A 144,179-nucleotide genomic window follows, 5' to 3' on the forward strand; every position below is an offset into this window, starting at 1 on the left:
AAAAAGGAATATATATATATATATATATATATATATACATATATATATATATATATAACGGATATCATATTTTTAAAAAACGTTAACAACTCCCCGTAGTCATGTGTCAATCAGTGTAGCATATTGAATGCTTTTCCATAAAATATACATTTATCAGAAAGCTACTGCTGATGAGTGAGAGAATGTGGTCAGGCTCTGACCTCAAAATATTTTTTTTCTAGTCCACAACAAACTTCTTATGGTTCAGGACTCTGCAGCAGGACGATGGCGGCAGCAGCATTGAGGGGACTGAGATTCTGACTCCGGCTAGGATTGGCACTTTGGGCAGAGAAGTCTGAGCATAGTTACATAGTTACTTAGGTTGAAAAAAGACCTAGGTCCATCTAGTTCAACTTTCCTCCACCAATTCTACATTTTGTCACTGTCATTTATAACCAACAATGTTGTGTGTACTGAGGAAATCATCCAGTCTTTTTTTTTAAAAGCTGTTATAATAGCTGCCATTACTACCTCTTGTGGTAGGGCATTCCACAGTCTGACTGCTCTAACTGTAAAGAACCCGTTCCTATTTAGCTGCCGAAATCGCTTTTCTTCCACTCGCAATATATGCCCCCTAGTCCTTAGTATTGTCTTTGGAATGTGCCAGTCCTTTATATTGACCACACATGTATTTATACATATAAATGAGATCTCCTCTGAGACGTCTTTTTTCTAAGCTAAACATATCTAACTTTTTCAACCGTCATCATATGGCAGGCCTTCCATTCCTTGTAGTAGTCTAGTTACCCGCCTTTGAACTGACTAACTTCTGAATGTCCTTTTTAAAATGTGGAGCCCAAAACTGAATCCCATATTCCAGATGTGGCCTTACAAGTGATTTATAGAGGGGTAACAATACGTTGGGATCACGGGATCTAATTTCTCTTTTTATACACCCTAAAATCTTGTTTGCTTTAGCAGCTGCTGCTTGACATTGAGTGCTGCTGCTCAGCTTATTTGTAATGAGAATACCCAAGTCCTTCTAGTGTTCTGTAGTCCTGAGTTTACTTCAATTTAATGTATACGCAGTTATAGGATTACTCCGTCTTTACATTTATCAACATTAAATCTCAATTGCCAAGTATTTGCCCATTCTGACATCTTATCCAGATTTGTTTGTAATATTGTACAATCAAGGTCAGTTTTTAATATCCTACATAGTTTGGTGTCATCAGCAAAGACTGACACTTTACTATCAATCCCAAACACAAGGTCATTAATAAAGAGATTAAAAAGAATTGGTCCTAGCACAGATCCCTCTGGCACCCCACTGCTGACTATAGCCCATTTAGAAAATGTAACATTTATGAATACTCTTTGTTTCCTATCTTTTAGCCAATTCCTTACCCAGTTGCATGTAGTTTCCCCTAGTCCTTGCTTCTGTAGCTTTAGTATAAGGCTATTATGTGGTACAGTATCAAATGCCTTTGCACAGTCCAAATAAATCACATCAGCTGCATTACCGTTTGCACTTACCCCCTTATAGAACCCCAACATGTTGGTTAGACACGACTTATCTTTCATGAATGCATGCTGTTTTTCAGTTATTATATTATTTTCTGCAATATATTTTTGCATGTCATCCCTTAAAATGCCCTCAAAAACTTTGCATACTACTGATGTCAGGCTTACTGGACGGTAGTTGCCTGGATCTACCCTCTTACCTTTCTTGAATATCGGTACCACATCAGCAATCCTCCAATCCTGAGGCACCAACCCTGTTACAAGCAAGTCTAAAAAGATGAGATACAGCGGTCTGTCAATTACGGAGCTCAATTCCCTCAATATTCGTGGATGAATGCCATCTGGCCCGGGGGATTTGTTAATGTTTAATTTCCTCAGACGCAGACGTACTTCTTCTTGTGTTAAATTAATTATATTGGGTGGTTAACTCTGATTTATTTTTCACTTGTTGAATGATCCCTGGTACAGTCAGTTCCTTGGTGAACACAAATGAGAAATGCCTATTTAATATCTCAGTCTTTTGTTTGTCCTCTATAACTAACTTGTTATTATATTTTAAGGGGCCGATACTATCCTTTGTTATCCTTTTTGCATTAATGTATTTATAACAGATTTTGGGATTTATTTTAATGTCATTGGCGATTTTTGTTTCAGTAGCTAATTTTGCTTGCGTGATTTCTTTTTTTCATTTTCTATTGATACAGTCATATGAAAAAGTTTGGGCGCCCCTATTAATGTTAACCTTTTTTCTTTATAACAATTGGGGGTTTTGCAACAGCTATTTCAGTTTCATATATCTAATAACTGATGGACTGAGTGATATTTCTGGATTGAAATGAGGTTTATTTTACTAACAGAAAATGTGCAATCCGCATTTAAACAAAATTTGACCGGTGCAAAAGTATGGGCACCTCAACATAAAAGTGACATTAATATTTTGTAGATCCTCCTTTTGCAAAAACAACAGCCTCTAGTCGCTTCCTGTAGCTTTTAATGAGTTCCTGGATGAAGGTATATTTGACCATTCCTGTTTACAAAACAATTCCAGTTCAGTTAAGTTTGATGGTCGCCGAGCATGGACAGCACACTTCAAATCATCCCACAGATTTTCAATGATATTCAGGTCTGGGGACTGGGATGGCCATTTCAGAACATTGTAATTGTTCCTCTGCATGAATGCCTGAGTAGATTTGGAGCGGTGTTTTGGATCATTGTCTTGCTGAAATATCCATACCCTGCGTAACTTCAACTTCGTCACTGATTCTTGCACATTATTGTCAAGAATCTGGTGATACTGAGTTGAATCCATGCAATCCTCAACTTTAACAAGATTCCCGGTGCCGGCATTGGCCACACAGCCCCAAAGCATGATGGAACCTCCACCAAATTTTACTGTGGGTAGCAAGTGCTTTTCTTAGAATGCCGTGTTTTTTGGCCTCCATGTATAACGCCTTTTTGTATGACCAAACAACTCAATCTTTGTTTCATCAGTCCACAGGACCTTCTTCCAAAATGTAACTGGCTTGTCCAAATGTGCTTTTGCATACCTCAGGCGACTGATTGTGGCGTGCTTGCAGAAACGGCTTCTTTCGCATTACTCTCCCATACAGCTTCTCCTTGTACAACGTGCACTGAATTGTTGACCGATGCACATTGACACCATCTGCAGCAAGATGAACCTGCAGGTCTTTGGAGGTGGTCTGTGGATTGTCCTTGACTGTTCTCACCATTCTTCTTCTCTGCCTTTCTGATATTTTTCTTGGCCTGCCACTTCTGGGCTTAACAAGAACTGTACCTGTGTTCTTCCATTTCCTTACTATGTTCCTCACAGTGGAAACTGACAGTTTAAATCTCTGAGACAACTTTTTGTATCCTTCCCCTGAACAGTTGTTCAGGGGAAGGATACAATAATCTTTGTTTTCAGATCATTTGAGAGTTGTTTTGAGGAGCCCATGATGCCACTCTTCATAGTAGATTCAAATAGGAGAACAACTTGCAAGTGGCCACCTTAAATACCTTTTTTCATGATTGGATACACCTGCCTATGAAGTTCAAAGCTCAATGAGGTTACAAAACCAATTTAGTGCTTTAGTAAGTCAGTAAAAAGTAGTTAGGAGTGTTCAACTCAAGAAATTGATAAGGGTGCCCATACTTTTGCACCTGTCAAATTTTGTTTAAATGCGGATTGCACATTTTCTGTTAGTACAATAAACCTCATTTCAATCCAGAAATATTACTGAGTCCATCAGTTATTAGATATATGAAACTGAAATAGCTGTTGCAAAAAAACAAATTGTTATAAAGAAAAAAGGTTAACATGAATAGGGGTGCCCAAACTTTTTCATATGACTGTATATTTATACTTCTGAAATGCTATTTCTGTATTCTCAGCCTTTAAGATTTTAAACGCCCTTTGTTTTTGTTTTAGTATACTTTGTACTATCTTATTTATCCAAAGTGATTTATTTTGTCATACTGAAAGGAACAGTTCAAGTGGACACTAAATACACATACAGATTGCCTAGTCTCTGGTTCAGTGAACCAACTGTGATTTTGACAACCATTACTATCAAACCAGGAAGAACCTGGCTGGATTTCATCCCTAAATTGACTACTTCCTTATATATTTGGAAGGTTATGAAGACATATTTTGAGAGGAACGGTAGATGATAATATGAGTGCATCAACAGGATGCAAAAGGTCTTCTAGTCGGTTTCCGTAGTGACACATAGGTTTTATATACATCATGACAGGAGAGGTTTAATTAAGTCTAATTGCAAAGTTACATATGTGTTTTTAGGACTATAAGACACACACATTAAAAAAAAACAACTGGTAAAAAGTGTGTATGTCTTACTAGTCCGGAGGCAGCGTCCTATGATTGAGGAGAACGCTAACAGTGTATGCACAATAGGAGAATTGCTCTGTTCTGCTATACACTGATCAGGGAGGACCTGCGGGGATGCTGCACGCCATTTTTCTATATCTTGCGGTATCTGAATCTGGGCTGTCATTTAATCTGAAAAATGCTCTGCTTTTGGAATGAAAAATTAATGAATGTAAATTTGGACTTAAGGCTATGCTCCACTTCAACACTAAGTCGGCGGTGTTAATGAAATACACAGATCATTTCCTTCTTCGTAAGAGACGCAAAGTACAACCGGAAGGTATTTGTGAGCAAAGTCTGGTAAGGTTGCTGAATTTATTATTAATATAATTCTGATATTAGAAATTGGATGCAACCTATATCCAACATATACAAGAATATGTAAAGCACATTTCAAGTAACTCCGATGAGTCATCAGATTGCAAGCTTTTGTGGCCAATAATTCATTGTGCCTCTTTTATTCTACAAGGTACAGCGCTGTGTGCACTGCCAGTGCTATATAAGATAAGAAAAGTATGGTTTGGATTAATCAAAGTACATCAGGGAGCAGGATAACCTACAGCCCAATCAAAATGTAATGCCTTCATCTTCCCTCTCTCCTTATTGTGAAATATAAAGGACAAGTTCACAGACTAGAGGAATTTCTCAGAGATAAGAAATGTTTCAGAAGTCAGCGACATACACTAACCCCTAGAAATGGGGTCTTCAGGGTTTTAAGTCATATTCCTCTCATGGTGACTTTTTTTTGCAAGGTTGCTGACAGTCCAATGTCCAATTTATGAACTTTTATAGGGTCTGTGACAGTTGCACAAGATGTCTTGGTCAGAACTTTCCCTGCTTCAGTTTGTCTATATGGTGGGACAGCTTTAGAGCAGGACCCAGCTTCAGACCCATGTATTTCATCATAACATCGCTTCTCAGCAGGAGCAAAGCTTTTCCATCAATTTCCTATAGAGAGGGGAAAAAATGGAAAATATTGTGAGATAATCTAGTAGGTATATTCTTCTATAATACTATAAAAATATATCTACGAGTATGAAATGATCGTATCTGTGCATCTCATACTGTGGGACTTGGCCTCACAAGGGCTGTAAAGTCATCAGGAATCACCTACTGTCTGACCATAATGGTGCTTTCTCTCCAAAGACCATGTATTGCAGTATGTCTCATAGGGGTCTCCCAGTCTCCCAAATACTGTGGTTAGAACATACATATGTATATATATATATATTATTGAATATATATATATTATTGAACATGTATATATATATATATATATATATATATATATACACACATATATATTGATTTCTGAACTCTTCCTCAGGTAAAACATTAGTATGGTTGTTTCTAAATTATTATGAACTTGTTTTCTTTGCATTATTTGAGGTCTGAAAGCAATGCATTGTTTTGTTATTTTGACAATTTCTCAATTTCAGAAAATAAATACAATATTTGTTGCTTGGAAATTCAGAGACATGTTGTCAGTAGTTTATAGAATAAGAGAACAATTTACATTTTACTCAAAAATATACCTATAAAGAGAAAAATCAGAAAAAATGAAAATTTGGAAGTGGTCTCCAGTATATACATACATATTTTTTGAAATTGCACTGTTGAGTTGCAATATCTATTGCTGGCTACAGAATGGGTTAATGGAGACTGTCAGTGAGATCATTCTGACGGTCCATTAGTAAAGTTTCTGAATTTTTTTTTTTTTAGCTCCTCTCAGCTGATTCATGACCATAGAGGGTAGCAACGATGAACGTGCAGGGAAAAAAAAGACACTGTAAAAGTAAATGGTGCAAATTTTGAATGAAAACCAATAGGAAAAATGATTTTTAGCCCCGAATACATGCAATGATGTAAGGAAAAAAAATATCAGAATTAAACTCTGCAGCTCATCAATGAAAGAACAATGAGGAGGAATGACACAGCTGAATCTATATTTCACATTACATTATAAGACAGCTCTTAATATATACTGATATATATATCTATATACTGAGATATAGATATAGATATAGATATAGATATAGATATATATATATATATATATATATATATATATATATATATATATATATATATATATACATATACTAGCAATAGTACCAGGGCATTGCCCGGGATATGTCTGTCTATCTATATTCTGTCTGTGTGTCTGTCTCTGTGTGTATGTGTAAGTGGCTCTGTCTGTGTGTCAGGCTCTATCCATGTCTGTCTGTCTGTTTATGTCTATCTCTATGTCTGTCTCTGTATCAGTCTCTCTATCTATGTGTCTGTCCTCCTCTGTCTTCTTTCCCCTTCTGTCTTTCCCCCTTTGTCTCTTTCCCCCCTCTGTCTGTCTCTTTCCCAGTCTGTCTCTTTTCCCCCCTCTTTCTGTCTCTTCCCCCCTCTGTCTCTTCCCCCCTCTGTCTCTTCCCCCCTCTGTCTCTTCCCCCCTCTGTCTCTTCCCCCCTCTGTCTCTTCCCCCCTCTGTCTCTTCCCCCCTCTGTCTCTTCCCCCCTCTGTCTCTTTCCCCCTCTGTCTCTTTCCCCCTCTGTCTCTTTCCCCCTCTGTCTCTTTCCCCCTCTGTCTCTTTCCCCCTCTGTCTCTTTCCCCCTCTGTCTCTTTCCCCCTCTGTCTCTTTCCCCCTCTGTCTCTTTCCCCCTCTGTCTCTTTCCCCCTCTGTCTCTTTCCCCCTCTGTCTCTTTTCCCCCTCTGTCTCTTCTCCCCTCTGTTTCATTCCCCCGCTGTCTCTTTTCCCCCTCTGTCTCTTCCCCCCCTCTGTCTCTTTTCCCCCCTCTGTCTCTTTTCCCCCCTCTGTCTGTCTCTTTCCCAGTCTGTTTCATTCCCCTCTGTCTCTTTTCCCCTCTGTCTCTTTTCCCCTCTGTCTCTTTTCCCCTCTGTCTCTTTTCCCCTCTGTCTCTTTTCCCCTCTGTCTCTTTTCCCCTCTGTCTCTTTTCCCCTCTGTCTCTTTTCCCCTCTGTCTCTTTTCCCCTCTGTCTCTTTTCCCCTCTGTCTCTTTTCCCCTCTGTCTCTTCCCCCCTCTGTCTCATTCCCCGTCTGTATTTTTCCCCTCTGTCTCTTTTCCCCCTCTGTCTCTTCCCCCCCCTCTGTCTCTTTTCCCCCCCTCTGTCTCTTTCCCCCCCTCTGTCTCTTTTCCCCCCCTCTGTCTCTTTTCCCCCCCTCTGTCTCTTTTCCCCCCCTCTGTCTCTTTTCCCCCCCTCTGTCTCTTTTCCCCCCCTCTGTCTCTTTTCCCCCCCTCTGTCTCTTTTCCCCCCCTCTGTCTCTTTTCCCCCCCTCTGTCTCTTTTCCCCCCCTCTGTCTCTTTCCCCCCCCTCTGTCTCTTCCCCCCCCCTCTGTCTCTTTTCCCCCCCTCTGTCTCTTTTCCCCCCCTCTGTCTCTTTTCCCCCCCTCTGTCTGTCTCTTTCCCAGTCTGTTTCATTCCCCTCTGTTTCATTCCCCTCTGTCTCTTTTCCCCTCTGTCTCTTTTCCCCTCTGTCTCTTTTCCCCTCTGTCTCTTTTCCCCTCTGTCTCTTTTCCCCTCTGTCTCTTTTCCCCTCTGTCTCTTTTCCCCTCTGTCTCTTTTCCCCTCTGTCTCTTTTCCCCTCTGTCTCTTCCCCCCTCTGTCTCATTCCCCGTCTGTATTTTTCCCCTCTGTCTCTTTTCCCCCTCTGTCTCTTCCCCCCCTCTGTCTCTTTTCCCCCCTCTGTCTCTTTTCCCCCCTCTGTCTCTTTTCCCCCCTCTGTCTCTTTTCCCCCCTCTGTCTGTCTCTTTCCCAGTCTGTCTCTTCCCCCCCTCTGTCTCTTTCCCCCTCTGTATTTTTCCCCTCTGTCTCTTTTACCCCCTCTGTCTCTTTCCCCCCTCTGTCTCTTTCCCCCCTCTGTCTCTTTTCCCCCCTCTGTCTCTTTTCCCCCTCTGTCTCTTTTCCCCCCTCTGTCTCTTTCCCCCCCTCTGTCTCTTTTCCCCCCTCTGTCTCTTTCCCCCCCTCTGTCTCTTTCCCCCCCCTCTGTCTCTTTTCCCCCCTCTCTCTTTTCCCCCCTCTGTCTCTTTCCCCCCCTCTGTCTCTTTTCCCCCCTCTGTCTGTCTCTTTGACTGTCTCTCTCTCTCTGTCTCTTTCCCTGTTTGCCTCTTTCTCTGTCTGTGCTTATGTCTCTTTGTCTATTTCTGTCTCTCTCTGTCTGTCTCCCCACTGACATCTTATTACCTCACACATAAGCTTCTTATACTAACAATTTATTTTGTTCCTATAGCAACCACTCACAGCTCCTTAATAAGCTGTAGCTCTTATCTCCATTGATTTTAATGGCGACAGGTGTTTTGGACAGTAACTGTAAAGCGCAGGGCTAAATTTTCCTGTCAAAACATAGTCTATGATGTTCCCAATTTCGTGATTGCAAACGTGACAGTGCGAATTACTTTAGCGGACATACACACACACACACACATACATACATACTCAACTTTATATAATATAAATATATATATCTAATATATAAAGCTGAATGTGTGTATGTGTGTGTGTGTGTATGTCCGGGATTGGCATCTGCACCGTCGCAGCTACAGCCACAACATTTTGCACACTCACACTTCTGGACCCAGAGAGCATCATAGGCTATGTTTGAGGGGAAATTTTAACCCCGCGCTTTACAGTTATTCACCAAAAAACCTGCCTCCATTAAAATGAATGGAGCTGGGAGCCACAGTGCAGCCAAAACTTCAGAAGAATGCGCAGCCACGCCCTTAAATGGAATGTTGGCATGACACAATGCAGCCAGGGAAAGAGACAGACACAGACAGGGTAAGAGACAGACACAAAGAGACAGACACAGACAAAGAGACAGACTGACAGGGAAAGAGACAGACAGGGAAAGAGAGGGAAAGAGACAGACAGGTTAAGAGACAGATACAGACAATGAGACAGAGACAGACACAGGGAAACAGACAGGGAAAGAAAGAGAGGGAAAGAGACAGACAGGGTAAGAGACAGAAAAAAGACAGGTAAAGAGACAGACACAGGGAAAGAGACAGAGGGAAAGAGACAGACAGGGGAAGTGGCAGAGATAGACAGACAGGGAAAGAGATTGAGACAGACGGAGAAAGAGACAGAGACAGTCAGAGACAGACAGGAAAAGAGACAGAGAGACAAAGAGATAGAGAGAGACAGAGAGATATATACAGAGGGGGAGACAGACAGAGAATGGGAGAGAAACAGAGACAGTTACTATCCCGGGCAGCGGATATTGTGCGCAGAATAAATTTTTGTTAATACATTCTATTTTGTTAACAACAGTTATTAACCCGGGTAGTACAGCTAGTATATATATATATTATATATATATATATAATATATATATACACATGATCATATTGGTAGCGTATAAGCTGCTTCCTATAAACATTCACAAGACTTACATGTTTGCGGAAGAGCTCAGCATATGATCCCAGCTGGGGGTCGGCTTCTCTGACAAACTGCATGACTTCTTCCATGCTCCATAATGAAGGGTCACGAGATCCCTGCCGAGCATTTGCACTCCTCTCCGGCTCTAAGGTAAGAAGAATGAGAGACATCGGTGCACATTATACAACTGAGCAGTTAGAGAAGACGTCAGAGTAACATGGGCTTTGCCAGCGTCAGACGCAGCATTTATCTATGTCCTATGCTGGCTCCCTGACTTTCTCGGCTCTGCTTGTGAACCCGCATCTCTCCCGGCAGATTATGGCGTGATGATCAGCCACCATCTGCCTCTAACATCCGCGAGTGGAGTGGAGCTCACGGTTGTTCACCTGTGACAGTGCCATTTACAGTGTGCCGGAGGGGGGTATGTCATTCTATTCGATAATCAGCATGCCCGTGACCGCGCAGCATCAATGGGTTGCCATGATGGACGGCGCTCTGCTAAACACCCCCATGCCTGTCATGATGATACTCCTGTGAAAGTCAGCACGTGACTGGTGTTCATAGGAGACTATCATTTTTGTTATATACAGCAATACTGTGGCATTGCTCTATATAGCAGAAGAAATCAGATGATTGAAGGTTCAAGTCCCCTAAGGGGGTATAAAAAATACTATAAAAAAAGGTTTTAAAAAAATATATGAAATTCAAATTTTGCTCCTTTTCTCCAATTAAAAATGAATAAAAAAATTAATAGAAACATATTTGGTATTGATGCATTCATTAGAGTCTGATCTATCAAAAAATAAAATAAATTAATCCGATTGTTAAATCACACAATGCAATGAGGAAAAAAAATCAAAACTCCAGAATTACATTATTTTGGTTACAGCAACAACAAAAAACAATGTAATAAGAGGCGATCAAAAGATCGGATCTACCCCAAAATGATAGCAATAAAAACATTGGCTCAGGGTGCAAAAAAGAAGTCCTCACACCGCTCCATAGCCCAAAAATGTACAACGTCATGGCTCTCAAAAAATGGTGCTTTATCATGTTTACTTTAAAAATAATACTTTAAAGTAAAAAAAAACAACTATTGTGAAATACCAATTACTGATAATTAGTTCATATTACCATATATGAATATACATTGCTGATCTTTAGAATTACATTTGTTTTTTACATTTGTCTGTGAAAAATACTGTTGTGTTTGTGATGTTTTCCAGAAAAAGAAGATATCAAATTGGTAATCCTGTCACAAGGGCATATTTGTACTCCAAATTCACTTCAATGCAGAGAATATATAGAAAAAATAGCATACACTATTAAAGGGAATCTGTCATCAGATTTTTACTATGTAATCTGAGAGCAGCATAATGTAGGGACAGACAGCCTGATTCTAGCAATGTGTCACTTACTAGGCTGTGTTTTGCTCTTTCAATACAATCAGTGTTTAATCAGCAGGAGATTATCACTACAGGACAACCTGCCTCGTAGACTGTTTACACTCCCTTTACTGATTAACACCTCTCTATACAATGTTCACAGATAGCTGTGGTGTGGGCATCTTTCCACAGCTCACCAACTGACCTCTGCTAGATCTGCAACACAGGAAACTGTGATTGTATGTATCACAACTGCTGCACGCACTATACGGATACATCACTGGAATCAGTGTCTCTGCCCCTACATCATGCTGCTATCAATTACATAACAAAAACCTGCTGACTGATTCCCTTTAGAGAAGGCCTGTTAAAGGTTTAAAGTCTCAATTTTTATATATTTATTTTTTCCTGTTGCTGCCCTGAGTGTTCTGGTAATTTTTTTTATTTTTTTATTATCTGCCATATTACTCCAGAGATATAATCTGGTTTCTTTAGCGCTATTTTTTATGCTATTTACCAAGGTGGCATTTCTTTAGATGCTCTGCATTAAGCTGTGAGCAACACCGGTTATTAATGCAGTAGGAATGAAATGTGAATAATAACTGGCCATTCTCTATATACATATTGGGGTCCGCTCTGGCCTACAGTAATGAGCAATATACAGCTCACTAGTTCGCTCACATTATTAGTAGTGAGAGCACTATGATTTCACATTGCAGCCCATAGTGCCCAAGCCCTTCATCAGTGCAGCTAATAAGGACAGTCCGCAACATGGGAACACATGATGGACAGCTACTTCTCCCCATCCCGAAATAAATATCACCAAAACATGGTCTTGACTACAAACGCTTGTTTTTTGATGTAGATAAAGGAAAAGTTGTAGAAAGACATCTCTGAATGGAGAGTAGAAAGGATCGGACATGTCAATATTCAATATTAGATATTATATTAGGCATCTGTCTGCCATAAGGAGCGAGGACACCAAAAGCCTGATACAGAATTGCATTTTATGAAACTAACTCTTCTTTTAGTGATACAGTCAGGGCCAGAAATATTTGGACAGTGACACAAGTTTTGTTATTTTAGCTGTTTACAAAAACATGTTCAGAAATACAATTATATATATAATATGGGCTGAAAGTGCACACTCCCAGCTGCAATATGAGAGTTTTCACATCCAAATCAGAGAAAGGGTTTAGGAATCATAGCTCTGTAATGCATAGCCTCCTCTTTTTCATGGGACCAAAAGTAATTGGACAAGGGACTCTAAGGGCTGCAATTAACTCTGAAGGCGTCTCCCTCGTTAACCTGTAATCAATGAAGTAGTTAAAAGGTCTGGGGTTGATTACAGGTGTGTGGTTTTGCATTTGGAAGCTGTTGCTGTGACCAGACAACATGCGGTCTAAGGAACTCTCAAATTGAGGTGAAGCAGAACATCCTGAAAAAAAAGAAAAAATCCATCAGAGAGATAGCAGACATGCTTGGAGTAGCAAAATCAACAGTCGGGTACATTCTGAGAAAAAAGGAATTGACTGGTGAGCTTGGGAACTCAAAAAGGCCTGGGCGTCCACGGATGACAACAGTGGTGGATGATCGCCGCATACTTTCTTTGGTGAAGAAGAACCCGTTCACAACATCAACTGAAGTCCAGAACACTCTCAGTGAAGTAGGTGTATCTGTCTCTAAGTCAACAGTAAAGAGAAGACTCCATGAAAGTAAATACAAAGGGTTCACATCTAGATGCAAACCATTCATCAATTCCAAAAATAGACAGGCCAGAGTTAAATTTGCTGAAAAACACCTCATGAAGCCAGCTCAGTTCTGGAAAAGTATTCTATGGACAGATGAGACAAAGATCAACCTGTACCAGAATGATGGGAAGAAAAAAGTTTGGAGAAGAAAGGGAACGGCACATGATCCAAGGCACACCACATCCTCTGTAAAACATGGTGGAGGCAACGTGATGGCATGGGCATGCATGGCTTTCAATGGCACTGGGTCACTTGTGTTTATTGATGACATAACAGCAGACAAGAGTAGCCGGATGAATTCTGAAGTGTACCGGTATATACTTTCAGCCCAGATTCAGCGAAATGCCGCAAAGTTGATCGGACGGCGCTTCATAGTACAGATGGACAATGACCCCAAGCATACAGCCAAAGCTACCCAGGAGTTCATGAGTGCAAAAAAGTGGAACATTCTGCAATGGCCAAGTCAATCACCAGATCTTAACCCAATTGAGCATGCATTTCACTTGCTCAAATCCAGACTTAAGACGGAAAGACCCACAAACAAGCAAGACCTGAAGGCTGCGGCTGTAAAGGCCTGGCAAAGCATTAAGAAGGAGGAAACCCAGCGTTTGGTGATGTCCATAGGTTCCAGACTTAAGGCAGTGATTGCCTCCAAAGGATTCGCAACAAAATATTGAAAATAAAAATATTTTGTTTGGGTTTGGTTTATTTGTCCAATTACTTTTGACCTCCTAAAATGTGGAGTGTTTGTAAAGAAATGTGTACAATTCCTACAATTTCTATCAGATATTTTTGTTCAAACCTTCAAATTAAACATTACAATCTGCACTTGAATTCTGTTGTAGAGGTTTCATTTCAAATCCAATGTGGTGGCATGCAGAGCCCAACTCGCGAAAATTGTGTCACTGTCCAAATATTTCTGGACCTAACTGTATGTTAGAGATAATCCCTGACCTCCATTGGTGTCAGGATGGCCACAGCTCAGACTTTTACCAGAATCTGACCCAATGCTCTGAAGAAATGGTTCTTACAATACTGTGCCATGCTTGTAGCAAAAGTCTCTCAAAACTGCCCAATGGATTGAAAGAGCATATCATAGAAGTGGACTACGTCGGAGAACTGAGACAATGAAAGGGCCAATGTAACCTCTCTACCTCTTTACCTACAAACCGTCAACATAGTGGTGGCTTTCCTGGACTTTCCTGGACTTTGCAACCACTTCCACACTCAGCATTCAGAGCCTGGGATGCCCCTTTATATATGCTGTACCCTGTAGTACTACTTACCACCTGAGCTCAGTCGGCGTACAGTGCCTTGGGACAGGCTGCTAGGCTGATGGTGAATCCGAAAGGAAGGAGACCGATATTCCTTAGAGATTCTACATGGGTTTGGGCTACTAGGAGATTCTGCAGGACCCAGACGATGCTCAATAGATCCTGGAAGCCCAGCATCATTCAGGAACGTTTCTCCTGGAGACATACAAAGTCTAATGTTACTACTCTGTATTCCTTATTCCCTGATGTATATAGATGATGTCAATAATTAGAAAAACATGGCTGCTGTCTTCCAGAAACAGCTCCCATCTATCTGCACTTAGCTCCATTGACGTGAATAGGAAAGAGCTGCAATACCACACACTAAAGATACAATGGCAGACACAACCCTTTGACAAGTGAGGTGATGTTTTTGGAAGAAAGCACCTACATGATTCTTATCCATGAAGTCATTTTTTTAATATTACCTTCTGATGCATGGCAATCACTCTTTGGTACTTTGGGACACAGGGGGGCATTGTATGGAGGTATTTCTTGAGAGAATCTCTTGAATCCTCTGCCTGGACCATGGAGATTGCCCTCAAAATGACACCTTTCTAAGAAATAGCAAAATGGTGTTAAATCACTGTACATGAAGGGGAGGTTAAGGCAATATTAACTAAGACTACATATATCATACACCCTAAACATTGACATTGGTACCTGTTAGATACCGCTCATTCTCATACGATCCAGCATGTGGTGGGGGATTCTGCGTGAACGGCTGGTTTCCAAATAAGTTGTCACTACGCAGGTTCCGGCAAAGCTTCTCCAGAAAGCGGAGGACATGCACAATACTGTTTACTGCTGGAAGGTTTAGTGTGTGCTGCTCCCTCTCAAATACCGCTGCAAAATAAGATTGATAGGAACTAAAAATCAATTGCGAAAATTAACTATGAAACAGTAGGTTATCCCAAACAGGTACGGGCCATCTACATCAGGATGCATCAGATAGAAGCTGTCTGAACGGCCTACCATCTAATGCTGAGGGACACAGCGGTCCTTTTTTCCCTTTCACTACCTGGTGATTTTTAGTTTTTCCTCCCCTTCCTGCAAGAGCCATAACTTTTTATTTTTCCATCAATATAGTCATAGGATCGCTTGTTTTTTGTGGGACAAGTTGTACTTTTGAATGACACCATACATTTTACCATATAATGCATTGGAAATAGGAAAAAAAAATTCCAAGCGTGGTGAAATTGCAAAAAAAAAGTGCAATTCCACAATTTTAATTTCTTTTATTTACCGTGTCCTTTGTATATGTTACAACTGACTTGGCAGTATGATTCTCCAGGTCAGTACGATTATGTAAAGATGTATACACTGCTGTTTGTTATATTCACCGTGCTCCCCATATGATAAAACTGACCTGGCAGTATGGTTCCCCAGGACAGTATGAGTTCATTGATATCAAACATGTACTGTGTGTAATATATATATAAAATAAAATAAAGTAAAATAATAAATTAATATATATATATATTATTTTACTTTATTTTATTTTTTTTTAATTAAGTGGAGAAAGAAATTCGGAAGTTTTCAAAGAAAAAAAAAATACTCTGGCGCTGTTTTCAAATAATCGGAATATTTTCATTTTTCGGGATCTTTGGCTAAGTGATGGCTTGATTTTTTTGTGACCTCAGCTGACGTTTTTACTGAAGCAGGTTAATTACTGTTGTCTACACTTTTGCCTCGGCCCATTGTACATTTTTGTAATATTTAAAATGTAAAAGATGAAAATTGTTTTTTTTTTCCTATAATACAAAGTAAATGTGTCATCTTTAACTTTATGCCTTTTAGTGATCATTTCATTTGCAACTTTCTTAACAGTTCACAATAACAGTAATTTTAACCGGGGGTGTTCAAACTTTTATATGCCACTGGGTATATGTACTAGAATGCTGGCACAGCAGTATACCATGTAGGGCAAAAATAAAATGTATGGTCAAAGTTAAAGTGGTATTCCCATCTCCAAAATCCTATCTCAATATTTAGAAGGTGTAATAATAATAATAATGTTACCAAATACCTCCTTAGAAATGTGGTATAGTTCTCCTGATATAGCCATGTATTTTACCTCATGTGCAGGGTATTGCAGTTAAGGTATCTATGGTTACGTCAACTCATATAGTGACAGTTAGTTGCACGTGGACGTAACCATGGATACCCAAGCTGCAATGCCCTGCACATTAGGTAAGAGAAGTAGCTATATCAGGAGAACTAAACTACATTTCTGCTTAGAGGTATTTGCTGATATTATAATTATTATTACACCTACTACATACTGGGATAGGATCTTGGAGATGAGAATAACTCTTTAAGTTCCCAACTGTAAAGCTAAATTCACAATATGTTTGCATCATATAGCAGACATATGATTAAAAAAAATCATTCTTAAAAAAGACAACTATATGGCAATTGTATACTTTTTTCCGACAGATCAGTAAAAAAAGCTATATAGCTGGCATTGGCTTTTTTACTTGAGAAATATACCTTTCAAGCACATGCAAACACATATCTGAATGTTTATATGCATCTGCTGTTTTGCTCCAAAGGAACAGCTTTTCGTATACCTCTATCCCATTGTAACACGAGATGCTATAGCATACGTTTGGGTATTGTGCAGGGCTTTGGTGGAGCGTACCTGTACAACACAAAACTCGCCTCTTGGGTTGCATTGTAAAAAGGCAGACAATTATCTGCCCAAAAAGCAAAAACATTAATTTGTCAAAAAAAAAAAAAAATATACGTGGTTAAAAAAACATCATTCTAGGCAGCACCAGTCCTGCGTACAGAACACGTGCTGCCGAGAAGAATGACCGTCCATCCGAGCTGTGCACGTAGGAAGCATAGTCGGCCTGTCTAAACAGGCTATTAAATGAACTAGGCCTATTACATGTTAAAATGTACTCCGTGTGGGAAGTATATCAATTAGATCAGGGGTGGGGAACCTCCGGCCCGCGGGCCGCATGCGGCCCGCCATGACCTTTTTCCCGGGGGAGGCAGTGCTCGTGCTGTCACCGCGGTCTTGCTGCCGCCGGCCCTTTAAATCCACACATTGCTGTTTGTGCTGCAATGTGTTCTCCCGTCGGCCAGTGTTTACTATGTGGGCGGGTCCACATCAGCCTCACAGCGTCCAGCGTTGTGTGTCCGCCCCCTGCCTTCCGGAGATCAGTGCCTGCCTTCTCCTTCTGATGCAGTGTGTCCGGCTCCTGCACTCCGGTGATGTGAATGCCATGCTGCTGTGAGTCCAGCTCCGACCCTCTGCTGCTATGTGCCCTGCCCAATGCTTTGTGCCTAAAACCCAGTTCTGTAAACCCTCTCCCCCAGAGTTGCATGAAACTCTCAGCACAGTGTGCCCCCCAATGTCCTGCGTGCACCCCTCCCCCAGTCCTGTGTGCACCCCTCCTCCAGTCCTGTGTGCAGCCCCCCAAGTCCTGTGTGCACCCCCCACACAATCCTGTGTGCAGCCCCCCAGTCCTATGTGCACCCCCCACACAATCCTGTGTGCAGCCCCCCCAGTCCTATGTGCACCCCCCACACAATCCTGTGTGCAGCCACCCCAGTCCTATGTGCAACCCATCACCCAGTCCTGTGTGCAGCCCCCCAATGTCCTGTGTGCACCCACCACACAATCCTGTGTGCAGCCCCCCCAGTCTTATGTGCTGCCCATCACCCAGTCCTGTGTGCAGCCCCCTCAGTCCTTTGTGCTGCCCATCACCCAGTCCTGCGTGCAGCCCCCCCAGTCCTGTGTGCCGCCCATCACCCAGTCCTGTGTGCCGCCCATCACCCAGTCCTGTGTGCCGCCCATCACCCAGTCCTGTGTGCCGCCCCCCCAGTCCTTTGTGCTGCCCATCACCCAGTCCTGCGTGCAGCCCCCCCAGTCCTGTGTGCCGCCCATCACCCAGTCCTGTGTGCCGCCCATCACCCAGTCCTGTGTGCCGCCCATCACCCAGTCCTGTGTGCCGCCCATCACCCAGTCCTGTGTGCCGCCCCCCCAGTCCTGTGTGCCGCCCATCACCCAGTCCTGTGTGCCGCCCATCACCCAGTCCTGTGTGCCGCCCATCACCCAGTCCTGTGTGCCGCCCATCACCCAGTCCTGTGTGCCGCCCATCACCCAGTCCTGTGTGCCGCCCATCACCCAGTCCTGTGTGCCGCCCCCCAATGTCCTGTGTGCACCCACCACACAATCCTGTGTGCAGCCCCCCCAGTCTTATGTGCTGCCCATCACCCAGTCCTGTGTGCAGCCCCCTCAGTCCTTTGTGCTGCCCATCACCCAGTCCTGCGTGCAGCCCCCCCAGTCCTGCGTGCCGCCCATCACCCAGTCCTGTGTGCCGCCCATCACCCAGTCCTGTGTGCCGCCCCCCCAGTCCTTTGTGCAGCCCATCACCCAGTCCTGCGTGCCGCCCATCACCCAGTCCTGCGTGCCGCCCATCACCCAGTCCTGCGTGCCGCCCATCACCCAGTCCTGCGTGCCGCCCATCACCCAGTCCTGTGTGCCGCCCCCCCAGTCCTGTGTGCAGCCCCCCAGTCCTGTGTGCCGCCCATCACCCAGTCCTGTGTGCCGCCCATCACCCAGTCCTGTGTGCCGCCCATCACCCAGTCCTGTGTGCCGCCCATCACCCAGTCCTGTGTGCCGCCCATCACCCAGTCCTGTGTGCCGCCCATCACCCAGTCCTGTGTGCCGCCCATCACCCAGTCCTGTGTGCCGCCCATCACCCAGTCCTGTGTGCAGCCCATCACCCAGTCCTGTGTGCATCCCATCACCCAGTCCTGTGTGCAGCGCAACCTCCGCGTGGTGCCTGTGCCCCCAGCCCCGCGCGTGGTGCCTGTGCCCCCAGCCCCGCGCGTGGTGCCTGTGCCCCCAGCCCCGCGCGTGGTGCCTGTGCCCCCAGCCCCGCGCGTGGTGCCTGTGCCCCCAGCCCCGCGCGTGGTGCCTGTGCCCCCAGCCCCGCGCGTGGTGCCTGTGCCCCCAGCCCCGCGCGTGGTGCCTGTGCCCCCAGCCCCGCGCGTGGTGCCTGTGCCCCCAGCCCCGCGCGTGGTGCCTGTGCCCCCAGCCCCGCGCGTGGTGCCTGTGCCCCCAGCCCCGCGCGTGGTGCCTGTGCCCCCAGCCCCGCGCGTGGTGCCTGTGCCCCCAGCCCCGCGCGTGGTGCCTGTGCCCCCAGCCCCGCGCGTGGTGCCTGTGCCCCCAGCCCCATGCCCCCAGTTAATTAATTGTTTCACCAAATATAGCAGGATCATTTAAACATTGATAATTTTGTGCGGCCCCCGAAGGTTGGTAGAAATTTCCAAATGGCCCCCAACAGAAAAAAGGTTCCTCACCCCTGATTTAGATCCTATATACTCGCTAAAACAAGATGTAGACAGAGGACAGGTTGCACGGTCAAGGTGGAGGCAGTCATCACAACAACACAATAACATTCTAACAATGTTCTGTAGGCTTAGACTGAAGAAACCGGTGAGACCTGCACATTTATTTCAATTTTGTTAGGTGTCGAAATCGGTGTTTCGCGTTGCGCCCCAAACAGTACGTTGGGTTAGATTTTTTGTGGTGTGTCGTGACTATAAATGGGCTGTAGTGGCGCACTCACCAGATATTATTTCCCCACCATGACCCTGCTTTAGGAAAGCGAACACCGTTTTCTGATGGTACGCGCAGTCTATGCAGGCCTGAACGGCTTGCTGTAGAACAACAGATGCCCGTGCCGGTCCAAAGTGATCTGGAAGGTGCTGAACTTTTTTCATGTCAAGGTGAGGACCAGAATCTCCATTCTTGTTCAGATAAATGCAAACTAGAAAAAAAATGTCACCGATCAAAGTATGAAGTTATAACTGACGATATAGGACTGATGATTTACTATATGTACACAGGCTTACAGCACATTCTTTGTATATAGAACTAAAGCTACCATCACCAGGGACCTTCATCAACATATTTACCAGATTTCTGGAAACACATCGCTGAGGCCAATCCTAATTATTAGTCTAATGCCAAAATCTGAAATTCCTTTTATTTCCCAGTAGAGCAGCTGTAAGATCACATACTAAACATCAAACATAAAGACTGGTTTCCTTTACAGTACATGATATTGGCGTTTCCTATCCTCATCCTTATTGCTATCCTGTTAATATACAAGTGCATCTCAATAAATTAGAATATCAAACAGTTAATTTATGTCAGTAATCCAATACAAAAAGGGAAACACATATATTATATTCTAATTTATTGAGAAGCACTTGTATATACAGTATATTATATTTGCACTTCCAGGTGTAATCACTCGCAAAGATGAGATTTTCTTTCTGAATAAATGGAGCCTATAGTCGGAATAGATCCCACATTGTGTTCCCCCGTGTTTGGGTATTTAGGATGATGGCTGTGATGTAGATCACCATGCGTCTCCTTATTACCTGCAATAGGGGACTCTAAAGGGTGCTTTACACGCTGCGACATCGCTAACAATATATCGTCGGGGTCACGGTGTTTGTGAAGCACATCCGGCGCCATTAGCGACATCGCAGCGTGTGACAGCTAGAAGCGACGATCAACAATCACAAAAACGTCAAAAATCATTGATCGTTGACACGTCGCTCCTTTTCATAATATCACTGGTGGTGCATGCCGCTGGTTGTTCGTCGTTTCTGCGGCAGCACACATCGCTATGTGTGACACCGCAGGAGCGACGAACATCTCCTTACCTGCGTCCACCGGCAATGAGGAAGGAAGGAGGTGGGCGGCATGTTCCGGCTGCTCATCTCCGCCCCTCCTCTGCTATTGCGTGACCGCTTAGTGACGCCGCTGGTTCCGGCCGCTCATCTACGCCCCTCCTCTGCTATTGGGTAATAGCTGTAACTCCGCTGTAACTCCGCACAAACCGCCCCCTTCAAGGAGAGATTGTTCGGTGTCTCCAGCGACGTCGCTAAGCAGGTATGTGCATGTGACGCTGCCGTAGCGATATTGTTCGCTACAGCAGCGATCACCCCCATGCTGAAACAGCGACATGGGCGGGTGCTATCGCTAGCGATGTTGCAGCGTGTGAAGCACCCTTTAGCCTTTCTAGATTACAAGCTATTGAGACGCTCTACTTATTAACTGTGGAAGGTGTATGACTCATTTGACAATGTCAGACGTTCTATCGACTCCTAACTGTTATATGGCTATTCCAAATTGCACTATGACTACAAATTAGCAGGTGTCAGTAGAACTATTCACTAGAACCACATTTACTGTTTCTTCCAGCAAGAGAGATATTAGCTGGGACCCAATGAGCTACACAGTGGTTTTCTGCAGCTACCGCAGGGAGAATGGTGGAGAAAGTGTACTGGCGTTATTATATAAAAAGCGATTGTGAGAAGATATACCGGAAATTGGGTCAATGTGATTACCTGTGGGGGCCTGCATGGCAGCACATGGAATGGTGGCAGCATCTTGCGGTACAGTGCTTGTATCTGGTTCTGGGGTACTGTTTGTAGGGGATGTAGGGATCTGGTTCAGCAAAAGACGCGGCTTTCTCTGTAATAAAAGAAATATGTGAATACAATCAATAGAACTGTCCTATATGTCAAAATCATAAATGATTAGTTACAAGTATTGGCAGAAGAACACAAATTAGGCTAATCTAAAGGGAATCTGTCATCAGGGTTTTGCTTCTTTATCTGAAAACACTATGATGTTGGGAAAGAGACCCCGATTGCAACAATGTATCACTTACTGGGATGCTTGCTGCAGTTTTAATAAAATCAGTTTTATTTGCTTCAGAACCACCAGTTCCCTGAATTCTGTATAACCCTGCCTACACCACTGATTGACAGCCTTCTGTGCACACTGTGCATTGGTAAAAAGCTGCCAATAAATGGTGGGAGCACAGTTATATGAGCTCATGAATATGGAGAACTAGATGGCAGCAGGTTTACTATCATCTAATAATAATCTCCTACTGATAATATACTGATTATCAAAATTACAGCAAGCAAGCCAGCAAGTGACATTGCTACAGTCACGGTTTCCCACCTAATCTTAGGGGTACTTTGCACGCTGCGACATCTCTAGCCGATTGTAACGATGTCCAGCGCGATAGTACCTGCCCCCGTCGCACACGCACTTACCTGCCCTGCGACGTCGCTCTGGCCGGCGACCCGCCTCCTTCCTAAGGGGGTGGGTCGTGCGGCGTCACAGCGACGTCACATGGCAGCCATCCAATATAAGCGGAGGGGCGGAGATGAGCGGGACGTAAACATCCCGCCCACCTCCTTCCTTCCGCATTGGCGGTGGAGGCAGGTAAGGAGATGTTCCTCGCTCCTGCGGCTTCACATACAGCGATGTGTGGTGCCGCAGGAACAAGGAACAACATCGTATCTCCTATTGGTGCGACATTATGGAAATGTCCGACGCTACACAGATCACCGATTTACGACGCTTTTGCGATCGTTTATCGGCGCATCTAGGCTTTACATGTTGCGACGTTGTTACCGGCGCCGGATGTGCGTCACTTTCGATTGACCCCGACAATATCGCAGTAGCGATGTCGCAACGCGCAAACTACCCCTTAGGCGGGCTTTGCACACTACGACATCGCAGGTGCGATGTCGGTGGGGTCAAATCAAAAGTGACGCACATCCGGCGTCACAGTTGATATCGTAGTGTGCAAATCCTTTTTGATACGATTAACAAGCGCAAAAGCGTCGTTATAGTATCATCGGTGTAGGGTCCGACATTTCCATAATGCCGGTGCAGCGACAGGTACGATGTAGTTCCTCGTTCCTGCGGCAGCACACATCGCTGTGTGTGAAGCAGCAGGAGCGAGGAACATCTCCAACCTGCGTCCCGGCTGCAATGCGGAAGGACGAAGGTGGGCGGGATGTTTACGTCCCGCTCATCTCCGCCCCTCCGCTGCTATTGGCAGCCTGCCGTGTGACGTCGCTGTGACACCGCACGACCCGCCCCCTTAGGAAGGAGGCGGATTGCCGGCCAGAGCGACGTCGCAGGGCAGGTGAGTGCATGTGAAGCTGGCGTAGCGATAATGTTCGCTACGCCAGCAATCACAAGATATCGCTGCTGTGACGGGGGCGGGGACTATCGCACTCAACATCGCAGCATCGGCTTGTGATGTCGCAGCGTGCAAAGTACCCCTTAGAGCAGCATGATATAGAGACAAAAATCTTGTGACAAATTCTATTGCAGTAACTGACACACAAGATGGTACTTTATTACATTGGCATTAAATGGGTTTCACACAAACAAAGAGCCTTTGGCTCAACAGCTAGGGCTGCTACTAATATGTTTGGGAATTATTGGATTGAATCCCAGGGTGGGATGAAAATTAAGAAAAATGTAAGATCTCATTTATATGCATAAATACATGTGTGGTCAAAACTAAGGACTGGCACATGACTTATTCATCCAAAGACAATACGAAGTACCAGAGGGAATTCACTGTGAATGGAGGAAAAGTGATCCTGGCAGCTAAATAGGAAAGGGTTCTTTACAGTTAGAGCAGTCAGACTGTGGAATGCCCTACCACAAGAGGTAGTAATGGCTGACACTATAACAGCTTTTAACAAAGGGCTGGATGATGTCCTCAGTACACAACATTGTCGGTTATAAATGATTTAGTGACGAAATATATAATTGGTGGAGGAAGGGTGAACTAGATGGACCTAGGTCTTTTTTTCAACCTATGTAACTATGTAACTAAAGTTCATTTTAAACTTTAATTTAATCAATAGATCTTGGAATAATATTAATTTCCACAATTGGATGTGATCATATAAAATGTTCCTGTGCTGAGATAATCTTATATATGTGTCCCTGCTACAGTCATATGAAAAAGTTTGGGCACCCCTATTAATGTTAACCTTTATTCTTTAGAACAATTTGGGTTTTTGCAACAGCTATTTCAGTTTCATATATCTAATAACTGATGGACTGAGTAATATTTCTGGATTGAAATGAGGTTTATTGTATTAACAGAAAATGTGCAATCCGCGTTTAAACAAAATTTGACAGGTGCATAAGTATGGGCACCTCAACATAAAAGTGACATTAATATTTTGTAGATCCTCCTTTTGCAAAAATCACAGCCTCTAGTCGCTTCCTGTAGCTTTTAATGAGTTCCTGGATCCTGGATGAAGGTATATTTGACCATTCCTGTTTACAAAACAATTCCAGTTCAGATAAGTTTGATGGTCGCCGAGCATGAACAGCACGCTTCAAATCATCCCACACATGTTCAATGATATTCAGGTCTGGGGACTGGGATGGCCATTCCAGAACATTGTAATTGTTCCTCTGCATGAATGCCTGAGTAGATTTGGAACGGTGTTTTGGATCATTGTCTTGCTGAAATATCCATCCCCTGCGTAACTTCAACTTCTTCACTCATTCTTGCACATTATTGTCAAGAATCTGCTGATACTGAGTTGAATCCATGCAACCCTCAACTTTAACAAGATTCCCGGTGTTGGCATTGGCCACACAGCCCCAAAGCATGATGGAACCTCCACCATATTTTACTGTGGGTAGCAAGTACTTTTCTTGGAATGCCGTGTTTTTTTGCCTCCATGTATAACGCCTTTTTGTATGACCAAACAACTCAATCTTTGTTTCATCAGTCCACAGGACCTTCTTCCAAAATGTAACTGGCTTATTCAAATGTGCTTTTGCATACCTCAGGCGACTGTGTTTGTGGCGTGCTTGCAGAAATGGCTTCTTTCACATCACTCTCCCATACAGCTTCTCCTTGTGCAAAGTGCGCTGTATTGTTGACCGATGCACATTGACACCATCTGCAGCAAGATGATGCTGCAGGTCTTTGGAGGTGGTCTGTGGATTGTCCTTGACTGTTCTCACCATTCTTCTTCTCTGCCTTTCTGATATTTTTCTTGGCCTGCCACTTCTGGGCTTAACAAGAACTGTACCTGTGTTCTTCCATTTACTTGCAATGTTACTCATAGTGGAAACTGACAGTTTAAATCTCTGAGACAACTTTTTGTATCCTTCCCCTGAACAACTATGTTGAATAATCTTTGTTTTCAGATCATTTGAGAGTTGTTTTGAGGAGCCCATGATGCCACTCTTCATAGGAGATTCAAATAGGAGAACAACTTGCAAGTGGCCACTTTAAATACCTTTTCTCATGATTGGATACACCTGCCTATGAAGTTCAAAGCTCAATGAGGTTACAAAACCAATTTAGTGCTTCAGTAAGTCAGTAAAAAGTAGTTAGGAGTGTTCAAATCAAGAAATTGATAAGGGTGCCCATACTTATGCACCTGTCAAATTTTGTTTAAATGCGGATTGCACATTTTCTGTTAGTACAATAAACCTCATTTCAATCCAAAAATATTACTGAGTCCATCAGTTATTAGATATTTGAAACTGAAATAGCTGTTGCAAAACCCCAAATTGTTATAAAGAAAAAAGGTTAACATTAATAGGGGTGCCCAAACTTTTTCATATGACTGTATGTACTGTGTAATGGCCGTGTCTGACTGTAGAGGAACATGGTCTAATCATACTGCAGCTCCTGTGCTGAGATAATCTTATATATGTGTCACTGCTATGTACTGTGTAATGGCCGTGTCTGACCGTACAGGGACATAACCTGATCATACCACATCTCCTGGGCAGGGGAGGATGAAAAAGAGTATAAACACATTACTGCCTGAGAACATAGTTCATTTTTTTTGTGAGGTAAAGCATTTTCCTGACTTTAAAAAAAAATGTTTTACCTCAAAGAAAGAATAATTTGCGATAATGTGCTGTAATATCTGTATACTTTATACTTCCCCTGACCAGGAGCTGTGGTATGATCAGACCCTGTATGGTCAAAAATACATACAGCTGCACTCTAGAATAGTAACAATGAATAAGGGAACTCTGGTATTGCATTACAGTTATAGGAATATTTGAAAAAAAGAGAAATATTTAGCTTATGTATTGGCTAATGCATGTGAAAATGGTACCAACGACAAGGTGATCTCATATATCGTTACCCTCCTGTACAGTCAGACACAGTCATTACACAGTATATAAATAAATTCTATTCACCGCACACTCAGAAGTAGTTTGCAAAAAGTGTTCAAAGTTTATTTACAAATGTGGGACAGGGCAGTAGGTGGTGTTGGGAATTGAGTGACTAAAACAATGTTTCAACCCTGTGTGGGTCACATGGACCACTGCAACAGAGGTACCAGGATTCAGGCGCAGGAGAGCAGATCTTTAAGGCAGTGCCTTGCCACTTCAAGGCTCTGGGACGTTAGATCAGCCACATTCATCTTAAAGGCTAAGTAATTATAATAAACCCTGCCATTCCAAGACGCGGGTGCGTTATGTGAACCTTCTCCAATTGCAAAGCTATACAACTGTCAGAACCCTGCTGTTACGAGAAGAAGCAGCCAGATTTATCACCTTGATTTTGAAGGCTATATAATAAGAAACCTGCCACTACAAGATGAGGGAACGTTTTGGGTCACTGTCTCCATCCTCAAGATACCTATTTTCTTATTACATTATTCAAGATACCCACCATTGGCTTCCACTAATGGATACAGGCACAGTGGCGCCTCTTGCACTGTATATCTGAGCGACAACATGAACAAAACCCATGCAGGGTGGAAACGTTGTTTTAGTCGCTCAATTCCCGACACCACCTACTGCCCTGTACCACATTTGTAAAAAAACCTTTGAACACATTTTGCAAATTACGTCTGAGTATGCGGTGATTAGAATTTATTGACTATATGGGATTCTCATCCCCTCTTCCAGCATCTCTATCCTGAGTGCATACCATACAGAATCTTTAATTACACAGTATATAGCAGGGGCACATGTATAAGATTATCTCAGCACAGGAGATGTGGTATGATCAGACCCTGTACGGTCAGACACGGCCATTACACAGTACATAGCAGGGACACATATATAACATGATCTCAGCACAGGAGATGTGGTATGATCAGACACTGCCATTACACAGTGCATAGCAGGGGCACATATATAACATTATCTAAGCACAGGAGATGTGGTATGATCAGACCATGTACGGTCAGACATGGCCATTACACAGTACATAGCAGGGACACATATATAACATGATCTCAGCACAGGAGATGTGGTATGATCAGACCCTGTACAGTCAGACACTGCCATTACACAGTGCATAGCAGGGGCACATATATAACATTATCTAAGCACAGGAGATGTGGTATGATCAGACCCTGTACGGTCAGACACGGCCATTACACAGTACATAGCAGGGACACATATATAACATGATCTCAGCACAGGAGATGTGGTATGATCAGACCCTGTACAGTCAGACACTGCCATTACACAGTGCATAGCAGGGGCACATATATAACATTATCTAAGCACAGGAGATGTGGTATGATCAGACCCTGTACGGTCAGACACGGCCATTACACAGTACATAGCAGGGACACATATATAACATGATCTCAGCACAGGAGATGTGGTATGATCAGACCATGCACCTGTATGATCAGACACAGCCATTACACAGTACATAGCAGGTACACATATATAATATTATCTCAGAACAGGAGATGTGGTATGATCAGACCATGTACGGTCAGACATGGCCATTACACAGTACATAGCAGTGACACATATATAATATTATCTCAGCACAGGAGATGTGGTATGATCAGACCCTGTACGGTCAGACACGGCCATTACACAGTACACAAGCAGGGACACATATATAAGATTATCTCAGCACAGGAGCTGTGGTATGATCAGACCGTGTCCCTGTATGGTCAGACATGGCCATTACACAGTACACAGCAGGGACGCATATATAAGATTATCTCAGCACAGGAGATGTGGTTTGATTAGACCATGTCCCTGTATGATCAGACACAGCCATTACACAGTACATAGCAGGGACACATATATAAGATTATCTCAACACAGGAGATGTGGTATGATCAGACCCTGTATGTTCAGACACGGTCATTACACAGTATATAGCAGGGGAACATATAAAAGATTATCTCAGCACTGAAACATAAGAAATAGGAAGAGCATATAGCAAGAAAATATGCTGAGTTTTATCTAGTGCCAAGTAGAAGCGCCTAGGCAAATCATAGAAAAATGGAGTGCATAAAATGGGTTTTAGGAAAACAGTTTTACCTTTATTTAAAGGGTTATTCCATCTCCAAGATCCTTTCGCAATATATAGAAGACGTAGTAATAATAATAATAATAATAGCAAATACTTCCAACTACAAATGTAGTGTAGTTCTCCTGCTTAACTATGTTGCTTACCTCATGTGCAGGCATTGCAGCTTGGGTATTCATGGTTATTTCAACTCATATAATGATAGTTGCTCGTAGTCATAACTATGGATAATGAGGTAAGAGACATGGCTATATCAGAAGAACTATACTATATTCCTAATTGGAGGTATTTACAAATATTATTATTACGCCTACTGCATAGTTGGATAGGATCTTGGAGATGGGAATATACCTTGAAATCACTAATAGAAAACCTACCGTTAAAAATGCTATGCTGGAAGATAAAGTAAGCGCAAATAGGCACTCATCCTAAAACACTGTTAGCAATGGTGCTGTAAGGGTAGACTCACCTGGCGTGGGTGTGAGAGTCACAGACACTGTAATGGCATAAATACGGCTGCAGCAGAACCCACATGGAGATGCAGTTCAAATTTGGAGAGAGAAGGGTTAATAGACCGCACTTCTGTAAAAAAGAGGACCCATGTAGAAGGAATGATTTTAGAAAAATAAAATCATTTCTTCTACATGGATCCTCTTATTAAAGCAGCGCTGTCTATTAACCCTTTTCTCTCCAAATTTGTACTAACAGAAAACCTATAGAGAGGGATTCGCTGTCAGGCTTTGTAATCCCTTACGCCACTCATTGTGTTACAGCAATTTCATACGTTTTCAATGTTTCAGCTTATGTTGAGGGCAAGTACCTTGCTTCCAGGCTTGGGACCTCTCTTCTTGGGAAAACGGAAAGGTTCGCAAAGCTTAGGTGGTTGACTTGTCAATTGATGTGCAAGAGCTTTAGGCAACTGACCCTTCTTCCTTCCTGGCTTTCGACGTCTACGTCCCGGAACACCAGGTAGCAGGGTTTTAGGGCCTCGCAAGATGCCGGAGGCAATACCTGCAGCCGGAGCTGGACTTTTTGGAATGGCCACTGAATGAAGTAAAGATTTTCTTTTAGACGGCAGTAATATATTATTATTATTATTATTATTATTTATTATTATAGCGCCATTTATTCCATGGCGCTTTACAAGTGAAAGAGGGTATACGTACAACAATCATTAACGGTACAAGACAGACTGGTATAGGAGGAGAGAGGACCCTGCCCGCGAGGGCTCACAGTCTACATATATGACTACTTTGTGCAAAGAGATAGGAAGAGAAGAAAGAGAACTTATTATAAAATTGCCAGACCCATCTTCTTCTATTAGGGATATACTACCAGACATAGCTCATTGTAAGTCCTAAGAACTATAAATGTGTCCTCACTACAATAATGACCTTATAGCTAGTCATTCATTTCTTTTATTAACCAATATCCCAGAATAAACATGACTGCACATTCCCTTTTGTGTGATCTGCCCCATATAATTTCTGGCAGAGGTATCACGTATGGGAAATTATTAGTATCCCCTTCCCTCATATGGGGTAACTATTATGTCTTATCGTGGTGTACCACAATATGACGCACTGGCACGTCCACTTGATGGAACGGGAACACCTGTCCCTATGTAATGAGCAGGGGAAACCACCGAAAATATAAAGCCAACATTCTGCTAACAAGAGAATCTAAGGAGTTTGACAAGGAGAAAAAAAATGTGGCCCTGGCAATCAACAACTCCAGTCCACAACAACCACGGCTAATGAGTGCATTAAGAATGCTGTGAAATGCTATGAAGTTTTCCAAAGAGTTATGTAAACCAGAATATTTTTGATACTTTTACTCCCTTGTGGGACAATAAAAAGGAAGATTAGCTTTAATCAAGTATTATAAAGAAAGAAGGGAATTTTGTTTACTTACCGTAAATTCCTTTTCTTCTAGCTCCAATTGGGAGACCCAGACAGTGGGTGTATAGCTACTGCCTCTGGAGGCCGCACAAAGAACTACACTTAAAAGTGTAAGGCCCCTCCCCTTCTGGCTATACACCCTCCCGTAGGAGTACAGATTCCTCAGTTTTAGTACCAAAGCAAGAAGGAGGAAAGCCAATAACAGTTTCAAAAACAAATTCAATCCGATAACTAGATCGGAGAACTTAAGAAACAACGTGAACAACATGTGCACCCGAAAAAACGAAACCCTAAAAACAGATAGGGCGGGTGCTGGGTCTCCCAATTGGAGCTAGAAGAAAAGGAATTTACGGTAAGTAAACAAAATTCCCTTCTTCTTTTTCGCTCCTAATTGGGAGACCCAGACAGTGGGACGTCCAAAAGCAGTCCCTGGGTGGGTAAAAAGATACCACATGAACGGGCTGTCATACAGCCTCTTCCTACAGGTGGGCCACCGCCGCCTGAAGGACCTGTCTACCTAGGCTGGCGTCTGCCGAAGCGTAGGTATGCACTTGATAGTGTTTGGTAAACGTGTGCAGACTCGACCAGGTAGCCGCCTGGCACACTTGCTGAGCCGTAGCCTGATGCCTCAACGCCCAGGACGCACCAACGGCTCTGGTAGAATGGGCCTTCAGTCCAGATGGAATCTGAAGCCCAGCAGAACGGTATGTGTGAAGAATTGGTTCCTTGATCCACCGCGCCAGGGTGGATTTGGAAGCTTGCGATCCCTTATGCTGACCAGCGACTAGGACAAAGAGCGCATCCGAACGGCGTAGAGGCGCCGTGCGAGAAATGTAAATCCTGAGTGCTCTCACCAGGTCCAACAGATGTAAACCCTTTTCAAATTGGTGAACTGGATGCGGACACAAAGATGGCAAAGTGATATCCTGATTGAGATGAAAGGAAGAAACCACCTTGGGAGAAAACTCTGGAATTGGACGCAGTACTACCTTGTCTTGGTGAAATACCAGGAAGGGAGATTTGCAAGATAACGCCGCCAGCTCGGACACTCTTCGAAGAGACGTGACCGCTACAAGAAAAACTACCTTTTGTGAAAGCCGAGAAAGGGGAACCTCTTTCAAAGGCTCGAAAGGCGGCTTTTGAAGAGCAAGGAGAACCTTGTTCAGATCCCAGGGTTCCAATGGCCGTCTGTAAGGAGGAACGATATGACAAACTCCTTGGAGAAACGTGCGTACTTTAGAAAGCTGTGCCAAGCGCTTCTGAAAGAATACGGATAACGCGGAGACTTGACCCTTAAGCGAGCTAAGGGACAAACCTTTTTCCAACCCAGACTGCAGGAAGGAAAGAAAAATTGGCAATGCAAATGGCCAGGGAGAAAACCCTTGAGCCAAGCACCACGCTAAGAATATCTTCCACGTCCTGTGATAGATCTTAGCTGAGGATGGTTTTCTAGCCTGTCTCATTGTGGCAACAACTCCCTGAGATAAACCTGAGGCCGCTAGGATCCAGGACTCAATGGCCACACAGTCAGGTTCAGGGCCGCAGAATTCAGATGGAAAAACGGCCCTTGAGACAGCAGATCTGGACGGTCTGGTAGTGCCCACGGTTGGCCTACCGTGAGATGCCACAGATCCGGGTACCACGACCTTCTTGGCCAATTTGGAGCGACGAGTATGGCTCGCTGGCAGTCGGACTTGATTTTCCGGAGAACTCTGGGTAACAATGCTAGAGGTGGGAACACATAGGGGAGTCGGAATTGCGACCAATCCTGAACCAAGGCGTCTGCCGCCAGCGCTCGGTGATCGTGAGACCGTGCCATGAAAACTGGGACCTTGTTGTTGTGCCGTGACGCCATCAGATCGACGTCCGGCGACCCCCAGCGGCAACAGATCTGTTGAAACACGTCCGGGTGAAGGGACCATTCTCCTGCGTCCATGCCCTGGCGACTGAGAAAGTCTGCTTCCCAGTTTTCCACGCCTGGGATGTGAACTGCAGATATGGTGGACGCTCTGCTTTCCACCCACGTCAAAATCCGCTGGACTTCTTGAAAAGCTTGGCGACTGCGTGTTCCCCCTTGGTGGTTGATGTACGCCACCGCCGTGGAATTGTCCGACTGAATCCGAATCTGCTTGCCTTCCAGCCATTGTTGGAAGGCTCGCAGGGCAAGGTAGATTGCTCTGATTTCCAGAACATTGATCTGCAAGGTGGACTCTTCCTGAGTCCACGTCCCCTGAGCCCTGTGGTGGAGAAACACCGCTCCCCACCCTGATAGGCTCGCATCTGTCGTGACCACTGCCCAGGACGGGGGAAGGAACGACTTTCCCTGTGACAATGAGTTGGGGAGAAGCCACCAACGTAGAGAATCCTTGGCAGTCTGAGAGAGGGAGACAGTCCTGTCGAGGGACGTCGATTTCCCATCCCATTGGCGCAGAATGTCCCATTGGAGAGGGCGCAGATGAAACTGCGCGAACGGGACTGCCTCCATTGCTGCTACCATCTTTCCTAGGAAATGCATGAGGCGCCTCAGTGAGTGCGACTGGCTCTGAAGGAGAGATTGCACTCCAGTCCGTAGCGAGCACTGCTTGTCCAGTGGAAGCCTCACTATCGCTGATAGAGTATGAAACTCCATGCCAAGATAAGTCAGAGATTGGGTCGGGGTTAGATGAGACTTTGGAAAGTTGATAATCCACCCGAAAGTCTGGAGAGTGTCTAGCGCCACCTTCAGACTGTGTTGGCATGCTTCTTGAGAGGATGCCTTTATAAGCAGGTCGTCTAGGTACGGGATGACCGAGTGACCCTGCGAGTGCAGAACAGCTACTACTGCTGCCATGACTTTGGTGAAGACCCGGGGGGCTGTTGCCAGACCGAAGGGTAACGCTACGAACTGTAGGTGCTCGTCGTGTATGACGAAACGTAGGAAACGCTGATGCTCTGGTGCAATCGGCACGTGGAGATACGCATCTTTGATGTCTATTGATGCTAGAAAATCTCCCTGAGACATTGAGGCTATGACGGAGCGTAGGGATTCCATCCGGAACCTCCTGACTTTTACGTGTCTGTTGAGCAACTTCAGATCCAGGACGGGACGATACGATCCGTCCTTTTTTGGGACCACAAACAGATTGGAGTAAAAACCGTGACCCTGTTCCTGAAGAGGGACGGAGGTCACCACTCCTTCCGCCTTTAGAGCGGCCACCGCCTGCAACAGAGCATCGGCTCGGTCTGGTGGTGGAGAAGTTCTGAAGAAACGAGTTGGCGGACGAGAACCGAACTCTATCCTGTACCCGTGAGATAGAATATCTCTCACCCAACGGTCTTTGACATTTGCTAGCCAAATGTCGCCAAAGTGGGACAGCCTCCCACCGACCGCGGGTGTGGGCATCGGAGACCGCAAGTCAGGAGGACGTCGTTTTGGCAACGGTTCCTCCGGCTGGTCTTTTTGGGCGTGACTGAGACCTCCAAGAATTTGAACGTCTCTGGTCCTTTTGAGTCTTTTTTGACGAGGCGAACTGGGACCTGCCCTGTCCTCGAAAGGACCGATAACCAGACTGACCCCTCCTCTGTTGGGGCTTGTTTTGTCTGTGTTGCGGTAAGGAAGAGTCCTTACCCTTGGAGTGTTTGATGATTTCATCCAAACGCTCTCCAAACAATCGGTCACGAGAAAAAGGCAAATTGGTTAAGCACTTCTTGGAATGAGAATCTGCTTTCCAATGTCTCAACCACAGAGCCCTACGCAAAACAACTGAGTTGGCTGACGCCACTGCCGTGCGGCTTGTAGCGTCAAGAACAGCATTAATCGCGTACGACGCGAATGCCGCCATTTGCGAGGTCAATGGTGCTACCTGCGGGGCAAATGCACGTGTGACTGAGTCGACTCGCGCAAGCCCGGCCGTGATAGCTTGGAGTGCCCATACGGCCGCAAAAGAAGGCGCTAATGACGCTCCAATCGCTTCATAGATGGATTTCAGCCAGAGCTCCATCTGCCTGTCAGTGGCATCTTTAAGTGCCGCTCCATCTTCAACAGCAACCAAGGATCTGGCTGCAAGCCTGGAAATTGGAGGATCCACTTTTGGACACTGGGTCCAACCCTTGACCACTTCAGAGGGAAAAGGGTAGCGTGTATCTTTAAGTCGTTTAGGAAAACGCCTTTCAGGATAAGCGTGGGGTTTCTGGATTGCGTCTCTGAAGTCAGCGTGGTCCAGAAAAGTGCTTAATGTACGCTTAGGGTATCTGAAATGGATTCTCTCGTGCTGCGAAGCTGACTCCTCTACAGGAGGAGCTGGTGGGGAAATATTCAACATCTTATTGATGTTAAATATAAGATCATTAACTATTGCGTCACCATCTGGTGCATCTAGATTGAGAGCGGTCCCAGGATCAGAATCCTGATCAGTTAAGTCCGCCTCATCACCCATAGATTCATCCCGCTGGGATCCAGACCATTGAGATGAATGTGAAGGCCCGTCATAACGAGCCCGCTTAGGCTGCCCGGGGCCATCGTCCGAGTCAGAGTCTTCACCCTGAGGTGTAGATGCCCGTCCCGGAGCTAGGAGCTGAGGGGGACCAGGGGGCAATACATGCACAGTGTCCGTGGTCTGAAGTACAGGCCTAGCTCGCAATGTGTCAAGAATTTGTGACATAGTGAGAGACATTCTGTCAGCAAAAGCTGCAAACTCAGTTCCTGTCACCTGGACAGCATTCACAGGTGGTACACCCTGGGACACGTCCAGCAGAGGTCCCGACTGTGCAAGCGCCGCAGGGGCCGAGCACTGCACACAATGGGGGTCCGTGGAGCCTGCCGGTAGAAAAGTCCCACATGCGGTGCAGGAAGCATACAATGTCTGTGCCTTGGCACCCTTGCGTTTTACGGGCGACATGCTGCTGGCTCTCTGCATGTGAGAGAGTCTATAGCCAAAGGGCGACCAGCGCTATGTAATACCAAGTATTTGTAGCAACAAAATACTAAGAATACTACGAGCACAAGAGGGGGTGAGCCCTGAGGGCTGCTTACCGCCCGCTGAACAGCGGGTAAGAGGCTGCAGAATGCCTTGTCTGGGTCTCCCCGGCTCCCCTCTGCAGCTCAGCGTGTCAGCAAGAATGGCTGCCGGCTACTGTGGAGAGGGGCGGTCCGTGGGAGTTCCCAAACAAAAGTGCGGGAACAGTGCCCCCTCTGTGCTGACTGTGAGGGCTGGAGTATGTAAAAACGACTCCAGCCCTCAGCGCTGATGCACTGGCCAGCGTCCCGCCCCCCTCCTGACTGGCAGGTCTGTGGGCGGGAACGAACGAAAGCAGGCCGCAAAAGCCGGGGACTCGAGTTATCAGCGCGGCCGCCGTAAAAGCGCGGGCCGCGCTGAAGTCCCCGGCGCACCGCAAGTGCCAGCCGCGCCGCTGTTCGAGCGGCCGGCGCGACCGAGTTCTGGACGTGGGCAGCGTCCCGCCCCTCTCCTGACTGGCAGGTGTGGGGGCGGGAACGAAAGGAAGCAGGCCGCAAAAGCCGGGGACTGTAGTTATCAGCGCGGCCGCCGTAAAAGCGCAGGCCGCGCTGAAGTCCCCGGCGCACTACAAGTGCCAGCCGCGCCGCAGTCCCAGCGGCCGGCGCGGCCTATTCCCATTGCTCGTCGTGTATGTGTCCCTGATGTACTCCGCTCCATCCAGCATCTTCTCCAGGGGCTGTAGATGGAGCACGGTCTCTGTGCCTGGAGACCGGTAAATCCCACTTCACCCAGAGCCCTGTAAAAAGGGATGGGGAAGGAATCAGCATGTGGGCTCCTGCCGCCGTACCCGCAATGGGTACCTCAACCTTACAAACACCTCCGACATAAGTGGGGTGAGAAGGGAGCATGCTGGGGACACTATATGTGTCCTCTTTTCTTCCATCCGACATAGTCAGCAGCTGCTGCTGACTAAAAACAATGGAGCTATGCGTGCGTGTCTGACCTCCTTGCGCACAAAGCTAAAACTGAGGAATCTGTACTCCTACGGGAGGGTGTATAGCCAGAAGGGGAGGGGCCTTACACTTTTAAGTGTAGTTCTTTGTGCGGCCTCCAGAGGCAGTAGCTATACACCCACTGTCTGGGTCTCCCAATTAGGAGCGAAAAAGAAAGAATAAATCTCTTAAAAAATATTCAACAATTCAATCGTTAACCCGACACACACACATATTGTACTGTCACAAAATGTAACGACATGGAGACAAAATGTAACACTTAAATTAAGAACTAATGTCTGGAACACCATTCTCAGTCTGAACTGAGTGCAAAAACCCTAAAAAAGCTTCACTATATAAAGAGAAGGCCTGCACACCTCGTCACGGTGTTGGGGCTCTATTGCATTGATCAATTCAATGTCTAAATTTCTCCTTATTCTTAAAGTTTATGGCAGTTATGTAGAGCCCATTGTCATATTTTCATTTTCACATATAGCGATTGTATTTTTCATGTCCGTATTCATACAGCAGTTTCTGCTTTACATGTATTCCCCTCACATAGTCACTGGTGTGCAGCCCTTCTCTTTATATAGTGAAGTTTTTTTTAGGGTTTTTGCACCCAGTTCAGACTTAGCATGGTGTTCCAAACGTTATTTCTTAATATGTTTGTAGTTTTTCGTTTGTGAACCCCACTCCACCCACACCTATTGCCGGTCCACGTTATACATATATAGCCTGGGTCTCAGCTTCCCATACACGGTAGTTTTTTTAACTGCAAGAGAGGACACACATAAGCTAGGGACCCCAATGTAAGAGAATACCGTGACGAGGTGTTGGGGCTCTGTTGTATTGATCAATTCAATAGCTAAATTTCTCTTTATTCTTAAAGTTCATAGCAGTTATGCAGATACGATTGTCATATTTTCATTCTTACATATAGCTATTGTATTGTTCATGTCAGTATTCACACAGCAGTTTCTGCTTTACATAAAAATATAACACTTAGGCCTCCTTCACACATCTGTGTCTCCGGTACGTGTGGTTGGTGTCCATTTTCACATGTACCGTGGACACGTTCAGACGTCTATTAATTCAAATCAATCTCTGCGTGAACCACCTGCGTGTCCATGTGATCTACATGTAAACATATCCATTGTTTTCCAGCACAACGGATGAAATATGTACAGCATACAGGTGGCATCCATGTGACACATACTGGAAAAAAATGGATGATACTGAAATGAATGTTGTTTTTATCTGTAAAAGATGGGCAACAATAGATAGATAGCTACATAGCTTGTACACCTATTTAGCCAAATAAATAAATAAATAAAATAAACAAATAAATAAATAATAAGGAAAAAATTATGTGGGGTCCCCTCAATTTTTGATAACAAGCACAACTAAAGCAGCAGCTGCGGGCTGCAACCCTCAACTGTCTGTTGTACCTTGGCTGGTTATCAAAAATAAAGGGGATGTCAAGCTGTTTTTTTAATTTAAACAAAATAACTTTAAAAATTGTTGTGTTTTTCATAACCAGCCAAGGTAAAGCAAACAGCTGGGGACTGGTATTACTAGGGTGGGGAGGCCCATGGTTATATGGCCCTTCCCAGCCTAAAAATAGCAGGCCGCAGCCGCCCCAGAAATGGCACTTCCATTAGATACGCCAATTCTGGTGGTTTACCTGGCTCTTCCAGATCTGGTGTGGTTGCAATTGGGGTAATGGTTATTGGGGTTAATTTAAGCTGTGAATTCACAGGTGTTCATAATGGATAGGTGCCTATCAGACCCCCTGTTGTGAAGCTAGTAGATGTAAAAAGAAAAAAGCACACAAAAAAAATTATATTTACCTCACCTGACTCTGGCACTCATTCACCAATTTATTAAAAAAAAACCAATGCCGTTCCGATAATCTCAAGAATCCAACAAATCCAAAGTAGTACAAAAGTGAACTTGAAAGACGTAAAAAGAAAGAATTAAAGAAATAAAGACAGTACACAGTCCCTCATTCACCAATTTATTGCTAAAAGCACTCTCACGCAGCTCCGCCGTAATCCACATGGAAGTCCCACGACGTTCACAGACTTAGTTGCCCAGCCTATGGACAACGTTCAGAGAACAAGCCCCATAGGCTGTACCAGTAGCCACTTCTGGGTCTCATGCTGAGCTCTGAGGGATCTGTGGTGGTCTGCAGGCTTATTTTTTGCTCCCTGAGCTGACGTTTTTATTACCTCCATTATGGGGTACATATGAGGTTTTGATCACCTCTAATAGCATTTCATTGCAATGTGGAGGCAGACAAAAAACATAATTCTGACGTTTTGATTGTTTTTTCTCCTTATGCTGTTTAGCGATCGGACTAATTCATTTTAGATTTGATAGTACTTTTACAAAAGCTGCGATACCAAATATCTGTTGTTTTTTTTAATTGTTTTATTTTTAATATGGCAAAATTGGGGGTGATTTGAACAAATTTCTTTGTAGGTCAGGCAATAGGGGAGTCCCCCTGAACCTTGACAGTAGGGGCATCCTTCCGAAACTTTAACACTTCGCACTCAGGATCAGAGCACAGTGTAAACGACCACCCCCTTTTGCAAAAATAGGTACAATGTCATCAGAACTTTTTCTTCCATCCTGAAGAGGATCATGTTTCACCCATCCTCTCTGACAGAAAAAAAAATCAAGATATTACCTTAATAGGGCATGGTATACCATGCCCTATTAAGGTAATATCTTGATTTTTTTTTTTTCTGTCAGAGAGGATGGGTGAAACATGATATCCTGCTTCTGTCAGATGCCAAATAAGTAATTTGAGGTGAAATATAAAAAGCAGATATTTTGTGCAAATTGCAGTACCCTTTGGTCAAAGAACACTTATTAATAAGGTACCATGAGGGCAATTGATATCTGATTTATATCTTTCTAGTAAGGTTATTTTTTGCCTGCTGGAATTGAATACTCAAATTTTGTCTTTGTCTGTCTATCTGTGTGATCACATTCACAGGTGAATTTTTAGACTTTGAGTCGTTTTAATATTTAGAATTAAAAGTTAAATTTTAGCTTTATTACCTTTTGCTGTATACCTATCTATCTCTGGTAATAATTTTCTATCGCAATAACTACACATTGGTATGGCGGGTTTCCTGTCAACGGGACTTGATTTAAATAATTGGACATCTGAGGCAAGAGACGTTTTCTCAGAACGAGAATTTATTCAACCAAGCTGTACCCCAGCCTACAGTACTGTGTTTAAGGAATTGACAAAAATCTATAAAGACCATATAAGCTCATGGTGGGAGGTCCAAAGTTTGGAGAACTACATAAAGGCAGCCATTGTAGCTCGACACCTCCGTATTACACTTACCCCTGGGACGAGATATAGAGAACAGGGACTATCTGAAAGGTGGGAAAAAGAAATTACAGCTAGTTCCTTACGATTAATGCACCTCCTTTTGGAGGAAGAAAAAACTAGACTAGCCGTTTTGTCAAAGAAACTAACTGATCAAATCGAGACAACAAAAAAATTTTCATCAGAGGCAGACTTTAAATCTCGTGAGTCTACCCTTCAAAACTCAGTAGAAAGGTTTCAGTACCACCTTAAAGAAAGGAAACATCGCTATTTTGTCAGGGACCTTCAGGAGTTTAAGGACCATAAAGCGTATCTTTTTCCTGCTAATAAGGTCCATCTACCATCACCAGAAACAGAACTCTCGTCAACTGACACGGAGGTGTCGGATAACGATACTAGACCTAAGAAAGGTAAAAATAAAAATAAAAACTTTAATCGCGGAGGTAGGGGTGGCCGGCCATACACACCGCATTTTTTAGATCACCAACATTATCTTCGGAGCCGCCAGCAACCTTACAACCCATTACAGGGGGATTTTCCCAGATAATAAATCTATCTTCTAAAAATTTAAGCCCGGCAGCTATGTGTGTCCTTAGCAAGGGCTTATCTTTCGTACCTACATCAGGACTTAATGTATTTGATACTATTAAGGACCTTCATTTATTTGTGAGAAAATTAAAATGGCGTAAACATTTCATTCATAATGAAAAGGTACAATGTAGAGAATTGGGAATCTCAGAAGACCTACTACCGGACATTCGCCTACTAATGGGCATCTCGGAAGAAGACCCAAACCTTGTTGGTGAGGGCCCCTTCACGGATCTAAAACAAAAGAGTACCCGCTTACCTCCACCTCAGAGCGATGTCTCTGCAATAGACGTTTTCTCTCGTTTAGTGTGTGAAGACATTGAAAATCTGGACAAAAAACATCTTTATACCAAATTTAACACCACGCAGGAGGAAATGAGAGCTCTGAATGAGCTACAGCATGACCACGACATTGTCATAAAGCCCTCTGACAAGGGAGGCAATGTCGTGGTCATGGATTGGAGTAAATATAGGGACATGTGTCGATCACTTCTAGATGACACAGCTAGTTATACCAAACTTAAGTTCGGATCCCACTGCGTTATTTTTGGGACAATTAAAGACGATTCTTGCAGATGGCCTTACCAACAAACACATCAGCAAAAATGAGTATGATTTTATGTTACCATCACATCCAGTAACTGCTACATTTTACTGCCTGCCAAAAATCCATAAGGGTTTAACACCCCTGAAGGGCAGGCCTATTGTGTCAGGTGTAAATGGCCTGTGTCAAAATGTTGGTATCTACCTCGACAAACTGTTTACCCCCTTTGTGATTTCTCTGTCATCTTTTACTCGTGATACGACTGACCTTTTGAGGAAGTTGGATGGTGTTGTCTTGGAACCAGATGATATTTTATGCAGTATTGACGTTGAAGCCCTTTATTCATCAATTATACATTCGGTGGGGCTACACGCAATCGAATTTTTTCTAAAAACGCGTGGGCGTCACTTTCAGGGACATAACATCTTCCTCCTTCAAATTTTGGAATTTTGCCTCACAAAAAATTATTTTTTATTTGATGGGCGGATCTACCACCAGCTCAGGGGTACTGCAATGGGGAGCCCTTGTGCTCCCTCGTATGCAAATTTACTCCTGGGCTGGTGGGAGGAGACACTGATTTTTGGTGATGGGAACCCCCCAGGTATTGAAAATATAATTTTTTGGTCAAGATATCTGGATGATATTTTTGTGATATGGAGGGGTAACCCAGAAAGTTTCAAAAGATTTGTTACACACCTGAATGTTAATACCATCGGCCTCTTTTTCACTAGTGAAAGCAGCACCACCCAGCTCCCCCTTTTTGGACGTCCTTATCATGAGAGATGACTTGGGGAACCTCTCCACAAGAACATATAGAAAACCTACATCTACAAACTCACTACTGCGTTGGGAGAGCAGTCATCCACTCCCACAAAGGAGAGGTATCCCAAAAGGACAATACTTTAGACTCAGACGCAATTGCTCTACGGACCGTGAGTTCCGAGAGCAGGCTGCTGATCTAAGGAAACGTTTTAGGGAAAGGGGGTATCCAGACAAAATCTTAAAAACAGCATACCAAGAAGCATGTAAAAAGGATAGAACAACCCTTTTGGTCCCCTCCCGGATACGACCTGATGAAAACAAAATCAGATTTATCACCACATATAGCAATGGATCAAGGGCCCTTTATTCCATTTTGAACAAGCATTGGCCGGTCCTCCAGATGGACTTGGACATTGGGGACCTGGTAGGGGGACACCCTCAGTGTACATATCGACGTAACAGATCACTGCAGGATAGACTCGTCCACAGCCATTTATATCCACCAAAGAGAACCACATGGTTGGAACATGGAATAGTGGGCTCCTTTAGATGTAGTGGCTGCGTTGCATGCCCGGTTATAAAAACTGGAAAAGATTTTCTAAGCCATAATACGGGTAAAACATACTCAATAAGGTCATTCATCAATTGCCGGACGTCCGGGGTAATTTACAAAGCCACCTGTTCTTGCCCTACTGAATACGTTGGAAAGACGAAACGAGAGCTACGGCGCAGGGTTGGCGAGCACCTACGGGATATAATCAATAAACGAGATACCCCTTTAGCCAAACACATCAACCAGGTACATGGGGGGAATACAGGGGGTCTCACGTTCATGGGCATTGACTCTGTCGCCCGCCCCCTCCGGGGGGGTGACTGGGACAAGAGCCTTTTGCAGCGTGAGACTTTTTGGATTTACACCCTTAGGACCCAGGTCCCTATGGGATTAAATGAGATCCTCACTTTCAGCTGTTATCTTTGAAGGGAAAGTATAGGGCCAGATAGGGTGAGCCACCGTAGAGCGGGGGCGCCATGACGTGACGGTTAGGGCGCCGACCTCCGCAGGCAGGTAGTTTCAGATGATAGTTTGTTGAACTAGGGTCTTTCTTTTCCCTTTTCTTCCCCTTTTTTTCTTTTTCTTTTTTGTCCTTTTGGAGGATTGACCAATGCTGTTCAATACTAACAAAGTATCTAACTTCTGTAGAAATATCTTTAGTTTCTTTGTATGGAAAATCTTGTCCTTGTTGATTAGGAGCTTGCTAAAAATACCAAAAAATATTTTCTGTATCCATTGCTATGGATCAGGTTGTTTCCTGGACGGGGCTCCGTCCGTTTTATCACCTAATTTTGTAGAGAAAATGGGTATTCCCAAATATACATCCCCCTTTTTTCCCCCTTCCTTTTGTGTTTATTTGAACTCCCTCAAACTACTATACTAAGAAGGGGACTTTAGGGATGTACATAATTAAGGGGATTCCTTTCTATAGCTAGGAAATTGTATTGTTCCCTATTAATCTTTAATCCACATATAACCTCCCCCTCTTAGGGATTAAGCCGGACCGCCGACTACTTTAATGTGTTCGTCTGTTTTTCATTATAATACGTCCATTACTGCCTTGGAATGAAGGGCTGGGGGCGTGGTTTGAACGGAGGTCACATGACCGCAACTTGCCCTAAGACTATTGGCCCTCATGTTCCTTGCTGGGAACTGGTTTTGGGGGCGTGGCTAAAATGATGACCACGTGACCACGCCTAATATGGTCATGGTCCAGCATGCAACTGACCAGGAAATAACCTGGGCATGTGACCGTGATTCATTACGTGATGTTCACGTGTAAAGCAAGAATGACGCGATGTTATGACTCAGCGCCCATGTGACTAATGTCACATGGCGCGCGATTTTCAAAATGAGGCTAATTAGAACCAGATAAAAATGCCGGCGTTCTAGTACTCTATGTGGAATCCATAAGAAGCGTGGTCCCTGGACCTGGTGTGTTATGGCAGCGCACACCTAGGACAACATAGGCTCCATGCTCCTCTGATAAGGTAACATCACTATATGAATTGGGGATACCTATAGTAAAGTCTTTTCTCTACCTGAACACCACTTAGACTGGTTAGTAGCTCATTATACCTTTTGTCATACTACAGCCTCCAAATGATAATTTTCCCCTGATGAATCGATAAGAGGAAACGCGTTGGGAAGAAAACAAGGAGGGCTATGAGCATATTCTAAGTATTATCTTTGGGCTGAATAGACAATGTATACCATGCCCTATTAAGGTAATATCTTGATTTTTTTTTTTTTTTTTCTGTCAGAGAGGATGGGTGAAACATGATATCCTGCTTCTGTCAGATGCCAAATAAGTAATTTGAGGTGAAATATAAAAAGCAGATATTTTGTGCAAATTGCAGTACCCTTTGGTCAAAGAACACTTATTAATAAGGTACCATGAGGGCAATTGATATCTGATTTATATCTTTCTAGTAAGGTTATTTTTTGCCTGCTGGAATTGAATACTCAAATTTTGTCTTTGTCTGTCTATCTGTGTGATCACATTCACGGGTGAATTTTTAGACTTTGAGTCGTTTTAATATTTAGAATTAAAAGTTAAATTTTAGCTTTATTACCTTTTGCTGTATACCTATCTATCTCTGGTAATAATTTTCTATCGCATCCTGAAGAGGACACTAAATACCCCAAAAATTGCACCTCCTGTCCGGAAAAGACACAATTTTCAAGTTTAGTTTGTAATACCTGACTGATGTGACTCAAAATTGGGTGAGTAGATCTAAATATTGTCAAGATAAATAACTACAGACCTGCCCACCAAATTGCGAAAAATGTCTGTGACGAAGTGTTGGAGCATTGGCCAGAACAAATGGCATGACCAAATTTTCATAATGCCCTTTAGTAGTAAACAAGGCTGCTTTTCACTCATCCTATTCCCTGATTCTGATCAGATTATAAGCTCCCCTAAAGTCCAACTTGTAGAGCCATTTGGCATCATCAATCTGATTAAATGAATAAGGAATGAACAGAAAAGGGTAAGGGTCCCAGATGGTAATCGAACTTAACTTATGAAAGTCTAAACAAGGAGGGAAAACTCAACGAAGAAGAACTCTGCACCCATGAGACAAGAGGGGGGTCTAAATGTCCCTTAGCAAGGTTTTCGGAGATATAATATTTCATATCCTGCCTTTTCGTTGCCAGAAAGACTGTATGAATAGGTTTTATGTAGTTTTGCTCCAGGGGGCAAGTTAATGGAGCAATCATAAGTGCGATGGGGGACAAATCTTGACACCCTTCTGCAAATGCATTCTCAAAGACTGACAGAAAAGAGGTTAGGGTTCTGATGGAGACTGTAGAAAGAAGATTATTCAGTTATTCTTACAAAAATCATTCCACCCAATAATCTCCCTCGATTTCCAATCAACAACCGGATTGTGTCTAACCAGCCAGGGAAGGCCCAATACTATAGGGTTAGAAAGACCTTCAAGAACATTACACAAAATAAGTGAATTGTGAAGGACCCCTATGCAAAAGGTTCAAGTTATGCACAACTCGCGTTAAACATCCCTGTCCCAGAAGCACAGAGTTGTTAGCAAATATGGGGATAGCTTTCGCCAGAATACTACAAGAGAGACCATGAGTCTAGGCAAACCGAGTATCCACCATATTGGCCTCAGCCCCACTATTCAAAAGAACAGAAATTATTTCAGTTTTCATACCTATATCAAGCTCTGCAGGTAGGACAAACTGAAATGCACATGTGGAGGACATATACGGTATATTCCCGGACTGTAATCCTGAGCCCAGGCTGTGTGGAGAAATTTTTAAGACAAATTATTTTTCTGTTTAAGTACCGAAGGACAGGCACCAACCAAATGACACTTTTGACAGCAAAAGAAACAAACCCCCATCATTCGGTGAACCACAGGAGACCCAGGCTGAGAAGAGACTAACCCTAACTGCATGTGTTTGTCTGGACCCATTGGAGAGCTTTAGAAAAAGCTGAAAAAGGGGTCAGCACAAGTCTATTCTTGAAGCATCCATTAAGCCAGAAGGCTAAAGTCATAGTGGCCTCTAAAGACTCAGGCGCGTCATACATAGCCAGGGCATTTTTTAGCCTCTCAGACAGGCCCTGACAAAAATGACTTCCAAGTGTGGGGTCATTCCACCTAGTATCAGTGGCCTATCTGCAGAACTTTGAACAATAGCCTATGTGGCTGGGACTCAGCAAGCAAGACACGGTCTGGGTCCTCATAAATGAGACCCAGGGTCACAAAAACTTACCTACCGACCGAAAGGACTGAGAATCAGTTGCAAGGGAAAAGGCCCAGGACTGGGGATCCCTTTGCAGGAGTGAGACAACAATCCCCACCTGTTGTTCCTCACTCCTTGAGGAGCGAGGACAAAGCTTGAAATACATTTTACAAGCTTCTCTGAAAACCCCAAATAATCCCTACCCACATAAAACCTTTCTGGGAGGGCTAAAGGGCCATTTACACGCTGCGACATCACAAACGATATATCGTCAGGGTCACGACGTTAGTGATGCACATCCGGCGCCGTTAGCGACATTGCAGCGTGTGACAGCTAGGAGCGACGTTCAACGATCGCAAAAACATCAAAAATCGTGGATCGTTGACACGTCACTCCTTTTCCAAATATCGTTGGTGGGGCTTGCCGCTGGTTGTTCCTCGTTTCTGCGGCATCACACATCGCTATGTGTGACACCGCATGATCGACGAACATCTCCTTACCTGCTTCCACCGGCAATGAGGAAGAAAGAAGGTGGACGGCATGTTCCGGCCACTCATCTCAGCCCCTCCTCCTTGTTCCTGCAGTGTCACATACAGCGATGTGTGCTGCCGCAGGAACGACGAACAACATCGTACCTGCAGCAGAAACGATATTTTGAAAAGAAGCGACGTGTCAACGAGCAACGATTTTTCACGTTTTTGCGATCATTGATCGTTGCTCCTAGCTGTCACACGCTGCGATGTCGCTAATGGCGCCGGATGTGCGTCACTAACGACGTGACCCCGACGATATATCGTTAGCGATGACACAGCGTGTAAATCACCCTTCAGGCCTTACCATCAACAAGCTTCTTACACTTCCCAACTGGAATTTTGTAGCACTCTTATTCTGTAAACTGCTAGAGGTCTCTCATATTTGCAGGGTGCCTTCTCCCAGCAGCAATTTTTATATCTCTCCACAGGTGTTCAATGAGATTTAGATCTGGACTCGTTGTTAATCACTTAAGAACTCTCCAGCGCTGCAGGACAGCTTGAATTTCTTTGGAATTTGATTGTGGCTGGTTATCCACCATCTGGATTATCCTGGGCTACAACTTTTTATCAATTTTTTCTCCCGTCCACATCCAGGGAGATTAGCTACAGTGCCAAGGGTTGTAAACTTCTTTATTATTTTTTGCACCGTGGACAAAGGAACAGCAAAATCTCTGTAGATGGACTTGTAATCTAGAGATTGTTAATATTTTTCAACAATTTGGTTTTCAAGTCTTCCTCTTTCTGTTTTCCTTGCTTAGTGTGACACACAGAGGCACACAATGCAAAAACTAAAGGTCCAGTCACACTAAACAACTTACCAGCGATCCCAACAACGATAGGGATCGCTGGTAAGTTGCTAGGAGGTTGCTGGTGAGATGTCACACTGCGACGCTCCAGCGATCCCACCAGCAACCTGACCTGGCAGGGATCGCTGGAGCGTCGCTACACGAGTTGCTGGTGAGCTCACCAGCAACCAGTGACCAGCCCCCAGCGCCGCGTGGAAGATGCTGCGCTTGGTAACTAAGGTAAATATCGGGTAACCAACCCGATATTTACCTTGGTTACCAGCGCACGCAGCTACACGTGCAGAGAGCAGGGAGCAGCGCACACTGAGCGCTGGCTCCCTGCTCTCCTAGTTACAGCACACATCGGGTTAATTACCCGATGTGTGCTGCAGCTAAATGTGCACAGAGCAGGGAGCAGCGCACAATGCTTAGCGCTGGCTCCCTGCTCTCCTAGCTACAGCACACATCGGGTTAATTAACCCGATGTGTCCTGCAGCTACATGTGCACAGAGCAGGAGCCGGCACTGACAGTGAGAGCGGCGGAGGCTGGTAACGAAGGTAAATATCGGATAACCAAGGAAAGGGCTTCTTGGTTACCCGTTTATTGTGGTTACCAGCCTCCGCAGAAGCCGGCTCCTGCTGCCTGCACATTTAGTTGTTGCTGTCTCGCTGTCACACACAGCGATCTGTGCTTCACAGCGGGACAGCAACAACTAAAAAATGGCCCAGGACATTCAGCAACAACCAACGACCTCACAGCAGGGGCCAGGTTGTTGCTGGATGTCACACACAGCAACATCGCTAGCAATGTCACAAAAGTTGTTCGTTAGCAGCGATGTTGCTAGCAATGTTGCTTAGTGTGACGGGGCCTTTAGTCAACTTTTCCCCTTTTTATCTGGTTTCAGGTGTGATTTTCATATTACCCACACCTGTTACTACAGTTGAGTTTGAACAAGCATCATCTGCTTGAAACAAAGTTGTTTTCCCACAATTTTGGAAAGGTAGCAACAAATTTGGTTAGATTTTGGAGTTTTGTCTGAAATTATGTCCGATTTGCCTTTCTTCCCCTCAGTTTTTATTGTGTTTTTTTCCAGAGCACAAAAAGAAATTAAACATGTATGTAACAAAACCTGTGTAACATTTTTCTGAGAGAAAATACTTAATTTTCTGGAACCATTTTAAGAGTGTGGAACATAAGGAATGGATTTATCATATTAAGAAATTATATATCTATGTATTAAGCTGTGTGATAGCGGGCGGGGAGGCCCCTGGAGTGACCTTAGTTAACCTTAGTCATGGCAGCAGGATGACTCGGGTAATTCTATAACATGGATATGCTGGGAGGTGCAGTTCTCTCCTGTAGTTATATAACATGGTCATAGTGGGAGTTATAGTTCTCTCCTGTAATTCTATAACATGGACAAGCTGGGAGGTGTTGTTCCCTCCCGTAGTTATAAAATATTGACATGCTGGGAGGTGTAGTTTCCTCCTGTAATTATATAACATAGACATGCTGGGAGTTATAGTTCCTGCTATAATTCTATAACATGGACATGCTGGGAGGTATAGTTCTCGCCTGTAATTCTATAATATGGACATAGTGGGAGTTATAGTTCCTTCCTGTAATTATAGAACATGGACATGATGAGAGTTGTTCCCTCCTGTGTAGTTCCCTGTTGTAGTTACATAACATGGACATAGTGGGAGTTGTAGTTCCCTCCTGTAATTATAGAACATGGACATGATGAGAGTTGTTCCCTCCTGTGTAGTTCCCTGTTGTAGTTATATAACATGGACATGCTGGGAGGTGTAGTTCTCTCCCGTAGTTATATAACATGGACATGCTGGGAGGTGTAGTTCCCTCCTGTAGTTCTATAACATGGACATGCTGGGACATGTAGTTCCCTCCTGTAGTTATATAACATGGACATGCTGGGACATGTAGTTCCCTCCTGTAGTTATATAACATGGACATGCTGGGAGGTGTAGTTCCTGTGTACATGTACGTGTATATGGCTGTACGCTGTGTGTACGTGTCGTCTGTGTATACATGGCTGTACGCTGTGTGCACATGTCGTCTGTGTACTTGTGTGTATATGGCTGTACGCTGTGTGTACGTGTCGTCTGCGTATATGTGTGTATATATGGATGTATGCTGTGTGTACGTGTCGTCTGTATATATGTGTGTGTATATGGCTGTACGCTGTGTGTACGTGTCGCCTGTGTACATGTGTGTATATCGCTTACGCTGTGTGTACGTGTCGTCTGTGTACATGTGTGTGTATATGGCTGTACGCTGTGTGTACGTGTCGTCTGTGTATATGTGTGTATATGGCTGTACGCTGTGTGTACGTGCCAACTGTATACATGTGTGTATATGGCTATACGCTGTGTGTACGTGTCCTTTGCGTACATGTGTACGTATCGTCTGTATATATGTGTGTATATATGGCTGTACGCTGTGTGTACGTGTCGCCTGTGTACATGTGTGTGTATATGGCTGTACGCTGTGTGTACGTGTCGTTTGTGTATATATGGCTGTACGCTGTGTGTACGTGTTGCCTGTGTATAGGTGTGTGTTTATAAGGCTGTACGCGGTATGTATGTGTCCTCTGTGTATATTTGTGTGTATATAGCTGTAACCTGTGTGTACGTGTCGTCTGTGTACATGTCTGTGTATTCTCTCTCTGTCACTCTCTCTTCCCCCCCTCCCCCCGGAGAAAACACGGGTCTTTTAAATAAAAACATTTTCTATATTCACCTGTATCCAGCGATGCTTTCTTCGGCTCTGCTTCCTCCCGTCCTGACCCCCGCTCATTATACTCACTGAATATTCAGTCCACTGAGGAGCTGGAAGCCGGAGCAGTGCTGGGGACTTCAGTGCCGGGGACCGCATTGCTGGGGACAGGTGAGTATCCAGCAGTGTGTGTGTGTCTGTGTTTAGTGTATACATGCATGAGCACTATGTGTGCACATGTGCTTGGTGCAGCATCAGACTGGTTACCTGAGGAATCTCCAGTAATACCAGGCCTGGCTGCAACTACCTGCACTGAACTCTGGAGCTCTCACCTGAGCTCCGGAGTTCAGCCTGGACTGAACTCAGGGTTTGCAGGACTGAACCGCAATTGCCGGGGAACAGTCAGAGCTCGCGGTTCAGTTCATGTCACAGCTGCGGACAGGCCGGGCTGAACTCCGGAGCTCAAGTGAGAGCTTATGAGTTCAGCCTGTCCTGTCTGCAGCTGCCATGTGGCATGTGTGTCTGTAATATGTGTATATGTGCTCACTGGTGTGTGTGTGTGTGTGTGTGTGTGTGTGTGTGCGTGTATGTGTTTAGTGAGGACCTGGAAGCCGGAGCATTGTGGCACAACATCGGGGACTCACTGGAAGCTGCGGTAACGTGCATGTCACTGCGCCTGCGCAACTGACAGTGGCACAGTGCATGCCGGAATAGGTGGACATCCACAACTGGTGATTATGTATGTAGATGAACATACACATATATACAATGACATTTTTCTTATGCACTTACTCAGGTGACCAGATGATTTTTTTTTTATCATTAACTCAATTTTAACAGCCATAACTTTTATTTTCACCCCAGCTTCACTATATGAAATGATGACATTTTTAGCAACATACACATAGCCACATGTAAGCATTACACTTGTGTTAACGATTTACGATTTTAATCCCTTCATTCCCATGCGATTTTCACTCTTGCCATATCAGGACTTGTTTTTTGTGGGACAAGTTGTACTTTTAAATGAAAACATAAGTTTTACTATATAGTGTACTGTAAAACGGCAAAATAATTCCAAGGGCGGAAAAATTGCAAAGAAAAAAATAAAAGCGATTGCACGACTATTTTGGGGGTATTTTATTCATCGTGTTCACTATATGGTAAAACTAACATGTCAGTGTGATGCCCCAGGTCAGTTCGTAAACACCATATATGTTTTGGTTTACTTTTATGTAAGGAGTTAAAACAATTCAGAAGTTTTTTTAAAAAAAAGTGGCACAATTTTTGCACAATTTTTCACGACCCATGGTGTTTTCATTTTTCGTGATCTGGGGCTCAATGATGGCTTATTTTTGTGTCTTAAACAGACGTTTTTAATGGTAGTGCAGATGCTATGTTTTGAACGCCTGTTTTTACATTTCGCGCAAAATTTGAGACAACCAAAAAACGTAATTTTGGCGTTTGGAATTTTTAACGCTACGCTGTTTACCGATCAGATTAATTGATTTTATATTTTCATAGACCGGGCATTTCTGAAAGCGACAATACCAAATATGTGTATATTTTTTATTTCTTTAACCTCTTAATTTTTAATGGGGCGAATGGGGGGTGGAGTTTTGAACTTTTAGGTTTTATTTTAATTTAATTTTATAAAAAAAAGGATTTACTATTTTTATTATTTTACTATTCCCCCTAGGGGCATAAGGATCAGTAGTCCGATCGCTCATTCATTTCACCTGATAAGAGCAGCATCGCTCTGATCAGCAGAAATGCTGTGTTACTGTTATAGCTGTTGTTCTACCGGCTATAACAGGAACTATGTCAAGATAGCGACAGAAGTCATCACATGACTCTTCGCTACCATGACAACCATGTGCTCCTTATAATGAAAAAATTCCAGCTTCCAGGAGTATAAAAGGCATTCTTTATTCCAAAGGCTAAAATCCAAGACAAATAACATTCCCAGAGGATAAAAGACTAAATAAACACAGCTACGCATTTCAGACGTGGTGTCCTTTGTCAGAGCTCTTTTAGCTTTTGGAATAAAAAACGACTTTTATATTCCTGGAAGCTGGAATTTTTTCATTACTGATCTCTACCAGCAAAGTGGTGTCCGCGATTCCTCCCAAGGAGCATGTTCCTGTGCAGGTGAGCTGGCAACTACTATTTTCTTATGGGCTCTTTGTGATCGCTTTAAATCGCGCTGTCACATTTTGGAGTTAACAGGTGGTGGTGGATCGCTGATCCACCTGCATCTGCAAGGCACACGTCTGCTATTCAAATCAGCAGACATGTGCAGGGATCACCACCAGCTCACTGCAGCAGCAGATTGTGATAACCCCTTCATGATATAGGACATACCGTTCGTCCTAGGTTGTGAAGGGATTAAAGGGGATGCCCACTACTCGCATAACCCCTTCTCAATTGTTATAGTTCCATCCCTTAGGCTATATCCTCAGGTACAGCCGCAGGTTTCCCGCAGCTGATCCTCGGAATCCGCAGCTATACTTCTGCTGCGGGATTCCAGCGAAATATCTGCAGAAAACCTGCAGACATTCGTGCGACTTACCTACGGAAGTCCCGTCCTCTATCTCCATAGTGGACAGGCGCGATTTCCGCAGGTATTTACGCAGGAATAATTGACATGCAGTTACATGCAGCTGCGGGAAATCCACAGCATGTTCCGCAGCCGCACATACCGCAGCATGGACACAGACACTGCCCATGTCCCATAGGATAACATGGGAAGTGTCTGTACTTGTTGAAACCTGCGGATTTGTCTAGAAAGTCCAGATAACTCCACAGGTTTTCCGCGACATAGCCTTATAATTTGAGATGGCTGAGCACTAAAATGCTCACGTGCTCAGTCTTTGAGTTGAACAGGTCAGACGCTCTGAAATTGCTCAACTTGAGTAATGGGTATAATGCAAGTCAATGACTGGGCAGTCATACAGCCATCCATAACAAGAGCATTCCTGGGGAAAGGGAGGCAGGGTTCTTTTCATATGACAGACTACATTTAAAAATGTTGCTTTAATCCCAGTGAATGCCATTCAGAGAATGTGACTGGCTCTCCCTGGGGTGCCTGCACACATCATGCAGTGAAGCTCGCCTGTGTTGTTTCACGGACGAAACCTCCAAGCACCCACTACTTATAATGTAATAACATCTATACTAACCTCAGGTGCAGGCGCCGTTCCACAGGCGCTGGCTTTCCTTATAGCTGTGATGCCCTGGCCTATCAGGTTGTCACAGGATATTGTGCAATCTGCCCTTCTGCACGGTATCCAATCCTCCTTTGTTACGGGTCCCTGGCCTTTGGTGTTGCTAAGAACAAGCTAATCGAAATCCTAGGAACACTCTGCACCACACCCACCAGACACACCATTGGGTAGCCTGAAGGGAATAGGGCCGCCCACTAGGGGGGTTGGTTAGGGAGGGTCAAGAGTGTCAGGAGCAGTCAATTGTGTGGTGACTCTTGTGAGGAGAGGTCACAAGTCAGTTGGAGGAGATCAGTAGCTGGGCTCCTTGTCAATACTAGGTGGCAGACGTAGGTCTGGGCCTGGTAGGAGCTGGAACCCCGGTCGCAGGGGATCATGACAAGGGGCACGGAACGGGTACTAGCGCAACGAGGGGATAGGACTTTACAGTCCAGAAAATCCCAAGCATGAACCCTGGGAGCACGCTCACTCCGTTAGCCATAGGGGTGAGCGGGACCCGACTAGTTCTATACTACAGGGGCCAACCAGTAAAGAAGGTGCCAAGGGAACGGTCACAGGCTAACAAGCAACACCATCGGGCACGGGATCCAGGCATGCTCCCTCCCGGCTGCAGCGGTGCTCAGAATTTCGGTTTACAAGTTGTTGGTGTCTGCGTTATTGGACTGAGTGAGTACGCAATGACCCTTTCCTCCCCAACGGCATTCCCCTTTCACCATCACTGAGCCCCGGGGCATTCCACCTATCCACAGAGGGGTTAAACACCTGGTTGCCATCCCATCGCCACCGGGCGCTCCCAACAGCAGCGGTGGTACTCCACCTTACCACACACCGTGGGTGGCATCACGAACTCTAAATACAAAACCCCCGTAAATACCCCCCTTTTATTTCGAATGGCCGCGCAACCCCTCCTGGGTCCAGAGACCCCTTGAGCCACTGCGGATCCGGATCCGAGCAGTCTTGGCTGCTGATGCTGGGGCGGTACATAGCCAGTTAGCGGATACTTCTCTCTCCCCTCCAATCAACAAATCCCACAACTGGAAGAAGTGAGAGCTGTGACTGCTGTTTTACTTCCTCTGGATATTTGATTTGTTTGAAGGAGGAGAGAGAGAAGGAGCAGCTCAATGGCTGCAGGATTCGCACATCAATCAGCAGTCGCGTAACTTTACATTCAACCTTATAGTGGCAACTAAGGGACTAAGTTCCTTGTAAGGTACAGTTGAAACCAGCAGTTTCCATCCACTATCTATAAAGACACATCTGCAGGTTTTTCTCACGATCTGAAATGAAATCAGAATAAACCTTTCCCATTCTAGGTCAATCAGGAACCAAAATTATTTATATTTGCCAAATGCAAACATAATGGGAGAGAGAGACACAGACACAGACACAGACAGACACAGACACACACACACACACACACACACACACAGAGACAGACATAACAGAGACAGACATAACAGAGACAGACATAACAGACAGACATAACAGAGAGAGACACAGAGAGAGACACACACACAGAAACACACACACAGAGAGAGGCACACACACAGAGAGAGACACACACACAGAGACAGAGAGACACACACAGAGACAGAGACAGAGACACAGAGACAGAGACCGAGAGAATGTTTTAAAGCATTTTTGTTTTATTACTAGTGGGAAAAACATTCACATGTGTCTTTTTGGAGACTGTATGTAAACTTCTGGTTTCTGCTGTATTGTTGGTTGAAATCAGCTGAACATTTGCTACTCTGTTGAGCAGCATTGTAGTTTTTTAATTACATCTTTAATCTGACCCTTTAGTCTAGAATGTTGATGGTTAGTAACATTGCTCATCTAAACAATTCAGTGGACTTGATTGGCTTCATCCTGGTATGACTAAACGTTTTGTACATGGAAGCTTTACTCTGCAGCTAACTATAACAAGACATATACTTTTTAAGTGTAGTCCATACCTTTAGTTCCTGGAGGCTGAAGGTTGTCCCCAGTCAGAGAGCACCATCCCACTGGAAAGATATCCCTGGAGTCATATCGGCACCAATAATCAAAAGCTCCTCTCCATCCATCAAACGTAACAAGGATCTCACTTCCCCTTACCTCCCCAATGGTCGCAGGGCAGATAAAATGGGGATTTTTTCTGTCTACTGCCTCCAGCTTCATGCCTATCTCAAAGTTGTTCTGAGTTGGAGAGGGAGGTTCCTGTAAAAAGATACTTGCATGCTTAAAACTATTTTGTAAAGTGACAAAACATATATGCTGTATTTCTAGGGAAAAGATAGAGGTCACCATGCACAGTGGCTTAAATAGGTCGATGGTTGGAGAACCATTGCACAAGTGATCGTCTGGTGAACTATAGTCACACAGGTACACTGTAGTCCACACTGGCCATTACAAATTGTGCTCAAACTGCCCAGACAGGCTCAGTGATATCAGGATGAGAACTAACTACGTCTTTGAGAGCATTCTTTCATGGAATGATTGCTCCTGGGCTAGCAAATATCTGTCCAAAATTTCAAATACTGTCAATTTCTTTGAGTAACCAAATATGGTAAATTTGGTCAGCTAAAGCCTGCTTTACATGTTACGATTTCGCATACGATATCGTATGCGATCGTAACCGCCCCCATCATATGTGCGGCACGTTCAATTTGTTGAATGTGCCGCACAAACGATTAACCCCCATCACACGTACTTACCCGTCGATACGACCTCGATGTGGGCAGCGAACGTCCACTTCCTGGAGTGGGAGGGACGTTCGGCGTCACAGCGACATCACGCAGCAGCCGACCAATAGAAGCGGAGGGGCGGTGATGAGCGGGATGTAAACATCCCACCCACCTCCTTCCTTCTGCATTGTCGGCGGGAGCCGCGGACGCAGGTAAGCTGTCGTTCAATGTTCCCGGGGTGTCACACACTGCGATGTGTGCTGCCTCGGGAACATTGCACAACCGCACGCTCAATCTTTGAGTAATGAACAACGTGCATGCAATGAACGGATTTTCGGTCAATCGCAATTGCACGGAGGTTTTACACGCTACAATCATACTTACGATGCCGGATGTGCGTCACTTACAACGTGACCCCGCCGACACATCGTAAGATTTATTGTAGCATGTAAAGCGCCTTTAAGACCCAAGTGTAAGACCTCGATAAGAGTAGAAGTCTTATCTTTATTTAAAGTGTAACCGTTATCTTAATTTTTATTTCATAAATCAGTAGTACATATGAAAATAAGGAACTTTGTAATATATCTTATCAGACAAATCTTCTTCTTCCTCTGCCAGAATTGACCAGTTATTATCCAAATGAGATGATCTATGATAAAATCTATGAGATTCTATGATGATGGGAGGAGCTAGACAGAGGGAGGAGCTAAAACAGAGCTCCGCCTCCTCCCTCTTCTATCTATATAGAATCTCATCAGTAACCGCCATCTTTTATCTCAGTAACAGAAAAGTCTTCACTGAACACAGATTTTACCTCAGAATTGTGAATTTTGATAATGACTGATCAATTCTGGCAGAGAAAGAAGAAGATTTGTCTGATAAGAAATATTACAAAGTTAGTTATTTTCATGGGTACTATTGATTTATGTAATAAAAATTAAAACACTTCAAGATTACAAATTGGGAGCTCAAATGATGACATTTAGATATGAGCGGTTAGGTCATGTCACTATGCTATAGGCCGATTTTTAAATAAAGTAACAGTATTAGCCACATAAAACACAAGACTGATTGAAGAGTCACAGAAAATGTAAAGAAAAACATCATTTCAAAGCGTATAATTCAGCTCTACCTTGTGGAATATTTTAGCTGGTGCCATCTCAGCTCCATTTAGTGTCTTCAGAAGAAACATGGGCCAGGAGGAGGCATTAAGTCGAAAACCTAAAAACATTTTTTTTTCAACAATTAGAAATTCAATATTAATAAGAACAGACTTAATGGGAATCTAACAGCAGAATTTCACCCCAAACTATTTATATGTGCATGTAGTTCTTTGAAAGACAAGTCCAGCATTACCTTTACATGGCCAGTCCATTCCTCCATCACTGAGAAATCTGCATTTGGAATTGACATTAAAATGAAGCTAAAAAGCTATTGTACATCTGTAGCCTCTGTCACTCCAGCTCTATCACCGGCTACAGCTGCTTCCTTCTGCTTGACTGACAGCCTTAAAGCAGTGTAACTTGGGGCAAATAAGTTGTCGGTCAAGCCAAAGGACGCGATGATAGGCAGAGAATAGAGATGGAGTGACAGAGACATTAAATCTACCATAACTAATTTTTCAAAAAAGCAAAAAGGAGGAACGGCCATGCCATGTAAAGGTAATTTAAGACTTTTTGACATCAGAAAACTGGTATGGAGGCTTGAGAAATTCCCTCTTATGTATTTGGAGATGACTAGATACGCAATGCTTCATTCCTTCAGTGACCCATAGAAAGCTAGATAGAATGAGAGTACAGGTAGGAATAAGGGATGGTAACCTGAAACATGTAAGCTTGTGGATCCTTAATCTTTTTTTCTCACCATGTTTTTAGTTGCGCAGTAAAAGTTATGTGTCCACATTTTTTTCTTAGAGCTGGAGCCCGTTTCTTATGAACCTTCTCTTAAGGCCGCTTTACACGCTACGACATTGCTAAAGCGATCTTGTTCGGGTCACGGATTTTGTGAGGCACATCCGGCCGCGTTAGCGATGTTGTTGCGTGTTGTTGACACCTATGAGCAATTTTGAATCGTCGCAAAAACGTTCAAAATCGCTAATCGGTGACATGCCCCTCTATTCCCAATTGTCATTGCTGCTGTAGTTACGATGTTGTTCGTCGTTCCTGCGGCAGCACACATCGCTATGTGTGACACCGCAGGAACGAGGAAGCTCACCTTACCTCCTGCCTCCGGCAATGAGGAAGGAAGGAGGTGGGCGGGATGTTACGTCCCGCTCATCTCCGCCCCTCCGCTTCTATTGGCCGGCCACTTAGTGACGTCGCTGTGACGCTGACCGAACCGCCCCCTTAGAAAGGAGGCGGTTCGCCGCTTATAGCAACGTCTCTAGGCAGGTAAGTAGTGTGACGGGTCTGCGCGATTTTGTACGCCATGGGCAGCGATTTGCCTGTGACGCACAAATGATGGGGCGGGTACGCACGCTAGCGAGATCACAGCGTGTAAAGCGGCCTTTACATTTCTTATCTGGATCCAGCCTGGTGTGTTCCTTTACTCCCTGCCCCTGACCAAACAAGGTCTACCAGAGTTCCTATGTGAATTCTAGTGGTTTTCACACTGAATTGTCCTTACTAGATGGTGAGCTGATTACTATATTTTCTCCTTCATGGATGAGACATACCTAAAGGAGGCTGCAGCATGCCCCCACTCTTTTCACATGTGCCAATGGGTTGGATCTCTGATGAATCAACTAATCTCCAGAAATCATTTTTGTTGTCACTTCCATCAAGACGCATTCTAAGTCTTGCTCCTGTCAGGCCTACCACAGAGGCGATGCATGTAGAAGTTGTATTCCTTGGGTCCTGGGCTTCCAACTTCATTCCAATCTTGTAATCATTGGATGGGGGTGAACAGGACTGAAAAAATACAAAAAATCAATATATAATCTAAGTAAACTAAATAAAAACATCTAAAAATGTGCTGGATTTACTGTGCTACACTTTATTTTATACTAAATCTCTATTGCATTTCAAAGCATATTTGTCTACGTATGTTCCAGCTATTCACAATACATTACTATATTCATAAGCTCTGACGATGCTTATATTTTATTATTTTCTCTTTTATTTCTCTTTGAGGATTACTGGAAAGAAGTGGGCATTAAAAGGGAATCTGTCAGCAGGTTTTTGCTACCTTATCTGAGAGCAGCATAACGTAGGCAAAAAGATCCTAACTCCAACAATATATCATTTAGTTAACTGGATGCAGCAATTCTGACTCAATGAGGGCGTCCCTGAGGAAGCAGGCCGAAACGCACGTCGGGGTGGAGGGACACTGGAGCTGTTTCTCTCTAGTTGTTTTATTATTGTTTTCTTACTTATCACCATCCTTAGATGTTATATTCCCTATAAGAGCATGCTTTGCATGTAGTTGTGGTATACTAGGACCTATGAATCTATTTGCTATTAGACTCTGTCCTGTATGTCATTCTCTAATGCTATTCAAGTCTATTTTTGTGTCACTCTGTAGTGAGACACCTATGTTTTATATTTTGTTTGCATTTTATATTAAGACAAAGTTCATAGGATTTTTATAGTTTCAATTAATTTATCTTGGATTTACATAAATCTGCATATACCAGGGTCCCGTGATTTAGCAACTTTTGAAGTACTATCCTATATAATATAGATGCTGATCGTTTTAAGATCTTTTTTGATTAATCTCTCACTATAAAGTCTAGACAGTGGGCTACTAATCATAACAGAAGGGCATGCTAAACTACGTGAACTCTAGCTGACTTAGTCCAGCAGTGATAATCTCCTGAAATTAAAACAAACATTACAGGTAAATAGCACACAGTATGAGAAGAGACCATACTGAAATCTGTGTTAACCCCTTCAGCATGCTGTCTTCAGATTACATAGCAAAAACCTCTTGACAGATTCCCTTTAATGAATTACTGCATATGTACCGTAATAAAAAGTATGGCTTGGTTTTTAGTATCTGTATTTCAGTGTTGGTGTGATATCACATGGGTAGCAAGAGTCATTTTAACCTCGTAACGTTCCATGACAAATATATTTACCTTGGAGCAAGTCGGGGTGTGCAAAAAGGGCTCAAGCTCTGAGTCTGCTACATATATGCCTATGATAGCTACTGTAAACCTCTTAAATGCCACAGTTAATCACAATAGCAGTATTTAAGCAGTCCAAGTCCCTCGTCCACCTTTCATCCCCCTAGTATGATTGCAGAGTGCCAATAGGTTGTGTGATGGTGTGATATGGGAGGTTGTGTATCATTTTGTGTATGTTCATATTTTAGGACCATTGCTCCATTCATTCTGTGTATTTCTTGTCTTGTCTGCAGGTTAATTAATTTAGCTCAGTTACCATTTCTTGTCCTTTTTTTTTTTAATCCCAAGGACATTTCCTGACTGTCCATTGTTTACTCCCCAGCTCTCCAAATACTGGGAATAACCCCTACAGTGCTTCTATCCGTAGGTCTGAGGGAGGGGGCCTGGAATCCACCCAAAGTATCTGCTTACCTGGGGGATTATTCAGTCTGGCTGAGGCTGAGAAGAGAGAAGCAGGAAGATTCATCCTCTGGGGGAGAAGCTGCAGCTACAGGCAGCACCCCAGAGACTCGTTGAGAAACCCCGAATTCCCTGGAAAAGGACTGCTGGAGGATTGTGACTGACCCCCGGGACATTTAACCCAATACTGGACTACTTTACCCTCTGTGTGGTGGATTATTTTATGGACCTTCTGATTTGCTTGGAATAAATATTCTTTGGATTGTTCATCCATCTCTCGCTCTGTTGATTGTGTGATACCGGAGAATGACCCCGTGACAGGTTGCCATGGCCCTGTTGGCACACCCGTGATATATTAGATCACACCATTTTTTTTTTCTTAAAATAAGCATTTTAGAAACAAAAACAATAGGCATATTTGGTATTGCCACCCCTGGTATTGCCAATGTGTACATAGGAACAGACCAGTCAATCAAATGTGAGGAATATATCATCCAGAGATGTCATCAACTACTCTACTATTTCCAGCTGGCTTTTTCATCTATGCTTTCTCTGAAACACTGCAGTATAGTTCAGGCAGGATGAATCTAATGACAGGTTCCCTTTTAGGGGTTATTTCTAAATAATGAATATGAAATAATTTCTCCTCCTGATGAAATGAAACATCCTAGTATCCCCTGCAGTTATTTGTGATATTGTGCATTGTATTTGGACAATCTCCTTGTTATTTAAGATAATTTTTCAGGTTTTTGCCACCTAATCTGAGAGCAGCGTATTGTAGAAAAAGAGACCCTGATTCCAGTGATGTGTCACTTACTGCGCTGCTTAGTGTTTTTTTTTTTTTTATAAAATCAGTTTTATCAGCAAGAGGTTATCACTAGAGGACTAGTAAACCTGCTTCCATGTAGTCCTCCATATTTAGTACTGTATAACCCCGCCCCATCATTGATTGCGGAGTTTCTGCCCACGTATAATCAGTGGTGTGGGCAGGGTTATACAGAACTAAGTTCAGATAACTGCTAGATCTGCAGCAGAGAAAACATTGATTTTATCAAAAAAACAGCTCAGTAAGTGACACATCCCTGGAATCAGGGTCTGTCTCTACATTATGCTGTACCCAGATGGGGGAGCAAAAACCTGATGACAGATTCCCTTAATGCTTGTTTATTACATTTATTAAATCTTCAGCTCAGCAGGGGAGAAAAGCAGAACATTTTTTGTACTAAAATTAAACAATTGGAAACCACACAGATCCTATATGAATCAGTGAGGTCCTTCTGCTTCCACAGGAATGTATATGATCAAAATTTCATTTATCTGCCTAATGTTTTAATTCTAAAAAGGAACAGACAAAAATAAACATGAAAAAGCCTTAATAACAACCCTGTAGCCCCCATAAACATGCACAATTGGCTTGTGAGATGAGGAGCCCCCCAATACAGTCTTCATACTTGATGGGTTTGGCTGATGTGATACATATAGAAGCTAGAATTAACTCCACAATACCTCATAAAAGTAATATGTGTAATAATGTAGCAATTATGTTCAGTCAATATAAATACATCATACAAATGGCGGAGCTCACAATCCTAGGTGGAGTCCATGGATCTCACCTGTCTGAAGCAGTGAGGAGGGGCTGGCTGAGATCCAGTCTCCTTCAGGTATTTTTCCCAACTGAAGTGGCCTGTGAAGGAAAAAAGTTAGACATCTACTATTAAAACCAGATGGAGTCCACAGCATGCTACTAACGCTGCATTATTACAGGGATTTCCCAGAAACAAAGCACATTTTAATCCATAGATCTTGGAATAATAAGTTCCACAATTGGATGTGATTATATAAAACTAGGTGGCCCGATTCTACGCATCGGGTATTCTAGAATTTACGTATTGTGTAGTTCATGTATGATTTTTGTTATATATATATATATATAGATGTTGTTGTGTGTAGTTACCAAGTGTTTGTGTAGGGCGCTGTACATGTTCTGGGTGTTGTCTGGGTGTGATGGGGGGTGAGAGCGGTGTTGTTTGTGTGTTGCGTTGTTTGTGGAGCGCTGTGTGTCTGTAGCGTTGTGTGTGTGTTGCGCAGTTTGTGTGTGTGTGGTGTGTTTTGGGGGGAGGTATGTTTTGTGCAATGTGCGTGTTGTGCGGTATGTGCGTATATTTGTGTGTGCAGCGTTGTCTGTGTGTGTGGGTGTCTGTGTAGGGCAGTTGTTTGTGGTTCCCAGTGTGTGTGTGTGTGGTGTGGTGTGTTGTGCAGTGCGCGCGCGCGTATGTGTGTGTGTTGGGGGGAGGTGTGCACTTCCCATCGTGCTCCATCCCCCATGCAGCGCACTCCCCATCGTGCTCCATCCCGTATGCTGCGCACCCCCCATCGTGCTCCATCTCCCATCCTGCGCACTCCCAAACGTGCTCCATCCGCCATGCTGCGCACTCCCAAACGTGCTCCATCCGCCATGCAGCGCACTCCCCATCGTGCTCCATCCCCCATGCTGCGCACTCCCAAACGTGCTCCATCCGCCATGCTGCGCACTCCCCATCGTGCTCCATCTCCCATGCTGCGCACTCCCAAACGTGCTCCATCCGCCATGCTGCGCACTCCCAAACGTGCTCCATCCCCCATACTGCGCACTCCCAAACGTGCTCCATCCGCCATGCTGCGCACTCCCAAACGTGCTCCATCCCCTATGCTGCGCACCCCCCATCGTGCTCCATCTCCCATCCTGCGCACTCCCAAACGTGCTCCATTCGCCATGCTGCGCACTCCCAAACGTGCTCCATCCGCCATGCTGCGCACTCCCAAACGTGCTCCATCCGCCATGCTGCACACTCCCCATCGTGCTCCATCCCCCATGCTGCGCACTCCCAAACGTGCTCCATCCGCCATGCTGCGCACTCCCCATCGTGCTCCATCTCCCATGCTGCGCACTCCCAAACGTGCTCCATCCGCCATGCTGCGCACTCCCAAATGTGGTCCATCCGCCATGCTGCGCACTCCCAAACGTGCTCCATCCGCCATACTCCGCACTCCCCATCGTGCTGCATCCTCCATGCTGCGCACTCCCAAACGTGCTCCATCCGCCATGCTGCGCACTCCCCATCGTGCTCCATCTCCCATGCTGCGCACTCCCAAACGTGCTCCATCCGCCATGCTGCGCACTCCCAAACGTGCTCCATCCCCCATGCTGCGCACTCCCAAACGTGCTCCATCCGCCATGCTGCGCACTCCCAAACGTGCTCCATCCCCTATGCTGCGCACCCCCCATCGTGCTCCATCTCCCATCCTGCGCACTCCCAAACGTGCTCCATTCGCCATGCTGCGCACTCCCAAACGTGCTCCATCCGCCATGCTGCGCACTCCCAAACGTGCTCCATCCGCCATGCTGCGCACTCCCCATCGTGCTCCATCCCCCATGCTGCGCACTCCCAAACGTGCTCCATCCGCCATGCTGCGCACTCCCCATCGTGCTCCATCTCCCATGCTGCGCACTCCCAAACGTGCTCCATCCGCCATGCTGCGCACTCCCAAACGTGGTCCATCCGCCATGCTGCGCACTCCCAAACGTGCTCCATCCGCCATACTCCGCACTCCCCATCGTGCTGCATCCTCCATGCTGCGCACTCCCAAACGTGCTCCATCCGCCATACTCCGCACTCCCCATCGTGCTGCATCCCCCATGCTGCGCACCCCCAAACGTGCTCCATCCGCCATGCTGCGCATTTCCAAACGTGCTCCATCCGCCATGCTGCGCACTCCCAAACGTGCTCCATCCGCCATGCTGCGCACTCCCAAACGTGCTCCATCCGCCATGCTGCGCACTCCCAAACGTGCTCCATCCGCCATGCTGCGCACTCCCAAACGTGCTCCATCCGCCATGCTGCGCACTCCCAAAGGTGCTCCATCCGCCATGCTGCGCCAGCATCAGCCTCTCCGTCTCCAGCATCAGCCTCCCCATCCCAGCCTTCCCCAGGTTCAGCCTCTCTCCTCTCAGCCTCCTCCAGCACGCCGTGCTCCTCTGCCGACACTCACAGATCTGATCGCATACACTCACACACACCCACACACACACACCCGATCGCATACACTCACACACACCCGATCGCATACACTCACACACACCCGATCGCATACACTCACACACACCCGATCGCATACACTCACACACACCCGATCGCATACACTCACACACACCCACACACCCCCACCCGATCGCATACAATCACACACACCCGATCGCATACACTCACACACAAAGACACACACACTGACGATATTGCACATACGCGCTGATACTCACAACATCCGGGGATATCACATGCTTCTGGCCATGTGATCCCCCGGCAGGTCCTGGAAGCTCACAGCACAGTATCGCCGCCGAGAAGCAAGCGATATCCCAGGATGTTGTGAGTATTTTGATGCGATGTGATGTGTGAGTGTGATCTGATTTGTGTGTGAGGTGTGTGTGAGTGTGATCTGATTTGTGTGTGTATGTGTGTGTGTGTGTGTGTGTGCTGTTATGTGTGTGTATGTTCCGCAGCTGCAGGACCTTGATGTGTGGATGCGATGTGATGTGTGTGTGAGGTGTGTGTGAGAGTGAGTGTGAGCCGGTGTACACTGGTAACTATGATACACATCGGGTAACTAAGGGACCTTAGTTACCCGATGTGTATAATGGTTACCAGCTTTCACGGCCTCCGTCAAGATCCCAGCATCGCAAGGTTATGTCTGGCGCTGCTGGGATCCTGACGGAGCCGGTGTAGAAGCAAGCGATATCCCAGGATGTTGTGATGTGTGAGGTGTGTGTGAGAGTGAGTGTGAGAGTGAGTGTGATCTGATGTGTGTGTGTACTCACCTGGGAATCGGAGCTCCGTGTCAGTTGGGCCAGAGCGAGCGTGCATTGCGTGAGGGGGCGGGGCCTGCAGAGAGCCGGGGCGAGAGGCCAATCCGTGGGGGGGGCGGGGCCATGGCGAGCCCAGCGGCCAATCAGCTTTGTGTCACCGTAAGGACACAATTTCGGAGCATGACAGACAGACAGACAGACAGACAGAATAAGGCAATTATATATATAATGTTCCAGGGCTGAGATAATGTTATATACAGTATGTGTCCCTGCTATGTACTGTGTAATGGCCGTGTCTGACTGTACAGGGACACAGTCTGATCATACCAAAGCTCCTGTGCTGAGATAATGTTATATATGTGTCCCTGCTATGTACTGTGTAATGGCAGTGTCTGACTGTACAGGGACACAGTTTGATCATACCACAGCTCCTGGGCCGAGATAATCTTATATATGTGCCCCTGCTATGTACTGTGTAATGGTTGACCGAGCAGGGGCATGATCTGATCATACCACAGTTCCTGGTATTGGGCAGGATATAAAACAGCCTGCACAGACATTACAGCACGGGATCGCAAATTATTCTTTCTTTAAAAAATAATTCATTCAAAATTCATCTTTAAAAAACAAGCAGGGAAATGTTTTACCTCACAGAAAGAATCAGCTATGATTTCATTCAGTGCTATACTCTCTTGTGTCCTCCCCAGCCCACGAGATGTGCTATGATCAGACCATGCCCCTGTACAATCAGACACGGCCATTACACAGTACATAACGGGCACATATATAAGATTATCTTAGCACAGGAGATGTGGTATGATCAGACCATGTACCTGCACAGTAACACAGCCATTACACAGTACATAGCAGGGGCTCATATATAAGATTATCTCAGCACAGGAGATGTGGTATAATCAGACCCTGTACGGTAAGACACGGCCATTACACAGTACATAGCAGGGACACATATATAACGTGATCTCAGCACAGGAGATGTGGTATGATCAGACCATGCCCCTGTATGATCAGACACAGCCATTACACAGTACATAGCAGGTACACATACAGTCATATGAAAAAGTTTGGGCACCCCTATTAATGTTAACCTTTTTTCTTTATAACAATTTGGGTTTTTGCAACAGCTTTTTCAGTTTCATATATCTAATAACTGATGGACTGAGTAATATTTCTCGATTGAAATGAGGTTTATTGTACTAACAGAAAATGTGCAAGCCGCATTTAAACAAAATTTGACCGGTGCAAAAGTATGGGCACCTCAACATAAAAGTGACATTAATATTTTGTAGATCCTCCTTTTGCAAAAATCACAGCCTCTAGTCGCTTCCTGTAGCTTTTAATGAGTTCCTGGATTCTGGATAAAGGTATATTTGACCATTCCTGTTTACAAAACAATTCCAGTTCAGTTAAGTTTGATGGTCGCCGAGCATGGACAGCACGCTTCAAATCATCCCACAGATTTTCAATGATATTCAGGTCTGGGGACTGGGATGGCCATTCCAGAACATTGTAATTGTTCCTTTGTATGAATGCCTGAGTAGATTTGGAGCGGTGTTTTGGATCATTGTCTTGCTGAAATATCCATCCCCTGCGTAACTTCAACTTCGTCACTGATTCTTGCACATTATTGTCAAGAATCTGCTGATACTGAGTTGAATCCATGCGACCCTCAACTTTAACAAGATTCCAGGTGCCGGCATTGGCCACACAGCCCCAAAGCATGATAGAACCTCCACCAAATTTTACTGTGGGTAGCAAGTGCTTTTCTTGGAATGCCGTGTTTTTTTGCCTCCATGCATAACGCCTTTTTGTATGACCAAACAACTCAATCTTTGTTTCATCAGTCCACAGGACCTTCTTCCAAAATGTAACTGGCTTGTCCAAATGTGCTTTTGCATACCTCAGGCGACTCTGTTTGTAGCGTGCTTGCAGAAACGGCTTCTTTCGCATCACTCTCCCATACAGCTTCTCCTTGTGCAACGTGCGCTGTATTGTTGACCAATGCACATTGACACCATCTACAGCAAGATGATGCTGCAGGTCTTTGGAGGTGGTCTGTGGATTGTCCTTGACTGTTCTCACCATTCTTCTTCTCTGCCTTTCTGATATTTTTCTTGGCCTGCCACTTCTGGGCTTAACAAGAACTGTACCTGTGTTCTTCCATTTCCTTACTATGTTCCTCACAGTTGAAACTGACAGTTTAAATCTCTGAGACAACTTTTTGTATCCTTCCCCTGAACAACTATATTGAATAATCTTTGTTTTCAGATAATTTGAGAGTTGTTTTGAGGAGCCCATGATGCCACTCTTCATAGGAGATTCAAATATTAGAACAACTTGCAAGTGGCCACCTTAAATACCTTTTCTCATGATTGGATACACCTGCCTATGAAGTGCAAAGCTCAATGAGGTTACAAACCAATTTAGTGCTTTAGTAAGTCAGTAAAAAGTAGTTAGGAGTGTTCAAATCAAGAAATTGATAAGGGTGCCCATACTTTTGCACTGGTCAAATTTTGTTTAAATGCGAATTTCACATTTTCTGTTAGTACAATAAACCTCATTTCAATCCAGAAATATTACTCAGTCCATCAGTTATTAGATATATGAAACTGAAATAGCTGTTGCAAAAACCCAAATTGTTATAAAGAAAAAGGTTAACATTAATAGGGGTGCCCAAACCTTTTCATATGACTGTATATAAGATTATCTCAGCACTGGAACATTTCTTTAAAACACATCCAATTGTGTAAATTACTATTATTCCAATATCTATTGATTAAATAAACTTTGTTGGAGGGAAAACCCCTTTAAGGATTCCTATATAACAGATCTGTAATATAGCCATGTGCGTGAGATCACGATTGGCCACATGTAGTAACAGTCATAAGCTCGTATGGGATAATAATGAAAGTTTCTTTCACACTGTGCTTTAGGATGATGGCAGAGCTGTTCTCTGGACATTTTCATGGTTTCATTTTTAACATTTGCCAAAAAATAATGAAGGTTTTAGCACAACAGTGTCTTCCTACTTACCACTACATGACTTTTCAGCCTCATAAGGCGTCTATTACACTTCCGTGTATAGAATTATTATTGATTGCAATGGACTGAAATAATAGTCTATCATTTAATGGGGTTGTGTGGATTATGCAAGCTTATTTTTTGGCAAACAACTCACAATCCAGAAGAATTTGCATTCCTCGAGACCAGTGTTCCCCAACTCCAGACCTCAGGAGCCACCAACAGAGCATGTTCTTAGGATTTCCTTAGTATTGTCCAGAATTTAATCACATGCACAGGTGATGATTCCAGCACCAGGGCAATGCTAAGGAAATCCTGAGAACATGAGGACTGAAGTTGGGGAACACTGCTCTAGACCCCTGCTTCTCAAACTCTGGAGAGTCACACAGTTCTAGGTGAAGAGTGACATGCCTCTTAAAGAGAGTCTGTCACCAGGCTTTTGCCAAGTACTCTGAGTGCAGCATGATGTAGGGTAGAGACTCTGATTCCAGCAATGTGTAAATTATTGGGCTGCTTGACATAGTTTTGATGAAACCATTGTTTTTTCTGCTGTAGATCTAGCAGGTATCTGAATGCTGAACGGTGTATAATCTTGTCCACACCATCATACGTCCCAACCTTCAGAAACAAGAAAGAGAGAGGCATGCATTATGGCACGAGTAGCGCCGCAGCAATTTTGAATTTGTGCCCAGACAGTACCCTAACCATGCCCATTCGTTTATGTGGCGCCCCTGAGGCTTCAGTCGCCACAGAGGTACTGCACCTCAGCCAGAGGTGTGGTATCCCATTCCCTGGTAAGGAGGAGGCCACAAGTCGTTGCACACATACTCTTAATTTAGCGACACTCCATTAGGCTGTGGTAAGGGCAAGTTGCACCTTAGGAAAAGCACAGCCCCGAAGCCAGTCTGGAGGTGGAGTTTAGTTAGTGGGAGCAGACTGTAGAACGTTAGTTAGTCAGGAAGTGGACGCGGAGGAGAAAGTTCCTGGGGTCTGGAGCTGGAGCAGCTCGTAACAGGATCAGAAAAGTAGTCTTAGAGCCGCAGGAAGTGCGCCATCCACCCCTGGGCTCGCATCCACAGCCGGTATACCGGTGTGGAGGGACTTGGAAGCAGTGGGGAACCTGTCCCTAGACTAGTGGAGAACCTCAAGGCTCAGCTAGTAAACCAGAGGCCGAGGTTACTTCGAGTACCGAAGTCACCACCGCACATAACCCGCTGAAAAGGTGAACACATAGGACCAAGGGACAAGGCAGGAAAGCCACCCATACAAAGAATCCGCGGACACCGGCTCAGGGCACTGTGTGTGAGGCAGGCGGGAGAGGCCAGCACAGGGAGAGGCCAGCACAGGAAGACGACCAGGGAAGGAACACAGAAAGGTGTACCGGGTGAACTATCCGGGGATCGGCTGGTAACCCATCAAAGCAGGACTCAGCACTCCGAGGGCAGCATCTGACGAGTCGTGGTAACCTGGAACTATCAACAGTGAGTAAAGAACTTGTGACTGCATCCCTGTGTTAGGCCTAAAACACACTTCCGCAAAAAAAACATACGTGTCTCACGGTCCGTTTTTCGGGTCCGTGTTCCGTTTTTTAGGGACGTTTCTCCGGTACGTATGGCATCCGTGTGATGGCGTATGCGAGCTGTGTGTGCACGTGTGGAATATCCATATTGACATAAAATACTTACGTGTGCTGTCCGTGTGCTGTCCGTTTATAAAGGCCCGCATTCTTACCCAATTAACATTGTTAATCATTCATCATGAGATCCTGGTGTTTTTGTTTGCCATCAATTGACCTGATAGATTGGTAACAAGTGTTTCAGATTTTGTGATTAAAAACGGACACGGACGATACGTGCTGAACACGGACATACTCCGTGTGCGGTCCGTGCAGGCACGGACCCATAGACTAAAGCGGGTCCGTACCTGCATGCTGCCGGCAAAAAACGGACATGTCGTCCGTGTAGAAAAGCGCACACACGTCCTTACAACACGGACACACGTTCCGTGTGATTTTACGTGTGTGTGCCATCTACCATTGAATAACATGGGTCTCCGTGTGCACACGTACAAAAAAACGGATGTGTGTTGCGGGTCTTACCCAGTTATTGTCTGCAACTCCGGCTCAGCCGCATCACCACCGACCCCAGGGGAACTGAATAGCAGTGGTGGCACCTATCTTGCCGCATACCACGGGTGGCGTCACTCATCTCCCCTTGTAAATAACATTTCCCCATTTTAAGAACACCACCACCAGGGTCACGGAGTCGGGCCAGCTGCCGTGACATCGCTAAGAACAGAACCGACCCGGTAACGAGTGCCCCATGGCCCTGGTGGGCGTGTCATTTATATGCACCCACACAGAAATATTACTCTCAGCACCCCCGTAGCAAATCTAGTTCTGATGGCTGAGCGCCATATAACCCTGCCCACACAACTGATTGACAGCTTTCTGTATACACAGGATAGGAAAAAGCTGCCAATCAGTGATTGGTTGAGATTATACAGAGTTCATGAATATAGAGGACTACCTGCCAGCAGATTTCCTATTCCTCTAGTGATAACCTTATGATGATAAAATAATGATATAAAGAGAAACGGTCAATTTTGTAATATAAACATAGTTGTAATGACAATATGATACTGATTAAATTTATTCCTTTGGTGAATCCACTTTGTTGTTCTTTTTTAATCATGATTTCGGTGCACAGTGCACAGGATTTCTCCTCCCCGTCTGTGATTCCCCGGTCCCTCCGCCTACCTCTTTTATATATATATATATAGATGATTTTGGTACTTGAAGTTTGCATTGTTTTATATGAGGGGTGCAGCACACATAGACACTAAATAGCTAACACTCCTCACTAGCTGGTAGCTTAGGAACAAGCTTGGTGGTGGAGATTTGGGTACAAGAGGCTGCAGCCACTATAGTTTTTTCAGAATACAGTTAGAGCCAGTACACATTGCCAGGAACACGTAGGGGAACCCTAAACCCTGCATGGGAATGGACTGACCTGAAGCCACGTATGGGATCTCTGAGGATGTGCACCCCGTCAGGCAGACGGAATGCCCTGCTGAGCACTGCCCCCTACCCTACCAGAAACCTAAAGCTATTGGCCGCAGGAGGAGTACGGAACTGGCTGTGTGTCCCCCATAAAGAAGATGGGTACAGAGGAGATCCTACAACATCATGAAGGATAGAGAGGATTGAAACTTGGGGATTGCTGGAGATTGTCACTCCAGTGGAATAGGGGAAATCAAACACTATTTTGTCAGCTTAATCAGCAAGATAGACTCTGACTGCAGTTACTGTCATCACACTTGGGGAAAACCACAGCACATCCCCACAGAGAGGGGACAATAACACAACAGCGTTAACCCCCGCACATCTACAGCCATGTGCCCTTCACTGTAATTGGAGCGCCAGGTGCCGGCCATGGCCCAACCACCCATGACACATGCTAGAGGATCCGACCCATGCCCGATGTCTTTTGTCACTGCACTCCATATGTCACGTGAATGACCTGCCTCCACTCAGCAGTGACCTTTCTTATTCACAGACCAGAAGCAAGAAGAGGGTCCGAGGAATCACAGACAGGGAGAAGACCCAATTAGTAGCAAACTTCAAATGCTGATTACAAAATAACTACAAAGTGGATTTCTTCACCAAAGGTATCAATGTAATCAGTATTACAGCACCTTTACATCCATGTCTTTGCTTTAAAAATCTTGGGTTCTCTTTAATAAAACCTACAGCAAGCAGCTCCATAAGTGGCAGATTGCTGGCATCAGGATCTCTCCCCCCACATTATGCTACTCTCAGATTATGTGGCAAAATCTAGGCATTACAGTTCGAATACTGCCATCCAAGCCCGATCTTAAGAAAAAACTGTTTGACATTGGAATAGGAAAAATCTAGTGGAGCCATTGTGGCATAGTCCTGTCAACTGGATCACAAAAGGGGCAAGATTTAGCAGCACTGTGCTTAGTGTCTCATTATTTGGTTTGTTGTGTGGACATTAATAGGGGTGCAGCTTAAATGTCTTTAATTTTGCATTTAAAGTATTGGCAAGAATCCGCTGACATTACTCTACAGTACATGTTACAATTTTAGCAAGGATATTGACAACTGAGGAGCCCCACGTAGCAACATGGGGACTGATGAGGCCCTGGAGTTTGGAAAATCCTGCTCTAGAGTAGACTTTATATGTTATTGGACAGCTAAAGCTTCGATGTTGTGCTAAAATAGTTTCCATGTGGCTGAAGTTTAAGGAAACGCATTAGGGAATTTCAAGTTCACAAAAGGAGAGCCTCCCCTAGGCCTGCCCTTTGGTGGACCCAATGTGTCTGTGTGTTACATGGACAGCCCAATAATGTAAATGGCCAAAATGTTCTTCAGCTCTTTACTGTGATCCTACAGAATTATTCAAAACTGGCTGCCACTCTATAGCACAAATTACAATAATCCCCAAAATGATTAGCACTCCACCCCACCTTGCGTGGTGCTCCAGGAATAGCTCACTAGACGTTTGTGTGGTCTCGGTATTCACATTCCTGATATTCCTGTACGTTTCAGCTCGTCCCGAGTTTTTACCAAGAGACTGATTATACAGACTCGGGAGGAGCTGAAATGTCCAGGAATAAAGAGACCACACAAACATTCATCTACTGAGTGCCGGTTTTTTTCTGATTGTGTAGCACAAATTACAACTGTTCATTGGAGTCTCATAACAAAAAATAATTGTGCATAGTGGACAACTCTTTGAAACAGGACTCATCACTTGCCATTGGTACGCATTTTTTACCTGTTAAAATGCCACTGTTGTCCTTAATCTGGCATTGTTTTGTTCCTACATATTGATGGCAAGTGACAAGTCCTCTGTAAAGGGAACCTGTCAAGTCAATAAACAGTATTAACCAGTAGATATGGGGTTAATAATGTGCAGGTTAATGGCATTGTAAATTCGTGTGAACACTACATTAAAAGCCCAGCTTCTGGGAGGAAATAGATTGTATTCCTCCAGGCAGCCTCTGGCTTTCAGTTATAGAGGCACAGCTTCAGTCACTGCTGTAACCATGCATCGGCACTGACTGACAGCAGCTCTGCAGTGATAAAACAGCTGTCAGTCATCAGCGGGGCGTGGTTACAGCCCCCACTCACTATGTAATGAGCAGTGACTGAAGCCGTGACGGCCACACTTCTATGACTGAAAGCTGGAAGCTGCTGAAATGAGTAAAGTTCATTTACCCCCTGGGAGCTGGGCTCTCAATGCGGCGGCCGCACGACTTTAGAACGTTAGTGACCTGCAGGTTAACCCCATATCCACATGTTAATACCATTTCTTGACATGACAGATTCCCTTTTACTACCATAAAGATGTCATCCATGCCGGATTATAAAAGAGAGGAGCATCAGGCTGCTCAATAGGTGGCTATAGGGATGGATTGGAGAAATCTCCAGACAAGGAGACACGTCACTGACTATTATTACAGTTTTAGTATATACTCACAGTCATATTCTACCAATAAAAGTTTACCATCTGCCCGGAAGTAAATCATTCAACATCCTAGATAACTACATATTTGCACTTTGTTAATAGATAACTGCAAAAAAAGAAATAAATACTAAAAAAATATAAATGCCCATTTAAATATCACACCTGTACCAAGCTTGCAATGACACTTCTACCCGCGGGCCCCTCACCTGCTATAGGCTATCTGCCCAAAAATATACAGAAATTGATATGTTTCTCAATCTGCTATCTGGGCACTGCGGTTTGATGGAGTTTCATTGATATTTCCTAAGTTAGTTAGGCATAATATAATTTATCAGTTGCTCGCTGCCAAACAATAGATGAAAGTACACAACATTCCTGTCCACATCTCGTTTTATCCACATCAGTGGCTCCGTCGGGGCGTTCGACGAAGCCCTGAAAAAAGGGGTTTAGGTGGATCTGGCGATGACTAGAATGAAACGGAGTCATTTTCGGTTGTGTCTGACCACCTTTTTGGTAGTATCCGCCATTTTGAGGTGGGCATAAATGCATAGTCAAGCGCGCTTTTGTGTCCACCTCTAAAAAGTGGACACTACAATTACAGTATATCACAATGGTAAGTATTCTGCAGCACTAGCTCACTTGGCTAATATTTTTCAATATCAGTGAGGAAAAAAGTAGAACTTAGTAAAGTTTTAAAATTTGACCAACTAAAATGTTACCTCAGTCTACGTCATGAAATCATGCCGAAACACAGCCAGAATAGTGTGTGCTAAATGATGTAACAAATGATAGTTACTGCTGTGAGCAATGCCACGCAATGTACCAGAGGATCACTGTGGAACTGTTCTGCAGCAACTGCGGCAGATCCCTATTTACAGTGATTGACATGTACCTCCTGCTTCTCTTATTTCGTTAACGCCAGATGGATAAAAGTATTGGGACATTTACAATTACACCTAGCTTTTATCACAGCCATTGTAAATCTGTAGGCATTCATATGGAGTTGGGGCCCCTTTTGCAGCTTCCACTCTTCTGGGTAGAGTGCCTACAAGATTCTGAAATATATATTTGTGGGAATTTTTGGCCTGGCTCACATTGTCCATCCCAGTTCATCCCAATGGTGTTTGATGTCATTGAAGTCCGGGGTGTGGTCAAGTTCTTCCATATTAAATCACATACCCATACCTTCAAAAAACTTGCATTATGTTCTGGAGCCCTGAAAAAAAAGGGACTTCCCCAAACTATTCCCACAAATGGGTAAGCAAACAAGTATCTAAATTTCTTGCAAAAGCATTAACAGTTTTTGTTTCCCTTTCCTTCCCCATAAATAACAACTATATTTCCATAATATACATAATAACTACTTATCCGTTCACTACCGAACCTTATAGTTGGCAAAATGCAGTCAGGCAGGTACTGTTCTCCTGCTATGCTATTCATCAAGCTCAAGGTCATCCATCAGACTGTCTGATAGATAAGCTGTCATACCACAGAACACATCCCAATTGTTCCAGAGTCCAGTGGAGGCATGCTTTATACCACTATATCCCACACTTTACATTGTGCTTGGTAGTTTAAGACTTGCATGTAGCTGCTCAGCCATGGAAACCCATGCCTATCACATGGAGTTTTTCACAAACTTTGACAACTGTCATGGTGGTGTTGGACACTGTTCAGATTGCAGATTCTGACACTCCACCCGTTGGTTTCTCTGGTGTCTGGGATCTACACAGGCAAACTCGGGCGTCGACCTGCTGTGTGCTGATACATAGGCAGGCTAGCAAGAGTTAATCTCTGCTGGTCTGTTTCCTCCTTTGGTCACATGTTGTGGTGAGGCTTATCACATCTGCTCCCCTCCTATTTATGCTGATTGAAACCTTCCACCCATGCCAGCTATAGGTTATTCAATGTTGGTCTGTGAGGTGTAATGTCCCAGACTTACTGGTGAAAGTGATGCTCTTTGCTTGGTGCTGTTGTGGAGTTGATCCCTGTTGTTTTATAGCTTCTTCCTGCTCTTCTTTTTCCTCCTAAACCTCTTATAGTCTTTACCTTTGTGTGTGTACGCAGTGTGACAGAATGTTGGTTTTCCCTAGTCTGTCTTTATCTGTGAGTTTCATCACACTCCTTTACTGTCCCTCCCTGGGTGGAGGGGGAGGCAGAATCAGATCAGGACTGGAAGGAGACTCGGGCCTCTCCACCATCAGGAGTATCCCTGATATTAGGGATTGCATAATGCTCCCAAGCTTCAGGGACAGCTTAGGAGCCTCAGTTCGCCACTATCCTATAGTCATCGTGACAATGTCATAAAAAGTTTTTCTGCTGATGATGCCAATGGAGGTTTGGAACTATGCAGTTATTGGGTCAGCAAACGGTAACTGCCTTTTATGCGCAAGTCACATCAATATTCAGTGACCCTGCTGTGTAACTTTACATGGTCTACCACTTCAATGTGCTATTATTAAAAAACAGAAGTGTTTATGAACAACAACAACGCAGCTAACAGCTGATGGTGGAATGAGGAAAGAAATGACTTGTTACAACAGTGTATGATGCAAATGCCACATCTGGCCGCACCATAATAGGTGGAAATTAACTAATAATTACAATCAATTCTTATTTCCACCAGTTAATGTGGATGTCATGCAGAGTGCTGCAGCGTGATAATGCCATTATACTACGTGACCTTTTGGTGCTTTTAGTGTATACAGATTGGATCTGTGTATGTAAATGCCTGCCATGAATAGAATAGCCCATTATGATCTGAAAACCTGGACATGCTGTATACTATCCTGGACAGGCCAAATAATAGCAGTTTCCATGCCGATTATGAGGCTATGCTATCACAATGAGTTTTTGCTAAGTTTATGGATTATGTAAATTAGGTCACTTGTGCTTTTTTTTTTTCTTACACGTTTTATCACATTTTTGACCCTGTGGTTTTTGGCTCTTGTTGGCATGTCATGTATTCAAGGAAGCTGCTTTGTTTTTGATATTTCCTGGTATTTGGCATTGACAAGTCTTTATTGATCTAGTCATGTGCAGTTTACGTGCATTTTTCACGTGTTTCCGCAACAGAAACGCACTAAAAGCGCATATGCGTTTTTTACATGTAGATTTTCACATCTAATATGGAAAATCTGCACATAAGACTCAGTGTACCAACAAGAGATATTAACATGTTGTGGATTTCCCACAGGTCAGTTTATGTTGCATAAAAAAGAAGCACAATGGGCATGAGATTTCGATAAATCCAATCCACTTTGCAGCATGAAAAGCCCACCAAAACCTCATTGTGGGCAAACAGTCTTAGCGACAGAATAATGGCAACTGACAACAGCAACAATTACAGTCATGGCCGAAAGTGTTGGCACCCTTAAAATCATTCCAGAAAATGAAGTATTTCTCTTAGAAAGTTATTGCAATTACACGTTTTGTTATACACATGTATTTCCTTTGTGAATTGGAACAACACAAAAAAAGCCAAATTTCACACAAAACTTCCAAAACAGGCAAAACAAAATTGTTGGTCCCTTTCCAAAATTGTGGGTGAACAATTTTGTTTCAAGTATGTGATGCTTGTTCAAATTCACCTGTGGCAAGTAACAGGTGTGGGCAATATGAAAATCATACCTGAAAAGTTAAAATTGGAGAAGTTGAATCAATCTTTGCATGGTGTGTCCATTTGTGCCACACTAAGCATGGAGAACAGAAAGAGGAGAATAGAATTGTCTAAGGACTTGAGAACTAAAATTGTTGAAAAATATCAACAATCTTAAGGTTACAAGTCCATCTCCAAAGAGCTTGATGTTCCTTTGTCCATGGCGGCAAACATAATCAAGTTTACAACCTGTGGCACTGTTGCTAATCACCTTGGATCAGTCCGGATAGTGGATACGCAGCCCCAAGCAAGTCCCAAAGAAAGTCAAGCTTTCCTGCAAGCTCAGGGTGCATCAGTGTCAGTGCAAACTACCGTATCTATTGATGTTTTAATAAAATGCTGTGGTAGGAGACACAAGAGGACCCCACTGCAAACAGAGACATAAATAGCTAGACTGCAGTTTGCCAAAATATATGAGAGAAAGCCAAAATTCTCATGGGAAAGTATCTTGTGGCAGATTAGGCCAAGATAGAGCTTTTTGGTAAAGCACAACCTTTTAAGCGGGCTTTACACGCAACGATATAGCTAACGATATGTCGTCGGGGGTCACGAAATTCGTGACGCACATCCGGCGCCGTTAGCGACGTTGTTGCGTGTGACACCTATGAGCGAGTGTTAATGATCAAAAAAACTCACCTAATCGTTGATCGTTGACACGTCGTTCATTTTCAAAAAATCGTTGCTGGTGCTGGACGCAGGTTGTTTGTTGTTCCTGAGGCAGCACACATCGCTACGTGTGACAGACACGTCAGGAACGACGAACAACACCGTACCTGCGTCCTCCGGCAAAGAGGTGGGCGTGACTTTTATGCAGCTGCTCTCCGCCCCTCCGCTTCTATTGGACGCCTGCTGTGTGACGTCGCTGTGACGCCGCACGAACCTCCCCCTTAGAAAAGAGGCTGTTCGCCGGCCACAGCGATGTCGTTAGGAAGGTAAGTATGTGTGACGGGTACTAGCGATTTTGTGCGCCACGGTCAGCGATTTGCCCGTGACGCACAAACGTCAGGGGGCGGGTGCTTTCACGAGCGACATCGCTAGCGATGTCGCTGCGTGTAAAGCAGCCTTTACTGTTTACCAAAAATGGAATGAGGCCTACAAAGAAAAGAACACAGCACCAACAGTCAAATATGGAGGAAGTTCAAAGATGGTTTGGGTTGTTTTGATGCCTTTGGCACTGGATGTCTTGAATGTGTGCAAGACAACATGAAATCTGAAGATTACCAAAGGATTTGGGCTCACAATGTCATGCCAAGTGTCAGAAAGCTGCGTTTGCGTCTTTGTCCTGCTGGAGAACCCATGACCTATGACCCCTAACATATGTCAAGAAGAACACAGAAATGGATGGAATCAAAGCGCCGGAAAATACTGAAGTAGTAGCAATGAGTCCAGATCTAAATCCCATTGAACACCTGTGGAGAGAGTTTGCTAAAATGTACGTGAGAAAGCCAAAAATTCTTTCTGGGAAATAGTCTTTTGGACAGATGAGACCAAGATAGAGCTTTTTGGTAAAGCACATCAATCTAGTTTTACCAAAATTAGAATGAGGCCTACAAAGAAAAGAATACAGTAACTACAGTTAAATGTGGTGGAGTTTCAAAGATGTTTTGGGGTTGTTTTCCTGCCTCTGGCACTGGTTGCCTTGACTGTGTGCATAATATCATGAAACCTAAAGATTACAAAAGGTTTTTGGGTTGGAATCTAGTGCCCAGAGTCAGAAAGCTGGGTTTGCATCCTAGATTATGGGTCTTCCAGCAGGACAATGACCTCAAACATACTTCAAGAAGCACTAAGAAATTGATAGAAACAAAGTGCTGGAGAGTTCAGAAGTGGCAGCAATGAGTCTGGATCTCAATCCCATTGAACACCTATGGAGAGAACTTAAAATTGCTGTTGGGAGAAGGCGTCCTTCAAATCTGAGAGATCTGGAGTAATTTGCAAAAGAAGAGTTGTGCGAAATTCCAGTTGAGTGAAGCTTGTTGATGGAAGCAATTGATTTCAGTTATTTATTCTAAAGGGTGTTGAGGGTGCCAACTTTTTTTCTCTGACCTATTTTTAGAGTTTTGTGTGAAATTATATAAAATTTTCCTTGTTTCTCTCATATTTTTTGTGTTGTTCCAATACACACAAAGGAAATAAACATGTGTATAACAAAGAAGGGAATTTTGTTTACTTACCGTAAATTCCTTTTCTTCTAGCTCCAATTGGGAGACCCAGACAATTGGGTGTATAGCTACTGCCTCCGGAGGCCACACAAAGTATTACACTTAAAAGTGTAAGGCCCCTCCCCTTCTGGCTATACACCCCCCCGTGGGATCACGGGCTCCTCAGTTTTAGTGCAAAAGCAAGAAGGAGGAAAGCCAATAACTGTTTTAAATACAAATTCAACCCGAGAAACAGCCTCGGAGAACTGAACTGTTCAACATGAACAACATGTGCACCCGAAAAAAACAAACTTCCTAAGAAAACAGGGCGGGTGCTGGGTCTCCCAATTGGAGCTAGAAGAAAAGGAATTTACGGTAAGTAAACAAAATTCCCTTCTTCTTTGTCGCTCCTAATTGGGAGACCCAGACAATTGGGACGTCCAAAAGCAGTCCCTGGGTGGGTAAAAGAATACCTCGTGATAGGGCCGTCAAACAGCCCTTTCCTACAGGTGAGCCACCGCCGCCTGAAGGACTTGTCTACCTAGGCCGGCATCCGCCGAAGCGTAGGTATGCACCTGATAATGCTTGGTAAAAGTGTGCAGACTCGACCAGGTAGCCGCCTGGCACACCTGCTGAGCCGTAGCCTGGTGCCGTAATGCCCAGGACGCACCCACGGCTCTGGTAGAATAGGCCTTCAGCCCTGATGGAATCGGAAGCCCAGCCGAACGGTAGGTGTGAAGAATTGGTTCCTTGATCCACCGCGCAAGGGTGGATTTGGAAGCTTGCGACCCTTTACGCTGACCAGCGACAAGGACAAAGAGTGCATCCGAGCGGCGCAGAGACGCCGTGCGGGAAATGTAGATCCTGAGTGCTCTCACCAGATCCAATAAATGCAAACCCTTTTCAAATTGGTGAACTGGATGCGGACACAAAGACGGTAAAGTGATATCTTGATTGAGATGAAAGGAAGATACCACCTTGGGAAGAAATTCTGGAATTGGACGCAGAACTACCTTGTCCTGGTGAAACACCAGGAATGGAGATCTGCATGATAACGCCGCCAGCTCGGACACTCTCCGAAGAGACGTGACCGCCACTAGAAAGGCCACTTTCTGTGAAAGACGAGAAAGGGAAACCTCCTTCATAGGCTCGAAAGGCGGCTTCTGGAGAGCAATTAGAACCTTGTTCAGGTCCCAGGGCTCCAACGGCCGCTTGTAACGGGGGACGATATGACAAACCCCTTGCAGGAACGTGCGTACCTGAGGAAGTCGCGCCAGGCGTTTCTGAAAAAATACGGATAGCGCGGAGACTTGACCTTTAAGGGAGCCAAGCGACAAACCTTTTTCCAACCCAGACCGCAGGAAGGAAAGAAAAGTAGGCAATGCAAAAGGCCAGGGAGAAACTCCCTGAGCAGAGCACCAAGATAGAAATATCCTCCACGTCCTGTGGTAGATCTTGGCGGAGGATGGCTTCCTAGCCTGTCTCATGGTGGCAACCACTTCATGAGATAAACCTGAGGCCGCTAGGATCCAGGACTCAATGGCCACACAGTCAGGTTCAGGGCCGCAGAATTCAGATGGAAAAACGGCCCTTGAGACAGCAAGTCTGGACGGTCTGGTAGTGCCCACGGATGGCCTACCGTGAGGTGCCACAGATCCGGGTACCACGACCTCCTTGGCCAGTCTGGAGCGACGAGAATGGCGCGGCGGCAGTCGGACCTGATTTTGTGGAGCACTCTGGGCAACAATGCCAGAGGTGGGAACACATACGGTAGCCGGAACTGCGACCAATCTTGAACTAAGGCGTCTGCCGCCAGAGCTCGGAGATCGTGAGACCGTGCCATGAAAACCGGGACTTTGTTGTTGTGCCGTGACGCCATCAGGTCGACGTCCGGCATCCCCCAGCGGCGACAGATCTCCTGAAACACGTCCGGTTGAAGGGACCATTCCCCTGCGTCCATGCCCTGGCGACTGAGAAAGTCTGCTTCCCAGTTTTCTACGCCTGGGATGTGGACTGCGGATATGGTGGATGCCGTGTCTTCCACCCACGTCAGAATCCGCCGGACTTCCTGGAAGGCTTGCCGACTGCGTGTTCCCCCTTGGTGGTTGATGTATGCCACCGCTGTGGAGTTGTCCGACTGAATTCGGATCTGCTTGCCTTCCAGCCACTGTTGGAAGGCTTGTAGGGCAAGATAGACTGCTCTGATTTCCAGAACATTGATCTGAAGGGTGGACTCTTTCCAAGTCCACGTACCTTGAGCCCTGTGGTGGAGAAACACTGCTCCCCACCCTGATAGACTCGCATCTGTCGTGACCACCGCCCAGGATGGGGGTAGGAACGACTTTCCTTTTGACAATGAGGTGGGAAGAAGCCACCACCGGAGAGATTCCTTGGCTGCCTGAGAGAGGGAGACCTCCCTGTCGAGGGACGTCGACTTCCCGTCCCATTGGCGGAGAATGTCCCATTGTAATGGACGCAGATGAAACTGCGCAAAAGGAACTGCTTCCATTGCTGCTACCATCTTCCCTAGGAAGTGCATGAGGCGCCTCAAGGGGTGCGACTGGCCCTGCAGGAAAGATTGCACCCCTGTCTGTAGCGAGCACTGTTTGTCCAGTGGAAGTTTCACTATCGCTGAGAGAGTATGAAACTCCATGCCAAGATATATTAGTGATTGGGTCGGGGTTAGATTTGACTTTGAAAAGTTGATGATCCACCCGAAACTCTGGAGAGTCTTCAGTGCCACGTTCAGGCTGTGTTGGCATGCCTCTTGAGAGGGTGCCTTGATAAGTAGATCGTCTAAATACGGGATCACAGAGTGACCTTGCGAGTGCAGGACTGCTACTACTGCTGCCATGACCTTGGTGAAGACCCGAGGGGCTGTCGCCAGCCCGAAAGGTAGAGCTACGAACTGCAGGTGTTCGCTTCCTATAACGAAGCGTAGAAAACGCTGATGCTCTGGTGCAATCGGCACGTGGAGATAAGCATCCTTGATGTCTATTGATGCTAGGAAATCTCCTTGAGACATTGAGGCGATAACGGAGCGGAGAGATTCCATCCGGAACCTCCTGGTTTTTACGTGTTTGTTGAGCAGCTTTAGATCCAGGACGGGACGGAACGACCCGTCTTTCTTTGGCACCACAAACAAATTGGAGTAAAAACCGTTGCCTTGTTCCTGAAGAGGAACGGAAGTCACCACTCCTTCCGCCTTTAGAGCGGACACCGCTTGCAGCAGAGCATCGGCTCGGTCGGGCGGTGGAGAAGTTCTGAAGAAACGAGTTGGAGGACGAGAGCTGAACTCTATCCTGTACCCGTGAGACAGAATGTCTCTCACCCAACGGTCTTTGACCTGTGACAGCCAAATGTCGCCAAAGCGGGAGAGCCTGCCACCGACCGAGGATGCGGAGAGAGGAGACTGAAAGTCATGAGGAAGCCGTCTTGGTAACGGTTCTTCCGGCTGGCTTTTTTGGGCGTGATTGAGTCCGCCAAGAATCTGAGCTCCTCTGATCCTTTTGAGTCCTTTTGGACGAGTAGAATTGGGACCTGCCTGAGCCTCGAAAGGACCGAAAACCAGACTGTCCCCTCCTCTGTTGGGGTTTGTTTTGTCTGGGTTGCGGTAAGGCTGAATCCTTACCCTTGGAGTGTTTAATGATTTCATCCAAACGCTCACCAAACAATCGGTCACGAGAAAAAGGCAAACTGGTTAAGCACTTCTTGGAAGAAGAATCTGCCTTCCATTCTCTCAACCACAGGGCTCTGCGTAAAACCACGGAGTTGGCTGACGCCACCGCCGTACGGCTCGTAGAGTCTAGGACAGCATTAATCGCGTAAGACGCGAATGCAGACATTTGAGAGGTCAATGGTGCCACCTGCGGAGCAGATGTACGTGTGACCGTGTCGACCTGTGTAAGGCCAGCTGAAATAGCTTGGAGTGCCCATACGGCTGCGAATGCTGGCGCCAACGACGCTCCAATAGCTTCATAGATGGATTTTAACCAGAGCTCCATCTGTCTGTCAGTGGCATCTTTAAGTGCCGCCCCATCTTCCACTGCAACTAGAGATCTGGCTGCAAGCCTGGAGATTGGAGGGTCCACCTTGGGACACTGTGTCCAGCCCTTGACCACGTCAGGGGGAAAAGGATAGCGCGTATCTTTAAGCCGTTTGGAGAAACGCTTATCTGGATAAGCGTGGTGTTTCTGGATTGCGTCTCTAAAGTCAGAGTGGTCCAGAAAAGTGCTTAATTTACGCTTGGGATACCTGAAATGGAATTTCTCCTGCTGTGAAGCTGCCTCCTCCGCAGGAGGAGCTTGTGGAGAAATATCTAACATCTTATTGATGGACGCTATAAGATCATTCACTATGGCGTCACCATCCGGGGTATCTAGATTGAGAGCGGCCCCAGTATCAGAATCCTGATCAGTTACATCCGCCTCATCACACAGAGAGTCGTCCCGCTGGGACCCTGACCAGTGTGATGAAGTTGAGGGTCGCTCATAGCGAGCCCGCTTAGGTTGTCTGGGACTGTCGTCCGAGTCAGAGCCGTCACCCTGGGGTGCATGTGACACCCCCGGAGCTAGGAAGTGTTCCAGCTGAGGGGGACCAGGGGGAAATGTACCAACAGTGCCCATGGTCTGAGTTACTGGTCTAGACTGCAATGTTTCAAGAATTTTAGACATAGTCATAGACAATCTGTCAGCAAAAGCTGCAAACTCCGTCCCTGTCACCTGGACAGCATTCACAGGTGGTTCTCCCTGGGTCACCTCTAGCAGAGGCCCCAACTGAGCAATTGCCACAGGGGCCGAGCACTGCACACAATGGGGGTCAGTGGAACCTGCCGGTAGAGCAGCCCCACATGCGGTACAGGCAGCACATAAAGTCCGTGCCTTGGCACTTTTGCTTTTTGCGGACGACATGCTGTTGTCTTCTTGAGAAATCTAAGGAGGGTATATAGCAGAAAATCACCAGCGACCGTACAGTGTAAAGTATTGCCAGCACAAAATACAAAGTACACTATGGCACAAGTGGGGGAGAGCCCTTGAGGGCTGCTTACCGCCCGCTGAAAAGCGGGTGTGAGGTCGTAGAATCCCTTGTCTGGGTCTCCCAGCCTCCCCTCTGCAGCTCAGCGTGCAGGCAGGAATGGCTGCCGGTGTCCTGTGAAGAGGGGCGGACCGTGGGCGTGCCACAAACAAAAGTGCGGGAAACTGCGTCCCACTGTGCCTAGTGTGAGGGCTGGAGTATGTAAAACAGACTCCAGCTCTTAGCGCTGCTGGTCTGTACAGCGTCCCGCCCTCCTCCTGACTGGCAGGTCTGGGGGCGGGAACGATACGAACTAGGCCGCAAAAGCCGGGGACTGTAGTAATCTAGCGCGGCCGTCATATATGCACGGCCAGCGCGGAAGTCCCCGGCGCACCACAAATCCCAGCCGCGACGCAGTAAACACTGACCCCAGCGGCCGGATCGGCCGATCGTACTAAGTCTCCTCACTCAGCAGAGCTGTAGTGAGTAACGGCACAAGCGCAGCAGCGCTGTTTACCCCGGCGCACTAACACACCCAGCAATGCTGCAGTGTGCGTGCGGTAAGCACGGGGACACGGAGTACCTTAATGAAGCAGGGTCCTGTCCCTGAGGAAACTCCGCTTCGTATCCAGCAGATCCTCCAGGGGCTGTGGATGGAGCACGGTCTCAGTGCCCGGAGACCGGTCAAGTCCCACTTCACCCAGAGCCCTAATGGGGATGGGGAAGGAATCAGCATGTGGGCTCCAGACTCCGTACCCGCAATGGGTACCTCAACCTTAACAAACACCGCCGACCGCAAGTGGGGTGAGAAGGGAGCATGCTGGGGGCCCCCGTATGGGCCCTCTTTTCTTCCATCCGACATAGTCAGCAGCTGCTGCTGACTAAACAGTGGAGCTATGCGTGCATGTCTGACCTCCTTCGCACAAAGCATAAAACTGAGGAGCCCGTGATCCCACGGGGGGGTGTATAGCCAGAAGGGGAGGGGCCTTACACTTTTAAGTGTAATACTTTGTGTGGCCTCCGGAGGCAGTAGCTATACACCCAATTGTCTGGGTCTCCCAATTAGGAGCGACAAAGAAATATGTGTAACTGCAAACATTTTCCTGGAGAAATGCAGCTAGAACTTTCTAGTATCTGTTACAGTCCACGAGGAAGTTTACTTGTCCATTCTTAGAGGACCACTGTTCAGCAAATAAGTCAATGGGATTGTGAAATGTGGCAACGGTCTACTGTCTGTTTTTCACTAATAGGAAAAGTTTGAGAAACCTTCATCTTTTTTTTACTTATGAAAACGTTAATGTGAAACTGATGATTAAAAACGGAGGAAAGATGCAAATCGATCAATTTTTTATTTTTTTTTTCTACAGTGTTTTTTGAATATTTGGCTTTTTTTCTGCTTTTAATTGTCATGTTCCTTTTTTACAAGCTCAAATAAACACATGGGAAAAAACAGCACTATGGGCACTATGGGTCAGTTTTCCCGTTGAAATCAAGCTGAAGCTTATTCAGGGAGTAGTTGGAGTGTTTTATTTAGCGTACTCCAGCAGTAAGAAACCCACAAAAAATAAATTGCTAACATATTGGCTAAATTGTAGCTCTGGGGTTCAAATCCCACTAATGACTACATCTGCAAGGAGTTTGTATGTTCTCCCCATGTTTGTGTGGGTTTCCTCCGGGTACTCCGGTTTCCTCCCATACTCCAAAGACCTACAGATAGAGAATTTAGATTGTGAATCCCAATGGGGACAGTGATGACATCTGTAAAGCACTCGGGTACTATATATGCTTCTATTTCCATTTAACGTTGTCACAATAGATGGTAAAATGACCGGCACCATATTTGCCATGCTTTTAATGCAATTTCCTAATACATGTAAATCCCCTTCAATTAAAGGGGTAGTACAGGATTAAAAAAACATGGCTGCTTCCTTCCAGAAATAGTAACACTCAGTTTGTGTGTGCTATTGCTGCTCAGACCCATCCACTTATATAGAGCTGAACTGCAATACCTGACACATCCCATAGACAGATGTGGCGCTGTTTGTAGAAGAAACTCTATTTAGTAGATAACAGCAGACAGTGTTGAACTATACCTTGATGTGTGCGCATGTCCGCCGGACGGCCATGTCTCCTACCATCCTTCCATTCTGCTGCTAAAATAAAATGAGATAGTGACTGAATCTCTTGTTAAACGCTGCGTGCCACATGTGCGTGATAGGTATGCACAGCTTATTACGCGGGGGTCACCAGCGAGCGGTCTGGCCTGTCTATGCAGTCGGTATCAGCTGTGGATACCAGGAAAGCAGCATCTCGACAGTCATTGTTCCTTTAGCGTCACAGCGTTTCATGGCCATGTAATGCATAGATGTCCCTTAGAGGAACTCTGTCAGCAGGTTTATGCTTCCCAATCCTAGAGCAATGTGACGTACGGATAAAGAGCCTGACTCTAGCACTGTGTCACTGTGCGGCTTGCTGTAGCTTTGATAATATCACTGTATAAAATCCCACAATGTCTCCCTACTATTTCATCTTTCTTCTCTGCGAGATTCCTAAAGCTTAATATGGACAAAACAGAATTCATCATCTTTCCTCCTCCTCACTCAACCCCTCCAACAAGCCTATCCATCAAAGTTGATGGCTGCTCAATCTCCCCAGTCTCACAAGCTCGTTGCCTTGGACTAACACTCGCCTCTGCTGTATCCTTCAAGCCACACATCCAAGCCCTTTTCACCTCATGCCGACTAAAACTTAAAAATATCTCCCGTGCTTTCCTTAACCAAGCATCAGCAAAAACACCAGTGCATGCCCTCATCATCTACCGCCTCGACTACTGCAACCTCCTGCTCTGTGGCCTCCCTTCCAACACTCTTGCACCCCTCCAATCTATCCTAAACTCTGCGACCCAATTAATCCACCTGTCCCCTCACAATTCCCTGGCCTCGCCACTCTGTCAGTCCCTTTATTGGCTTCCCATTGCCCAAAGACTCCAGTTCAAAACATTAACCATGACATACAAAGCCATCCACAACCTGTCTCCTTCTTACATATGTGACCTAATCACCTGGTACCTACCTGCAAGCAACCTCAGATCCTCACAAGATCTCCTTCTCTACTCCTCTCTTATCTCCTCTTCCCACAATCACATACAAGATTTTTCCCGTGCCTCCCCCATACTCTGGAACGCTCTACCCAGCATATCAGACTCTCGCCTACTGTAGAAAGCTTGAAAAGGAACCTGAAGACCACCTCTTCCAACAAGCCTACAACCTACAATAACCCTCAGTCTAGTACACCACTGCGCAACCAGCTCTGTCCTCACCTATTGTACCCTCACCCATCCCCTGTAGACTGTGAGCCCTCGCGGGCAGGGTCCTGTCTCCTCCTGTACCAGTCTGTTTTGTACTGTTAATGACTGTTGTACTTGTTTTTTATGTACACCCTTTTCACTTGTAAAGCGCCATGGAATAAATGGCGCTATAATAATAATATTAATAATAATAATAATAATAATAATAATGTGCTGCTGCAGCTCTGCTATTCCTCTTTTAGTATAAGATTTATCGTGCAATGAAGAAGGACTTTTATTCGCTTTTGTCTGGAACCATGGAGCTGTATCTTTAATGACGTAATAAATGCAAATTCTTCTTTCTTCACAGTATAGGTTATTCATCTCCTAGTGAGTCCTATCAATGATGATCTCTCTCTAAGACCCCATTCAGAGGTCTGTTTCTCACATACTTGTTCTATGATTTTCACTGATAGATCACGTATCCACTATCGTCTGTGTGGTCAGTTGTTTTTACAGACGGAGGGTCAGATTCCTCAAGGAGTTTCTGACAGTTTTCCTTGAAATTTTGCAACATTTTGCCATTTTTGCAGAGTTACTGGCAATCTACATAAAAAGTAGTGGCACTGGGATAGAGCATGCGAAGCCAACAGTGTAATTCATCAAAATGAACAACACGTTAGTGGTGTAAATTTCATCAGGAATGTACTGCAGTTGTAAGGTGCGCCTAAAGGCCGCTTTACACGCTGCGACATCGCTCAAGCGATCTCGTTGGGGTCACAGAATTTGTGACGCACATCCGGTCGCTTTAGCGATGTCTTTGCGTGTGACACCTATGAGTGATTTTGAATCGTCGCAAAAACGGTCAAAATCGCTCATCGGTGATATGCCCCCCTATTCTCGAATATCGCTGCTGCTCGGTGTATGAAGTAGTTCGTAGCTCCTGCTTCAGCACACATCGCTATGTGTGACACCACAGGAACGAGGAACCTCACCTTACCTGCGTCCACCCGCAATGAGGAATGAAGGAGGTGGACGGGATGTTACGTCCTGCTCATCTCCGCCCCTCCGCTTCTATTGGGCGGCAGTTCGGTGACGCTGCTGTGACGTCGCTGTGACGCTGAACGAACCGCCCCCTTAGAAAGGAGGCAGTTCGCCGGTCACAGTGACGTTGCTAGGCAGGTAAGTAGTGTGATGGGTCCGCACAATGCTGTGCGCCACGGGCAGCGATTTGCCCGTGTCGCACAACCGATGGGGGCGGGTACGCACGCTAGCGATATCGGTCACGATATCGCAGTGTGTAAAGCGGCTCTAACTCTAAAGGTACCGTCACACATAACGAGATAGCTAGCGAGATCGCAGCTGAGTCACGGTTTCTGTGACGAAGTAGCGATCCCGTTAGCGATCTCGTTATGTGTAACATCTACCAGCTATCAGACCCCTGCTGTGAGATCGCTAGTCGTTGCAGAATGGTCCAAGCCATTTTCTTCAAAGGCGATGTCTTGCTGGGCAGGACATCGCTGTGTTTGACACTGTGTGACAGGGTCACAGTGACTGCTGAGATCGTTATACAGGTCGCTACTGCGATCTGTATCGTTCCTACATCGTTGGTAAGGTCTGACTGTGTGACATCTCACCTGCGACCTCCCAGCGACTTACTAGCGATCCCTATCAGGTCGCATCGTTTTCGGGATCGCTGGTAAGTCGTTGTGTGTGACTGGGCCTTAAGGGAATCCATCCACACCTTTATATCTTCTATCTGTTGATGCATTCCTGAGCAAATAGCATTTTAATTTCCATGCAAATAAGGCAGTAAGTGCTCTGGGTCTGACAAAGCACTTAGCAAGTCCCTGCCTCCAAGCATGTTTACCCGCCCACCAACACCAGCCTCTAGAGTTTGCTAGTGCACTGTCTGATTTTCTTGCCTTGCACCTGATGTCACAAACAGTGAGCCATCAATCAAGCTGATGAAGTTGGGTCTGGGTGGTGAAACAACCAAGGGGGAAGCAGAGGCTCAAGAAGGGCTTGTCACTCTAAGAGCACTAAAAACATAATTTACATATATATTATGTATTAAAATACTAATTACTTAGGAATGTAGCAACAGGTAGAAGATATCAAGGTGTCAATGGTGTTGCATTTCAAAGACCGGTAGCTACAGTCATATGAAAAAGTTTGGGCACCCCTATTAATGTTAACAATTTGGGTTTTTGCAACAGCTATTTCAGTTTCATATATCTAATAACTGATGGACTGAGTAATATTTCTAGATTGAAATGAGGTTTATTGTACTAACAGAAAATGTGCAATCCGCATTTAAACAAAATTTGGCCGGTGCAAAAGTATGGGCACCTCAACATAAAAGTGACATAAATATTTTGTACATCTTCCTTTTGGAAAAATAACAGCCTCTAGTCGCTTCCTGTAGCTTTTAATGAGTTCCTGGATCCTGGATGAAGGTATATTTGACCATTTCTGCTTACAAAACAATTCCAGTTCAGTTAAGTTTGATGGTCGCCGAGCATGGATAGCACGCTTCAAATCATCCCACAGATTTTCAATGATATTCAGGTCTGGGGACTGGGATGGCCATTCCAGAACATTGTAATTGTTCCTCTGCATGAATGCCGGAGTAGATTTGGAGCGGTGTTTTGGATCATTGTCTTGCTGAAATATCCATCCCCTGCGTAACTTCAACTTCGTCACTGATTCTTGAACGTTATTGTCAAGAATCTGCTGATACTGAGTTGAATCCATGCGACCCTCAACTTTAACAAGATTCCCAGTGCCGGCATTGGCCACACAGCCCCAAAGCATGATGGAACCTCCACCAAATTTTACTGTGGGTAGCAAGTGCTTTTCTTGGAATGCCGTGTTTTTTGGCCTCCATGCATAACGCCTTTTTGTATGACCAAACAACTCAATCTTTGTTTCATCAGTCCACAGGACCTTCTTCCAAAATGTAACTGGCTTGCCCAAATGTGCTTTTGCATACCTCAGGTGACTCTGTTTGTGGCGTGCTTGCAGAAACGGCTTCTTTCGCATCACTCTCCCATACAGCTTCTCCTTGTGCAACGTGCGCTGTATTGTTGACCGATGCACATTGACACCATCTGCAGCAAGATGAAGCTGCAGGTCTTTGGAGGCGGTCTGTGGATTGTCCTTGATTGTTCTCACCATTCTTCTTCTCTGCCTTTCTGATATTTTTCTTGGCCTGCCACTTTTGGGCTTAACAAGAACTGTACCTGTGTTCTTCCATTTCCTTACTATGTTCCTCACAGTGGAAACTGACAGTTTAAATCTCTGAGACAACTTTTTGTATCCTTCCCCTGAACAACTATGTTGAATAATCTTTGTTTTCAGATCATTTGAGAGTTGTTTTGAGGAGCCCATGATGCCACTCTTCATAGGCGATTCAAATAGGAGAACAACTTGCAGGTGGCCACCTTAAATACCTTTTCTCATGATTGGATACACCTGCCTATGAAGTTCAAAGCTCAATGAGGTTACAAAACCAATTTAGTGGTTTAGTAAGTCAGTAAAAAGTAGTTAGGAGTGTTCAAATCAAGAAATTGATAAGGGTGCCCATACTTTTTGCACCGGTCAAATTTTGTTTAAATGCGAATTGCACATTTTCTGTTAGTACAATAAACCTCATTTCGATCCAGAAATATTACTCAGTCCATCAGTTATTAGATATATGAAACTGAAATAGCTGTTGCAAAAACCCAAATTGTTATAAAGAAAAAAGGTTAACATTAATAGGGGTGCCCAAACTTTTTCATATGACTGTATATACCATAAATGCAGGGTGGGGTGTGGGGGTGTTGATCTTATGAATATTTTCCCTGTACTGGTGTGTGCCTCTTAATGAATTAGGCACTCCTTACTCCAGCGGTTCTGTTTATTAAGACTGGCGCACAAAACAACCCAAAAACAGAAGCAGATCTGTTTAGCATCCGAGTGACGGAATTTGGGTGTGTGTCAGTGTATACCATAATGTTAGCAGTTTGTTTAAAGGGCATGTACAATGTTTCAATTTATACACAGAGCATTTTATAACAAGTATAACCACAAAACACCAATTATTAGAAATAATTACCCCTGAGATGTCCAGGTTTCCTCATGACTCCAAGAGCAGGGCAATACTGTAAAGGCAGCGCTACTATTCTCCAGGCTGGCGACACACAAATGTGGTGTACACTATGGGTCTGCAAACAGTAAGGACCAAGACCAAGGTTGCAGGAACACGAGACAGGGCCCCTCTGTTACATTTCCATGGAGTTCCTCAGCTTCATCAGTGGTCCAGCAGGCAGCCAATGTAGATCTCTGGGGCAGCGGACTATGCAGTGTAAAGGTAGGATGGAGAAAGCAAAGGGGTACGGGATCCAGACTATAAGAAATAAGAGGAAGATGTTGAAAATATAAATACATTGCACATCCATGCCACGAACAGTAGCCATAATGTAGTATACGAGTTATATGCTCCTCATGAGCCTGTTTCATATGGCTCTTTCCTACCCTGTGAATGACACAGGTAGTAATTCCTACAAGCAGGTACCAGTAAGAGGCGTATAAATGCCCACAGTATATGTATATTAATGTATTCTCCACAGTCTCCAGTGTCCTAACCCAAACTCAACAGCCTCATATTTATCCACGAGGCTATGGAGGTCCACAGCCAGTCTGCACATAGCAGTGTGCACAGGCCGCTAAAGTCGGATGTGTGACACTGGCCCAACTAACCTGGGTGTGAAGGTTAATTAGGGAATTAGGGTCAGGGTGTGACATGCGTATGATATATTTGCTTTGGTCAATGCTTTTTACAGTGGGTTCACAAGCAGAAGATATATTTGCAGAAAGTTCTCAAACTGTCCCATTCAGATGAAAAGAAACTATTGTCATTCAAAGAAGTTTCTGTAACATAATCTGCAGTGTGGGAATTCCACCTTATATCTCCAGAACTCAGACTTCAGTAGGTGAAGGTTGAGTTCACGTGCAGAGGTGTAACTTGAGGATCATGGGCCTTAATGCCAAATGTGCAACAGGGTTCCCAACCTACCGTATCCTCCACTAATAAAGCTAGTGTCTTCTATATGATAGATGGACATGTGGGCTCCATTAGGGCCAAAGATTAAAACGACAAGACCCTGATAACCTCTGGAAATGACAGCACCATTAGTACAGAGGACTACGATGCTTTGATCTGTTGGATCAGTTCTGGATCAGAGGGCAGCAGCAACGCAATTCCACCTTATATCTCCAGAACTCAGACTTCAGTAGGTGAAGGTTGAGTTCACGTGCAGAGGTGTAACTTGAGGATCATGGGCCTTAATGCCAAATGTGCAACAGGGTTCCCAACCTACCGTATCCTCCACTAATAAAGCTAGTGTCTTCTATATGATAGATGGACATGTGGGCTCCATTAGGGCCAAAGATTAAAACGACAAGACCCTGATAACCTCTGGAAATGACAGCACCATTAGTACAGAGGACTACGATGCTTTGATCTGTTGGATCAGTTCTGGATCAGAGGGCAGCAGCGACGCAATTCCACCTTATATCTCCAGAACTCAGACTTCAGTAGGTGAAGGTTGAGTTCACGTGCAGAGGTGTAACTTGAGGATCATGGGCCTTAATGCCAAATGTGCAACAGGGTTCCCAACCTACCGTATCCTCCACTAATAAAGCTAGTGTCTTCTATATGATAGATGGACATGTGGGCTCCATTAGGGCCAAAGATTAAAACGACAAGACCCTGATAACCTCTGGAAATGACAGCACCATTAGTACAGAGGACTACGATGCTTTGATCTGTTGGATCAGTTCTGGATCAGAGGGCAGCAGCGACGCTTACTCAATAAGTTATCAGAACAGACAAGTCATGATGCATCTGTATTCTGATGAATGCTTAGGTGGTCATTCAGTTACGACAGCTGTCGGGTGACCAAGTAACAGGCAGCCATTCCTGTGACCCCCAAATAAATGTGCTCATCTAGTAAACTCAAGGTTTGGCCAAATGTCCCCAAATTTTGAAATAACAGTTTATGCTTTTTTAGTGAAAAGACAGCTCATCCCTACACAGGAAGGAAACGTTCACGAGGGCTCCCGACTGTACGGTAAGAAGTTAACGAGACCCTGCCCTACAAAGTTTACATCTAATAACAGACAGCAGCCATCAGAAGGGTAAGAACAGGTCAGGCAGAGGCAGGCTGTCATCTAACGAGTGATTAGACAATGAATGAATGAATGGGCAGCACAGAATGCAGACACAATCTCATTAACATGACGTATGTATATATGCGTGCTACGAGACATACAGTAATGTGTGCATAAACGCATGACCAGTCATGTACCTACTGGGGGGATGCCAGGCATAAGTTTACATTCGGGTAGGAGGGCACAGAACAAGGAATGCTGCCCAGTGATCTCACTGTGAATTCAGCAGAGAACAGGGAGTGCTGCCACCCTGACTGCACCGAACCAGACGGACAAACGTATCGTCAGCACAAAGACTTCTGCCCTACGGAGCTCACAATCTAATAAAAGACAACTGACACTATAGGGATAGCTAGTCAGCTCATCTCCCCTGTCTAATTTGGCAAGGCACTCCTCTTGCTGCCTTACTCCCCTCCCCCTCACCCCAATGTACAACCATAACACAGGCAAGTGAGCAGCAGCCATTGCTCTCCTGCTCTGTTCACTCCAAAGCTAGCTTTTAACCCTCCTATTCCCCTGCAGGGCCCAGTATGGACGCCTGGGTCTGTCACTCTGCTGTGAAAGTGACAGGCACACAGGACAGCAGCTTGTGTGCAGCCACCACTGGCTCGCCTTAGTCACTAGTCCTAATGTATACTTACCCTTTTGCTTTTTCAATTTTTTTTCTCCCGGGCTTTGGCAGAGAAGGGGGGGATATCAGTCTCCATCCGCCATGATCTTTCCTACGCAACCAGACGTAAAAACAGACACCCCCCTTCTTCCCTCCACTCCTCCTTCTCTTTCCTTCCTTCCCCCTCTCCTTCTTTCTCTTTGCCAAAAAGGACACCTAGTGCCTGATGTATAAAATACAGGCTGTGACGTTAACCCTTACAAAGTCACTGCTAGGAAAAGCCATTTAAAGGCTGTGCATAGATCCAAGTCTTCTGGAATTAAAAATGACATATCTATTCATAGCTATTTAAGAAAATACAAAGTGAACAGGATAAAAAAAAAAAAAAAGAAGTATCTCATAAATTCTGAAATGCAAAATTACCACCACCCCAATTATTTTTAGGACGGATTCAGACACAGGGCTTTTGAGTAAAAGAAAATCACTTATGTGGCGTTATTAATAGCGGTTTTTTTAATTATTTTTTGTGTGATTACTTGTCACATTAACGCATACAGTACTAAATCGAACACACTAGACATATGGCCCTGATTCATCATTTCTCAGTTTTTGTTGATGTCATTTTTGCTTTTTCAACTTGCGGTATTTTGCCGTTTTTTTTTGCACCAAATTCATAAAAATGGCGCACACTACTCTTAAATTTTGCTCAAAGTAAAAAAAAAATATATATGAACAAAAAAATCCAAAAATAGGCCACCAAAAACTCGTAAAAAGTAAACAATCAAAATCCAAAAAGCCAGATTCTTCACTGCATTTGCGCCTGCTTTTTACGTGAATACCTCTCTATTAGCTATTTTCTTTATTTGTGACAAATTCATCAAATAATTTGTGCATTTTTTCAAATCTTTTGTTGTTTAGATAGTTTTCAGATTTCTTCTGCCAATGTGCTTTTTCCAAATGAAAAAAATGCAACTTTCTGAAACTTTGCTAAATTTGGCGCAACTCTTTCTAGTTTGCCCTTTGGAGTGACGTTATGTACTGCAGGTTATCTTGCTGCATTTTGTGAAAAGTGCGACATTTCCCACTAAAGAGTTAAAAAAAACAGTTATGAAGATTAAAAAAATTTTACGTACACCTCAAAAATTAAGTGAATTGGGTACGACATGTTGATGAATTTGGCGCAAAAATATAAGAGTATACCACAAGTCAAAAAAGAAAGGGACTTACAAATCCCTCGCAAATGACGAATTTTGGCAGAATAGGGTATATTTTTGCATTTTATGCCTCGGCACTTGTAGTGGAATATGAGAACATTGTACTGTGTGGGGGGCTACAATGGGGGCCAAAAACTGTGTGTTTAGGTGGCTGTGGGGCCAAGCCTACTGTCAGATGTGCTCTGGGGCCAATGTACTCTGTAATGGGAAAACTGTGAGGGCATTATAGTATGTGGGAGGCAAAACTTTGTGAGGACCATCATACTGTCTGTACTAGTCTGTGGGGCCATCATACTGTGTAGGCAAGCAAGCCCGAATTCCCGGAGCCCGCACCTGGAACAGCAGCGTGGGTAGAAGCCCGGACAACCCTGATGTGCTGCCGTCTCCAAGCGCAGGTGCACTTCCTCATGGAGCAATGGGCGACCGAAATGGAGGGGATAGCCGCCGCCATGCGGGCACGTGAGATGGCGGCAGTTTTGGATGAAAGGGTACGCGACCCATGCCCCTATGTCCTGGAAGGACCGGCCGCTGCGGCTGAGTGACCCGGTCTGCTCCTGTCCTCCATGCTGCCTCCCCCACTGCCCGCAGCGGTTGCCGCTGCCTCTCCGTCAGGTTCCCCACCCCCGTCACCGGTGGCGGAGCCCGTCCCTGACGCCCGTGAAGAGCCGCCTGTGGAGGCAGCACGCGGACGGCCGTACGCTCGGCCTGCACCACTCCCGCTCCCATGGAAGGACCTTTCCCGGAGAATGCTGGAGCCCGATGTGGTCCCGCCGGTCCCGGAAGCGACCATGCTACAGAAGGCCCATGCCCCGGCAGTCCACCCGGCCAAGATGACGGTAGCTGAGACCCAAAGACCCGCCCAGCAGGTAAAGCTGGCCGCTTCCCGAACCCAGGCCTCGGCTGAGGCAGTGCAGGGCTGCCGCTGCAGGGCAGCACTGATGGCCACGACACAGCGGGGAACCCCAGCGGAGTTGCTGGTCAAGGCCGGCATGGGGTAGCTCCGGCTGGGCCCAAACCGTGCGGAAGGGGAGCATGCAGACGCTCTGTACTGGGAGCGGCAGCAGCGCCAGCTGGGCAGGGAGATTGCAGCCCGGGAGAAGAAAAAGGCGGAGGTCCTAGCCAGGACCATTCAAGAGGACAATTTGAGGAACGCCACATTTCGGGTGCGGGGACCGAGGTATGAGGGCCAGGGCCGGCGGTTTGACCCCCAGCAAGGATGGGGATTCATCTTTGAACCGGGCCTGGAGGCCGAGATCTTCGTCTCCCGTCGGGACATATTCCCTCACATCCCTATGGGCCATCCGGATCGGGATCTGGAACCCGGAGAACTAGTAACATACACCCGGCATTGCGGGGAGAGGGGCTGGTTCGCCCTTACCGTCCAGAGGAGGGCATACCAGGAAGGCCCGAGGCGCTCCCAGTCCCCTCCCCCACATTACAGCCCTGATGTGAAGCTAGAGGAGGAATACGAAGAAGATGAGGAGTAAAGGCAGCGACCCCGGCTGCCAAGCTGAACACAGTCCCAGTTGGGACCATACTTCCCGTTGGGACTTTGTTTTTGCCCCCGTTTAAAAGAGACAAGGCCAAGAACTTGCAGGCCACCCAAAAACATTTGGGCTTGTAAATAATCCCCCTTGACCGGCCTGTCCCGTTTCACGACCTCCGGAGAGGTAGACTGGAGGATGGGCCTGCGGGAAAGTGATGGCCGAGGCCCCGTCACCACTGCAACCGGTGGCGATCCTCCGGCTCAGGGGTCCCCTGGACGTGGGGCCCCTGAGAGACAAACAGGTGTGAAATCCTGCACCCGTCCCATACAACAACACCTGGGCCCGTTCCTGGACTGGAGAAAAGGGTTGCTGCCCATTTCTTATGGGCAGCATCAAGGCTAGGTTTGTTTGCGTGGGTGACTGAAGGACCCGGTCCTGTTCCCGCATTAATAAAAATGTTATGTTTGCAACGTTTAAGAATGTGCCTCCCGTAAGGGAAGAATTGAAAGTATCCTTGAAGTTTATACCAAAGTTATTATAATTGTAACCTGTTTTAAATTTTTTTCCAGTTACAAATCAACAAAATAAACCGGTGGTGGACGGGCAGCCTATAAACTATAATAAACTGTTGTTTAATTTAAACTTTTCCTCTGTCTCTCTGGGGGCAACTCATGTGTGTTTTTTTTTAGCATATACAGTCAGGGCCAGAAATATTTGGACAGTGACACAAGTTTTGTTATTTTAGCTGTTTACCAAAACATGTTCAGAAATACAATTATATATATAATATGGGCTGAAAGTGCACACTCCCAGCTGCAATATGAGAGTTTTCACATCCAAATCGGAGAAAGGGTTTAGGAATCATAGCTCTGTAATGCATAGCCTCCTCTTTTTCAAGGGACCAAAAGTAATTGGACAAGGGACTCTAAGGGCTGCAATTAACTCTGAAGGCGTCTCCCTCGTTAACCTGTAATCAATGAAGTAGTTAAAAGGTCTGGGGTTGATTACAGGTGTGTGGTTTTGCATTTGGAAGCTGTTGCTGTGACCAGACAACATGCGGTCTAAGGAACTCTCAATTGAGGTGAAGCAGAACATCCTGAGGCTGAAAAAAAAGAAAAAATCCATCAGAGAGATAGCAGACATGCTTGGAGTAGCAAAATCAACAGTCGGGTACATTCTGAGAAAAAAGGAATTGACTGGTGAGCTTGGGAACTCAAAAAGGCCTGGGCGTCCACGGATGACAACAGTGGTGGATGATCGCCGCATACTTTCTTTGGTGAAGAAGAACCCGTTCACAACATCAACTGAAGTCCAGAACACTCTCAGTGAAGTAGGTGTATCTGTCTCTAAGTCAACAGTAAAGAGAAGACTCCATGAAAGTAAATACAAAGGGTTCACATCTAGATGCAAACCATTCATCAATTCCAAAAATAGACAGGCCAGAGTTAAATTTGCTGAAAAACACCTCATGAAGCCAGCTCAGTTCTGGAAAAGTATTCTATGGACAGATGAGACAAAGATCAACCTGTACCAGAATGATGGGAAGAAAAAAGTTTGGAGAAGAAAGAAAACGGCACATGATCCAAGGCACACCACATCCTCTGTAAAACATGGTGGAGGCAACGTGATGGCATGGGCATGCATGGCTTTCAATGGCACTGGGTCACTTGTGTTTATTGATGACATAACAGCAGACAAGAGTAGCCGGATGAATTCTGAAGTGTACAGGGAAATACTTTCAGCCCAGATTCAGCCAAATGCCGCAAAGTTGATCGGACGGCGCTTCATAGTACAGATGGACAATGACCCCAAGCATACAGCCAAAGCTACCCAGGAGTTCATGAGTGCAAAAAAGTGGAACATTCTGCAATGGCCAAGTCAATCACCAGATCTTAACCCAATTGAGCATGCATTTCACTTGCTCAAATCCAGACTTAAGACGGAAAGACCCACAAACAAGCAAGACCTGAAGGCTGTGGCTGTAAAGGCCTGGCAAAGCATTAAGAAGGAGGAAACCCAGCGTTTGGTGATGCCAATGGGTTCCAGACTTAAGGCAGTGATTGCCTCCAAAGGATTCGCAACAAAATATTGAAAATAAAAACATTTTGTTTGGGTTTGGTTTATTTGTCCAATTACTTTTGACCTCCTAAAATGTGGAGTGTTTGTAAAGAAATGTGTACAATTCCTACAATTTCTATCAGATATTTTTGTTCAAACCTTCAAATTAAACGTTACAATCTGCACTTGAATTCTGTTGTAGAGGTTTCATTTCAAATCCAATGTGGTAGCATGCAGAGCCCAACTAGCGAAAATTGTGTCACTGTCCAAATATTTCTGGACCTAACTGTATGTGTTGTCTTAAAAATTGTTTTTAACTGTACCTTTTTTTTTTTGTTCCCATTACTTCCCCCCCCCTTTTTTTGCTCTTGCTGTGGCTTGTGATATAGGCAATTGAGATGTCTTGTCTCCCCATGTTTATAATCGATCTGTGATGCATCTACTGGGATGATACAATCTTCGTATCTGGATGAAAATATATATGATGGAATTATCTCTCCAAATATTTTCTATTTACTATTTATTACTGTTTAAAATGGAATTATATCCTTATCTGCACTATTTTCTCCTATTATAGTAATACTGATATGTCATTTCTTGTATTGTCATGGATGCTCAATATGATCTCATTGGTGAATCAGGACTATTACTATATGACCACTGGTTCTCCTATGTATGCTCCTGCTTTAATGTGCTGTCGCCGCTGCCCACATTTTTTAATACAATGGGGATTGGGGTGGAATATATGTTACATGTGGGTGACGCTACTCCTCTCTCCCCTTATGTCCTATGACAGGCTAACTAATGCGGTTGGCAGCGCCTGCTGTTCACGCCATGCTGGATGTGGGTCTGTGAGGCTGAGGACGCCCACCTCCGTTCCCACAACAGAGATGTCCGCGGCGCATGCGCGGTGCCGCTCTCCACTCCGCCCGCACGTAGGATCTCTCCAGCGGTGGGAGGTGACGTCACTTTGAGTCACTTCCGCTGGTGGGACCCGGAAGTAACGGGCGGACTGGGGATGACTGGCACGGCGCGTGCGGCGCAGCTGTGGATAATCTCTGTGATGTTGGAGCGTATATAGGAGCACTTTCAGGGTACACTTGCCACACATCGCCCCCCCGAAGAAGCAACGCAGCAAAACACGTTGGGGCTTCCTTCCCCTCACCGGACCTCTGTCTTGGCACTTGCCTTTATTGTGCACTTTACTATGGTTGAGTAGCAATGCTTCCGTGACATTCTCTATGACTCCTTTTGCATTTAACAGGGAGCATTGCTATATTTCCTTGTGTTTTTGTAATTAATATGGCAGAGACCCTTGGTCTGGGAACCAGTTTCTGTGATCCATCTCCTGCACTTTATGACCTTTTATAATGATCACCCTATGTATTGTCTCCTTGTGTAATTTTGATTATTTAATAAATATAACTATATTTTGATACGCACAAGGTACTTTATGTCTTTTATTTACATCATGATTGGCCCGTTAAGACTCCTTTTTCTCCTTCTTGATTATATGTATTTTTGGAGTGGCCTTATAAGACTGTGTTTTACTCCATCTGATATCCCTAAATTCTGTTTTATAATTATTATACTTGTAACCGGTTTTAAATCTTTTTCCAGTTACAAAGCAACAAAATAAACTGGTGGTGGACGGGCAGCCCGCGGACGATCTGCATTAACCAAAGGGGGGATGTGACGTCCTGGACTAGCCAGGTCGTCCCAGGTCGTCCCATGCACACACACACCCTCCCCTTAGTAAGGCAACAGCAGCCAAACTACAAAACCTTATCACCACCCTCCGGGTTTGATGCTCACACCAGGGGGCGGAGCCAGGCGGTTGGCGCCACCCACCAAGGAGTTCACAGGCCCGGAGGCGGGAAAACAGTGAGTCAGAATCCATGGAGATCGTGATCACATACGTCCAGCATGCCGCCACCCGGAGAATCGTCGCACCAATGAGGTATGCTACTATTGTGGACACTCCGCGCACCTAATACGCTTTTGTCCCAAGAAGTCTAGACTGCCTAGGGTCAGTAGGGGATGCTACCCTACATGAATGCAGGTCCTCTTCACCTCTATACATGACAGTGGTCATTACCAGTGGCAACTCCCGGTTCTCTGAAGTAGCTCTTCTGGACCCAGGTGCTGATGGGAATTTCAAACAACAAGCAATAGTGGATCAATACCAGATTCCTGTGGATCAGCTGTAACCTCCTATTCCAGTGCTGTCACTGGACAAAAAAACCCTGCCCAAATTCATCCAGTTTGTCAGCGGGGAGACTATCCTAAGTGTAGGAATGCTACATACAGGGAAGATTACCTTTCATATCCTCCTGGGAATGTTGTACCTGCTGTTGCTGGGCCTACTATGGCTACGGAAGCACAAACCAGTTCTGGACTGGAGATCTGGAGACGTGCTCAAGTGGAGCCACTCCTGCCACAAAAACTGTCTGGTATCGGTGCATTCTCTTCAACCACCTACCAAACTGTTACGAACTGGCGCCGCAATAGCCGCAAGCAGCCTGCTGTGGTTCCTGTTGCGCTCAGGCGCCAGCTGCCGTTCTTGGCCGTGCCTCGGGTCGTCCAGTTGGCTGCTCCTTCCACCACGTCTAAGTGTGAAGAGGCGGCTAGTGCGCATGCGTGCGCCGATTTACCCCAGCCAGAGTTTAAGCCCGGTGTTTTGCCTAGTGAGCATGCTCAGTCTGATTGTGTTATGTCTGAGACTAAGTCCGCAGTTCAGGCTACTGAGCATGCTCCCACAATTAACCCTAACAGCCTCTTTGCACAGGTACTTGGACTTCGTGCTGTGTCTAAGTTCTGGGATGTGCCTACTGAGCATGCTCAAACTGATGGTCTGCTTTCTGAGCCTGTTGCTCTGGCTACTGAGCATGCTCAGGCACTTAGTGCATCAGAGGCTAGGTCCGCTAAGGACCTCACTGAGCATGTCCGTGAGGTGGCAGGCCCTGATAGGGCAGAGGGTGTCAGGTGTCCTGATGACGTGGCAACTCCGGACTGGCTCGCAGAGGCCCGCCCCTATGATCTGGCACCTCACCATTGGTCGTCAGACGATGACTGGTGAAGTGTTTGGGGCGTGGCTGCCATGAGGTCAACAATGACGTGGCGGTTCCGGATAGGTCGCATGTGACTTCACTGATGACATGGCCCTCTGCTATTGGACCTTGGTGGTTCCACCCTGGGTTTGGGGCGGACCCAGGTTATAAAAGGGGCTGGAGACAACATGGAGGTGCGCAGTCTTCATTTAGAGTTCTTGGTGGCATAAGCCTTGTTGGAAGCGCTAGGGCTAGGCGAACGGTGCCTGTCACGCCAAGATTCGTGGCTCAGCACATGAGGGTCAGGCGCCGTACTTCCTTGCTAATGTTCCTGTTGTGCTAGAGCAGTCCAGTGGCGTTAACTGGGCTGCGGCTGCTGCGTCACCTGTTCAGTTGTGCCTCATACGCACACGGACAGAATACCTGTCGCGTCACCTGTCCGAGAGTGCCCTCTACGCACATGGACAGTGTACCTGCTGCGCCACCTGTCCGGTTGTGCCCTCTACGCGCACGGACAGCGCACCCCAGAACCCCTGTGAAGTTAACAGGGTGTTCCTGGATTGGGTGTGTGAACCCTATTATCCTCCTCGGCTTCCCAGTCAAATGCTACTGGTGTGACTACCTGGTCTGACGTGTCCTTTACACACGTGGCCAGTCGAGTGGTGGCCAGAAACGCTAATCGGAGGACCGCTCGGCCTGACGTGTCTTACACACGTGGCCGACAGGGCGCTGTCGCAGCGGTCTTCTCGGTCAACGCTAACTGGTTACCATCCGGCCTGATGTGTTGTTACACACGTGGTCGGAGTAGCGTCCGCTCCACCGAAACGCTAACTGGGTTGTCGTCCGGTCTGACATGTCCCTACACACGTGACCGGTTCCTTGAGTTATCTCAGAGCCATCCAGTTCTATAGTCTCCGCCTAACCCACAGGGTGCCAGCAGCTCCATTACCATCTGGAGCACGGTAGGCCCCAACTGGCGATTGGGATATATACCCCTGGTCCTAATCTGCCGGTCCCCCCGTAACACAGACCCTCTAATCTTCTGGGCCTGCCGTCCGCCTACTGGGCTTCGGCGGACGTCTTTAAGAAAGAAGCAGAGACTCTGCCACTACACAGACAATATGACTGCCTGATTGACCTACTCCCTGACTCTACTCTGCCTAGTGGTTGTATCTATCCTTTGTCTCAGGCCGAGACCCAAGCAATGTCCGAATACATTAAGGAGAATCTGGCAAAAGTCTTCCTCTCAGGCCAGAGCCAGTTTCTTCTTTGTTAAGAAAAAGGACGGGTTACTTCGGCCATGTATCGACTACAGGGGGCTCAATCAAATCCCAGTCAAAAACAAATACCCGCTACCGCTCATACCAGAACTGTTTCACCAACTCAGAGGAACAAGTTGGACCTCCATGATGCATGCAATCTGGTTCACATATGATTAAGGCAGTCTTCCATTCGTCGCCAAACACCTGAGATGGCCACTATGAGTATTGGGTAATGCCATTCGGGCTCAACAATGCCCCGGTGGTCTTTTAGGAATTTGTCTACGACATCTTCCGAGATCTACTGTATACATGTGTAGTAGTGTATCTGGACGATATTCTTGTATTTTCACCAGACCTTCCCACACACAGGATAAAAGTCCGTCAGGTGCTGCAGAGGTTAAGGGAGAACCGTCTCTATGCCAAATACGAGAAGTGTCTGTTTGAACAGTCGTCCCTGCCTTTCCTAGGCTACATCATCTCGGATACCGGCCTGAGGATATATCCATACAAGCTGTCAGCAGTACTGAAGTGGCTATGTCCTGATAGCCTGAAAGTGATCCAGCGGTTCCTCGGGTTCACCAACTACTACAGGCAGTTAATCCCGCAGTTCTCATCCTCGTCTGGCTCTTCCCATGTCAGTCTTAACTCGCAAAGGAGCGAATCTGAAAGCATGGACCCCAAAAGCAGAAGATGCCTTTACGTCTCTCAAACGGGCCTTCGCTTTGGTGCTACATTAGACTTGATTCTAATGAGTAGTGTACCCTCAAAGTGGATGCTTCATCTTCTGGTGCCGGTACAGTTCTCACACAGAAGTCCGCTATGGGTAAGACTGTAACTTGCTGTTTCTTTTCCAGGGCTTTCTCTCCAGCCAAGCACAACTACTCAATTGGCAATTGGGAGCTGTTGGCTATCAAGATGGCTCTGGAGGAGTGGCATTATCTGCTGGAATGTCGATGCACCCAGTCATCATCAACATCGACCACAAGACTTTGGCTTACCTTCAGACAGCTCAGAGGTTGAATCCATGCCAGGCTTGGTGGTTGCTTTTCTTCGCTCGCTTTTACTTCCAGTTGCACTTCTGACCTGCTGAAAAGAATGTCAAGGTTGATGCGCTGTTGCGGTCATTTGTCGGCCGATCAGGAGGAGGAGTCTCAACACATAATCGAGCCGTCCAGGATGGTGAACGTGGCTCCCATAGACGTGTCCTAGGTTCCTCTTCGTAAGATATTTCCTGCTGAAGCAGACAGGAAGCAAGTTCTTTAGTGGGGCCATTTCTCTTGGCTGGTTGGTCACGCTGGACAGAAAGAGTCTGTCTTTGCATACTATTGGTGGCCTACACTGCGACAAGATGTCCTGGAATTTGTGTCCGTCTGTTCCTCGTGTGCCTGTAACAAGACACCGTAGAAGCTTCCTGCTGGTCCTCTGCTCCCTTTGCTGGTACAATCTTCCCCCTGGCAGCACATCAAGATGAACTTTATCACAGATATGCCGAAGTCCTCCGGTTGCACCGTCATCTGGGTGGTAGTGGACTAATTCTCTAAAATGGCCTATTTTATGTCGCCCTCTGCGCCCATGCTTGCTGAGCACTTCATCCAGCACATCTTCTGGCTACACTGTCTACCACTTCACGTTGTGTCTGACAGAGGGGTCAAATTCCGACTACTGTTGATTTTCTCTGCAGTCCTGATGAAGGAGGCTGCGACCTCGGAAACGCTTTGACTTGACCTGCACATGAATAAAGAGAATATTTAATCAACATCGCTTCCTGTGATAGCGCGGCATTCAAAACCCGTTCTCATCTATCTCTACCAATCCATTGATGCCACACAGGGAGTGTTCCGCCTTCTGCATTTAATCTGTTTTTCATTGTTTTGATTTGCTGTACATCTATGTTTTCTTTACTAGGTTGTCCAGAGTACTTTAGTTCCCTCTAGTGACCAGCTTTATCAGCACAAGCCTTGTTTTTCATACCTCTTCTGCCCCCCTCTTCAGTGCATTCTGAGTAGAAATTCTCCATTTGCTTATGAATCACATACTGAGGACATTCTCCATCTTGTTCCCCTTGTGATTTCATCGCTGGTAAGGAAATTTATGTTTGTTGCCATCCGATGCTCTGTACTCTCTCTCTCTGTTTAGTGAGCTGCATTTACTAAGCTAGATTCAAGCGGTTTGTACATTTGTATGTATATTGTACAGGCATCTGGGATTTATGCTTCCCTGTTGTATTATGCACGTGCTGGTTTGTACATATCTCATTGTTCGTAGTTTCACCAAACACATTTACTAATGTTCCATAAATATAGATACTTCAAGCAACAGTCTCCTTATTGAGCTATGGTGAATGAAGTGGTTTAGCTGCCTGTCAAACTTCATATGCCTCAGGGCCTGTGTAGTGAAGACAGAATACTCACTCGCTATCTAATAGAATCATGAATGAGCGCACATGGTCATGATTCAACAGTCCACAGTCACATAGAGCGACAGCAGACTTTACTACTTAGACCCGAAAACACATTTAACGTACATGTACATGATCGTGTGTAGATAGAGTTAAGGAGCTAAGCTCTCTCAATATGCATCAGATACTACTGAAGACCCCCAGTCACTGCAATCTTGGTACTTCTTTTTGAAGCTCAGCTATAAGGTATGCTCACACTAGTGTATAGAAAATTGGTCCGATTTTCATTCAGAAAAGTTTGGATGAGTGTCATGCGTATGTCATTCTGTATGTCATGTAAGTGTGCAATTATTTTCTCACCTAGTAGCTGCATGCCATGCATATGCCATCCTTATGCAATGCATTTTTTCTCAGCAGCTTTTATTCAACAAACAATTACAGATTCATTTACAGTGTCCTATACCACAGAATGGTAATTTATCTGTAAAAAACGGATGCCACTAGGATGGTTTATGTGCTCTCTGATTTTTTTCTCTCACCCATAGACTTGCATTGACGAGTCTCGTCAGATTTCCGTAGCCAATCGCAGTATAGCACTAATTTTTTCCTCAGGCCTTATATAGTTGAAAAAAAAATGGCAGCTATGCACTTCCTTATAGAATAACATTGATATGAGTGCAATATGTTTTTTCCCCTCGCACTGCACTTGTCATATTTCTACGCTAGTTTGTGTAAATTGTAAAGGTGACTTCAAAGAAAATAACTGTGCAAGATTTACTTGGATTGGACTACAGAGCCTGTTATGTTTTCTGATGAATACCCATCCTGATTATTCTGAACTAGAGATGGGCGAGCGTGCTTGCACTGCTCCATATTTGATCGAGCATTGGAATACCCGGGTACACTCTGAGTATCTCTGGTGATTGAGCGCCATGCTCTAGTCCCTACCTTGCATATTTTGTGGCCGTTTTTATGCCAATAAACATGCAGGGATTTCTTGCCACTCTCGGTAATACTTTAGCCCTCTTGTCTACTTGTCATTACTGTGATTAGCTGTCTGTAACATGTCATTAATACAATATAAGACGCAATGCTCAGCTCACTCTGCTCCAAAAACAGTGTAGGAATAGCTGATGCAGGAAGGATAGGGTAGGATTATACTCACATAAACAGGGATTATAGCCTTACAGTTCTTGCTGCTGCAACCTAAAACCAAAAGTTCCTTGTCAGGGCTACATCTATTCTATTACCTATTAATATTGCTGTTTGTTGCATTCAGTGTAGGAATGGCTGTTGGAGGAGGGATAAGTTAGGATTACAGGCATATGGGCAGGGAATAAAACTTTATAGTTCTTGTTTCCGCACCCTAAAACCAAAAGTCCCTTTTAAGGCTAGGTATATTCTATTACTTATTAATACCTCTGTTTGCTGCATTCAGTGTAAGGAGAGCTGCTGGAAGATAGATAGGTTAGGACTATAATAATATTAGGGCTATAATAATAAATAATAATAATAATGACTACAGGTATATAGGCAGGTATTATAGCCTTACAGGCCTTGCTGCTGCAACCTAAAACCAAAAGTCCTTTGTCAGGGCTACATCTATTCTATTCCTTATTAACACCAATGCTATGTTTAATTATTATTATTTATTATTATTATTATTATTATTATTATTACCTGCATTCCCTGTAGGGCTAGCTGCTGGAGAAGATGTAGGTTTGGATTACAGGCATATTGGCAGGGATTCGAGCTTTACAGCCCTTGGTGCTGCAACCTAAAACCAGGAATTCTTTGTCAGGGCTAAATCTATTCTATTCCCAATCCCCATTAAAACTGTGAAGTTTGCAGGCATATATCATCTACCAAATTTAATATGCGTACGGCGTGCGGTAAGGGATGGGGAAGTAGACTTGCTGCTCATTGGTGCACACAGAGGCCAAGGCTGTGGGCCAGGTGAAACTGTGCCTTCTGCAGGAGAACAAGAAACACGTTCATCCACAAGATTAGTTTCCTGTGCCACTTTGCAGGGTGGCTGCGACACCAATCTTAAAGCCAGAACAGTGAAACAGGTGGTTGGTTGGATGGCAGATTATGCTTCCAGTATGTTTGCAGCACCACCCTATCTTCTACATGGGCCAGCCTCACTAGCTAAGGCTATGTGCGCACGTGTGCGCTCTGCACCGCACCGAAAATGTGCGCTTCAGAGCGCAGCTGAAAAGCTGCGTTCTGAAGCGCATGGTGCCGGCAGATTCGTGCGCTCTGCATGCTGCCTCTCCCTATAGACAGCATGCAGAACGCACGAAACAAGTGACATGTCACTTCTTAGAACGCAGCGATTCGGCAAGCAGCCGAATCGCTGCGTTCTAACATGCCACATGCGCACGGCTCCTGCACAATCTCCATAGATTGTGCAGTGGACGCAGGACGCATGCAGTTACGCTGCGGTGCAGAACGCAGCGTAACTGCATGTAATACGCACACGTGCGCACATACCCTAATGCAGGGTTTACACGCTGCAACATCGCAAAGGACATCGCTGTAACGTCACCGGTTTGGTGACGCAATAGCGACCTCCCTAAGTCTCTGCTAAGTCTCTGGTGAGCGTTCAAACCGGCAAACCTGGCCAACAACTCAACAGCGATCCGGACCTGCAGAGCGACCTAGCTGGTTGTTGGGGACGTTGATAAGCAGCCTTTTGAAAGGGAAGTTGCTAACAAAGTCGCTGAAAAGGATTCACACACTGAAACTTCATGCTGCACAGCTGGAAACAAAGGACCTAGGAATGGTCCTGAACGACGTGTAGTGATCAGCAACTTCCAGCAACTTCACAGCAGGGGCCGGGTCGCTGATAGGATTCACACACTGCAACATCGCAAACAACATCGCTATTGCGTCACAAAACCAGTGATGTTACAGCGATGTCGTTTGAGATGTTGCAGTGTGTAAACCCAGCTTTAGAGCCTGGATCACATAATACTCATCTTGATCCTCCTTCCTCCCACCATGGTGAGTCCCAGAAGTTAAGTGATTCCATACTCTTACACTCCGAGGTGCTCTTTACATTTCCATTTATTGATTCTGGCCTGTCACCCTTCACGTTTCAAGTGGGACATGAGGAGATCGTGTGTAGTGATGCCCCAATACTTGAGCAGCAATAAGCACAAGAAGACAATAGCAGGAACAGCAATTAGTGTCTCAAGAGGTAGCTGATGATGATGAGACACAGTTGCCAACGCGTGATGTTAAGTTAACAAGCCAAGAGGAGGATCAGAATACGGAAGTGATAGACGAGATAGAGGACGATGAAGTCACTGACCCAAACTGGGAAGGTGACATGCACAGTGAGCACAGCAGTGCAGAAGGTGAGGGATCCGTAGCACCGCAACAGGTAGGAAAAGGCACTGGGGTGGTCAGAGGGAGAAGGCGGCAAACTGTTCCTCAAAGCACCCACACACCACAGATGGCAAGTTCTGAGGCCAAGGGTTAGGCAATCACCAGTCTGGAGCTTTTTTTTTTTTTTTTTTTTAAAAGTGCAGGCAATAAAAAAAAAAAAAAGAAATAAAAACAAAAAAACAGTAAATTTCAATCTGTGCCATACCAAGATTAGCAGAGGCCGGACCAGTACTAGCATGACCACTTCCAGCATGCTCAGGCACATATCAAAGCCTCACACTAGGTGGGTCGAAGGCATGTGTCCACAATGTCTATGGGTGACACCACAGCCTCGTCCCTTGTACTATGTCCTTACCAATCCCCTTGTTCAGGATGTAGGTGCAGACATCTTCCACCCTGCACCTGTCCGTAATGCTTGTGGGTGCTTGTATTACACTGTCGTTACACATTTGCAACCACATCCACTTCCTTGTCCCAGCATTCCATGTCCCTACCTCAAGCTTTGGAATGAAACAGGAAATACCCAGCCACATGTTTAAACACTAAACGGGCACATTTCTAGACTGCTTGCCCTGGTAATGTTGCAGTTTAGGCTTGAAGAAACTGAGGTTTTCCGCAATCTGATGGTGGCAGCTGTCCCTCGATACTCGTTCCACATCCGCCACTATTTTTCCCGATGTTTCATCCTCACTTTACACAAGCATATCATAACATCACTCGAGCCCTGACCAACGCAGTTACTAAGAAGGTTCACTTAACCACCGACACATTGTCAAGTGCTTGTGGCCAGGGATGCTATATTTCCTTAATAGCACACTGGTGAACTTTATGGAGGCCAGGATCAAGTCGGACCCGGGAATAGCTCATGTGCTTCTGAAGCCTATGATTGTGGGTCCTAGTTCCATCAGGGTTTCTTACACACCTATTGCACCCGATCCTTCTCCTCATCCTCCATTTCCAAATTGTCATCCACAACGGTCACAAGCTGTAAGTGTGGCGCCCCTGAGGCTCAGGTCGCCACAGCGTAATGCACCCCACTTAGGGTGTGGTGCTGATCATGGTTCCAAAAGGAGGTCGGTGCCGGTTTCATCATCCACAACCACATACACACACAGGTTGCCCCTTCCCCACTGGGGACTGGGCTAGGGTCGGGTATAAAAGGGGTTTCCAACAGTGTGTGGCATTTACAGGATGCCATTGTGAAGCCCCACAGGTGTTGTATCGGTGCATACCTTCAGGGACTCCACGTAGCTGGTGCTGGTCACAGGTAGGGAATCTTCAGTTTTGATCGTGACGCCACTCTCAGTATTGCGGTCAGTGGGGACCGCCACTGCAGGTTAGGGGACGCCTGGGGCTGATGGTGGGTGCAGTCGGATATAGTAGCCTCCTGAGAGTGAGGCAAGCCCCAGGGCCCGGTGTGAGTTTGTAGTACCACAAGTCGCAGAATGACTCAAACACAGTCCAAGAAGTCTTTTAACGTGTTTACTCACTGTTTGGAGGTCACGGTGAGATGCCCGGGCGACACTGTGATAACCAGGTGGAACCAGGAATTCCAGGAGGCCGTTCTGAGGGTAGCTGTCCACTCGCCTTCCTTGCACTCTTTCTGTTTTAGGAGGATCCTTTGCTTGAAGCGTGGTAGGACCCCTCCAGGGAAGCTGTTACCACCCTGCTCCCCTCTCTCTGGCTCGTCTGCCGGCAGCGTGGCCTTGGTGGGATGGCTTCTGGCCCTGTCCCCTTATGGGCCTGGTGTGCTGCTTGGCTCAAGCTCTGTGTAGTCGTGGTGAGGGCATGAAGTACCCCCCCAACCTGTAGGTTAAGCAGCTCTGGATGATCTGCTGCCTGTACTGGGGACCTAGTTCCCCTTGTGTGCTCGGATACCGGGATCTCCGTACTCAGCCACCCCTCTTTCTCTGGATGCTCTTCAGGCCGACCCACAGTACTCCGTTCTCCTCCGCTTTCAGCTACAGCACTCCTCAGGACCTGTCTGCACGGGAGCTTCTCTGCTCCCCCTCCATACACTTCAACTTCTTCCTCTCGACCCCTCACTTCCTCTCTCTCTCTCTGCCCTGCTTCCTAGCAACCAGCCCCTGAACACACCCCTAGCTGGGAATTGAAAGTTAACCCCTTCTGGCTACCCAAGGGTCCCCTCTGGTGATGTGGGAGGCCTGGTCACTATATGTTTGTGTGTGCACCTCATCCTGGCCTTTGGAGATTACCTGGAAGCATTGCTCCCGCATGGGTGCAATACTCTGTGGCGCCTGACCAGGTCAGGGGCGCCACATTCCCCCTTAGTTATCATCAGCACGTCCTCGGGCTGCAAAGACAAGAGAAAGAAAAAAGGTAATTACAAACTTTTCCCACACAGGGGCAATTATTTACATTTAAACATGCCAGGTACCATTCCACCACCAACCACCCACATGTCCGAAACCCACCCAAAAACCTTCAGGAGGTAGGTCACCGGTCCTTTTGGTAACCAGGTCTGGGCCATCACATTCCCCAGACCTTTCCTCCAATCTTCCTCTCCTGAGGGGAGTGGTGTAAGGTAGGCCCCATAAACAGGCGTACCCGCTTCCGAGTGTTGGAGGGCAGGCCCCATAAACAGGCGTGCCCCCTTGTTGGTGCAGAGCCATGCCCCTCAACAGGCAGACCCTGTGGTTGGTACCAAGAAGGCAACTTTTTACAATGCAAAGTTTGTGGTTAAAGCCAGTTCATAACCAGTGGTCTAACATTTTAAGGAAGTCTCACAATAGTCCTTGTGGGCACATTTCGCTTAAACGTTGCTTAACTATAACAGGTTAAACATTACACTTCATACCGTCACTTTCAACTAAACTGTACTTTGTCTATAGCGTAATGGGAGCTGACCAAAGTTGCTGCGGGTTGATCTACGCAGTACTATACTGTCATCTGTCTGAGGTTGTGTCTTCCCACCCGATGTATGTGTCTCAATGTGAATTCTGGGTGTACTGGGTACTGATACCAATGCGTGGTTTTCTGCTTCAGCTACATTTGGCACTTCTAGGTTCTGAACAGGTGCTTCTAGGTCTCCTACTTCTCTAGATTGAGTGAATGTAATGACTGGAATAACAACTGCTCCATTGTATTGAGGCCAACTTGCTGGAAAATCTCCAAGCGCAGTATGGATCATCCTTTCTTTTGGTTCTTGAACTGGCACAGGGTTGGGAATTTCTTCAGGGATTCTTAGTTGTTCAGGACATTTCTTTAGGCGATCTCTAGAAACGACAGCTGTTGTTTTTCCTCCATCTTTGCTGATAAGGCATGTCTTTTCATTGCTAAGCGTTGATGGTAACACAGTATAGGGTTCTTCTTCCCAGTGATTGTCAAGTTTATGACGCCTTCTCTTTCCCTTGAGAACTATATCTCCTGGCATCAAAGGAACAGCAGGTGCTTTTCGATTGTAGGCCTTTTCTTGTTTCTCACGCTGCTGAGTCAGGCTTCGCTCCACACACTCTTGTACTTTCTTGTATTGGGCTTGGCGGTTGGAATCCCAATCAGCACCTTGTTGATGGTCTTCAGGGGTCTCAACTCCCATTTCCAGATCTACTGGCAATCTCCCTGGTCTGGCCCTCATCAGGTATGCCGGTGTGCAGTTCGTGGAACTCACAGGGATGTTGTTATACATGTCCACTAGATCGGGCAGCTTTTCCGGCCACTGACTTCGTTCTTCTAGTGGGAGCGTCTTCAGAAGATCGAGAATGATGTGGTTCATCTTCTCACACATGCCATTGGTCTGAGGATGGTAAGGCGTAGTACGGATCTTCTGGCAGCCGTATAGGTTACAAAACTCCTTAAACACTTCAGCTTCAAAGGCTGGTCCTTGGTCAGTGAGCACTTGATCTGGATAGCCATGTGGTCGACAGAAGTGTGTCTGGAAAGCTTTGGCTGCAGTTTGACCTGTCAAGTCCTTGACTGGTACTACCACCAGGAATCTGGAGTAGTGGTCAACCATAGTGAGAGCGTAGTTGTAGCCTTGTCTGCTGGGTGCCAACTTTACATGGTCCAGGGCCACGATCTCCAGGGGCCGTTTAGTTTGGATGGGCTGGAGTGGTGCTCTCTGGCGGTGCTGGTCTTTTCTTCTAAGATTGCAAGGCCCGCAGTTTCGACACCACTTCTCTAGGGCAGATCTCATGCCCACCCAGTAGAATCTTACTTTAAGTAGGGCCTCCAGTTTCTTCCAACCAAAGTGGCCTGCACCATTGTGATAGGCTTCTAGCACCATCCTCGTATCCTTCTGTGGTACAATCACTTGCCACACCTTCTCATGCGTCCTCGGGTCAATGATGCTCCTGTAAAGTTTGTCTTGATAGATGAATAATCGACCCCTCTCCTTCCATAGGTACTGTGCCTCAGGTGGGGCTCCTTTGTCAAGGCTGGCGCCAGGCTGGCTGATCAGTTTCTTTACCAAGCCCACCGCTGGATCATTTTCCTGGGTCTCCTTCCAGTTGTAATGAGGTAGTGGGTTCAGGGTCACCTCTTGGCGGTTGGCACGCGACTGCCGACACTGTTTTGCTCCATGGCGATGGAACGCTGGCAGCTCAATCTCTTCAAGATCATCTACATCTTCACCCTCGTCTGCTAGGTGAGGCATCCTGGACAGAGCATCTGCGTTGCCGTTCTTGCGGCCAGCTCGATACTTGACAGTAAAGTCATAATTCGCCAGTCGGGCTACCCAACGCTGCTCCATGGCACCCAATTTAGCAGTATCCAAGTGGGTCAGGGGGTTGTTGTCCGTGAAGACAGTGAATTTGGTGGCTGCCAGGTAGTGCTTGAACCGCTCTGTGATAGCCCATACCATGGCCAGGAACTCTAGCTTGAATGAGCTATAATTCTCTGGGTTTCTTTCGGTAGGCCTGAGCTTCCTGCTGGCGTAAGCAATCACACGCTCTTTGCCTCCCTGCACCTGTGAAAGCACTGCTCCCAGTCCCACATTACTGGCATCTGTGTACAGTACGAATGGCAGACCGTAGTCAGGGTAGGCTAGGATCTCTTCACCCGTCAAGGCCCCTTTCATTTGTCTGAAGGAGTGTTCTTCTGCTTCTCCCCAGTGAAATGGCGGGCCGGAGATCTTTCCTCTCTTCTTTGGGTGGCCTACCAGGAGCTCTTGCAAAGGCGCCGCCATTTTCGTGTAGCCCTTGATGAACCTTCTGTAGTAGCCTACCAAGCCAAGGAACTGACGTACCTCCCGGACGGTAGTAGGTGTGGGCCATTCCTGGATGACTGTGACCTTCTCTGGGTCCGGTGCTACTCCTTCTGCACTGACCACGTGACCTAGGTACTGGACCCTTGGCTTCAGTAGATGGCACTTGGATGGTTTCAGCTTCATTCCATATCGGGATAGTGCTTCAAAGACTTCAGCCAGGTGTTTCAGGTGGTCCTCATAGGTCTTGGAGTACACGATGACATCATCCAGGTAGAGCAGGACGGTTTCAAAGTTGAGGTGCCCTAGGTAGCATTCCATAAGCCTCTGGAAGGTCCCGGGGGCATTGCAGAGTCCAAATGGCATGCTGTTGAACTCACAGAGGCCCATTGGGGTGGTGAAGGCCGTCTTCTCCCGATCTTCTTCTGCTACAGATACTTGCCAGTAGCCACTAGTAAGATCTAGGGTAGAAAAGTAGTTAGAGGCTTTCAAGGCAGCGAGGGATTCCTCTATCCTTGGCAAAGGGTAGGCATCCTTGTGTGTTATCTGATTTATCCGTCTGTAATCCACACACATCCTCATCGTGCCATCCTTCTTTCTTACCAGGACCAGGGGAGCTGCCCAGGGGCTGCAACTGTCCCTTATGACTCCTGCCTCCTTCATGTCCTTCAGCATGTCCTTTGTGCGCTGGTAATGGGCTGGTGGAATAGGCCTATGTCTTTCCTTAATGGGAGGATGACTGCCTGTGGGTATGTGATGTTGCACCCCTTTGATCCTACCAAAGTCTAGTGGGTTCTTACTAAAGACCTGCTCGTATTCCTGCACGACCCTGTAAACCCCATGTTTCTGGTAGTCGGGTGTAGAGTCAGTCCCCACGTGTAGTTTCTGGCACCAGTCCTCTAACTGCTTTTGGGAGGTCTCGCCCTCTTTTGAGTCAGCTTGTGTCAGGGGACCTACAGGTGTTATGGCGTCATCTGAGCATGTAAACAGTTTGGCTATGGTAGCGTACCTTGGTAGTCTGGCTTCCTCCTCCCCACAGTTCAACACTCGTACAGGCACTCGTCCCTTGTGTACATCAACTACCCCCCTGGCTGTCAGAATCGTGGGCCAGTGGTCTGAATGAGTGGGCTCTAGTACAGCCTGGTAATCCTGTCCTCTGAGACCTACCGCTGCTCTACACCACATCATCATTTCACTCCGTGGGGGTATCACAATGGGGTTAGCATCCATCACCCGTACACTACCAATCTCACCGCCAGTCTGTTTTACCTGTTGCTTCCTCAGAATGATTCGGATCTCCTTTTGCAAGGCTCTTTGCGACCTGCCCTCAGCACCTTCAACAATCTGGTGAAGCAACAACAACACTTCCCCTAGGCAATTTTCTATGACATTAGTGCCTAAAATCATTTGCGGGTTCCTTTCTCTAACATCAGTGTCCACAACAATCAGTCCTTGTCCCTTCATTTCCTGCCTTCCCACCTTTATGGTTACCTCTTTGACCCCGATCTGGTCTATAGGTTGTCCGTTGGCAGCATAGATGGTGAGGGAGGGGTCCGGTGGTCGGAGATCGTCGTCCGACCAAAACCTCCGATAAAGGACATGCGGGATCGTGGTGACCTGAGAGCCGGTGTCCAATAATGCCGGGATAGGGATCCCGTCCAAGACGATGGACAGGACAGGACGTCCACCCACGTACTGATCACAGCAGCGACTTGGGCCGGATCTTCTTAATCCTGAGGACTGGCCCTCGGCCCCAGGTTTGACTCGTTTAAAGGACAGGCCCTTGCATAGTGACCTGCCTTCTGGCAACGACGACAGATGGGTTGTCCAGCTGAGTCATAGCGATCACTGCTCCTGCCTCGAGTTGGGGGACCCCTTCTCCTCCGCATCCAAGGGACGTCCTCTGGGTTGTCGGCTAGCAGGATCTGATGAGGGACTTTGGTCTCTGAGGGCAACTGCATTGCTTTCAGGATTTGTGCGACGTCCTTAGTGAGCTGCTGCACTTGGGAGGATAGCGTACTTATGGTCTCTGCTGGCGCGTTGAGTCCTTTTGCAGTCATCAGGGCCTGCGTGGAGGATTCCGCTCCTGCAGCCGTGGAACTGGCAGGGTCTGTGTCCACAGGGGGTTGGAGTGCTTTCACTGCCCGGTCTTTCAGAATGGCAAAGTCCACGTCGGGGTGTTCTAGGGACCACAGCTTCATCTGCTTCCCATCCTCAGGAGAGCGCAGGCCCCGCAGGAATTGTTCCTTCATCATCCGGTTTCCTTCCTGGTCACTGACAGGGTCCACCAGCTTGAGAGCCCGTAGTGCCGCCTGCAGCCTGAGGGCATAGTCTCTTATACTATCTTGGGGCTTCTGACGGCAGTGATAGAAGTCCGTTCTCAGCTCTCCCTCCGTGCGGTGTTCAAAAGCAGCTGCTAGTTTGGCAAAGATGGTCTCAACAGAGCTCCGGTCATCATTGGCCCAGGACTCAGCTTCCAATTCTGCTGCTCCAGTCAATTGTCCCAGCACCACAGCGGCCCTCTGTTTACCGGTCATCGCGTGCATGTCTAGCAGGGTGTTGATCTTTTTCTTAAACCCGGTCAGCGTGTCTATTTTACCGGCGTATTGAGGCAGCCATTGCGCCCCTGGGGCATACAACAAGGACACTGGCATTATGGGGGCGACCTCGGCCGGCGCAGCTGCGACCGCGGCACCGGCACCAGGCGCTGCGGCGTCCAGCGCGACAGGGGCTGGCATCGCTTGGGCTGCGTCGCCCTGACCAGGGGCATTACCTCCTGCAGCGTCCATTTTTCTTCAGAAATCTGCGCGCTCCCTTTCCACTTCCTGGGTCAGAACGCTCTCTGAATTGTGGGGATTCTGGGGCGGCCACACCTCTTCGTGGGCGGTGCTCTTCTCCCTCGCGCGGGCTGCAGCGCGCGCTTTTGAAGATGGCAATATGGCGGCGGTTCAATTTTTGCGGTCGGACCTCTGAGGCACACGGTCACCTGTCTGAACAGGTCTAGTCCTTATCCTGTTCGTGACGCCAGAAGATGTGAAGCCCCACAGGTGTTGTATCGGTGCATACCTTCAGGGACTCCACGTAGCTGGTGCTGGTCACAGGTAGGGAATCTTCAGTTTTGATCGTGACGCCACTCTCAGTATTGCGGTCAGTGGGGACCGCCACTGCAGGTTAGGGGACGCCTGGGGCTGATGGTGGGTGCAGTCGGATATAGTAGCCTCCTGAGAGTGAGGCAAGCCCCAGGGCCCGGTGTGAGTTTGTAGTACCACAAGTCGCAGAATGACTCAAACACAGTCCAAGAAGTCTTTTAACGTGTTTACTCACTGTTTGGAGGTCACGGTGAGATGCCCGGGCGACACTGTGATAACCAGGTGGAACCAGGAATTCCAGGAGGCCGTTCTGAGGGTAGCTGTCCACTCGCCTTCCTTGCACTCTTTCTGTTTTAGGAGGATCCTTTGCTTGAAGCGTGGTAGGACCCCTCCAGGGAAGCTGTTACCACCCTGCTCCCCTCTCTCTGGCTCGTCTGCCGGCAGCGTGGCCTTGGTGGGATGGCTTCTGGCCCTGTCCCCTTATGGGCCTGGTGTGCTGCTTGGCTCAAGCTCTGTGTAGTCGTGGTGAGGGCATGAAGTACCCCCCCAACCTGTAGGTTAAGCAGCTCTGGATGATCTGCTGCCTGTACTGGGGACCTAGTTCCCCTTGTGTGCTCGGATACCGGGATCTCCGTACTCAGCCACCCCTCTTTCTCTGGATGCTCTTCAGGCCGACCCACAGTACTCCGTTCTCCTCCGCTTTCAGCTACAGCACTCCTCAGGACCTGTCTGCACGGGAGCTTCTCTGCTCCCCCTCCATACACTTCAACTTCTTCCTCTCGACCCCTCACTTCCTCTCTCTCTCTCTGCCCTGCTTCCTAGCAACCAGCCCCTGAACACACCCCTAGCTGGGAATTGAAAGTTAACCCCTTCTGGCTACCCAAGGGTCCCCTCTGGTGATGTGGGAGGCCTGGTCACTATATGTTTGTGTGTGCACCTCATCCTGGCCTTTGGAGATTACCTGGAAGCATTGCTCCCGCATGGGTGCAATACTCTGTGGCGCCTGACCAGGTCAGGGGCGCCACACCATCACAACAGGGACTCCAATCCACTAGTTTAGGACCTGGATAGGGGGATGAGCGGCCACCAGGGGGAGTTAGGAGTCACACGCACAGTTTACAGTTTCAGAGAGTTCTGCAGCAGGAGTGACAGTGAGCAGATGTCTTACCCGGTAGCTCCTGTGTTACATAGGAGTTTAACGGTCGCTGAGGAGGATACCACGTCAGATCCCCCGGGGCTAGTGCTGGTCAGGGTGCAGCACCCTAATGTGGTGTAATTCCACGTTGCATCACCAGATTCTGCAGGACGGAGAGGTTTCATGCTTCTTCGACCACCCAAGTTTCAAGAGCTAGGTGGCATACAGGACTCCTGGGGCCTAGATCACTGTCAGACTCAAGGGGATCCCTGCTACTGGCATAGGGAACAGTACTCTACCTAGTACGGAAGGGACTCTAAGTGCTTTTGTGATGCCCTGGACTAGCCAGGTTGTCACAGGTAGGCCCTTACACAAACACCTTCCCCCCCTTAATAAGGTGACAGCAGCCAACCTACAAAAACCTTTTCACCTCCCTCCGGGTTTGATGTTCACACCAGGGGGGTGGAGCCAGGCGGTTGTCTCCGCCCACCGAGGAGTTCACAATCCCTGAGGCAGGAAAAACAGTAGATGAGTTTTGACAGTGAAGTGGAGTGGAGTTCAAGTGCAGACCTGTGTCCAGGTCTGCCATAGTCTACACCAGGTGTCTGGGTTGGAGCCCAGTCACCTCTGGCAAGGAGGCACACGTGGTGGCAGCCTGCAGGAGCTGGGATTGCAGGTGGTGGAACCGTAAGGACCGGGGACAGGTGGTGGCCCGCCGGTACCGAACTGGGGAACCGATTGGAAACCGGAGCACCTGGAGGGGTACTCAGACCCAGTATGAGGCCCAGATACAGCTGGGTTGAGTCAAATCAACTGATTGAGGACTGGACTTTAGGCCCTTTCCCACCTAAGACCCAACTGAAGACAACAGCCCAACCATAGGGGTAGAAAGCCACCGCCCAGGCATCGAGACCCGACGGGCCAGCGTCTGCGGGCAATAAAGCTCTACCGTTGCTCGGACTACCGTTGCTCAGGCATAGGAGTCATCATTTTTACAAAAGTGAGGTGCAGGAGGAAGGCGGAAACCACCAACCTGAAAAGGGGAAAAGCGCAGCCGGCTGCGGGCACCATCCAACATCTTGTTTGGTTTACCAGAGACTTCAGCATGTTTGTGATAGTAGGTACAACAGTGCCTTCGGACCGCGCACCGCACCGATACGCCAGCACACATCCAATCCCCTGCCTCAGCACCTCCCTCAGGCCCCAGGGACCATCATCCCCCTACCCACGGAGGGGTCAACACCAAGCTGCGCAACACCATCCCCGGGAGCCTAGTCAACGGCAGCGGTGGTGTCCATCCATTCACCACAACCCGTGGGTGGCGTCACGAACTCAAATCCCCTACAAACAACCGCGGCTCCGGCCTTGGACCTCCCCACCGAAGTCCCTACGTGTAGCGCCAACCCCCCTTTCAGAGCGACGTGACCCCCGGGTCCGTGAGGAGCTCGAGCCACCCACTGACGAGCACGGATCCGAGCGGCTTGGCAGCCGGCCGAGCCCCGGGGCGGTACACATCGGCTCTTCTGGCGTCACGAACAGGATTGAACCCATCCACTTACCTGTGGAAGTGCGCCTTGAGGTTATCGTCAGCGGGGTTCCGTTGAAAAATCCCAGAATCCGCCATCTTGTCACTATCCTGTGGAGCGAAGTTTCCCGCCCAAGCCGTCTTCTCCAAGCAAAAGGGCACGAAAGTGAAGCCCCGCCCCTGAGAGCAGAGCGGTGCAGAAAGAAAGCAGAGTGCCCCGAAAAGACCAAGTGGGGGACGGAGGGAAGATGTCCGTGCCCAACGGGGATGGCGGAGAGGCATCAGCTGCGGGAGTGGCGGCGCCCGGGAACGTAGAGGCCATCGCTCCAGTCGCGGGTCCGGCGACCGCCCAGGTAATGCCGATCTCCTTGCCCTACTTGCTTGGTGCTACCTGGCTACCTCAGTACGATGGAAAGCCTGATGCCTTGCAGGTGTTCCGGAAAACGATAAGCACAATCCTTGACTTGTATGCCATGACCGGCAAACAGCGTGTGACGGTAGTGCTAGGACAGCTGACCGGCGCAGCCGAGCAGGAGACGGAGACCTGGGCAGATGCGGTCCGGGTCTCGGTGACCACCATCTTTGAGAAACTCCAGACCGCCTTCGAAACCCGCACTGAGGCTGAGTTGCGGATGCAGTTCTACCAATGTCGGCAACGGCCCGCGGACAGTATAAGGGACAATGCCTTGGGCCTGCAGACAGCCCTCCGGACGCTGAGGCAGGTGGACACCATCAGTGAGGCCGACAGCAACAAGATGCTAGTGGAGCAGTTTCTGCAGGGACTGGGGTCTGCCAAAGATCGCAAGCTGCTGCGGTTATGGACTTTGGAGCACGCCGACCTAGACTTTGCAGTACTAAAGGAGCGGACCATCAAGGCCCTGCAAGCACCAACCATTGGCGGTCCTGATGTGACCCCTTGGCCGGTCGAAACCGCTCCTGTCTCTGTAGCGCCCCCTCCCTTGGCAGCCCCTGCCGCACCCATCGGGATGATGGATGCGCTGGCCTCGCAGGTCCGACGCATGAACGAAGACCTCACCCGGATCCTCGCCGCACTCCAGTTACCGACGAGAGCCAAGCCCCAGGAGAAGATCCAGCTCGCCAACAGTCCGGAGGATGTCCCTTGGATGCAGCGGAGGAAGAACAACCCGCGGTATGGGCCACCTGCCTGCTACAGGTGCAACAAGCCTGGCCATTACTCTAGGTGATGCCCGTTAAACGATCAACCCCTGAGGCCAAGGGCCAATCCTCAGGAGTAGACCCTCACGGCCTGACTGATTGGCGACACCGGTACGTTGGAGGTCGCCCCATCATCTCCCTGGCAGTGGATGGCGTCCCGACCATGGCCCTGTTGGACACCAGATCTCAGGTAACGACTATGCCTTATTAATTTTACCAGTGATACTGGGCCGATAGTGAACTTGCCCCTCCCGACGATAGCATGACTATTATTGCGGCCAATGGGCTCCCTATGACTCAGGTGGGATTCAAGGAGGTGACCCTGACTGTGGGAAGGACCCAGCTGAAACGCCAAGGGATGATTGTGGTGCTGAATGAGTCCAGTGACCGTAACCCGAAAGTGGTCCTAGGGACCAACGTGATTGAGCACTGTATGGGAGAAGTGTTGACCCTGTTGCAACAGCTGTCTGCCACTGCAGGAGGGGGTCGGTAGAGGGCACTACAGTGTGAGATCTGGGCCCACCTGCATCGCAGCAAGTGAACCTGACAAGTGGAGAGATTGGTGGAGTGTGGGTGATGGACGCAGCCCCTTTGGTGGTCCCGCCAAGGAGCAAGATGATGATTTGGTGCAGGGCAGCAGTAGGGCCCCAGGGACGGGATTACCCGGCGATGGTGGAACCCTCACCTTCAGAGCACTGGCCCACAGTAATGGCAGCCAGGGGGGTGATTGATATCAAGAAGGGGAGAGTGCCTGTGAGAGTGCTGAATTGCGGGGAGGAAGAGGTTAGGCTCCCCCGCTATGCCACCATAGCTAAGCTGTTCACCATAGACACCCACGCCATCCATGAAACCATACCCACTACCCCTGCACCCAACATGAGCAGTGACACCCCATCCATGCAGCTAGAGGAGTGGTGCCGGGAGTTACATGTCGGCACTGAGTCTACCCCGCTACACCACAAAGACGGGGTATACAGGGTGGTACAGGAGTATGGGCAGGTTTTCAGCAAGCACCCGCTAGACTTCGGGAGGATTAAGGGGGTTCAACATCATATCCCCACAGGCACACATCCACCCATTAAAGAAAGGTATAGGCTGAACCCACCAGCACACTATTAATGCGCCAAAGACATGTTGAGGAACATGAAGGAGGCAGGGGTCATCCGGGATAGTTGTAGTCCCTGGGCAGCTCCATTGGTGCTGGTAAAGAAGAAGGATGGTACCATGAGAATGTGTGTGGATTACCGGAAGATCAATCAGATAACGTATAACGATGCCTACCCTCTCCCCCGCATCGAAGAGTCGCTGGCTGCATTAAAAACTGCTAATTATTTCTCTACCCTTGACCTTACCAGTGGATACTGACAAGTAGCGGTTGCACAGGAAGATCGTGAGAAGACCGCATTTGCTACCCCTATGGGACTCTGCGAGTTCAACAGTATGCCGTTCGGGCTGTGCAATGCTCCCGGAGCCTTCCAAACGACTCATGGAATGCTGCTTGGGGCATCTCAACTTCGAGACTTTGCCATTGTATTTGGATGACGTGATCATGTATTCCAAGACGTACGAGGCCCATCTGGAGCACCTGGCCGAAGTGTTCGCGGCCCTCTCCAAGTACGGGACGAAGCTGAAGCCCTCCAAGTGCCATCTGTTGAAACCCAAGGTGCAGTACCTCGGACACGTAGTGAGCGCAGAAGGTGTAGCCCCGGATCCTGAAAAGGTTGCTGCTATCCAGAGCTGGCCACGACCGACCACGGTGAGGGAGGTAAGGCAGCTCCTGGGCCTGTTTGGCTACTACCGCCGTTTCATCAAGGGGTACACGAAGATGGCCATGCCCATGCAAGACCTCCTCGTGGGACAGACCAAGAATGGGAGAGCCCCTGGGCCCCCGTTTGTCTGGGGCGAGAAGCACGAGGAGTCTTTTCACCAGATGAAGTCAACCCTGACGGGAAGAAATCTTGGCCTTCCCCGATTACGGCCTCCCGTTCGTCCTCTACACTGACGCCAGAAATGTGGGCCTGGGTGCGGTTCTGTCCCCGGTACAGCACGGGAAGGAGAAAGTGATCGCCTATGCTAGCAGAAAACTCCGGCCAACGGAAAGGAACCCCGAAAATTACTGTTCCTTCAAGCTTGAGTTCTTAGCCCTCGTGTGGACAATAACCGAAAGGTTCAAGCATTACCTCGCGGCGGCGAAGTTCACTGCCTACACGGACAACAATCCATTGACACATCTGGATACAGCCAAACTGGGCGCCATGGAGCAGCCGTGGATGGCTCGACTGTCCAATTACGATTTCACCATCAAGTACAGTGCCGGCCGTAAGAACACCAACGCGGATGCGCTGTCTCGGATGCCGCACCTACTTGATGAAGGGGTGGAGGACGACGACCTTGAGGAAATTGAGCTACCCGCATTCCATCGCCGACGGGATGAGAAGCCCTGCGTTCACCAACAGCAGGTGAACCTTGATCCGCTCCCCAGCCAAGGGTGGCAAGAAGCTCAGGACCAAGAACCTGCAGTCCAACTGGTCAAAACCATGATTGCGCAGGGATCTTCCAGGATGGACCCCGCAGCCCCTTCAGAAGCTCAGCAGTTGTGGAAGGAGAGAGACCGGCTGTACTTACATCAAGGGAAGCTGTGTAGGGAGCTGATCAACCCGAAGACCAATGAGAAGATTAGCCAGCTGGTGGTCCCCCAGGCCAGCGTGCCCAAGGTCCTGCAGGCCTACCATTATGGCGCAGGGCACTTCAGTTGGAAAAAGCTGGAAATGTTGCTGAGGGAGCGGTTTTACTGGAGTGGGATGTGAGAGTCTGTGGAGGCCTGCTGTCGAGAATGTGGCCCCTGTACACTGAGAAGGCAGGACGAGGCCAGCCAGAAGGCCCCTCTGCAGCCGATCATCACTCACCAGCCGCTGGAGCTGGTCGTCCTGGGCCACGTCAAGCTCACGCCCAGCCGAAGCGGGTATACGTATGCTCTGACCATTGTGGACCACTACTCAAGAATCATGGTGGTCGTCCCCGTTAAAAACTTGATGGGCTGTACTGCAGCTAGAGCCTTCCAGGCCTACTTTTGCTGACCGCACGGCTACCCGGAAAAGGTGCTCACAGACCAGGGCTCAGCCTTTGAAGCAGAAGTGTTCCAGAAGTTCTGCCACTTGTACAGGTGCAAGAAGATCCGGACCACGCCGTACCATGCCCAAACTAATGGAACGTGCGAGAAAATGAACCACCTGGTCCTGAACCTCCTCAAGACACTACCGTTTGAGGAAAGGAACCTGTGGCCGGAGAAGCTGCCTGATCTGGTTGACATGTACAACAACAGCCCCTGCAGTTCCACCAAGTGTACCCCCGCATACCTGATGAGAGCCCGACCGGGACGACTGCCAGTGGACCTAGAAATGGGCATAGAGGCACCCGAAGCTCTTCCCTCCACCGTCAACTGGGATACCAAGCGACAAACGCAATACCGACGGATCCAGGAGAACGTGGAGGGGAATATGCGCCAGAGCCGAGAAAAGCAGGAGCGGCGCTTCAACAAGCAGGCTCCGGCTGCCCCCTTTGAACACGGGGAAGTGGTACTGAAGCACAAGAGAAGGACGACGATCAATGGGAGAGGACCCCATATGTCATACAGCCAACTGGATGGGAGAACGAGAAGACCTATCTGATCAGTCACGACCAGGGGAAGACCACGGCTACAGTTTCCAGAGACCACCTGAAGAGATGCCCGGATCCCTTGAGACTGGTAGATGAGGCTCCGGTTCCCGTGCCGAGCGGGCAAAAGAAGAAAGAGGTGATTCATACCGTGATGGGTGACTTCCCAGCAGACTGGCCTATGCAGAATGGCGCGGTAATTGTTCCCATAATAATGTTCGCACAACCCGTGGAAGAAATAGAGACGGAAACACCCACCAGCGAGCCACCTGAACAAGCGCCCAGGATTGCAACTATACCACGCCCCCGTAGGTCTCTACCCACTATACCTGACATACGGGAAGAAGGGCCGGTCGTCCCCTCTTTCCCACTGCCTCCCCCTGACAACACTGGGCCCAGTAGGTCCACACGCCCCAACCTAGGTAGGTCCCCGCTTAGGTACAGGGAGACTGCCATCTAGGGGTGCAACATGTTGATTGTGTAAATAGCTGAATGAGTGGGCACCAATCATCCGAGACTTTCACCTGATTGACATGAAAGTTAAAGGCAACGGATCCCGGCTGCCAAGTTGAAAAGTTCCCGTTGGGACCCTACTGCCCGTTGGGACTTTAATTTTCCCCCTTTTTAAAAGAGACACGGCTGAGAACTTGCAGGCCACCCAAAAACTACTGGGATTGTAAATAATCCTTGGACCGCCCTACCCTGTTTCACGACCTCCGGAGAAGCAGACTGGAGGATGGGCCTGCGGGAAAGTGATGGCTGAGGCCCCGTCACTAATGCAACCAGTGGCGATCCTCCTGGTTGGGGGTCCCCTGGAACGGGGGGCGTCTGAGGGACAACCAGGTGTGAAACACTGTACCCGTCCCATAAAGCCAACCTGGGCCCATTCCTGGACTGGGGAAAAGGGGTGCTGCCCGTTACTTAGGGGCAGCATCAAGGCTAGGTTTGTTTGGGTGGGCAAACAGAAGGACCCGGTCCCTTTCCCGTTGTTAATAAAAATGTTTGATATTTGCAACGTTTAAGAATATGCCTCCCGTAAGGGAAGATTTCAAAATATGCTTGAATTGTACAAAGTTTATTATACTTCTAAATATGTTTTAATCTTTTCCAGTTACAAAGCAACAAAATAAACCGGTGGTGGACGGGCAGCCCGCGGACGGTCTGCATTAAACCAAGGGGGAATGTGACGCCCTGGACTAGCCAGATAGTCACAGGTAGGCCCTTACACAAACACCTCTTCCCCCTTAATAAGGTGACAGCAGCCAACCTACAAAAATCTTGTCACCTCCCTCCGGGTTTGATGTTCACACCAGGGGGTGGAGCCACCTGCAGGAGCTGGGATTACAGCTGGTGAAACCGTAAGGACCGGGGATGGGTGGTGGCCCACCGGTACCGAACCGAGGAACTGATTGGAAACCGGAGCACCAGGAGGGGTACTCAGACCCAGTACGAGGCCCAGAAACAACTGGGCTGAGTCAAATCAACTGATTGAGGACTGGACTTTAGGCCCTTTCCCACCTAAGACCCAACTGAAGATGACAGCCCAACCATAGGGGTAGAAAGCCACTGCCCAGGCATCGAGACCCAACGGGCCAGCGTCTGTGGGCAAAAGGGCTCTACCGGAACACACCAGGCTGGGGAGCGGACTACCGTTGCTCAGGCATAGGAGTCATGATTTCTACAAAAGTGAGGTGCAGGAGAAAGGCGGAAACCACCGACCTGAAAAGGGGAAAAGCGCAGTCGGCTGCGGGCACCGTCCACCATCTTGTTTGGTTTACCAAAGACTCGAGCGTGTTTGTCATAGTGAGTACAACAGTGCCTTTGGGCCGCGCACCGCGCCGCACCGACACGCCAGCACACATCCAATCCCCCGCCTCAGCACCTCCCTCGGGCCTCCGGGACCATCATCCCCCTACCCATGGAGGGGTCAACACCAAGCTGCGCAACACTGTCCCCGGGAGCCTAGTCAACGGCAGCGGTGGTGTCCATCCATTCACCACAACCCGTGGGTGGCGTCACAAACTCAAATCCCCTACAAACAACCGCGGCTCCGGCCGTGGACCTCCGCACCGAAGTCCCTACATGTAGCGTCAACCCCCCTTTCAGAGCAACGTGACCCCCGGGTCCGTGAGGAGTTCAAGCCACCCACTGACGAGCACAGATCCGAGCGGCTTGGAAGCCGGCCGAGCCCCGGGGTGGTACACTTCAACCCACAGGGACACGCACTACAAACTACTGTGTGTGTGTTAATAGCCGTTACCTGGTGGTGGCTCTGAAGCTTGGCAAGCTCGTACATATACCATAAATCAACAAAGAAAATTGTCCCAAAATCAAGACAATAAAAAATGATTCATGCTAAAAGATATATACTTTATTATTGAATTAAAATATTTATTAATTAAAAATATAAAAAACAGAAAATTGCTCCTGAGAGGGACCAGAGAAAATACCCAGATTATGAAAAATGTACAAAAGTCTACGGGAAAGGTAAAATTGGCAACAATAAATAGATAATGTGCAATAAAGGTCATACAACATATAGTATGTAATATAAAAAGTTGTAAATTACTAATTTATATAAAGAAGACTACACAGAAAATATAATGTAATATAATCATTGCACAAATCCAATCAATCTACCATCCATTTATTGCTGTGAATTGCACATGCCCTGGTAAATGTACACACTATACTCGTGCTGCTATTACATAAACTATACAGACACAGAGAACTAAATGCAACAAAATTAGCTGCCAGGGAAGATATAAAGTGCACAAGAACTGCCAATTTACATTGGAGTAAACCTCTCCCGTTATACAAATAACCCAAGGTTATATATTTACCTAAATAGGTGACTGTACAGAGCCTGGGTTTGGGTGAACAGGTCCCTCCACCCCAACGCCGTTTCGCCCTTGCTTCTTCCGGGGGCGTGTCAGGGTGGGGGAAAGGCTGTCTTTATATACACATAACCTACGCTGCTTAGTGAATTCACCTGAGCTGGATGATCATTGCGGAGAGTATGACGGCAGCAAGCACAGATCTCCGGTCCCTCCCACAGGAACTATCTAAGCCGCGCGGTGAGACACAGGCTTGGAACGCAAGCCAGGTCACATGGTACGCGCGGTCAGAAGTTCGGAGGTCCGCGATCAGCGCCTGCGCACTACCCGCACACAAGGACATTGCAGCTCAGATGGCTGAAAAAACTCCTCTAGCCTGGTCGGGCACTGAGCGGTCCATATATTTGAAGAACCTGGCTATATACCGCTATAAAATACATAGCCCATAAATCAGTTTACATATTCCAGATAACACACGTATTTCAGAATTCATACAAATAAATACATTATATATCAAATTAAAATATTGTGCATACATAACTACATATGACATAATTACATACAATATACATATAAAACATAATACTACATGGATCATATACATAATACATAAAGTGACCTACTGTGACAATTTAATACAGAACCATGATTAAATAATGAATATGTGTGAAGTAATAAAAAGTGTACAAAGTGATTAGATAGATAATTCAATATCAAATATAAATCAATAAATTAGGTGACGGGTTATTAATAAATTAAGTGTAGAAGGTATACATATACATGTGTATACATATATACATACGCATACATACACATATAAATCATAAATTGATTAAAACTAGGTGAACTGTGCATGAAGTGCATGTGAATGCAAAGAACCTTTAATAATATATATATATATATATATATATATATATATACATAGAAAAAGGAGCCAGCACGATCTGAAATTGGCATGCATCATATAAAAAGTAAAAATTCACAGATTTATTCCAACTGTACTATAATAACAAAATGAGATTTTTAGCAAATAATTGATCAATTCTTTGAGCCACCCCAGCCAACGTCACGGCAAATCTCAATAGGGGGGTCCTAACCTATATTACGTATTTCATGTGCCATGCGGCCTCCTAGATAAAGTTAAAAGCAGAACCATAATGGAGCACACATACCTGTAACCTGTATATATAGCCGCTTCCATGTTGCAAAAAAGGCAATTGTGGATAGAGACCAGCCCAGGTCCCAGCATGTGGAGCAAGCTCTACACATACCAGGACTATATCAGAACTGACCCTCCCAGTGCCAGACAGCAACCATTGATAAAGGCGGACCAGATCCAAGAATGGTGCTTAATTAGCATTGCCTGTGGAAAGGGGTGAGGTAACTGAATCTGAACAGCTACCAACAGGAGGGATACATTGCAAACCAAAATCAGGCGTGCATGGTATGGTGATGGTCAGTCACCAGAAATTGTAGCATAACTACAGTCATAACAGAGAAAAAGGAGCCAACACGATCTGAAATTGGCATGCATCATAAAAAAGAGTGAAAATTCACAGATTTATTCCAACTGTACTATAATAACAAAATGAGATTTTTAGCAAATAATTGATCAATTCTTTGAGCCACCCCTGCCAACGTCACGGCAAATCTCAATAGGGGGGTCCGAACCTATATTACGTATTTCATGTGCCATGCGGCCTCCTAGATATATATACATGCACATACATATCCATATATACACATACATACATATGCATATCCAAAAATAATACATATCCAGTCCATAAATACAAAAAATACAAAATACAAAAAATAGACAAACAAAAAAGAAGAAAAAATTATTATACATAAAAAAGAAATTATAAAAATAATATACAAAAATAAAAATAAATTCATCCATATGTATGTTTCTAATATTTCTCCTCCCGATGTAAGTTAAGGACAAAGGATCGCCCAAACTTGTGCTTGACCACAGGCCACTCAAAAAATCAGCAATAGGATACTAAGAATACTAGAAAAAATAAAACTAGAGTTAAAATATAATCACATCGTACATATACCATGCCTGACCCATGTGCTCAACTTAGTGGTTCAGCAGTTTCGGAAAATCTACCCAGATTTTTCTGAGCTACTTGTGAAGGTATGCCGCAAGCAGGGCCGTATTTACCATTAGGCACCCGTGGTCCGGTGCCTAGGGCGGCAGATTGTGAGGGGCGGCACCTTCTGGCAGCAAAAAAAAAAAAAAAAAAAAAAAAAAAAAAAAAAAAAATTTTTTTTTTTTTTTTTTTACTTTTTTTTTTTGTGGCCGCCGAGCACAGGGAGCTGATTGACCCCGGAACTGCCGGCGCCTGCACTTCCGGGGTCACAGGCGCGCGCCAATCAGCTCCTTCCTCTGTGCTGCGTCCACTGCTGTGTGGACGTCACATGCAGAGCTCACAGCAGGACGCCGTGGAGGACGCCGTGATGGAAGCCGGTGTCAGAAGAGGATACTCACGTGAGCCAGGAAGATGGCGGCGGGCACTGGAGCAGGTAAGTGGATTTATAAGGAGCGTGGGAGTGTCTCTAATGCAGACCAGAGATCTGCGCATGCGGGGGGGAGGCGGCAAAGGCAGATACTGGAGGGAGGCAGAGGCTGAGACTGGGGGGAGGCTGGAGGGAGGCAGAGGCTGAGACTGGGGGGAGGCTGGAGGAAGGCAGAGGCTGAGACTGGGGGGAGGCTGGAGGTAGGCAGAGGCTGAGACTGGAGGGAGGCAGTGGCTGAGACTGGGGGGAGGCTGGAGGGAGGCAGAGGCTGAGACTGGAGAGAGGCAGAGGCTGAGACTGGGGGGAGGCTGGAGGGAGGCAGAGGCTGAGACTGGAGGGAGGCAGAGGCTGAGACTGTGGGGAGGCTGGAGGGAGGCAGAGGCTGAGACTGGGGGAGGCTGGAGGGAGGCAGAGGCAGAGACTGGGGGGGAGGCTGGAGGGAGGCAGAGGCAGATTCTGGGGGGAGGCTGGAGGGAGGCAGAGGCTGAGACTGGGGGAGGCTGGAGAGAGGCAGAGGCTGAGACTGGGGGGAGGCTGGAGGGAGGCAGAGGCAGAGACTGGGGGAGGCTGGAGGGAGGCAGAGGCTGAGACTGGGGGGAGACTGGAGGGAGGCAGAGGGAGAGACTGTGGGGAGGCTGGAGGGAGGCAGAGGCAGAGACTGGGGGGAGGCTGGAGGGAGGCAGAGGCAGAGACTGGGAAGAGGCTGGAGGGAGGCAGAGGCTGAGACTGGGGGGAGGCTGGAGGGAGGCAGAGGCTGGGGGGAGGCTGGAGGGAGGCAGAGGCAGAGACTGCAGGGAGGCAGAGGCTGAGACTGGAGGGAGGCAGAGGCTGAGACTGGGGGGAGGCTGGAGGGAGGCAGAGGCTGAGACTGGAGAGAGGCAGAGGCTGAGACTGGGGGGAGGTTGGAGGGAGGCAGAGGCTGAGACTGGAGGGAGGCAGAGGCTGAGACTGTGGGGAGGCTGGAGGGAGGCAGAGGCAGAGACTGGGGGGAGGCTGGAGGGAGGCAGAGGCAGAGACTGGGGGAGGCTGGAGGGAGGCAGAGGCTGAGACTGGGGGGAGGTTGGAGGGAGGCAGAGGCTGAGACTGAGGGAGGCAGAGGCTGAGACTGTGGGGAGGCTGGAGGGAGGCAGAGGCTGAGACTGGGGGAGGCTGGAGGGAGGCAGAGGCAGAGACTGGGGGGAGGCTGGAGGGAGGCAGAGGCAGAGACTGGGGGGAGGCTGGAGGGAGGCAGAGGCTGAGACTGGGGGGAGGCTGGAGAGAGGCAGAGGCTGAGACTGGGGGGAGGCTGGAGGGAGGCAGAGGCTGAGACTGGGGGGAGGCTGGAGGGAGGCAGAGGCAGAGACTGGGGGGAGGCTGGAGGGAGGCAGAGGCAGAGACTGGGGGGAGGCTGGAGGGAGGCAGAGGCAGAGACTGGGGGGAGGCTGGAGGGAGGCAGAGGCTGAGACTGGGGGGAGGCTGGAGGGAGGCAGAGGCAGAGACTGGGGGGAGGCTGGAGGGAGGCAGAGGCAGAGACTGGGGGGAGGCTGGAGGGAGGCAGAGGCAGAGACTGGAGGGAGGCAGAGGCTGAGACTGGAGGGAGGCAGAGGCTGAGACTGGGGGGAGGCTGGAGGGAGACAGAGGCTGAGACTGGAGAGAGGCAGAGGCTGAGACTGGGGGGAGGTTGGAGGGAGGCAGAGGCTGAGACTGTGGGGAGGCTGGAGGGAGGCAGAGGCTGAGACTGGAGAGAGGCAGAGGCTGAGACTGGGGGGAGGCTGGAGGGAGGCAGAGGCTGAGACTGGAGAGAGGCAGAGGCTGAGACTGGGGGGAGGTTGGAGGGAGGCAGAGGCTGAGACTGGAGGGAGGCAGAGGCAGAGACTGGGGGGAGGCTGGAGGGAGGCAGAGGCAGAGACTGGGGGGAGGCTGGAGGGAGGCAGAGGCAGAGACTGGGGGGAGGCTGGAGGGAGGCAGAGGCAGAGACTGGGGGGAGGCTGGAGGGAGGCAGAGGCAGAGACTGGGGGGAGGCTGGAGGGAGGCAGAGGCTGAGACTGGGGGGAGGTTGGAGGGAGGCAGAGGCTGAGACTGGAGGGAGGCAGAGGCTGAGACTGTGGGGAGGCTGGAGGGAGGCAGAGGCTGAGACTGGGGGAGGCTGGAGGGAGGCAGAGGCAGAGACTGGGGGGAGGCTGGAGGGAGGCAGAGGCAGAGACTGGGGGGAGGCTGGAGGGAGGCAGAGGCTGAGACTGGGGGGAGGCTGGAGAGAGGCAGAGGCTGAGACTGGGGGGAGGCTGGAGGGAGGCAGAGGCAGAGACTGGGGGGAGGCTGGAGGGAGGCAGAGGCAGAGACTGGGGGGGAGGCTGGAGGGAGGCAGAGGCAGAGACTGGGGGGAGGCTGGAGGGAGGCAGAGTCAGAGACTGGGGGGAGGCTGGAGGGAGGCAGAGGCAGAGACTGGGGGAGGCTGGAGGGAGGCAGAGGCTGAGACTGGAGGGAGGCTGAGACTGGGGGGAGGCTGGAGGGAGACTGAGGCTGAGACTGGGGGGAGGCTGGAGGGAGGCTGAGGCTGAGACTGGAGGGAGGCTGAGGCTGAGACTGGGGGGAGGCTGGAGGGAGGCAGAGGCAGAGACTGGGGGGAGGCTGGAGGGAGGCAGAGGCAGAGACTGGGGGGAGGCTGGAGGGAGGCTGAGGCTGAGACTGGAGGGAGGCTGAGGCTGAGACTTGAGGGAGGCTGAGGCTGAGACTGGAGGGAGGCTGGAGGGAGGCTGAGGCGGAGACTGGGGCAGGCTGAGGCTGGGGGGAGGCAAAGGCTGAGACTGGGGAAGAGAGGCTGATGCTGAGGGAAGATAGAGGCTGATGCTGGGGGAGAGAGGCTGATGCTGGGGGAGTGGGAGAGAGGGGCTAATGCTAGAGACAGAGGACAAGGGATGAGGGATAGTGCAATGACAAAATCGATTGGGTGGGGGGAGTGTAAGGACTCAGAATAAGAGGGGGCAGCATTGGGAGCTCATTGTGAAGAAGGGGCAGCATGTGTGGGATCAGTATGGAGTGGAGCAATGTAGGGGAGTCAATATCAAGAGTGGGGTAGTGTGTGTGTGGGGGGTCTCAGCATAAGCGTTAGTGTGGTGGTCTTAGCATGAGTGGGGCAACATGAAGGTCTCATTATGGAAAAGAGGAAGGCAGCATTAGGAGCTCATGGAGAGGGACAGCATGCATGGGACATTGTGAGAAGGGGGCAGCATGCATGGGACACTGAGGAGGGGGCAGCATGCATGAGACATTGTGAGGAGGGGGCAGCATGCATGGGACATTGTGAGAAGGGGGCAGCATGCATGGGACACTGAGGAGGGGGCAGCATGCATGAGACATTGTGAGGAGGGAGCAGCATGCATGGGACATTGTGAGGAAGGAGCAGCATGCATGGGACATTGTGAGGAGGGAGCATCAAGCATGAGACATTGTGCGGAGGGAGCAGCATGCATGGGACATTGTGAGGAGGGAGCAGCATGCATGGGACATTGTGAGGCGGGAGCAGCATACATGAGACATTGTGAGGAGGGGGCAGCATGCATGAGACATTGTGAGGAGGGAGCAGCATTCATGGGACATTGTGAGGAGGGAGCAGCATACATGAGACATTGTGAGGAGGGGGCAGCATGCATGAGACATTGTGAGGAGGGAGCAGCATGCATGGGACATTGTGAGGAGGGGCAGCATGCATGGGACATTGTGAGGAGGGAGCAGCATGCATGGGACATTGTGAAGAGGGGGCAGCATGCATGGGACATTGTGAGGAGAGAGCAGCATGCATGGGACATTGTGAGGAGGGGGCAGCATGCATGGGACATTGTGAGGAGGGGGCAGCATGCATGGGACATTGTGAGGAGGGGGCAGCATGCATGGGACATTGTGAGGAGGGGGCAGCATGCAAGGGACATTGTGAGGAGGGGGCAGCATGCAAGGGACATTGTGAGGAGGGAGCAGCATGCATGGGACATTGTGAGGAGGGGGCAGCATGCAAGGGACATTGTGAGGAGGGGGCAGCATTCATGGGACATTGTGAGGAGGGGGCAGCATGCATGGGACATTGTGAGGAGGGGGCAGCAAGCATGGGACATTGTGAGGAGGGAGCAGCATGCATGGGACATTGTGACGAGGGAGCAGCATGCATGGGACATTGTGAGGAGGGGGCAGCATGCATGGGACATTGTGAGGAGGGGGCAGCATGCATGGGACATTGTGAGGAGGGGGCAGCATGCATGGGACATTGTGAGGAGGGGGCAGCATGCATGGGACATTGTCCTCACATCATGCTGCTCCCTCCTCACAATGTACAGATCATATTTCATAATCGAGGAAGGTGTGGTGGATATACAGTAGTTTATAAGGGAGGGCAGTGTGGTGTTTATTAGGGGCAGTGTCACAGTCACAGTATATAAGTGGGGACGGTGTGGTGGGAATATTTTATACTCATGCTATGTTTTGATGTGCCTGTGGTGATTCCCATTGGGGGGGGGGTTTGTTTCTTATTGATACTTTTTAAAGTGTGCTACAGAGTAGATCTGCCTTAAACAGATGTCGTGTGCGAAAACTCAGTTTTACGTTGTCACTAAGGGGCGCGACCACTTAAAGTGCCTAGGGCAGCACGAAGGCAAAATACAGCCCTGGCCGCAAGTGCACATATTTCCGTTAGTCAGCTACAGCTGCAGCGCTCGCAAGTGCCAGGTCACAAACTGGTGTGCGAGAAAACTACACATTGTATCTCCACATTACACATGTTGGCAAGGCTTTGTGAGCAGCAGAAGGTAGTAGTTGAATACCAGCTAGATCGGTATTCTAGTCAGTCTCCTTAAATAAGAACTGACAAGTGAGCATGAATGTCTGACATCTGTGAAGTTCTATAAAACTTTAAGGAATCAATCAAGAAGGTGAGCGGCGATGACACCATAATCAGAATAACCATCCCGCTTCTGTGTCTACTCAAACGCTCGCTGCTTACAATTAAAGTGGAAGCTTTGCATTTGGACCAGGTGGAGATTGAGGAAGAAAGTACACAGGGTGATACTATCTAGCCCAGCCTAATTTCATCTTTTCAGTGCAAAGTGGGAGATAACGAGGAGGCGGCTGAGGAGGAGGAACAGGAGATGGTTGCCAATGCTACAGAGCATACTACCCATACCAGCTTCATCCCATCTGTTAAGCGTGGATGAGCTGAGGACAAAGAGGAGAGGGAGGAGAAGGAGGAGATGGAGAATCATCCTATTGGTGGGGACAGGAAAGTCTTGCCTGCTGGGAGTCTGACACACAAGGCTGACTTTATGTTCCGCTGCCTTTCCTGTGACCCCTACATTATATACATTTTGGCCAACACTGATTACTGGTTGTTCACCCTTCTCCACCTACACTACAAGGTGAACTTTCCATCTCTCCTTTCTGCGGTAGAGAGGGTTAAAAAAATGTTGCAATACCAGAAGGCCCTAAAACAATTAGTACAAAAATTCCCATCAACGCTGATGGCAGAGGTCATAGTACCTTGGGTAACCGTGGAGTAGAGATGAGGGAGACACACACCAGATCCAACAGAGGTAGGGGAACATTAACAAAGGTTTGGAAGAGTTTCAGCAGACACTCCCAGCACCCAGGTCCTGATACATGGGGTAGTCTTACAAGGAGGCAGCCACTCTGCAAGGAAGAAGCCACGACTCCAAAAGAAACATAAAAAAGCCAGATTAATGTTTGCAAATGCACACAGGAACAAAGACCTTAATTTTTGGAGACATGTCCTATGGTCTGACGAAACTAAAATTGAACTGTTTGTAGGAAAAAGGGAGAAGCTTTAAAGCCTAAGAACACCCAACTGTAAAACATGGGCGTGACAGCATCATGTTGTGGCATTGCTTTGCTGTAGGAGGGAATGGTGCACTTCACCAAATAGATGGCATCATGAGGAAAGAAGTTTACGTAGCAACACTGAAGCAACATCTCAAGATATCAGCCACGGACTTAGAGTTAGGACGGAAAGGGGTCTTCCAAATAGACAATGACCCGAAGCATACTGCCAAACTTGTTACAAAGTGGCTTAAGGATAACAAAGTTAATGTTTTGCAGTGGCCATCACAAAGACCTGATCTCAATCCTACTGAAAATTTATGGGCAAAGCTAAAAAGGCCAGTGCGAGCAAGGTGACCTACAAACATGGCTCAGTTACACCAGATCTGTCAGGAGGAATGGGCCCAAATTCCTACAAATATTGTGAGAAGCTTGTAGAAGGATATCAAAAACGTTTGATCCAAGTCATACAGTTTAAAGGCAATGGTACCAAATACTAAGGAAATGTATGTAAACTTTTGGTTTTGCGGAAACTAATAAAAATGCCTTAAAATATTCTCTCTCATTAATCTGGCATTTGGCAAATATAAATAACTAGCTGTAGTACCCGGGCATTGCCCGGGATAGTAACTGTCTCTCTCCCAGTCTCTGTCTGTGTCTGTCTGTCTCTGTGTCTGTCTGTCTGTATCTGTGTCTGTTTGTCTGTCTCTCTCTCTGTGTCTGTGTCTCTCTCTCTCGGTGCCTGTCTGTCAGTCTCGTTCCCCGTCTGACTCGTTCCCCGTCTGACTCGTTCCCCGTCTGACTCTTTCCCCGTCTGACTCTTTCCCCGTCTGACTCTTTCCCCGTCTGACTCTTTCCCCGTCTGACTCTTTCCCCGTCTGACTCTTTCCATAGTTACATAGTTACATAGTTACTTAGGTTGAAAAAAGACCTAGGTCCATCTAGTTCAACCTTCCTCCACCAGTTCTACATTTAGTCACTAAGTCAATTATAACCAACAATGTTGTGTGTACTGAGGAAATCATCCAGCCCTTTTTTAAAAGCTGTTATAGTATCTGCCATTACTACCTCTTGTGGTAGTGTATTCCACAGTCTGACCGCTCTAACTGTAAAGAACCCTTTCCTATTTAGGTGTCGGAATCGCTTTTCTTCCACTCGCAGTGAGTGCCCCCTGGTCCTTAGTACTGTCTTTGGAAGAAATAAGTCATGTGCCAGTCCTTTATATTGACCACACATGTATTTATACATATAAATGAGATCTCCTCTGAGACGTCTTTTTTCTAAGCTAAACATATCTAACTTTTTCAACCTGTCATCATATGGGAGGCCTTCCATTCCTTGTAATAGTCTAGATGCCCACCTTTGAACTGACTCTAACTTCTGAATGTCCTTTTTAAAATGTGGAGCCCAAAACTGGATCCCGTATTCCAGATGTGGCCTTACAAGTGATTTATAGAGGGGTAACAATACGTTGGGATCACGGGATCTAATCTCTCTTTTTATACACCCTAAAATCTTGTTTGCTTTAGCAGCTGCTCCTTGACATTGAGTGCTGCTGCTCAGCTTATTTGTAATGAGAATACCCAAGTCCTTCTCCTGTTCTGTAGTCCCGAGTTTACTTCCATTTAATGTATACGCAGCTATAGGATTACTCCGTCCTAGGTGCATTACTTTACATTTATCAACATTAAATCTCATTTGCCAAGTATCTGCCCATTCTGACATCTTATCCAGATCTTTTTGTAATATTGTACTATCCAGGTCAGTTTTTAATATCCTACATAGTTTGGTGTCATCGGCAAAGACTGACACTGTACTATCAATCCCATCCACGAGGTCATTAATAAAGAGAGTAAAAAGAATCGGTCCAAGCACAGATCCCTGCGGCACCCCACTGCTGACTATAGCCCATTTAGAGAATGTACCATTTATGACTACTCTTTGTTTCCTATCTTTTAGCCAATTCCTTACTCAGTTGCATATTGTGTCCCCTAGTCCTTGCTTCTGGAGCTTTAGTATAAGGCTATTATGTGGTACAGTATCAAATGCCTTTGCAAAGTCCAAATAAATCACATCAGCTGCATTACCAATATCCAGGTTTGAACTTACCCCCTCATAGAACCCCAACAGGTTGGTTAGACACGACTTATCTTTCATGAATCCATGCTGTTTGTCAGTTATCATATTATTTTCTGCAATATATTTTTGCATGTCATCCCTTAAAATGCCCTCAAAAACTTTGCATACTACTGATGTCAGGCTTACTGGACGGTAGTTGCCTGGATCTACCCTCTTACCTTTCTTAAATATCGGTACCACATCAGCAATCCTCCAATCCTGAGGCACCAACCCTGTTACAAGTGAGTCTAAAAAGATGAGATACAGCGGTCTGTCGATTACGGAGCTCAATTCCCTCAATATTCGTGGATGAATGCCATCTGGCCCTGGGGATTTGTCAATGTTTAATTTACTCAGTCGTAGGCGTACTTCATCTTGTGTTAAATTAATTATATCGGGTGGTGGACTTGATTTTTCACTTGTTGAATGATCCCTGGTACAGTCAGTTCCTTGGTGAATACAGATGAGAAATGCCTTAATATCTCAGTCTTTTGTTTGTCCTCTATAACTAACTTGTTATTATATTTTAAGGGGCCGATACTATCCTTTGTTTTCCTTTTGGCATTAATGTATTTATAAAAGTATACATTATGTATAATGTATTCCCCGTCTGTCTCTTTCCCCGTCTGACTCTGTCTCTTTTCTCTTCTCTGTCTCTTTCCCTGTCTCTGTCTCTTTCCTTGTCTGTCTCTTTCCCTGTCTGTCTCTTTCCCTGTCTCTTTCCTTGTCTCTGTCTCTTTCCTTGTCTGTCTCTTTCCCTGTCTGTCTCTTTCCCTGTCTCTTTCCTTGTCTCTGTCTCTTTCCTTGTCTGTCTCTTTCCCTGTCTGTCTCTTTCCCTGTCTGTCTCTTTCCCTGTCTGTCTCTTTCCCTGTCTGTCTCTTTCCCTGTCTGTCTCTTTCCCTGTCTGTCTTTCCCTATCTGACTGTCTCTGTTTGTCTCTTTCCCTGTCTGCCTCTTACTCTGTCGGTGCCTATGTCTGTCTGTCTCTAAACCTGTCTCCCTCTCTCTCTCTCTGTCTGGCTGTCTCTGTATCTTTCTGTCTCTCTCTATCCGTCTCCCCACTGACATCTTATTACCTCAGACATAAACTTCTTATACTAACAATTTATTTTGTTCCTATAGTAACAGCTGCTATTAATAACCTGTAGCTCGCAGCTCCATTCACTTTAATGGAGACAGGGTTTTTTTGGAGAGTAACTGTAGAGCATGGGGTTAAATTTTCCAGTCAAAACATAGTCTATGACATTCCCTGAGGCAAATGGGGTGTCTGTGCAAAATTTCGTGATTGTAAATGCGACCCTGCGGATTCCTTTAGTGGACACACACACACACACAAACACACACACAATCTTTACACCATGTTCCAAATTATTATGCAAATTATATTTTTCTCAGATTTTCCAAAATGGTCGGTGCAAATGACAGTCAGTCTAATAAAAGTCATCACCCGTTAGAGTATACATCGAATTTTATTGAAGAAACCTCCCAATGATAACAGTATAATCTTCAAAAGTAAAAAAACCCTCAAAATGCACTGTTCCAAATTATTAGGCACAGTAGAGTTTCTTAACATTTTATATGTTTTAAAGAACTGAAAATGCTCATTTGTGGAATTTGCAGCATTAGGAGGTCACATTCACTGAAATGAAAAACTATTTAAATCCAAAGCATCCTAACAGGCCAAGTTACATGTTAACATAGGAACCCTTCTTTGATATCACCTTCACGATTCTTGCATCCATTGAACTTGTGAGTTTTTGGAGAGTTTCTGCTTGAATTTCTCTGCATGATGTCAGAATAGCCTCCCAGAGCTGCTGTTTTGTTGTGAACTGCCTCCCACCCTCATAGATCTTTCGCTTGATGATACTCCATAGGTTCTCTATAGGGTTGAGTTCAGGGTAAGATGGTGGCCACACCATGAGTTTATCTCCTTTTATGCCCATAGCAGCCAACGACACAAAGGTATTCTTTGCAGCATGAGATGGTGCATTGTCATGCATGAAGATGATTTTGCTTCTGAAGGCACGTTTCTGCTTTTTGTACCATGTAAGAAAGTTGTCAATCAGAAACTCTATATACTTTGAAGAGGTCATTTTCACACCTTCAGAAACATTAAAGGGACCTACCAGATGTCTCCCCATGATTCCGGCCCAAAACATGACTCCTCCACCTTCTTGCTGATGTCGCAGCCTAGTTGGGCATGATGACCATCCATCTGGACCATCCAGGGTTGGTCGACACTCATCAGTAAACAAGACTGTTTGAAAATTAGTCTTCATGTATGTCTGGGCCCACTGCACTGCCGTTTCTGCTTGTGAGCAAAGGTTAGGGGGGCCGAATATTAGGTTTATGAACCACAGCAAACTGTTGAAGGATCCTACACCTTGAGGTTTGACAGACTCCAGAGACACCAGCAGCTTCAAATATCTGTTTGCTGGTTTGTAATGGCTTTCTAGCAGCTGCTCTCTTAATCCAATGAACTTGTCTGGCAGAAACCTTCCTCAATCTGCCTTTATCAGCACGAACACATATGTGCTCTGAATCAGCCACAAATCTCTTCACAGTACAATGATCACGCTTAAGTTTTCATGAAATATCTAATGTTTTCATCCCTTGTCCAAGGCATTGCACTATTTGATGATTTTCGGCAGCATAGAGATCCTTTTTCTTTCCCATGTTACTTGAAAACTGTGGCCTGCTTAATATTGTGGAACATCCAGTTTTCCTTTTATTGGGCTCACCTGGCAAACTAATTATCACAGGTATCTGATATTGATTTCAATGATCCAAAGACCCCTGAGACACAATACCATCAATGAGTTTCACTGAAAAAAAAAAGAAAAATTAATTGCTATGACACTTAAATGCAATTTGCATAATAATTTGGCCCATAGTGTATATATTAGACTAGCTGTAGTACCCGGGCGTTACCCGGGATAGTAACTGTCTCTCTGTCTCTCCCAGTCTCTGTCTGCCTGTCTCTGTCTGTCTCAGTCTCTCTCCAACTCTGTGTCTGTCTGTCTCTGTCAGTCTCGTTCCAGGTCTGTCTCTTTCCCCATCTCTCGTTCCAGGTCTGTCTCGTTCCAGGTCTGTTTCGTTCCAGGTCTGTCCCGTTCCAGGTCTGTCCCGTTCCAGGTCTGTCCCATTCCAGGTCTGTCCCATTCCAGGTCTGTCCCGTTCCAGGTCTGTCCCATTCCAGATCTGTCCCATTCCAGATCTGTCCCGTTCCAGATCTGTCCCGTTCCAGAACTGTCCCGTTCGTTCACCCTCTGTCCCGTTCCCCCTCTGTCCCGTTCCCCCTCTGCCCCGTTCCCCCTCTGCCCCGTTCCCCCTTTGCCCCGTTCCCCCTCTGTCCCGTTCCCCCTCTGTCCCGTTCCCCCTCTGTCCCGTTCCCCCTCTGTCCCGTTCCCCCTCTGTCCCGTTCCCCCTCTGTCCCGTTCTCCCTCTGTCCCGTTCCCCGTCTCTTTCCTTGCCTTTTTCCTTGTCTTTGTCTCTTTCCCCGTCTGTCTCTTTCCCCGTCCGTCTCTTTCCCCGTCTGTCTCTTTCCCCGTCTGTCTCTGTCTCTTTACTTGTCTCTGTCTCTTCCCTGTCTCTTCCCTTGTTTCTGTCTCTTTCCCTGTCTGTCTGTCTCTTTCCCTTTTTCTCTGTGTCTGTCTGCCTCTTTGACTGTGTCTCTCTCTGTCCGTCTCTCAACCGACATCTTATTACCTCACACATAAGCTTCTTATACTAACAATTTATTTTGTTCCTATAGCAACCAATTATAGCTCCTATTAACCTAATAGCTCGCAGCTCCATTGTCTTTAATGGAGGCAGGTTTTGGAGAGTAACTGTAAAGCTCAGGGGTAAAATTTCCAGTCAAAACATAGTCTATGACGTTCCCTGAGTCACATGGGGTGTCTGTGTAAAATTTCGTGATTGTAAACATGACGGTGCAGATTCCTTTAGCGGACATACACACATACACACACACACACACACACACATACAGTGCTGGCCAAAAGTATTGGCACCCCTGCAATTCTGTCAGATAATACTCAGTTTATTCTTGAAAATGATTGCAATTACAAATTCTTTGGTATTATTAACTTCATTTAATTTGTCTTCAATGAAAAAAATTAAAAAAATTGTCATAAAGCCAAATTGGATATAATTCCACACCAAGCATAAAAAAGGGGGTGGACAAAAGTATTGGCACTGTTTGAAAAATCATGTGATGCTTCTCTAATTTGTGTAATTAACAGCCCCTGTAACTTACCTGTGGCACCTAACAGGTGTTGGCAATAACTAAATCACACTTGCAGCCAGTTGACATGGATTAAAGTTGACTCAACCCCTGTCCTGTGTCCTTGTGTGTACCACATTGAGCATGGAGAAAAGAAAGAAGACCAAAGAACTGTCTGAGGACTTGAGAATCCAAAATGTGAAGAAGCATGAGCAATCTCAAGGCTACAAGTCCATCTCAAAAGACCTGAAAGTTCCTGTGTCTACGGTGCGCAGTGTCATCAAGAAGTTTAAAGCCCATGGCACTGTGGCTAACCTCCCTAGATGTACAAGGAAAAGAAAAATTGACGAGAGATTTCAACGCAAGTTTGTGCGGATGGTGGATAAAGAACCTCGAATAACATCCAAACAAGTTCAAGCTGCCCTGCAGTCCGAGGGTACAACAGTGTCAACCCGTACTATCCATCGGCGTCTGAATGAAAAGGGACTGTATGGTAGGATACCCAGGAAGACCCCATTTCTTACCCCGAGACATAAAAAAGCCAGGCTGGAGTTTGCCAAAACTTACCTGAGAAAGCCTAAAATGTTTTGGAAGACTGTTCTCTGGTCAGATGAGACAAAAGTAGAGCTTTTTGGGGAAAAGCCATCAACATAGAGTTTACAGGAAAAAAAGAGGCATTCAAAGAAAAGAACACAGTCCCTACAGTCAAACATGGCGGAGGTTCCCTGATGTTTTGGGGATGCTTTGCTGCCTCTGGCACTGGACTGCTTAACAGTGTGCAATGCATTATGAAGTCTGAAGACTACCAACAAATTTTGCAGCATAATGTAGGGCCCAGTGTGAGAAAGCTGCGTCTCCCTCAGAGATCATGGGTCTTCCAGCAGGACAATGACCCAAAATACACTTCAAAAAGCACTAGAAAATTGTTTGATAGAAAGCACTGAAGACTACTAAAGTGGCCAGCAATGAGTCCAGACCTGAATCCCAAAGAACACCTGTGGAGAGATCTCAAAATGGCAGTTTGGAGAAGATACCCTTCAAATCTCAGGGACCTGGAGCAGTTTGCCAAAGAATAATGGTCTAAAATTCCAGGAGAGGATTGTAGGAAACTGATTGATGGTTACCGGAAGCGGTTGTTCGCAGTTATTTTGGATAAAGGTTGTGCAACCAAGTATTAGGCTAAGGGTGCCAATACTTTTGTCTGCCCCATTTTTGGAGTTTTGTGTGAAATGATCAATGATTTGATTTTTGTTTCATTCTCTTTTGTGTTTTTTCATTGAAGCAAAATAAATGAAGTTAATAATACCAAAGAATTTGTGATTGCAATCATTGTCAAGAAGAAACTGAGTATTATCTGACAGAATTGCAGGGGTGCCAATACTTTTGACCAGCACTGTACATACATACACACAGCTTTATATAGTAGACTAGCTGTAGTACCCGGGCGTTGCCCGGGATAGTAACTGTCTCTCTGTCTCTCTCGCAGTCTCTGTCTGTCTGTCTGTGCATATCTCTGTGTGTCTCTGTCCATCTCTGTCTGTCTCTCTGTCTCTGTTTGTCTGTCTCTGTCCATGTCTGTCTATCCCTTTCCCTGTCTG

General features: G+C 46.7%; 1 protein-coding gene across 3 annotated transcripts; it reads right to left on the minus strand.

Moving 5' to 3' along the window:
- Positions 1-4,686: 4,686 nt before the first annotated feature.
- On the minus strand, positions 4,687-94,646 carry SCMH1 (Scm polycomb group protein homolog 1). Of its 3 annotated transcripts, none has more exons than XM_075335947.1 (15): positions 94,506-94,646; positions 91,748-92,038; positions 86,453-86,509; positions 61,787-61,857; positions 58,323-58,557; positions 56,781-56,869; positions 54,938-55,181; positions 29,190-29,413; positions 21,612-21,738; positions 19,817-20,017; positions 14,889-15,071; positions 14,654-14,782; positions 14,199-14,381; positions 9,791-9,921; positions 4,687-5,338 (listed from the first exon to the last, which is right to left on the minus strand). In XM_075335947.1, the coding sequence occupies exons 2-15, from the start codon at positions 91,770-91,772 to the stop codon at positions 5,213-5,215; spliced, it is 2,025 nt and encodes a 674-aa protein (XP_075192062.1). In that variant the 5' UTR covers positions 91,773-92,038; positions 94,506-94,646; the 3' UTR covers positions 4,687-5,212. The 3 variants fall into 3 exon arrangements, with proteins under 3 accessions (XP_075192062.1, XP_075192061.1, XP_075192063.1); XM_075335946.1 differs by having other exon boundaries at positions 86,453-86,512; XM_075335948.1 differs by lacking the exon at positions 86,453-86,509 and having other exon boundaries at positions 94,506-94,645.
- Between the last annotated feature and the right edge of the window lie 49,533 nt (positions 94,647-144,179).

The sequence above is a fragment of the Anomaloglossus baeobatrachus genome, chromosome 2 (assembly GCF_048569485.1).
Source record: "Anomaloglossus baeobatrachus isolate aAnoBae1 chromosome 2, aAnoBae1.hap1, whole genome shotgun sequence".
Lineage (NCBI taxonomy): Eukaryota > Metazoa > Chordata > Amphibia > Anura > Aromobatidae > Anomaloglossus > Anomaloglossus baeobatrachus.

Excerpts from the sequence above, each read along its gene's own strand:
- SCMH1 (XM_075335946.1), bottom strand. The coding sequence starts at position 91,772 with ATGAGGAAACCTGGACATCTCAGGG. Across the intron at positions 86,513-91,747 it reads GAAACCTGGACATCTCAGGG|CAGCAGAATGGAAGGATGGT; the intron begins GTAATTATTTCT and ends ATTTTATTTTAG. Across the intron at positions 14,382-14,653 it reads TGATTGCCATGCATCAGAAG|GAGAAACGTTCCTGAATGAT; the intron begins GTAATATTAAAA and ends GTATGTCTCCAG.